The sequence below is a fragment of the Monodon monoceros genome, unplaced genomic scaffold (genome assembly GCF_005190385.1).
Source record: "Monodon monoceros isolate NGI ecotype Baffin Bay Population unplaced genomic scaffold, NGI_Narwhal_1 Super_Scaffold_11, whole genome shotgun sequence".
Taxonomy (NCBI): Eukaryota; Metazoa; Chordata; class Mammalia; order Artiodactyla; family Monodontidae; genus Monodon; species Monodon monoceros.
Window position 1 is genome coordinate 109,689,868 of NW_021703767.1, and position 124,910 is coordinate 109,814,777.

At 36.8% G+C, this 124,910-nt stretch overlaps 1 protein-coding gene and 1 pseudogene across 1 annotated transcript; both read left to right on the top strand.

The window, feature by feature from the left end:
• Positions 1-26,247: 26,247 nt before the first annotated feature.
• On the top strand, positions 26,248-26,939 carry LOC114891228 (annotated as a pseudogene).
• A 26,062-nt stretch (positions 26,940-53,001) lies between these two features.
• GPR149 (G protein-coupled receptor 149) lies at positions 53,002-121,320 on the top strand. The gene is made up of 4 exons (XM_029213609.1): positions 53,002-54,018; positions 55,111-55,303; positions 60,424-60,881; positions 120,748-121,320. Exons 1-4 carry the CDS (start codon positions 53,002-53,004, stop codon positions 121,318-121,320), a joined length of 2,241 nt encoding a protein of 746 aa, XP_029069442.1.
• The last annotated feature ends 3,590 nt before the right edge of the window (positions 121,321-124,910 follow it).

Below are 124,910 nucleotides of genomic sequence, written 5' to 3' on the forward strand. Positions count from 1 at the left end.
GTCCCCCCAAATCCTATAGATATGTGCCCCAAATTTTTAGAGCAATGTTGCTAGAAAAAGAAAAGTCGACTAATAAAGGTTTTAGTTACAAGTAAAAAAAAAAAAAAAATATATATATATAGGAAAGTAAAGGAATGGTGGGTAGCATTATATAAATATAATGCCCATGATATTTGACATTAAAAAATTAAATTTTAGTTGAAGAATAGGGCCTACAATAGGAGTAATATTACACTTATCACCAGAAAATGCACATCAAGATTTTATAAAGTAGAAACATGATAACCAGTCTGAAACTTTCAAGAAAAATAATTTGTGCTTACGGTTATTTAGTTTGATGTTCAAACCTTAGGATCTATTTCAGATATAGATTCATTTTTAATTATGACAGAGTCTCCTAGTAACTTAAATCATGGTTATTTAACTGCTTTCTACACTTTTTTCTCTCCTTTGTTCTTTCTCTTTAGAACTCTGATTTCATTTTTTAAAGTGCAAAACCTATCTCTATTTCCTAAATATGACAATTACATTTAGATCTTTTTAAAAGGAGAGCTATTTTGAGCTGTTGTGTTTACTTTCAAAAATCATTACCTGTGTCTTGGACAGAGAAACTTCAGAGTAGACAAAGTATCTAAAAAGCAATTATCCTTGATTTTTTTTCCTTGAGAATTCAAAGCCATTTTTATCCTATGCCCTAGATAATATCTCCCTGATCAATTCTATTTTGTTGTTTCTGACATTATTTTTTTCTAAGATTTGGCAAATTTATACGATTCCTCCTAGAAATAGCTTGGAAAATTCCAAAAATACAAAGTTGTTTTAAAGTTTAAGTTTATAATCATAAGCTTTCCTAGTCCTGGGTGCTAATATTGCCAGCAGGATCATTTTTTCATACCCTTGTGTTGGTGATCACAGAATATTGTCCCATGCAGAACTCAGTATAGTGGTCAATTCAGAATAGGCAACAAATTTACCAACTTCATAATTATTAGCAAATTAAAGCTATTAATTACTCAGCCATGAAGACTTTAGATAAATCTGGAACTTAGAAACACATAGATGGTTTATAAGTAGTAATATATTTACTTTGTTTTAATACAGAGCATCACACAGACAGAGATGATGGAGGGGAGTCAATTCTGTACATCATTAGAACATATGGAAAAAATAACTCAAAAGTTCTAGTATCCCAATACAAATGTACACAATGATCAGAGAGATAGAGGCCTACAGCCAACATTCACTTAAGGAGAGCATTTAGTACGAAAGCACCCCTAACAATGATAGAAGGAGAGTGTTTTCAGATGCCAAGCCCCAGTGCTGCTGTTTTGGGCCCTGCAAAAATGAATGACCAAGGAGATAAAGAGAGCTAGGATCCATCCTGTGCTCTGCTCACCAAGCCCCACACCCTTGAATGGAACTGCCTTCTAATAGGCAAGCCACGCCTCCAACTGGCGGCAGTCTCAGAGGGGTGCCTTATCCTAAGGCCACTAAAAGAAAATATATAGGAGTGGACCCCCATCACTTTTTATTTTTTAAATCCCCTAGTGATTCCTAAGGACTCTCCATGGCTAAGGGCAATTTTAGAAATAGCACTATTTCTCGTACAACATCCTTTCAATACATAGGAATCAGAGTGTAGGCTGTGAGAGATGTCTCTGGGTTCAGTATTGCCTGTTATTACACAGAAGCCCCTTCCACTTTGGTTGTCTTTGTTGCCTTTGTCTGTAGTGAAATGTATAGCATACTCCAGAAGGACAAAATTGAGTCTGTCCTGCATTGTATCCACACTGCCTATCACAGTGCTTTGCATGAATTCAGTAAAGATTTCTGAATGAATGTATATATGAATGGATAAGTGGGTGGGTGAATGAACATGTGAATGAATGAATATATTCATGTGAACCAGCAGTTTTGTACTACGCTACTTATCTTCATAATACATGGGTTAAATCTAGATGGCACAAAATCAATCCAGTGATAGTTTCAAACTCTAGTCACTCTATCAACATACTAGATATAATACTATTAAACAAATAACTTGATTTTCCCTCCAAGGATTTCCTAATAAGTTGGTCATTTTGGCATTGTATAAAAACACCTGTAAAAATTAATAAACAGAAACCTAAATTAAAATAGAGTCAGGAGGCCAGAAGGGGGATCTCTCATACCCTATGACAATAGCAAAGCCATCTCCTTCTTCCTGCTTGGTAAGAGCTTAGCCAATGAGAGACTGTCACAACTCAGCCAATAAAAAGCCACTAAACTTCAAACTGTCAATTCCTCCAATGGACTTTTTGTTTACTATAGCCTTCCCAGCTTCCCTTTCTTCTTTTTAAAAGAGTTGTCTTCTTGCTGTGGAGTGACTTGAAAGTGGCTCGCCATGGTTGCAGCCTCCAAACTGCAATTCTTTGTTGATCACAAGTAAACCTATTTTTGCTGGAGAAATAACTGGCAGTCTATTTGTTTTAGGTCAGTACAACGTAAATCACAACTTATAGAAATTAAAACACTAAGAACCGTATAATGGCAGAGAGAAAAAGGAAGACACAAATAACTTTTAATTTCAGGAGAATTTGGGAACTTTATCTTTTTAAAAAAATTTTTAAATCAAACTGTAGTTGATTTACAATGTATGGGAATATTTTATTTAGATAGTCTCAGATTTTCTTAAAACTGAGATTGTTGGTTCAGGGAAAATAGACGCAGAAGAAAAAAAAAGAAAAGAAAAATTAACTGTCAGCTGATTTAATGAACTATGGCAAAATTAAAATGAGATTTATGTTTTCATGTTATTTAACAGCATGAATGGATTTCTCCAGGGAGTCATCAACAGTTACCATAGTTAGGCTTGTGTATAAATATATGCTACAAATGGTGGTAAAATAAGACTCCTGGCCAAGGTAACAGCGTGAGAAAATCCAGGGTTTATAGTCAGACGTTTTTAAAAATTCTGGTTCTATTATGTGCTGCCTATAGTACATTAATCTTGCTAATTTCCCTCTTCAAGTTTCAGTTTATTCATAATGCTTCAGTATATTTCATAAGATTATATGTGAAAGACACACAGAAATTGCCTAATAGTGCAGAGTGCATAGCAAACACTAAGTATATGTTAATTTTCAGCCATTGATTTACTCATTGGCATGGCCGCTACTCCATAACACTTGAGTCTCTTGAATCCTGAGTGGAAAGCCAACTTTCTCTCTTCAGGAGGAATCAGAAGCAGAGAAGATGAGAGTGTGCATGATGTGTTAGGCATGGAAACCTAGGAAGAACAGAGTCAAGAAAAGAGACGCTGATTTCAATTTCAAAATTTTAGAGTTGTAAGCTGGTAAACCTCCCTAAAATATTCACTTGCTTCTCACTCCCTTAAGCTATAATTTCTGTTAGTATGTTTTAGAACATATTTTTTTCATTCTCTGTTTCTAGTCCATCTCCTCTGTCTCCAGTTTATTTACTGTGGGGTCCCAACTCTGCCAATCCAACCACCTCATAGAAACCTCCTATCCATTGACCTTGCCACTTGATGATAATGCCCCTCATGTTCTCACTTCCTTCTTTATCCAACTGGGCAATGGGAATCCATCTCTAGTATCACTCTCCTATATAGATCATTCATTCCCTTGCTCCTCTCTCTGTTCACCTTACTCTTTTGAAAAATCCTAACTCTGGTTAACTCAACTCTTTACTCATTCTGCAGCTGAATAGAGCAGGAGAAAGACACAATTTTGGTGTCCCTTTAGGTTTGAAAATACAAGTGGGCACTTGGCACTGCTCTGCAATCTAGTTGCATTCTCCTAATAAATTAACTTTCTCCTTCTCTTAGAAAACGAATTCACATCTTATTTCTTATACTCAAATCTCCATTATCTCCTCCCTTTTTTCTCACTCTGTCCTGATGACCTTGACTCCTTTATCACTCAGAAAATTAGAAGTAATAGCAAAAATACTTCTCCAACTTCCAATACCATATCTGCTAAACCCCCTGCTTCTGTTCCCATATACTCTACTTTCATTCCTGTTACAATATATATTTTTAACATTTTGTGTGTGTGTGTTGTGAGAACTTTTAGCAGTCTGGCAAAGACTATAAACTCTTTTCAGAATAATGTTCTTGAATGCATAAAATAAAATGACTAGGTATACAAAAAAATATTAAAATTTAACTATCAAGATGTTTAAAAATTTGTGTTATAGTAATATGTGTTTCTTTATTAATACATTACATAAGAAGATCTAGCAGGTGGTCTAACAACTACATATTTTAGTGTAGTGAAGAGAGAAAGTTATATTTTAAGATATTTCCAATAGTTATGTGATTTGAAAATATCTGTATTAGTACCCAATTCTGATTTGTTGATTACATTCATTATTAAAGGAAATATTAAATTTCAATCAAAGATTAATAAAAAGAAGGATGTAGTCTTTTGCCCATTCAAGTTCATAAACCTTCTGAATTCTCCTGTGGGCTTCTTGGAAGTTGGTGGATACCAGATTTAAAACCTGAGATAAAGCCAACCCTTCCACTTGTACAAAAATTGGATTGATCCCTTAATCATTATGTAGTGTCCTTCCTTGTCTCTTGTAACATTCTTTATTTTAAAGTCTATTTTATCTCTGAGTATTGCTACTCCAGCTTTCTTTTGATTTCCATTCACATGGAATATCTTTTTCCATCCCCTCACTTTCAGTCTCTATGTTTCCCTAGGTCAGAAATGGGTCTCTTGTAGACAGCATATATATGGGTCTTGTTTTTGTATCCATTCAGCAAGCCTGTGTCTTTTGGTTGGAGAATTTAATCCATTTACATTTAACATAATTATCAATATATATGTTCCTATTACCATTTTCTTAATTGTTTGGGGTTTGTTTATGTAGGTCCTTTTCTTCCCCTGTGTTTCCCACTTGGAGAAGTTCCTTTAGCTTTTGTTGTAGAGCTGGTTTGGTGGTGCTGAATTTTCTTAGCTAGAGCTAATCAATGAATTTGGTAAAGTTGCAAGATACAAAATTTATGTACAGAAATCTCTTGCATTCCTATACACTAATGATGAAAGATCAGAAAAAGAAATTAAGGAAACAATCCCATTCACCATTGCAACAAAAAGAATAAAATACTTAGGAATAAGCCTACCTAAGGAGGTAAAAGACCTGTACTCAGAAAACTATAAGACACTGATGAAAGAAATAAAAGATGACACAAACAGATGGAGAGAGATACCATGTTCGTGGATTGGAAGAATCAATATTGTGAAAATGATGATACTACCCAAAGCAATCTACATATTCAATGCAATCCCTATCAAATTACCAATGGCATTTTTACAGAACTAGAGCAAAAACATCTAAAAATTTGTATGGAGACACAAAAGACCCCAAATAGCTAAAGCAATCTTGAGGGGAAAAAATGGAGCTGGAAGAATAAGACTCCCTGACTTCAGACTATACTATAAAGCTACAGTAATCAAGACAATATGGTACTGGCACAAAAACAGAAATATAGATCAATGAAACAAGATAGAAATCCGAGAGATAAACCTACACACCTGTGGTCAACTAACAAAGGAGGCAAGGATATGCAATGGAGAAAAGACAGTCTCTTCAGTAAGTGGTGCTGGGAAAATTGGATAGCTACATAGAGAAGAATGAAATTAGAACACTCCCTAACACAATACACAAAAATAAACTCACAATGGATTAAAGAGCTAAATGTAAGACCAGACACTATAAAACTCTTAGAGGAAAACATAGGAAGAACACTCTTTGACATAAATCACAGCAAGATCTTTTTTGACCCACCTCCTAGAGTAATGGAAATAAAAGCAAAAATAAACAAATGGGACCTAATGAAACTTAAAAGCTTTTGCACAGCAAAGGAAACTATAAACAAGACAAAAAGACAACCCTCAGAATGGGAGAAAATATTTGCAAATGAATCAATGGATAAAGGATTAATCTCCAAAATATATAAACAGCTCGTGCAGCTCAATATTAAAAAAAAACAAACAACCCAATCCAAAAATGGGCAGAAGACCTAAATAGACATTTCTCCAAAGAAGACATACAGATGGCCAAGAGGCACGTGAAAAGCTGCTCAACATCACTAATTATTAGAGAAATGCAAATCAAAACTACAGTGAGGTATCACCTGACACCAGTTAGAATGGACATCATCAGAAAATCTACAAACAACAAATGCTGGAGAGGGTGTGGAGAAAAGGGGACCCTCTTGCACTGTTGCGGAAATGTAAATTGATACAGTCACTATGGGGAACAGTATGGTGGAGGTTCCTTAAAACATTAAAAATAGAATTACCATATGACTCAGCAAACCCATTACTGGGCATGTACCCAGAGAAAACCATAATTCAAAAAGACACATGCACCCCAATGTTCATTGCAGCACTATTTACAATAGCCGGGTCATGGAAGCAACCTAAATGCCCATTGACAGATGAATGGATAAAGAAGATGTGGTACATATATACAATGGAATATTACTCAGCCATAAAAAGAACGAAATTGGGTCATTTGTAGAGACGTGGATGGACCTAGAGACTGTCATACAGAGTGAGGTAAGTCGGAAAGAGAAGAACAAATATCGTATATTAATGCATATATGTGGGATCTAGAAAAATGGTACAGATGATCCAGTTTGCAAGGCAGAAATAGAGACACAGATGTAGAGAACAAACGTATGGACACCAAGTGGGGGAAACAGGGATGGGAGGTGGTGGTGGTGGTGGGATGAATTGGGAGATTGGGATTGACATACATACATTAATATGTATAAAATAGATAACTAATAAGAACCTGCTGTATAAAAAAATAAAACTCAAACAAAATATTGGCCATATGCTGGGACAAAAAGCAAATTTCAAGTGATTAAAATTTGACCTCAGTGAAATTAAACTCGAAATCAGTAATAAGATAACCGGATAATATCTCTCTATTTAAAAGTTAAGAAATACTAAATGTGTCAAATAACAAATTAAAATAAAAATTAGAAAAGTTTTTTATTTGAATTATAAAATTATCACAGAAGTTTAAGCATCAACATTTTTGTGGTACAGATTTTTTAAAAGTTGAAGGAAATTTACAGTCATTAAAATTAAATGCATAAATTTGAAAAGTGTTGAAAATTAATGAATTAAGCACCCATTTCAAGAACTAAGAAAAAGAAAAAGAGACCCAGATAAAATGAAAAAAAGGTAAGAGTAGAAATCATTAGAGAAATGCAAATCAAAACTACAAGGAGGTATCACCTCACATCAGTCAGAATGGCCGTCATCAAAAAATCTACAAACAGTTAATCCTGGAGAGGGTGTGGAGTAAAGGGAACACCCTTGCACTGTTGGTGGGAATGTAAATTGATACAGCCACTAGGGAGAACAGTACGGAGGTTCCTTAAAAAACTAAAAATAGAACTACCATACCACCCAGCACTCCCACTACTGGGCATATGCCCTGAGAAAGCCATAATTCAAAAAGAGTCATGTACCACAATGTTCACTGCAACTCTATTTACAATAGCCAGGACATGGAAGCAACCTAAGTGTCCATTAACAGATGAATGGATAAAGAAGATGTGGTACATATATACAATGGGATATTACTCAGACATAAAAAGAAATGAAATTGAGTTACTTGTAGTGAGGTAGATGGACCTAGACTAGAGTCTGTCATACAGAGTGAAGTAAGTCAGGAAGAGAAAAACAAATACCTTATGCTAACACATATATATGGAATCTTAAAAATAAAAAATGGTTCTGAAGAACCTAGGGGCAGGACAGGAATAAAGATGCAGATGCAGATGTAGAGAATGGACTTGAGGACACGGGGAGGGGGAAGGGTAAGCTGGGACAAAGTGAAAGAGTGGCATGGACATATATTCACTACCAAATGTAAAATATAGCTAGTGGGAAACAGCCACATAGCACAGGGAGATCAGCTTGGTGCTTTGTGACCACCTAGAGGGGTGGGATAGGGAGGGTGGGAAGGAGACACAAGAGGGAGGAGATATGGGGATATATGTATATGTATACCTGATTCACTTTGTTATAAAGCAGAAACACACCATTGTAAAGCAATTATACTCCAATAAAGATGTTAAAAAAATTATGAAATAAATGAATATATGTTAAAGGGAATCGACAAAGTCACAAATTAATTCTTTGAAAAGGCTAATAAGCTGGTAAAACTCTTGGAAGAATGATCAAGAAAAAACAAGAGGCAACACATACAACCCAAGGAACATCACTATAGATCCTACAGATATTGAAAACACATAAGAGCATGTTATAGGCAACTTTATGTTGATAAAATGTTGAAAACTGAAGTAATATGGACAAAATTCTAATAAAGAACTGTTAACAATATGAACAGAGATGAAATTAAAATATTATTAGTCCTTTGACTATTATAAAAATTCAACCCATAACTGAAACCTTGTCTGAAAGAAAACTCCAGGCCAAGATAGCTTCCCTTGGTGGAATTTTCCAACCATTTAAGGAAGAGTTGTCCCCAATATTATAAAAACCCTTAGAATTAAGGGGAAAAGTGAATATTGCTCTATTTGTCTTGTGAAGTTATCATAGTCTTGATATCAAAACCTGATAAGGAAACCACAGGGAAAGAAAATTAAATCCAACTCCACCCATAAGCATGGACAGAAAAATCCTAAGCAAGACGTTAGCTAGCAGATCATATTCAACAGATATAAAATGTATAAAATCTAATAATCAAGATGATTTACTCCAGGAAAGCAAGGTTGTTTTCACACTTGAAAATCAATTAGCATAATTCACATTAACCAAATGAAGAAGAAAAAGCATGGGATTTCAGCAGATGCAGAAAAAAATGGTGTCATAAAATTTGACATCCATTTATAATAATTAAAAAGCACTCGGCAAACTAGAAGTTTATTTAATATGATTTTTAAATAAAAATAATTTACAAGATATTAAATAAATTTATCTAGGTTAATGAGTATGAAAAATTCAAAAAAGCCATTTTTTCAGAATAACAGCAACAATAATGTAGAAAATAACCTTCATAAAATAGTACTACTCAAAATAGCATCAACAAACATCAAATAAGCATGTTTGTTCCAATTTGCTGGGTGAGGGAAAGCCTAAGGCGCCCCAGGAGAAATGAGGAGGAGGATATGGAAGTGGAGTACGGATGTCATTTAAGGCAAAGACGTGCGAGGGAGGTAAGAGCTATTTAAGGAGAAAATTCTACAGACTGATTAACCAAACATGAGGAGAGCAGGTGCTGCAAAGATGGCGGCAGCTGTGACAGTGTCTCTACTGACATTTTATGTTATATTTCAAGTACTTGAAATAAAAATGAATGCAAGTTTAGGAATCAATTTGCAAGATTAGAACACAACTGTATGTTCTACAAGATCTCCCAGATCAAAAGATTACACCAAGAAAAAATTTTTTTAATAAATTCAGGTTTATTTAGCTACAACATAAATGCAATAAAATTGACTCCTTTTGTATATGCATCTTGAGATACACATTCGGTCACGTAACCACCACCACAATTGGGATGGAGAATATCGGCATCACCCTCAAAAGCTTTGTGCCTATTTGTAGTCAGTCCTGTCCCCTCCACTCTAGCCTGTGGCAAAGATTTATATATTTTATGTTCTTAGAGTTTTGTCTTTTATGGAATGTCATACGCCTCTTTGCTTCCAGAAATATATTTTAAAAGAATCTAGTATTTCTAAAACACTTCAAAGTTTACTCACTACAATAGCATTTTATCATAGGAATCTCTAACAACTTCATATTCTAGCCACAATTCTAAGTAAAAATTCCATGCACAGTATAGTCACGTGTGTTAAAGCAGACAGAATTTACGCAGATGAAAAAATATAAAAATAATTTTAATAACACTTATATAGTCTCTTCTGTGTGCCAGTTACCTTTCTAAATACTTTCACATATATTAAATCATTTCATCCCTACTATTATAAATAATTTTACATGTAATAACTCATTTAATTCAACAAAACTATAAGGAAATTACTATGATCCTAATTTTATGGATGAGGAAATTGGGGATCAAACAAAGTAATTTGCCCAAGGCAAAAAGCTAGTAAATGGCATAACCAGAATTAAATGCAAGCAAGTTTGTTATGTATTCATTCTTTTAAGAAAAACAGGAGAAAACAGAATATAATATTCAACCATAATAGATTGGATCATAGCAACCGGGAGATTGAGGCTGACCTAGTCATGCACCTATGTATGTACACTAATGAATTAGATTCACCAAATCATAGCACACTGCATACAGTAAGGAACTTGCAGCTCATCTTGTCAAATTCCTTTACTTTATCACTGAAGAAAATGAGGCCCAGAGGAAAAAAAAAAATTTGTCCTCTATTATTAGGCTAATTTATGGCTGACTTGGCAGTAAAATACAGGTAATTTCTCCCACACTATTTCAAAATATCCTTAATCGCCTTGAAGCAGATAATCTATACAAGTTATCTATCATGTACAGAGCCCTCTTCTGAAAATCCTCAAGTGCCTTCATTCTCACAGACCCCTTCTGAACAAAACTAGACAGAATACCTTATACACAGGCTATTATGCTTTATTTCACATGACTTCGCTAGTCCAGGATCTTTGCATGACCAAAGGTAATGTGTAATGTGTCTAATATAAGAGCTGTGCCCTACAGAGGTACTCTCTACTGAAGAGTGGCTGGAATATCCAATCGAACCTTAAACTCCCAGGCACAGTTGGCAGGTACAAATGCAGAGGGTCACAGAGAGATAAAACAAAAAGCAGAAGTCATGAAGCACTAGATTCGATGAGTCCATGGCTTCAAGGACTTGAGATAAAAATGAGAACTGCTATCAGAATAAGATCAAACAGGAATATGGAAGCAGAGTCGAAGGGACCAGGGACCAAATCACTAGCCCTAGAATGCCCTGAGGTCAGCACAGTGACTTTTATACCACTAGGTCAGGGTGAAGTAGAATCACTTGGGGACTGGTTAGAAGTGCAAATTTTCAGGCCCCACACAGACTTACTAAGGGTAGGGCCCAGAAAACTATGTTTTTAATAAGCACACCAGATGACTCTGTTGTACTATAAAGCTCAAGAACCATGAAACTAGGCCAGCGACTGTACCCTGAACGTTGGTCAGAATGACATTCTAATTCCTTGCTTCTTTACTTAACTTTCCCTAAATCCTTTAAGATAAAAGCCTAGGAGTTATCTAGGAGTAACCCTGCAGTTTCTGTTCCTTGCAGCAATCTAATTAACAATCAGCTTCAAGTGTTGGAGAACTGCATATAATCAACTTTAATGAATTGTTTGAACTTTATTCAAATTATGCTGCTCTTTTGCATATTAATTTCTTCATTCATTCAACAAATAAATATTTATTATTCACTGTTTACCATGTGCCAGACAGTACATAGCAATGAAAATACAAAAATCCCTGCATTTGTAGAACTTAGATTATGGCAAGAGGAAACATACAATGAACAGTTAAATAAATAAAGTAGGACATATGTCAGATGGTGATAAGTGCTATGGGAAAAATAATAAAGAGGCAGGGAAGGTGATAGGGAGTATAGAGGGGGCTTTGTGATTTTAAGTAGGGTGGACAGGAAGGCAACTCTACTAACGTGCCATTTGAGCAAACACCTGACGGCTCTATGGGAGCAAGACTTGTGGATACCTGGGGAAAGGGAGATCTTAGAGGATTATAGGAATGGCAAGGAGGCCAGTGTGACTAGAGCTGAAAGAATAATGGGAAGAGCCGAGCCATAGGCATAAAGTCAGAGAGACTAACAGGAAGCTAGATGGTTTAAGACTTTACAAGTGATTGTGAAGACTTGGGGGTTTATTCATTAGTTTTGTAAGTTGTGGATAATTTATTTCTCCAATCACATAAACTTTGAGATTCTTTATTTGATAGGAATAAATGGCCTAGCCTTTTAACCAACATACGAAGTACAGTTGTGCCATTTGATAAGGCAGCTTTACGATCATAATTCCAGGCTGGCCCTGGAGAGGGGAATACCAAGAGAGTAGTCTATATGATCTTAACCACTGTAACAGGGAGAATCAAAAAATAAATCTCTCAGGCTTCCCTGGTGGTGCAGTGGTTGAGAGTCCGCCTGCCGATGCAGGGGACACGGGTTCGTGCCCCGGTCTGGGAAGATCCCCCATGCCGTGGAGCGGCTAGGCCCATGAGCCATGGCCGCTGGGCCTGTGCGTCTGGAGCCTGTGCTCCACAACGGGAGAGGCCACAACAGTGAGAGGCCCATGTACCGCAAAAAATAAATAAATAAATAAAATAAAATAAAATAAATCTCTCTTCTGGTTTTCTGGAGATAGACAAATTCTTTGCAGCATTTTGAGTAAAGTGACTTTATCTGAGGTTAAAATGATTCCACAGAGAAAGCAATTCTCTTTAGAAAAGAATTTATCATTGGGCTGGGAGGATGCATGAATTTCTTCTGAAACCTTTTGTTACTAAGTACATGGAAGGTTATAGTTACATGAAAATATTCAGCTTGACACAGGTCTAAGACCTAAATCCATTAGAACAGACATGCCTGGAGACAGAAGTGATTGTAGAGAACATATCCCTTCTTTGTACACCATCCCAGACACACTGCGTGTGGGGGTGGTCTGCAGGTCTGCAATGAATGCAACAGACAACAGTCCCTGCCACGTGGAGATCACATTACAGGATAGGGATGCAGAAAACAACACCTAAACAATAAATTGGCTGATTTCACATAGTTATGAGTGGTATGAAAAGGGTAGCAGGACAAGGAGTGACCGGTAGAGTTTGTGGCTTTCTACTTGAGATTAATTGCTCAGGAAAGCCCTCTCTGAGGAGGTGACATTTAGATTAAAACCTGAATGATGAGAAGAAGCCAGCGTTGCAAAGATCTTGGGGCCAAGAACAATGTAGATGGTTCAGGTACACAGTAACCCTTAACATTTATATTGTCATCTACAGTTTTCACTTCTGTTTCACATACATTGATTTTTTTTTTTTATCCTCACAATAATACTGTGGAAAAAATACAGTCGACATTTTTTGACCTATTTTGCAGATTACTAACTAGGTTTCAGAGAGGTCTAAGGGCCTGCCAGAGACAAGATTAGTAGATGGGCTTTGGCAGGCATTCCTTCCTGGCCCAGTTTGTTGCTATTGTGATTCCAAAGGAAATGAATATTCTCAAGTTGAGAAATACTGATGTCACATAGAGGACAAAAACAAAGAAAAAAAATTGCATTTAGGTTTCAGTTATTTGTAAATGATAAAATATAATTCAGCTGTAAATTTTTAACTATAGGTTTTAATTGCTGTTTATTTTTCATTTGAGAGTTTTAGTTTGGGCCATCTAGGCTTGAGGGGTGATATAGTGGTCTCTTCTGCTAAGTCTTGATTTGCATTTCCTTCTAATTTTAACCATAAGAGATACTTAAGGATGTAGCCTACACAGATTTTTGCTACATTCTGAGCTTATACATTCCTCATATGCACAGATTTATAGAATAAATCTACGTACAACTTCCAAATCTAGGGTTACCAGGGCAAGTATACACTTGATTATCAAATGAGGTAATTAAAACAGTTTTAAAAAGTAAATGTGAACAATTTTACTCTATTATTGATATTAGTATTAAGATCTGTGCAAGGGTAAGTGTTTCTTCAATTCCTAGAGGCCTATACCACACTACATTTTTCCAAAAATGCTTTTGTTTCCTAACATTCTGATGACATTGACTATGTGAATAACAAGAAATTTTTTCTACCTCTTCTGGAAATGTGTAGTCCTCTGTCATTTTACAATAATAAATTTCAGGGAACAAATTTAAGAAATATTCGTATCATCTTTTCATGAAATGAGAAATTCCTTCTTTGTCTCATGGATCTCAGAAGACTACATTGATAAGTTCAGCTACTACATCACAGTTATATGAGAAATACTTCTAAAATTTACTGAAACATAATATTTTGAAATTATAGGATAAAATATTATCCTATTTAACATTAAAGCTGATTTTGCACACAGTGATCTATATCAGTACCTAATAAGCCAGGATGTGTGTTCTAGGCTTTTTGAAAGTCACAGTACAAGGCAAGAAAAAAATGGACAATGACAAGCTTTGGTGGTGATAAAGTCAACAGTAGATGCAAGTTGTGGTAATACTAGTATTTTATGGTTTCCTTTGCTGTGCAAAAGCTTTCAAGTTTCATTAGGTCCCATTTGTTTATTTTTGTTTATTATTTTGTTTATTTTTGTTTTATTTTGTTTATTATTTTGTTTATTTTTATTTCCATTCCTCTAGGAGGTGGGTTAAAAAGGATGTTTCTGTGATTTATGTCATAGAGTGTTCTGCCTGTTTTCCTCTAAGAGTTTTATAGTGTCTGGCCTTCCATTTAGGTCTTTAATCCGTTTTGAGTTTATTTTTCTGTATGGTGTTAGGGAGTGTTCTCATTTCAGTCTTTTACATGTAGCTGTCAGTTTTCCCAGCACCACTTATTGAAGAGGCTGTCTTTTCTCCATTGTATATTCTTGCCTCCTTTATCAAAGATAACGTGACCATATATGCATGGGTTTATCTCTGGGCTTTCTGTCCTGTTCCATTGATTTATATTTCTGTTTTTGTGCCAGTACCATACTGTCTTGATTACTGTAGGTTTGTAGTATAGTCTGAAGTCTGGGAGCCTGATTCCTCCAGTTCTGCTTTTCTTTCTCAAGATTGCTTTGGCTATTCGGGGTCTTTTTTGTGTTTCCATACAAATTGTGAGATTTTTTGTTCTAGTTCTGTGAAAAATGCCATTGGTAGTTTGATAGGGATTGCATTGAATCTGTAGATTGCTTTGGGTAGAATAGTCATTTTCACAGTGTCAATTCTTCCAATCCAAGAACATGGTATATCTCTCCATCTGTTTGTATCAACTTTAATTTCTTTCATCAGTGGCTTATGGTTTTCTGCATACAGGTCTTTTGTCTCCTTAGGTAGGGGGATATATGTATATGTATAGCTGATTCACTTTGTTATAAAGCAGAAACTAACACACCATTGTAAAGCAATTATACTCCAATAAAGATGATAAAAGATAGTATTTTAATAAAAGACAGTATCTATCAGCAGTTGCAACGTACCAGGTGCCAGGCTAAGCACTTTACTTACACTACCTTAGCCATCCTGCTCTGTACAACCTTATTTCCCACTACTCTGCTGAATAAATCCTGCATTAAACCTATCTCCTCCCTCTACCCCAAATATGCTACACTTATTAATGCTTTATTCATTCACTAAATAAATATTTATGGAACATTTGTTATATATTATGTACCATGAAATGCAGCCACTGACTTCCAGTGAGAGAGACAAACAGAAGGAGCCATGCATAATGACGAGTACTCTGACAGAGGGGAGTACTGGGTCCAACAGCAAGTACAAGCAAACATCTAGCCCAGCTTTGAGAAAGTTTCCCAGAAGAGTTATCATCAGAACTGAATAAAGATGAGTGAGTGAGCAAGGGGAGATAACTGCAAACATTGTTCCAGACGAAGGCTATGTGCAAAGAAGTGAGGAAGACCATGTAGGATTGGGTACCAGCAAGTTGATCATATGGCAGTAATGTACCTTAAGGGGGCAAGTGCAGAGCAATAAACTTGGACAGATAGACTGAAGGGGAATTTTGCTGGTCCTAGCATACATTCCTAAGGAATTTGGATTTTATCCTATAGTATAGACCAGAGATTGGCAAACCTATTCTGTAAAGGATAAGAGAGTAAAAATGTTATGCTTTGTGGGCTATATGGTCTCTGTCACAACCATGTAATGCTGCCATTGCAGTGCACAAGCAGTCACAGACAATAGGTAAACAAATGGATGTGCTTGTGTTCCAATAAAACTGTGTTTAAAAAGTGGTAGTGGGCTAGATTTAGTCCATGGACTATAGTTTGCCCTACCTGCACTCCCAGTATAGATTCTTATTTCTCAAAGTTTTATCTGAGGTCCAGCAGTAGCAGCTGAAAATTTGTTAGAAATGCAGAATCTCAGACATCACTGCAGGCCCACTGAATCTGAATCATTTAACAGTTTAATTGTGTGCACATTCAAGTTTAAGAAGCACAACTGGAAAACACTGAAAAATTTTAAGCATGAGAATGACATAACAGGCTTTGTTCCAGTTACAATGTGACTCTTTCTGAATATCCCCCATCCAATATTTTCCATACGTGTAAACCTTCAATATTGTTCAAGCCCCAGCTTGAGTCTACCTCACCCATGGAACCATATGCCACCAACCTGAAGTGATAATTTTCTCCTCTGATATCTTAAACACAAAAACATGTTTTATTATTTAATTGTTTCTGTGACTTTTCATAGGTCATAATATGCCCAAGAATAAGAACTATCCGTACATCTTTTGTATTTCCCACCTAACAAACCTAACAATGAATTATATGGAGGAAGAAATGTATTCCAAAAGAACCTGCCACTTTAGAAGTTGGTGTTGGTAATTTAGACTGGGGCTACAGAGTTCTTAACTGTGGCATTGGTATTGCCTTAGGGAGCATAGTTTCATATCCCACAGAAGCCAGCTTCCATTGGGCTGGAAAATTCTCTAAAAGTGTACCTCTAAACCATGAGTACTTTTGGATGCGCAAGGGCTGGGTCAGAGGAATTGCACGGCTCAAAAAGAAAAAAAAAAAAAACTCATCTAAAGTTTTGGGAGAAAAAACAATTCTAGGCAAGGGTATCATCTTTGGATAGTTCTTCAACTCTTGAAAGTCTGATCTTCAGAAATATCCATCAATACTTTGTTTCACCATATCAAGAGACTTACGCAGTTCCAAGGCTCCAAAAGCATCGCTGGGTTAACTCGAGACATTCCCAAAATTTGTTATAATCTTGTTACCATCAATTGAAGGTATCTGGCATTCCAGGGTCATCTCATTTTCTCCTAGGATGGGAGGCTACACTGACCCTGAAGGCCTTATTCACACAATCTTGGGTCTCTCTGCATAAAAACAAACATGAATTCCTAGCTCTCCAGGGATATCTAGACTGGAATGCTCAAGAGTTAGGGCACCTACTGACTCTGTCTCTGGACAGGCAAGGGTCTGGTATAATTCACCAGAGCCAAGGTTCTAGGTGACAGGACTAGGGACTGAGTAGAACAATGCTGGTCCACGGGCTGTAGAATATAGAACCAAGGAGGAAAAACTGAAAGAGAGACTGTCTAAGGGTAAAACCAGAATCAAAAAGACTATCTAGTACAAGTGATCAGGATAGTTAGATAAGAAACTGGAACCATAAAGCAGAGCAAGCATATGACTAATGGAAAGTGGAAGGCAGAGCCAGGAGTGATTCCCAGAGGTATGGGATGATAACTACAGGACTTTATGGGATGCCAGAGACATTTCCTGTGGGAGAAGAAGAAGTTGTTACAAACACTCCACACATTGGAACAATAGCATTTTGGTCTAAGTTAAATATATTTCATCTGGTTTTATAGGGCAAAAGATAACATCAATCTATGTGCCCCATAGTTTCCTCTGCATAATGGATATCACAATAGTTTTAAAAATTTTTCATGGATGGTTTTGGGGAAATTTAGATTCATTAACTTTTAAAAAGAAACAGATTTAAATTCCCTTCCCTGGCCAACTAAGCCCTTGCCCATGCTTATCTAGAATGAGGAGTGGCACTAAAACACAGAGAAATCCCATCAAAATTGAGGCCTGGCAGCCACAGTTCAATTTAATGCCTAAATATTATCAAGTTTTCTTCAAAGAAATGCCATTAGAGAGGCATTAGAAAAGCAATGGGTTAGCATTTCAGAAATTGTCTATGAAAATGGTACCATAAATTATAGTAATGGAATAAAATTAACTTTGATTATTTATAATACACTGGGCCTCAGCATTCTATACAGATGATCGCATTGTTTCCTCACAAAATTCTTTTAAGATAAGTGCCAATGTATTTCCCATCTTATAGGTGAGGAAGCTGAGGCACCAAGAGGCAGGTTCACACATAGCCAATCTGACACTTTGATTTTAGCCACCACATGGATGGCAACCCACCATGCTGTGTGCTTAGCAAACTATAGAATCCTGGCTTCTGAAGTGATCACTGTCTAATGTAAAAGAACATTATCATCAATGCAAAAGATAGTTTCAGATACTCCTGTTTTATGAATGGCTTTACTAAAATACATTTAATTACATTTACAAACTTTTCAAATATCAGTAACAGCTTTTCTCTCACAAATTCAGCCTCAGTGCTGAAAGTTACGGTGTTTTGTTTTGTTTTTATAATGCACATAAGCCTAAATGTTTCTCCAAATATAGTATTTCCATCAATCATCTTTCCTGTAAAAATGAAACTAAAAGATCCCAGTAACACTGAATTTCATTAGCATGCAGTGATTTACAGAACATTTCAGCATTTTAGCCCACACAGTTTCTATGAATGTTTCAGACTGAAATATGACAAAACCGCAATGAAAAATAAAGATGAATGTACTAAAAATACAGCAATTAATTGATTTAAACATGGTAAATAATAACAAAAGATCTTTTTGAACAGAATGAGAATTTTTTTCTGTCTACTTCAAGAAATCTATAAGGAAAATGGTTGAGTAAAATATATTATTCATTGAAGACAGGACCATTTTTTAAGAGTATAAGTATGTTTACTATTATTTAAATTATCCATAAGAAACATGGGAACTATGACATTCTGCACACTTATTCTTATTTACAGATCTTGTTCAGAATAAAAGAAAAAAAATACTTTAAAACAGCTCATTTTCTTATTCCTTTCAAACACTCTTTATTTTTATAATCCATCTTTTATAAACTGTTTTGTTATTTCCATAAACTCTGAACGTAAGAGAAATACAGATCATTTAATAAGAATTTTGACTATAAATATGTGTACAAAGTACCTGGAATATCTTAACAAGTTTTCAAGATGAATAAACTAAATTATTTAGTACTAATTATGTGATAATTACACTATTTGTCCTTTTATACACATTATCAAAGAAGCTGTGGGATGTATTTTGCTATCTCCAGATGAGAAAGCTAAGTGACCCACCCAAAGTCATACAACTAGTAAATAAAACTCAAATTACTATTTGATTCTTTTCTTTTAAAGATTTATTTTTTTTTAATTTAATTTATTTTTGGCTGTGTTTGGTCTTAATTGCGGCACGTAGGATCTTCGTTGAGGCGTGTGGGATCTTTTGTTGTCGCTCTCGGGCTTCTCTGTAGTTGTGGCACGAGGGTTTTCTTTTCTCTAGTTGTAGCACACAGGCTCCAGGGCACGTGGGCTCTGTAGTTGTGGCAGGCAGGTTTAGTTGCCCCGTGGCATATGGGACCTTAGTTCCCTGACCAGGGATCGAACCCACAGCCCCTGCATTGGAAGGTGGATTCTTTACCCCTGGACCACCAGGGAAGTCCCCACCATTTGATTCTTCATATCCCAAATATTTCTGCATTCTGACTGACATCAAAAAGAAATCTTTGTATCAAATAGGTCTACAAGAATCTGGAGTAAAATGAGAATAAGGTCAGAATAAATGACAATGATTCTAACGATGTTGATGCTATTTAAAAGCTTACTATGTACCTGACATTATGTTAAGCATTTTATATGTATCATTTCATTTAATCTTAAGAATATCATGAAATAAGTTGTTTTACTACCTCTGTTTTATAGAGAGAAAAATGTTTAGAAACTCGTCTCATTTCAAAGTTAAATATCTTAATCTCCCCAGAATTAGACATGAAAATGATAGAAAAATTTGTCAAATTTAACTTTAATGCATTGTAAGCCTATTAAAATTATGGTTATGAAGCCTATATAATAATGGAAAATGCTTGTGATATGATAGAGTTGAAAGGAGGGTATACATATTTAAATATACTACATTATTACAACTATATAAAAACAAGCTTAATGGAAGACTAGAAGAAGAAATATAAGTGAAAGGCAGAATTCTAAAATGATCTCCAATGATCTAAACAAATGGTACAAATGAGCGTATTTAGAAAACAGAAATTGAGTCACAGATGTAGAAAACAAACTTGTGGTTACCAGGGGGAAGCAGCGGGTGAGGGATAAATTGGGAGATTGGGATTGACATATACACACTACTATATATAGAATAGGTAATTAATAAAAACCTACTGAATAGCACAGGGAACTCCACTCAGTACTCTGTAATGACCTATATGGGAATAGAATCTTAAAAAGAGTGGATTTGTGTATATGTATAACGGACTCACTTTGCTATACATCAGAAACTAACACAACATTGAAAATCAACTATACTTCAAATTTAAAAATTAATTTCAAAAATTAAAAATGCAGGTGCAAGATGATTATGTTGCAGAGATCTCCCATACAATATCATGCTTATGGTTAATACTGTACTGTACACTTAAATTTTTTTAAGAAAGTAGATCTCACGTAAAGTGTTCTTACCACAATAAAAAGTAAAAATAATACAAAATAAAATGATATCCAATGACCCATGCCCTTGGTGAAAACTGTGAATATGATAGAATTTCACTCCTATGATTATATTATGTTATTTTTTAAATTTTTATTGGAGTATAGTTGATTTACAATGCTGTGTTTCTGCTGTGCAGCAAAGTGAATCAGATATATATATACACACATAAGCGTGTGTGTGTGTGTATATATATATATATATATCTCCACTCTTTTATAGATTCTTTTCCCATATATGTCATTACACAGTACTGAGTAGAGTTCCCTGTGATATGGCAAAAGAATTTTTGAAGATATAATTAGGGTTCCTAACCAGTTGAGTTCGTCAAAAGGAAGACTATTCTAATTAATTCTAATTAGATGAGTTTTTAAAAGGAGGTCTAGAGATTGAAGAGATGCTCCTGATGTCCTGGAAGAAAGCAAAAATCTGTGTTGTGAACTGCCTGTGGAAGCCACATGGCAGGGAACTGTGGGCAACCTCCAGCAGCTGAGAATGGTCCCTGGATGACAGCTACTAAGAAGATGGGGATCTTCATCAGATAACCACAGTGACCTGAATTCTGACAACAACCTTAAAGAGCTTGGAAGAAGAGCTTGAGCCCAAGATGAGAACTGCAGCCCTGGACAAAACTTTGATTGTAGCCTTCTGAGACATGAACAGAGGTGCATCTAAGTTGCACCCAGACCCCAACCTGTGCTTCAGTTTTCTCATCTATAAAATAGGGTTCAAAAGAGTGTCTATCTCATAATGTTGTTTGAAGGATTAACGAGTTGATTCATGCTGACTGCTTGAACAGTAAGTTTTAGTTACCTATTGTTATATAAAAAATTACCCCAAAGTTTAGCATCTTAATATGACAAATATTTATTATATGGTGATTTCTGAGTCAGACATCCAGATGCAGTTATCTGTGTCTTCTAGCTCAGGGTCTCTTCACAGACTGCAAGCAAGGTGTTGGCCAGGGCTGCAGTCAAGGCTTGACTAGGGAAGAATCAGCTGTCAAGTTCATTCATGTAGGTGTCGACAGGATTCTCAGATTGTTGAACTGAAGACCTCAGTTCAATGCTGGCTGTTGAAAGGAAGTTGCCCCTAGTTCCTTATCACATGGGACTCTCCACAGAATAGCTCGCAACACGGCAGCTTGCTTCATCAGAGAGAGCAAGTGAGAGAGTGTGAGCAAGATGGAAGTCATGTTCTCTTTGTAACCTAATCTCAGAAGTGAAAGCCAATCACATTTGCTGGATTCCATTTGTTAGAAATAGATTACTAAATCCAACCCATGGTCAAAGGGAGGGATTACACAAGGGCATGAATACCAGGAGGCAAGAATCATTAAAAGCCATTTTAGAAGGTTTTCTACCCCCAGATGCTTGAAACAATAGCTCTCAATGAATGTTAGCCACTATTGCTATCATTAAGTGCTTTTAAGAATAAGCTAAACACAAAAATAATAATAATAGCAAGATGACTTTTTGGCAGGCTTAAGAAACCAGTTTAATGAATTTTTATTGAGTGCTACGTGCCAGACACTATCCTGTAAAGTAAGAATACAAAGATAAATGAAGCATGGTTACTTACCTTTTAAGGAGTTGATGGTCTAGTGGGGGAGAAAAGTCCCAAAAATGTCATGTCATTTGCTGTGATGGAAGTAGGTATACATTTCAGTGGGGCTACAAAGAAAAGAGTGAATGGCCATCTTAAAAATTGAGGTGATGCTTGAGCTAATTTCTGAACAATTGATAGGTGTTCACAAGATTGGGAAAAGAGCATTCTATGGAGAGAGAAAGCTGTGGATAAAGATAAGAACAGGCAAAAGAGCATGACATATTTGGGGAACTACTGGTTGACCAATATGGCTGAAGAGTAACAATACATAAGTCTTCAAAGAAAGTGTAGATTTCTGGATGTGAAATAATTATGGTTTAGCTTGTAATGTGAATATGAAGACTTGGAGGCAGGACATCTAGGTGTAGAAAGGCAAGTCACATACAGGGTTCTAACTGAAGGGGGATTTTTTTTGTTTTGTTTTGTTTTTTGCGGTACGCGGGCCTCTCACTGTTATGGCCTCTCCCGTTGCGAAGCACAGGCTCCAGACGCGCAGGCTCAGCGGCCATGGCTCACGGGCCCAGCCGCTCCGCGGCATGTGGGATCCTCCCGGACCGGGGCATGAACCCGTGTCCCCTGCATCGGCAGGCGGACTCTCGACCACTGCGCCACCAGGGAGGCCCTGAAGGGGGATTTTTGAGTTGGAGAAGTAGACTTCAGAATCTTCAGCAATCAGATGTTAATTGAAATTCTGGAATTAGGTTAAGTCTCCTGGTGAAAGCGTATAGAATAAGGAATGGGCTTGTATTAGGAACTTTAGGAAAACAATATTTAAGGGGCAAGATAAAAACATAAGAAAAGGAATAGTCAAAAGGGTAGGAGTACAATCAGGAAAGCATGATGTCTTAGAAGCTGAGGGAGTAAAAATGTTCAAGAAATAGGGAGTGGTCAACAGTGCCAAAAGACAAGGAGAGATCAAGTAAAAGTGACCAAGTGAAATGTAGATGGTCAAAAGGAATCCGACTTAGTAGGCAGGAAGGAAAGTGTCAATTATCGATTCATACTACAATTGTTATGTCCATCAGCCTTCTATGAACAGTATTATTACCCTTAGTTTCCATATGTACACACTGAACTAGTAACTTGCCAAATATCACACAGCTAGTGGATGGTGGAGCCAAGATTTGATCCCACAGGTTTCAGACCCCAAAGCTCACTCTCTAACCCTGAACATAAACTAAAGTTTGGGTAACGTTGGTATAGTGGGTTAAATGTTGCCTTCTCAAATGATATATCTACATTCTAACCTTTGGAATCTGTGAATGTGACCTTATTTGGAAAAAAGGTCTTTGTGGATGTAATTAAGTAAAGAATCTGAGATGTTCCTGTATTATCCAGGTGGGCTTTAAATCCAATTAAAGCCATTTTTATAGGAAATAAACAAACGAGAGACACACAAGAAGAGGAGAAGGCCATGTAAAGACAGTGGCTGAAATTAGAGTGATGCAGCCACAAGGTAGGGATGCCTGGGGCCACACGAATCTGGAGGAGGCAAGGAAGGATTCTCCCCTAGAGCACTCAGGAGGAGTCTACATTATATTTCATATTTCTAGCCTCCAGAACCATGAGAATAAATTTGTGTTGTTTTAAACCACTAGGATTGTGGTAATTTGTTATGGCAGCCTTAGGAAGCTACAGTTGACCTTTGAACAATGCAGGTATTAGGAGGCGCTGCCACCTTGCTCAGCTGAAAATCCAAGTATAACTTTACAGTCTGCCCTCCATACCACAGTTCTGCATCCCTGGAATCAACCAACCACGGACTGTGCAGTGCTATAGTATTTACTGAAAAAAATCTACGTATAAGTGGATCTGTACTGTTCAAACCCATGTTGTTCAAGGGTCAACTGGAATACAGTTGGTTTCTTAGTCAGCTTAGGCTGCTATAACAAAATACCATAAACTGGGTAACTTACTAACAACAGGAACTCATTTTCTCACAATTCTGAAAGGTGGAAGTCTAAGATCATGGTACCAGCATGTTCAGGTTCTGGTGAGGACCCTCTTCCAAGGTCTCTCTTTTTCTTTTGAAATAAATTTATTTATTTATTTTTGGCTGCGTTGGATCTTCGTGACTGCACACAGGCTTTCTCTAGTTGCAGCAAGCAGGGGCTACTCTTCATTGTGGTGCACAGGCTTCTCGTTGCAGTGGCTTCTCTTGTTGCAGTGCACAGGCTCCAGGCACGCAGTCTTCAGTAGTTGTGGCTTGCGGGCTTCAGTAGTTGTGGCTCATGGGCTTTAGAGCGCAGGCTCAATAGTTGTGGCGCACGGGCTTAGTTGCTCCGCGGCATGTGGGATCTTCCCGGACCAGTGCTTGAACCTGTGTCTCCTGCATTGGCAGGCAGATTCTCAACCACTGTGCCACCAGGGAAGATCTCAGGGTCTCTTTTATAAGGGTGCTAATCTCATTCATGATGGTTCCACCCTCATGACCTTATCACTTTCCAAAGGCCGCACTTCCTGATACCATCACACTTGGGGTAGAATTTCAACATATGTATTTTGGGAAGACACAAACATTCAGTATATAATAATTGGTAATGGTGAGGCTTTTTTTCTTTTGTTTTGGGGGGCTTTTTGGGTGGGGAAGGGGTTGGCCACATTTTAGAAGAAAGAATCATTCCAAGGAAAAAGTAATTAGATTAATCAAATAAACGATTTTCAAATTAAAAGCTTTTAGATTATTGCTATATAAAGGACCATTACTATGTACATTTTTTAGAAGATCAAAGCTGTCTTATCATTTGAATTTAATATCATTGGTATAGCAAAACCTCATAATAAACCATCAAAACAATGGCTTTCAATTAAAGCTTTTGTTTGCAATTAATAACAAATGCTTTAAAAAACATAATATATTTTCCTTTAATATTTTAGCACTTTACGGCAGTAATCAACTGTCTTTTTAAGTCATATTTAACAATTTTTTTCCAGAAAATTCATTTATTCAACAACATTGAGATATTATAGCATCATGTAAAGCTGTCTTTAGCTTTACTATTACAAAGAATGTTGGTGATCCAAATTAAGGAGTAGTAAGTGGTGATCCCCAACCAATATTTTCCCAGTGAGTCAAATTTAAGATTTATAGCATATAAAGGGGAAAATCTCCATTTTTTTTAATTTTTCAAGTTTATTATAACTTCTTTTTCTATGTCAATATGTTTTCATTGGTGGGTCACCAAAGATAATACATACTCTTCTCCAAAGGTAATTTAGAGACCTCACATTACTCTTTCACCAGATTTATAAAGGATAAATGATTTTTATACATGGCTTCATTCCTTTTTACTATTTGACACTGTGGCAGATCCTGATTTTAAACACCATAACTCACTCAATATAATTTTGCCCTATTTTATAGCTTGCTGTATTATATTTGAAAAGCACGTTATTCATTGTGGTCTGAAAACATTCATAGGATAAGTGTGAATGTATTAATTTAGTTAATAATGTCTCAAGCAATGTGCATATAATATTAAAATAGATGTTTTCTTTGACTGCTAGCAAAACACACATTATAGTAAAAAAAAAGAAATTATTTATTTTGAAGGCTAGTCATGTTATACTAGTATCTAACAAGTAGTGAGATAAATATCAGAAACTAGATTTTATTTTTTTTTAACTTTTTATTTTATATTGGAGTATAGGTGATTAACAAAGTTGTGTTAGTTTCAGGTGTACAGCAAAGTGATTCAGTTATACATATACATGTATCTATTCTTTTTCAAATTCTTTTCCCATTTAGGTTGTTACATAATACTGAGCAGAGTTCCCTGTGCTATACAGTAGGTCCTTTTTGGTTATCCATTTTAAATATAGCAGTGTGTAGATGTCAATCCCAAACTCCCTAACTATCCCTCCCCCTCCCACCCTTCTTCCCCGGTAACCATAAGTTCATTCTCTAAGTCTGTGAGTCTAGATTTTATTTTAATGCACCATAAAGTAAAAAGGAAAAGGAGGTGGGGTTAGTTAATTAAAAATAAGTACATTTTGAAGGCAGTTGAGGAGGAAGGAGCGATTGGGAGGTGGGCTTGGCTTGGCGTGCACTCCGCACCTCGGGAACGTTATTGCACGTGGAACGTCTGCTTTTGGCAGACTATTGCCCAGAAGAAAAGATGTTTGGTTTTCACAAGCCAAAGATGTACCGAAGTATAGAGGGCTGCTGTATTTGCAGAGCTAAATCCTCCAGTTCTCAATTCACTGACAGTGAACGCTATGAAAAGGACTTCCAGAGCCGTTTTGGGTTACATGAGACTCATTCAGGAGACATCTGTAATGCCTGTGTCCTGCTGTGAAAACATGGAAGAAGTTGCCAGCAGGATCAAAAAAAAAACTGGAGTCATGTGGTAGATGCAAGGGCAGGACCCAGTCTAAAGACTACCCTGAAACCAAAGGAAGTGAAAACTCTATCTGGAAACAGGATAAAAAGCAACCAGATCAGTAAACTGCAGAAGGAATTTAAACGTCACAATTCTGATGCTCACAGTACCACCTCAAGTGCCTCTCCAGCTCAATCTCCTTGTTATAGTAACCAGTCAGATGATGGCTCAGATCCAGAGATGGCTTCTGGCTCTAATAGAACGCCGGTGTTTTCCTTTTTAGATCTCACATACTGGAAAAGACAGAAAATACGCTGTGGCATTATCTATAAAGGCCGTTTTGGGGAAGTCCTCATCGACACACACCTGTTCAAGCCTTGCTGCAGCAATAAGAAAGCAGCTGCTGGGAAGCCGGAGGCTCAGGGGCCAGAGCCTCTGCCCATCTCCACTCAGGAGTGGTGACTGAGGTTGATGTAGAAGGGGAACAAAAAATGAGTTAAATTTTGGAAAACACCAACAAAATGACCCTCCTATTTTTAACTTGGATACCTGTTATTCTGCCAAAAGATGATTTCTAGAATAGTTTTGAGTGGGTTATTTTCCCTCCAGTTCCACAAAGTCTGAAGCCAGTATCTAGCTTACTAAAAGGAAAAAAAGAAGTATACATAATATTTAAGATGCTGAGTATTTCATAGGAAAGCTGAATGCTGCTGTAAAGTGCTCTTTAAGGCTTTTTAAAAAAATCCCCTTCTAATGAATGAAATTAGGGGAATTTCAGGGGACAGAGATGGGATTTGTTGTATGATTAACGTATGTAGTTTTAGTCTTTCTATATTGAGAAGCAGTGGTTGGGGCATTTTTTAAGATGGCTGGCTACACTTGTTTTCCTTCGTTATAATAAATTTGTCATAACTCAGTAAACAGACTTGCCCCTAGAGGTAGTTGTTAATAACTTTGAAATATTAAGGTGTTGCCAAGGTTCTGATGATTCAAACCTGTCCTACTGAATATTAAGCGGGACGGACTAAGCTCTCTAGTGCAAATATCTTGGAGTAATTTCTAAACATACAGAGGTAACTTGACTGTATATGTTGCATCCTGTGTCACCTCCCTCCATATTGATATTTGATAAAGTTTTTAATTTATATGAAACTTCTAAAGCAGAATCAAAGTTCCTCTTGGGGAAATGTCAAATCTTTAGGATAGGCAATCCTATATGAATAGTACCAAAGCATTACCCCTTGGTAGAGAATGCACTCTATTAAAATGTTAAATTATCTGAAAAATAAAATGTGCAAGTCTTCAGGATGGCACATGAAAAAAACAAAGGTTAATGCTTCTTGGGGCACATTTCTTAGAGGGCTTGCAAGTGTGTAAATAATTTGTTTATGTTACATGACTGGTGACTTCAATGAAAATCTGCACAATTCAGTTTTAGCTCTGGATTACTTCGGTTGACCTTTCTGAAGGTTTTATCTGTGTAGAATGGTTGTTTGACTTGTTTTAACCTATTAGGGTTTTGGGTTTTGGGCTTTTGTTTTTTGTTTTTCATTCTATATTAAAGTAAAATTCTACTAAAAGAAAAGATGTGTGTGTTAATGCTGAGTGGGTTGGTTTTGGTTAGGTTTCTTTTAGTCAGGCTTTCTGAACATTGAGGTGTTAGATGATACATCCTAAATGTGGAGCTCTTCAATTGTAAAACCTTCATTAAAAGCCTTTTACTTGAACCCAAACCAAAGTACTATCTATTGCCTCTTTTCTAAAAGTTCAGGAGGAATATATCACCAGTTCAGACTGTTCATAATGCGGGAGGATCATTTGCCTACCTTGTAATAACATGACCCAGTGCTTATTTTTAAAACTGGATTTTAAAGATTGGATAGTATAAATAACAAGAAGGAGTGAGCCAATTTTTATGGGTACCTTATAGTTCTTAATCTAAACTTAAAATTTTATATTTCTTCCTTTGGAAAAAACTACAAGCCACCATATGCACAGACTACATAGTGAGTTGGGTCAGCTCTCCCACAGACTTTGAGGTGTATTACAAGAATCCCAGCCATTATCATCTTCCTCCTGAGTTATTTTGAAGTGTTTTTTTTGTCTCTTTTTTTTTTTTGTACATTTTGGCTGCAGTATTGGTGGTAGAATATACTATAATATGGATCATCTCTACTTCTGTATTTATTTATTTATTACTAGACCTCAACCACAGTCTTCTTTTTCCCCTTCCACCTCTCTTTGCCTGTAGGATGTACTGTATGTAGTCATGCACTTTGTATTAATATATTAGAAATCTACAAATCTGTTTTGTACTTTTTATACTGTTGGATACTTATAATCAAAACTTTTACTAGGGTATTGAATAAATTTAGTCTTACTAGAAAAAAAAAAAAAGTACATTTTTACCCTCTTAAGGCAATTTCCAGGTCGTGTAGTGTTAATGGAAAGACCATGAACCTTCCACTCAAAGAGATATGATTTTTAATTTCTGTTCCACTACTAATTAGTTAAGTGATTCAGCACATAGTAATTAATCTCTCTGAGACTTTATTCTTACCTGCAATGGGAGAGTACCTACTAACTTCTGGGCCTCTGTGAAAATTAAATACAGTAAGTAAGTAGGGCAGTTAATAGTGACTGACATAATAAATAATCATTACATGATTGATGTTGTTGTTGAATCTACCTTTAGAATTTGAAGCATTGACGGGACAATTCCATGATTTGTGAGTCTTCTTAGCTATGATATCATTCCTTTTCTCAACATCTCTTCTCAGATTCTTCTACCATTTCTTTGTAAATTTACCTTATTGCTTATAAATTCTATTACAGAGAATTAATCACAAATTTGAGATGTCTTATACAGCTGACTATATCATTATCATGTGGCTTCTTAATATTTTTAGGCAACCAAGCTCACTTAAGAGATATGGAATCCACAATAAATGAAGAATAATATACAGTTGACCCTTGAATAATGCAGGGGTAAGGGGCACTAACCCCAGCACAGTTGAAAATTTGCGCATGACTTTTGACTCCCCAAAAACGTAACTGCTAATAGCCTACTGTTGACTGGAAGCCTTACCGATAATATGAATCATCAATTAACACATATTTTGTGTGTTATATGTATTATATACTGTATTCTTACAATAAAGTAAGCTAGAGAAAAGAAATGTTATTAAGAAAATCATGAGGAAGAGAAAATACATACATTTACAGCACTGTACTGTAATTATGGATACCATAAATTTGTCATCTGTTTACAAGATATCATCTTGTCTGTCAGTACCTACATCAATATTGTCTTATCGAATACAAAGCACTATAGATGTTAGATGTATTACTAACACTAGACATTAGAAATGAAAAGATGGTGTGATAAAGGTATTCATATTTTCAGGTAAAACAATTCATGCCTTGATAATGAAGAAGCAGCAGTATGATGGCTTTATGGTAGCCTAGTATAACTGATACGATTGCCTCATGGTAGCCTAGCTTACACACTAATGGATGAATTGTTATAAAAATGTTATGGCGTATAATATTACAGTCATATTCATAATACAATATTGGAAAGATTGTTACATTTTTTTTAAAAAAACACTTACCACTGATGATAGGCTAATACATAGTTTCTCCAATTATGAGAGAGAGGGGCATACTGTACAGTAATGTAATTCCTTGAAAGCAAATTATAAAACAGTAAGGAAACCTACGCATTATTAAGTGTATAGTAAATAGCACTCGCCGTATGCCTATGTAAGGATAGACTGTCCACCTCAATACAAATCTTGCACACGGTGTTCTACACAATGAATACTTAGGCATGATGATAATGACACATAAACATCTCATACAGTTCTTGCCATGTAGTTATTACATTTTCACACTCACACACAAACACAACACATAAGTTTATGAACTATACAGCATGATGATTATTTAGTGTGCATTAAGGGGAAGTGAATCATCATAAAGGTCTTCATCCTTGTTGCCTTCACATTGAATAGGCTGAGGGAGAAGAGGAAGCGGAGGGGTTGGTCTTACTGCCTCCAGGGTAGCAGAAGCAGAAGACGGAGAGGAAGTGGAAGGGAAGGCAGAAGAGGCAGGTACACTCAGTGTAACTTTATGGAAATACATCATAATTTCCACCTGAATTTTTGCTTTTTCATTTCTCTAAAAATGTTGCTATATGGTACCAATTCTTCTTCCACCATTTCCTTTGGTTTCAATGCCCATATCATAGAAGGGTCCCTGTCATAAAAGAAGTCAAAAGGAGTCTTGAACAATCAAAACCCTTCTGCCAGATTGTCTAACATCAATTTTTTTTTCTGGCACTGCTTCTTCTACATATTCTTTCTTATCATCTGGCACTGGTTCAGAAGCACTAATCTCCATCAAGTGGTCTTCTGTTCATTTCTCTGGTGTGGTGTCTATTAGCTCTTGAATTTCTCCAAGAGCCATATCTTGAAACCTTTCACCCTCATCTTTTTTTTTTTTTTTTAACCATATCCGTAATCTTTTTCATGATTTCCTTGATTGGCTCTGTCATAAATCTTGTGAAGTCATGCACAACATATGGACATAATTTTCTCCAGCAGGAATTTATTGTTTTAGGCTTAATGGCTTTCATGGCTTTTTCTATTACAACAGCGGCATCTTCAGTGGTGTAATCTTTCCAGACTTTTATGTTGTTCTTTCTGTTGAGGTTCTCTTCCATTGCATCGACAATCCCTTCCATAGTGTACCATGTGTAATGAGCCTTAAAGGTCCTTATGACCCCCTGACCTACAGGCTAAATTTAGAGATGTTGCGTTTGGGGACAAGTAGACCACTTTGATGCCTTTGGTCTTGAACTCATGGGGTTCTGGGTGGCCAGGGGCATTGTTCAATATTGAAAGAACTTTAAAACACAGTCCCTTACTGATACGGTACTCCCTGACTTCAGAGACAAAGCATTGATAGAATAAATCCAGAAAAATGGATCTTGTTGTTCAGGCCTTGTTGTAAAATCAAAAGACTGGCAGCTGGTATTTGTCTTTTTCCTTCCAGGCTCAGGAGTTTGCAGCTTTATAGATGAAGGTAGTCCTGATCATAAGCCCGACTACTGCATTTGCATAGGTCAGTAGAGTTAGCCTACCCCTTCCTGCCTTAAATCCTGGTGCTAGCTTCTCCTCCTTAATAATAAATGCATTTTGTGACTTTTTTTCCCAGAATAAGACACTTTTGTCTGCATTAAAAACCTGTTCAGGCAGGTATCCTTTCTCCTCAATAGTTTTCTTAATTGTATCTGGGAACTCGTCTGCTGCCTCTTGATCAGCAGAAGCTGCTGCTTCTGTTATCTTGACATTTTTAAAGCCAAACCACTTTCTAAAATTATCAAACCATCCTTTGCTTGCATTAAATTCTCCAGTTTTAGATCCTTCACCTTCCTTTTCTTTTAAGTTATCATATAATGACTTCACTTTCTCTTGAATTATATTAGAGTCTACAGGTATGACTTTCTTATAGCAATCCTGCACCCACATAAAAGCTGCATTTTCAATAAGAGGTAAAAAGGTATTTCATGAAAAGTGCAAGGTTTTCATGCCTGCTGTCCTAGCTGCAGTGACAGTTTCATGAATTTCCTTTTTTTTTTTTTAAACGTGTCCTTATGCTGGATTTGTTTATCTTGGAATGGTGGGCAACCACCATTTCAGACCTCAATCTGCAGTACCTATTAAACAACTGAACTTTTTTTCTTGTCATGTCATGACTTTGCTTCTTGGGAGCACTTCCAGCATCACTAGAGGCACTTCGTATGGGTACCATGGTGTTATTTAAAGTTATGGTATTGTACTAAACACAATGAAAAATACGCAAGAACTTCGAGAGTTCACTGCAATATGAAATTTCCTGGAGAGGTGAACTCATGTGGAGACGATTAGCATCACAAAGTGTTTTAAGCAAATACTTGCAACACTTGTGCTGTCTGCAATAGCAACAGGAGGTGGCTACAGAATTATTACAGTAGGACGGTGTGTACTACAGTTTTATGAAGCTACGATTTAATACTGAATCTTTATGTTTGTTTACATGTACGGTCTGTGTGCATAAGTTTTGATAAATTTTAACATTTTATAATAGAGTTGTGTATATTTTATGGTGATAAATGGTAGAATAGTATCTACCTAGATTTCATGCATTCATATCATATCTTTTTCTTAATTTTTTCAGCATTTCAAGGCTACACGGTTTATCTGAGAGTATTTTCAAACTGTCACAAGTCTCCAGAATATTTTCCGATATATTTATTGAAAAAAATCCGCATATAAATAGACCCACACTGTTCAAACCCATGTTGTTCAAGGGTCAGCCATACTTAGGAAATGATTCCACAGATGCATCTGAAGTGAGGCAATGATAAATTTTTTGTCCATCCTTGTGTACAGTAAACAAACAGTGGAACACAGTGCAAACTCTCAACAGTAGATTTAGTCACATGCAGCACCTCTTCTTTAAAAGTGGTAAATAAATCAGAGGTTTTTAAATTTAGGGTATTTCCTTCTTTTTTCTATTTTAAAAATTACTCTTTAAAAATACCCAATTAAAGGTTTTTAGTCGAGGTTTTTAGTTTTTTTAGTTTAGTTTTTAGTTTTTAGTTTTAGTTTTTAGTTTTAGTTTTTCCTTTCTCACACACACACACAAAAAAACTAGCAAAATCATGTGATAATCATCTTTTCAGGTATACTACCTATTATTTCATAGTGTTGACAAAAGTTCAAACTCCTCTGTAAGAATAAGAGAGAACAGAAGTCTATCTAGGCTGGGGTTCTGGGAAATGAGCTTAAATGAGGAGTAAGGTAGGGCCAAGCCTACCTTGTGCAGGAAGGATCCTAGGCAGAAGTGGAGGCAAGCTTCCATGGAGGAGGGCAGCTCAAGAGCCATATAAACTATCCTCACAGACAGTCAATCCCAAAGAGACCAAGCACAGAGATGAAAATGGTTACAAGGCACTAGGTCTGTAAATAGAGGTAAATATATGAAGAAGACAGATAAGAAGATGAGCCTGATAAAGACCCAGTAGGTAGAACCATGGACAGTTTTTTCAGTTGTCCGTGGTCTTATCCATGGACGTGAATGGAGCCCTTAAAGGTGTCAAATCAGTCCAAAGAATACAACCAGGAGATACTATCATTCCCTCAGTAGCTGACTTTGGCAAATGTTGGTTTAAAAGAGAGCCTTCAGTTCTACCTTCATCAAATGTTCTTTGAGCACTTGTATGGCAGGATGATCTATTAAATGACTTTCCTTAGTCACTTCAAGCTGACAATAAAACTTACCTTTACTAAAAAACAATTCATTGCCAGACCCAGGGTGAAAACATACAAGGTGAGTCTAGAATATTATTTCTTGCCATACCAATATGCTAGGGAACTATCAGCTACTGGAGTTGTGTCAAAAGGACTTAAGGACCAACTTTAAGAAGCTCTCACTAGCCAAAGTTAAGAAGATTTGAGTATCAATAAAGAAAACTGCAACTAATAGAAAATAATTTTAAAATGTATGCCCATAAATTCATAATAATATTTTAAAGATAATAATAATTGGTCACCTTAGGAGGATCTTAGGGTTTCAATCTTTATTTTGAAAACTGTTAACAAAGGAAAAGAATAAAAAATCTGTTATGCTGTTAAAACATACTGTACCTCAGGATAACTCAATAGTTGATGAGGGAGCTAACAAATGAAAATGAGTTGACAGAATTTCTTAGCCTCTAATGCATTAATGGATCTGGGGAATGATCATCAGTGGCTCACGACATCACAAAAAGGGAGGCAACCAGACATTATATGTCTCCTGATGGAAGTATACATCAACTATGCAGTATTTTTCAAAAAAAAAAAAAAAAGTGAACCTGAGTCTTATCAAACCTCTAAATCTAACTTCCAGTTCACAGAGGACAGAGGAAACTTACAAATTGACAGCACAGGAAGCAGTCTGATCTACCAAATCCAGACTGGAAAAACAATGCATTTCTTCAACAAACAAATTTCAAGAAAAGAAAAAGATTGAAGGAGAACCTATAGTTGAAGAGATACTTAAGAGACAGCAACTAATCTAAACGCTAACCTAATCTTATTTGGATCCTGATTAAACAATCTGCTAAAAAGAAAGAAAAGGAGAGAGAAACAGATTTGGTGGGGCTGGGGGAGAGAGAGAGAGAAAATTGGGCAACTGGAAAAACGTAAGTCCAGTCTATAAACTCGATGTGATAGGACTTTTTGCAAATATTTTTAGGCATGATAATGGTATTAAGGTTATGTTTAAAAGAGTAATATTTATCTTTGAGATATACATACTAAAGTATTTACAGATGGAAAGACATGATATTTGGAATTTCTTTCAAAATAATCTGGAAAGAACTGGTGGAACATAGATCAAAGAAATTTGACCATGAGTTTGTTGAAGGTGGATAATGGGGATCCCTTATTCTATTTTCTCTACTTTTAACATATACAAATTTCCATAAAATTTAAAAAAAACCTGTTGACCTTGATGACATCCTTTTTGGATGAATTTTTGTGGTTAGGATCACAATTCTAAACATGTTAAAAGTTATCAAAAGGAAAGAACATTGCTATAACCCCTGCCTTACAGTTTTGATATGAAGTCACAGATAACACACAAAAAGTTCCTAACAATTGTCTTGCAAATCAAAGTTGTCCAATAAATAATGGTTACTATTATTATATGTTTGACCATTGTAGCATCCAAAGTGAGTGCTGCTGAAAAGACAAAGTAGAATCTTCCTGGATATGGGGTAAATTGAGATTATGCCAGAAGCATCATCACTGTACAAAATAGAGGAGAAGTAATTACCCAAAACAAAAGGGAAAATTGGTATGTTTCACCACAGGTAAAAGAACAGAGGCTGGGTAGCAAAAAAAAAAAAAAAATACACCATATGGAGAAAACAGGAAACTTCTGCTTTAAGCCTAGTACTTGGCTTTATATAAACTAAGGATTCAGTACTGATAGGGTAATACCGGTAACATTTAAGTTACATCCTAAATCCAAACTAAATTTTTATGAAAAGATTTAGAGTATATGTTATGGTGATTAATTTTAGTCAGATCGCACAATAATTAATATTTAGTTTTAAGTAGAGTTCTTTAAAATATACATTATTATCTTCCTTCTAATGTCAATTTGAGAATGTATCAATATCTCACAATTTATATAAACTGAGTAAAATTTCACCATCCAAGTTATAGGATAAGTTTTTGAATTATATGCCTAAAATGATAAATATATTTTTGAAAGACCACAATTTACTCTGCCATGCACATATAAAAGTGTCTGACTACAATGAAGAAAACCAAAACATAATATTTTAAATTTTGTTCATATAATGGCTCAAAATATTCTGTTCTGGAAAAAATGTCGACTTTTTTACATGGCTAAGATTTCAAAAGCCCTTAATTTCTTTCAGAAGGCAGTCTGTATCAGAAAACAGCCCTAAAGTGATAATTACATTAGTAATGATTAAACATATAAATTTCTGTTTAGTTAAGCCCTCACTAAAAAAACTGTTCAAAAGATATAGGAGGAACTTGGGGTAAATTATTTGAAAGATGCAACCCAGTAACTCAGCAGATATTTCTGATTCTTCCTTTTTCCAAGAACTCTTCGAAATCCTTCGTATACAATGATGAGTAAGATACCATACCATCCCCTCCTTTAGTGCCCAGTGAAGAAGAGAAGACCTCTGTCTAAAGAATGACTGTATGATATAACGAATGCCATGACAGAGGCAAAAACTCAATGCTATGCAAGATGGAAAAGAGGTGCTAAGATTTTCTCAGGGTTCAAGAGTAAGAAAAGTTGAGTAGAATAGGAAATAAGTAGTAGCAGCACAGTTGACTGTAAATGAGAGTCATTAGATTACATACTCCAAATTAATGTTTCAAATTCGTAGAGTCATGGTCACATAATACACATATTTTTAGAAGGATTACTTTGGCAGTAGTGGAAATGGATTGGAATGGGTGAGGCTGGAAACAAGAACACTGGAAGAAAGATATTTCAAGAGGGGAAAATTAGGACAAAGACAGGTGAATGGACGGGAAAGTTGTATGTGAGGATATTTAGAAGGTAGGATTCAGGAGACTTTGTGAATGAGCAGAAAGAGGGAAATGGAGTAAGAAAAACAGTTAGTGGTTCTTAAAGCAGAGTACCTGGAACAGCAGCAGCAGCATCCCCTGGGAACTTTTAAGAAATGTAAATTCTTTGGCCTCACTCCAGACCTTCCAAATAAACTCTGGATATGGAGCCCAGCAATCTATGTTTAATAAGCCCTGCAGGCAATTCCGATGCATGCCACAGTTTGAAAAGCACTTGCAGCGGTTGATTCTCAAAATTAGCTGCATTGGGGAATTGCCTAGGGAGCTTAGAAAAAGAAAATTCCCACCCCAGAGATTCTGGTTTCATTGGGCCAGACTGTAACCTAGACATCAGGATTTATATATATATATATATATATTTTTTTTTAACTTAAGTATAGTTGATTTACAATGTTGTGTTAATTACTGCTGTACGACAAAGTTATTCAGTTATACGTATATATACATTCTTTTTTTTAATATTCTTTTCCATTATGGTTTATTGTAGGATATTGAATATAGTTCTCTGTGCTATACAGTAGGAACTTGTTGTTTATCCATTCTGTATATAATAGCTTACATCTGCTAGCCTCAACCTCCCACTCCTGCCCTCTCCCCTCCCCCATCCCGTTGGCAACCACCAATCTCTTCTCTATGTCTGTGATCCTGTTTCTGTTTCATAGATAGGTTCATTTGTGTCATATTTCAGATTCCACATATAAGTGATATCATATGGTATTTGTCTTTCTCTTTCTGACTTTATTCACTTAGTATGATAATCTCTAGTTTCATCCACGTTGCTGCAAATGGCATTATTTCATTCTTTTTTATGGCTGAGTAGTATTCCATTGTTTATATACCACATCTTCTTTATCCATTCATCTGTTGATGAACATTTAGGTTGTTTCCATGTCTTGGCTATTGTAAACAGTGCTCTATGAACATTGGGTTACATGTATCTTTTTGAATTATAGTTTTGTTTTGTTTTGTTTTGTTTTTTTGCGGTACGTGGGCCTCTCACTGTTGTGGCCTCTCCCGTTGTGGAGCACAGGCTCGGACGCGCAGGCTCAGCGGCCATGGCTCACGGGCCCAGCCGCTCCGCAGCATGTGGGATCTTCCCGGACCAGGACACGAACCTGTGTCCCCTGCATTGGCAGGCGGACTCTCAACCACTGTGCCAGCAGGGAAGCCCTGAATTATAGTTTTGTCCGGATACATGCCCAGGAGTGGAATTGCTGGATCATATGGTATCTATGTTTTTAGTTTTTTGAGGAACCTCCATACTGTTCTCCATAGTGGCTGCACCAACTTACATCCCCACCAACAGTGTAGGAGGGTTCCCTTTTCTCTACACCCTCTCCAGCATTTGTTATTTGTAGACTTTTTAATGGTGGCCATTCCGACTGGTGTGAGGCGGTACCTCATTGTAGTTTTGATTTTCATTTCCCTAATAATTAGTGATCATGAGCATTTTTTCATAGGCATCAGGATTTTTTAAAGTACCCCCAGCTGATTTCAGTGTGTGTCCACTTGTGTAGACTGCTGGTTCTGATTGGGGAGCTGAGTGGATAGTGCTGATACTCACCAAGGAAAAGGGGAAGGTTTAAGAGAAGATCTGGGGCTTCCAGATTTAAGTGGGAATAACAATAGAACCTACCTGTTAGGACTGACTGAGGATTTAAAGCATTAATATCGTAAAGTTCTTGGAACAGTGCCTGGCACATGGTAAGTGCCATGTAAATTTTATTAAATAAAATTTTTTTTAAGTTAGCATGGAACATTTGGTGTATAAATCAAAAGGCAATTCAAGGGCTTCCTAGTACAGGGAAGTAATTTGCACCAGGCGAGCCTCACTTGTGTCTCCAGGAGACACATACAACATTATAACTCCTGTAACTAGACTGCCAAATCCTTGCAGACAGGTGCCATGGCTTACTCACCTTTGTATTCCCACTTTCTAGCACAATGCCTAGCCTATGGTAATTAATAAATATTCACTGAATAAATGAACTCATGATGGATTATTCATTTCATTCATTAAGTTTTACTCTGTGTAGAAGATAAGATCTCATATGGTATCTTCCAAGAGGAAATAACCAGTTTGGGGATGATGATTTAAGCCAAAGTGTCCCAAGATGAAGGTAGAAGATAAAGAGAACTGCACTACACATCCTACCTCATTTAGCTCTAGCCAGGAAATCAGGTAGGTCTGGGCCTGCAGAAGGATCTATCAGAGATTCTGGGAGGGGCAGAGGCAGGGAAATGAGGTTGGGACTGACATTTGGAGTGGAGGGGGAAAATAAAAAGACTTAGACAACCAGAAAATCATTCTGAAGCAGTTTTCATTAGCCTAGCAGAAGAATAGGGCAATTTTATAATGTCAGAAATTCTGCCAAAGAAATTAAAGCGTTATTTAAGACTTGATAGACTTGGAATCAGGGTCAGCTCTGCCATTAGCAAGCTCTGACCTTGCATGAGCCACCTAGCCTACCAAGTCTGTCTAAGCCTCAGTTTTCTCCTCTCCAAAATAAGGCATTGACTAATGATCCAGAAGGTCCCTTGCAGTTCTGTAGTTCTTTGATTCTAACAGCAGACTGAAAATTTAAGCTCTTCCAAGGAAAAATAATATACTTTCTTTTTAATTCATGGAGCTATTGCAGGGACTCTATATCTCCTTTCTGTGTGCAATAATACTATCTACTCTTAAAATTTATTCTGTGTTTTAGACTTTCACTTGTAATGATATGGACTGACACCCAGCTTAGGATAATTAGCAAAAAATAGAGCTTAATGCACTAGACCAAATTTATTTTTAACTTTGAGTCACCCATCACAACTCTGTAACAATATGCTATGAAAATCGTAACATCTCTAAAGAGTCTTTGTAAAAAATAGCTTGAAAATACTACAATACCTATTTAGTTCTTGAACAATTTATTAGTAAACTTAAACAGCTGTACCCTTCATCTGAGTTACAGTTGCTCTTTAGGCTTACAAAAACAAAATAAAGCAAAACAGAACAAACAAACAAAACTGAACCACTAACTCTGAAGTGGGTAGGTAAGAAGAATGAGTCACAATTCTATGACTTTTATGTTTCGATGCAAATTGCACATATCACACCTAGGGATTTGTGTCAAACAGGTTTAAATGGTGGAAACTGATTTATCTATTTACTTGGTTCACAAAGGTTCGGAGCCTCTAGGCAATCAATCTAACTCTTTGCAAAAAGACATCAGTTATTTGAGATTTTTACCTCAAAACCTACTGTGCCCCCAGTGCGCTATCTCTGATTAATGTTAAATGAAGTCTCAGTTGGCAGAAAAGTTCACCATACTAGGGCTCTTGATAGCTTCAGAGAAATACTTCATTAAATTCTAAAGCACTCAAGCCATACCTCCAAAGCACAAGCAAACCTCCAGAGTTTCCTTCAGAAATTACTCACAGCCCAACTACTATTGGGGCCATAAAAGGCATAGCATCAGAACCACAGAGCTAAGGTAGAAACCAGTTCTTTGCTCTGCTAACTCCATAAGGAATATTTTCTTGTTATCAAGATCTCTAAAGCCCCACAAAATACCATGTTCCTGTCAACATCGACTTCAGATAAACACTACAAACATGAAAGTAGTTCCCAGCAACTGTAATTCAGTTCTTGCTTTGACATATAGCTGGAGCTTGTCATTCTCAATGCAACATTTATCACATTGAGTATTTCTAAGCAATCCGGAAGGTTCATGCCACTTATCAATTTATCAGTAGTTTTCCCAGTTTGTACATGATGAGTCTTTTGTGTAGGAGTGAGACATTAAGCTAGTGAGTAAAGCTAATTGAACACACAGCATCTCAAACTCTACAACAGTTTTGTTGTTACCCACTTGCCATCATAAAAAATTGTTCTTTATTAAAAATCTCCTCTGCAGGAGAGTCAGCTGCTCATGATGGTGATTAAAATGCAGAGAATCATAAGCTTCCCAAAGAGAGATACTAACCAGAAAAAAGTTCTATGGGGGAAATTACAATATATGCTGTAGTAAATTATTGTCATGTACACACTGAAATTTTTGAAGTACAGCTACTGCAAACGTTGAAGGTCTGTTTTCATATGCAAAAGGCAAATGATAGTGAACGCTTGTAACTATTTGTTAAATCAGCTCTACTGTATTAAGAGTAAAAAAGATCACAATGTAGGTGAAATTGCTTAGTAACCTGTAAATCACTTTACAAAGAAAAAAATTAAGAGCTATGTAGAGAAAAATACTGAGGCGCATCATCATTTAAGGGTGCTGGGGTGTAATAAAAGATAAAGAGACCTTTTCTGTAATCCTTCTGAGAAAACAAAAACTTCTAGTTATATGTTGCCTCTATGTCATTCACATTTCCACAAGTTCCTAAAAGGGAATTCTGTGTTTGGAAGCGCTACATGAAAAATGAAAAGAGAGAGAAAGACAGAGACAGAGAGAGAAGTAGAGACAGAGAGACAGACAGAGTGAGAGGGAGAATCTAAAGGGCTAGAAGTTTCGTATATTGCATGTATTCTGTAATATGGGACAATATGGATGAACCTTAATTCTATAATATGGGACAATATGGATGAACCTTAAGGACATTATGCTAAGTGAAATAAGCCAGTTAGAGATGGAGCGATTCCTTTTAATTGATTTTGATCATCTTTTGTTTTTCTCGGTTTTCAACTATTGCAAAAATATTCTTTCCTTTTGTTACCACTCCAGAAACCTTGTTCATGGTATTTGTTTTTTTAGCAGAAATTCTTAATTTTGATGTAAAAAGCTGCATCAATATTTTTGCCTTATGATTTGTATGTTTTCAGTTTTAATTAATAAGACCTTCACTTCCCTGGCTTCAGAAGAACTTAATAGTTTGCCTTTTATATTTAGGTCTTTGATCCATCTAAGATCACCTATATATATAAGATCAGGATCAATTTTTATTTTTCTCCATAGAGTTAGGTGATGATCCTTCAGGGGACCACACTTGTGATATAAGTTGTTATATAAATATATAGGCCAGTCTCTGAACTCTCTGTTCTGTTGCATTGGTAGTTTATGTTGTTTTTTTTTTAAACATCTTTATTAGAGTATAACTGCTTTACAATGGTGTGTCAGTTTCTGCTTTATAACAAAGTGAATCAGTTATACATATACATATGTCCCCATATCTCTTCCCTCTTGCATCTCCCTCCCTATCCCACCCCTCTAGGTGGTCACAAAGCACTGAGCTGATCTCCCTGTGCTATGTGGCTGCTTCCCACTAGCTATCTGTTTTACGTTTGGTAGTGTATATATGTCCGTGCCAAGCTGGGACAAAGTTTATGTGTTTTTGTACTAATCACACTACCTTTAGAACAATGGCATCATTGTATGAATTACTCCTTTTTTATGACACTGGCTAAGCTCTTCATTGACCTCTATCCTTGCAAATAAATTTAAGTTTATTGAGTTTTTCAAGAAACTCAACTAGAATTTAATTGGGATTATATTGAATACATAGATAAATTTAGGAAGAATTTATATCATTTTAATACTAAATGTTTTATACAGAATCATGGAATATCTCTCCATTATTTAGATCATCTTCTATGATCTTTTATTCAAGTTTTCTCTAAATAGGGCTTGAGTGTCCATGGTTAAATTAATTTCTCAGGCATTTCATGATTTTTACTGCTTCAAGGATTTAAATTATGAAAATATATATTTTATTACACTTTCTTTTTTTAACATCTTTATTGGAGTATAATTGCTTTACAATGGTGTATTAGTTTCTCTTTATAACAAAGTGAGTCAGCTATACATATACATATATCCCCATATCTCCTCCCTCTTGCCTCTCCTTCCCATCCTCCCTATCCCACCCCTCTAGGTGGTCACAAAGCACTGAGCTGATCTCCCTGTGCTATGTGGCTGCTTCCCACTAGCTATCTATTTTACATTTGGTAGTGAATATATGTCCATGCCACTCTCTCACTTCGTCCCAGCTTACCCTTCCCCCTCCCTGTGTCCTCAAGTCCATTCTCTACGGCTGAGTCTTTATTCCTGTCCTGCCCTAGGTTCTTCAGAAGCATTTTTTTTTTTTTTAGATTCCATATATATATGTTAGCATACGGTATTTGTTTTTCTCTTTCTGACTTACTTCACTCTGTGTGACAGTCTCTAGTTCCATCCACCTCACTACAAATAACTCAATTTCGTTTCTTTTTATGGCTGAGTAATATTCCATTGTATACATGTGCCACATCTTCTTTATCCATTCATCTGTCGATGGACACTTAGTTGGCTTCCATGTCCTGGCTATTGTAAATAGAGCTGCAATGAACATTTGGTACATGACTCTTTTTGAATTTTGGTTTTCTCAGGGTATATGCCCAGTAGTGGGATTGCTGGGTCATATGGTAATTCTATTTTTAGTTTTTTAAGGAACGTCCATTCTGTTCTCCATAGTGGCTGTATCAATTTACATTCCCACCAACAGTGCAAGAGGGTTCCCTTTTCTCCACACCCTCTCCAGCTTATTAAACTTTCTAGTTGGTTGTTGCTCCTATTGATTTTTAAAAATGAATCCTTTGTCCAACAATTGAATTCTCTTTTTAGTTGTAATCATTTTTCTGTGAGTTCTTTGGCTTCCTAGGTTTATGATTATATCATCTGCACATAATAATTTTCTTTCTGAACTTCCACCCAATCCAATCTCTTGTTTGTATTTTTTCCTCATAGCATTGGCTAGGACCCCCAGTAATATGTTAAATAGTAATGGTAATCGTGGACATACTTGTCCTGTTTCTATTGGGAGATAATTATCCATGCATATCTTGCATCTCTGTATGTCTTACAAGCAGAGACACTGACTGTCTTCTTATATTTTCTTTTTAGTGATGTCTGTATCCAAAATAAAAGGCAGACTTGCTTACAGCCTTGGAAGAAAGGGATAGTGTCTCCCTGCAGAGTGAAGGACAGGCATACTTACTGCCCATGATAAACTGTTTGTGTTCCTAAGCTAGTTCAGGGTTTCTCTCCTGACACAACCTCCATTGTGTGTGCAGGTGTCACCTGGCTCTCTGCATGTGACCCTGTGGGAATTTGGGCTTGGGAAACTGGCACAAGAAAATACGGATACTCTACTGCTGTTGTTGTGAATAATAAAGTCCTTTGCTTCTGAACCAGGAATCCCCTTATTTTGCCATGAAACTGCAGCAAGTTAACTTACAAGCTTGCAGGTAGGGTAAAATCTACAAGTGTTTGTTTGTAATAGCCCCAAACTGACAACAACACAAATGTCCATCTATGATGGAATTGACACATAAATTGTAGGCTATTCATAAATCTGGAATTCTATATACCAAAGAAAAAGAACCACTATATTAAAAAACATGGATGAATCTCACAAACATGACATTGAACAAAGGAAGCTAGACTCACAGCAGCACATACTTTATCTTTCCAAGGAAAATTAGTCTACAATTATAAATTAGAAGTCAGACCCTAGTTACCCTTGGGGTGTGTTGTTGGAGGGTGGTTCAGTGGTAACTGGAAGGGACACTTGGGGGCTTCTGACATCCTGGTCATGTGTTTCCTCATCTAGGTGCTGTAACACAGGTGAGCTCACTTTGAGAGAATTTATTAATTTGTGTGTTTATCATTTGCACACCTTTCTGTATGCATGTTATAGAATTTATAAAAATATATATTATTTTATGGGATAGGAATCAACAGAGAATAATCTGTATAACAAAACAGAGATTCAAAAATAGACACAATTCATATAGGAAATGATTATAACTGTATCTTAAAGGTGTCATAGCAAATCAGTTGGGAAAAGATAGACTATATAAAGTTACGTTGGAGCAACTGGATACCTACTTGGGAAATAAAAATCAAGCAAAATTCTTTTCTAAATCCTTGTACCAAAATATATTTAACAGGAAAATTTTAAATGCATAAGTGATTCCATACTAGTATTTTAAAATGACGTAATTTATTTTACACTTTTGATGTGAAGTATTTTGTGTGACACAAAGGAAACTGTCAATCAGTTTGCCTTAAAAGAAAAACTCCTTTTAAAAATAAGCCATTAAAAGATTAACAAGTACCCTTGAGAGATTATTTCTTAGACCCTGCTTCTCCCCACTCATGAAGTCTTCAATTACCTCTTAAGTTGTTCAGCGACAAAATTTGTTTTGAACAAAATGGGAGAATGACGATGTTGAACTTTATCTGAACCTTTGCTCCCAGAAACCAGTAATGGTTGAGAGATTCCCACCCTTTATGCTCTGGGAGATGGCTAAATCCAAAGACCCATCATATTCTGGCATTTCCCCAAATAAAACCCACCTCCATCCTTATCAATAATTCCTCTGTTACTTCCCTCAGTACAAACAAGGCCCCTTCCTTTTCTTTGAGTTATTTCTCATTAATAAATGCTCTCCCAATTGCAATAGCCTGAATAATAAAATAATTTCCTAAAAAATTAATCAGCAGCAAAATCATAATATAATTGACAAATTCATAACAAATATCTGAACATATGAAGTTCTTATTTCTTTCACACCAAAAGACACTTATAAATCAATATTTTTTAACCTAGCAGATGGAGCAAAAAAATTTAAAGCTTTCATATCGCTCAGTACTGGTGAGAATGTGGGAGAAGCAGGCAGTCTTAGTATATTTGGGTTTATGCTACCATTATTGGTGCACATTTTTGGTAGGCACATAGACAAATACGTCAAAATTAAAGCAACTTTGGCCCAGCAATTTCAACTTTAAGAATTTACCTTGTGTATGTACTTACAAAAAGGTGCCTTGATATGTGTACAATGATGTTCACTCAACATTATTTTTTTAGAGCAAAACAAGAGGGAAAAAACCTTACATATTCTTTCATAAGGAACTAATTAAATAAATTACAGTTCATTTATATAGCCAAATATAAAACATCTCTATAAATAATAAAGAAGTGCTGGTATGAAGTGATTTCCAAAATGATTTCATCCATAAACAAAATGTAAGTATGATTACATGTGTGTATAGATTCCTTTTTTGTGCACACATGAAACTGCTCATTGTCATCACTTCTGCACAGGAAGAGCAAGGTTTTCTTCTGTAGTTTTAGATGGGGTTTTTTGCCATAGCTTTACAGTTACATTTAACCCATTTTCAGGTCTGACTTACTGGCTCTCACCTCCAGTCCTTTCTGGAACAAGTCAATTTTAAATTTTAAATTTTAAAATATAGAATCTGTGTCTGTCAGTTTGTCTTTATCTCTTACCCTGAACCTTGCTAGGCCAGCCATATTCCCTCCAACTCCAATGCCTGTCGCCACGAGTACCATAATGTATCAGCCCAGATACCTCCAGTCTACTATATATTCATTCATTCTCATTCTCTCTCTCTCTCCGCCCCCTATCCCTGCCATCCCTCCTTTTCTCTATCCTCTCTTCATTGCACATTTTATTAATTTGAGCATCAAATTTAGAAATAGCACGATTGCTTGGTGACTTTATGGTTCTGATATGCATCAGACATGGAAGGAAAGGAAGGAGATAAATGCTCCATCACAACTGCTTCCCCTTTATTGTCATCTACCAGAGAACCCTGAGCTGGTGCTAGTGTAGTCTTTCACTTCAAAGGGAACTGCCAGTTTCAGAGATAAGTATACTAGAAACTCATCATTATTTATTCTAACCTTTTATGATGCTTTTCGTCTGAGCTTTTCAAATTCTTCAGGACAGGTATTATTTTCCTGTCTATGAAGATAGAGGAACAAAGCCATAGGTGAGATGAAGTGGCTTGCTGAAGGATTCAAAGCAAGCCTGTTGAGAGTTAGCAATCATTCTGGTTGTCGAGTCCGGCTTCTCTACCACAGTGACCAGAGGATCAATATCACTTTTCACCTCTGCAGGACTACTATTTCTAAGCCCTTACCGTGTCTCTCTTTCATGCGAGATTTAAAAAATACTTCATAAATACATAACCTTTTCATTTCAAATACACCCAAAACCTGCGGTATTTCTCACTACATAACCCTGAGACACTGCTGCCCCTGTGAGTAGACACAAATGAGAAAAAGGAGGAAGGTGAATTTAATTTCCACCTCAGTCACTGAATTACAGCATCATCTTCAACAAGTGATTTTGCTTGTATGCTCTAGCTTCTCGGCTGTAGAGTTTGGATAAAACTTCACTTCTTAGGGAAGTAAGAACTACTGAGATAATTTCTTTAAAACCCTTGGAGCTCAATGATACTACACGAAAAGAAAGAACAGGCGGCCGTCTGTATCATTCTCTTACTGAGTTAGGACTTCAGAAATTTGTATTGCCTCAGGAAGTTGTCTTCCCAAGCAATCCCTCTGATTTATTAAAGCTCACAGAATGTTTGCAAAAGCAAGAAATCTAGAGAATAATAAACCACACACAATTTTGCCTCTATAAGCGAGGGGTGTATCTCTGAATAACCTGAATAAAGCCTAACCGTCTTCGTTTACAGGCAGTGTAATTTTAGGTGGGTTATTTACTCTCTGTGCCTCAGTTCCTTTGTGTGGAAAGTGCGATTAAAACTAATACTCACATCTTAGTATTGTATTAGTCAATTAGTTAATACATGTAGTTAACTTTATTAGAAGAATGTCCAACACATTATAAGAACTAAAATTGTGTTATCTGTTGCTATTATTTTTGTTATTGATATTAATTATATAATTTATATATATAATATATAATTTATTATATAATATACTATATATTATTATATATGTTAGAACACATAAGATGTGGGTTTGTCTAAATCTCACAAATGACCCAAACATTCTATCAATTGGAGTTACTTTGCACTGAAATTTTCCTGTTTTGGATAAACCAAGAATCAACATATTTTTTTCTGTAAAGTGCCAGATAGTAAATATTTTTGGCACAGTCTCTGTCACAACTACTCAGGGCTCAACTCTGTTGTTGTAGCTTGAAAGCAACCACAAAAAAACTTAAACAAATGGGTGTGGCTATGTTCCAATAAAACTTTATTTACAAAAACAAACCATAGTTTGCCAGACCCTAAAATAAACCAAGAAATCTTTCAAAGTCATTGTTTTTACTTAGTGAAGTAAACTGGGACCTTAGTAAGGAAATTACTCTTCCTTCCGAAAGACATGAGAGAAAACATGTTTCCCATTACTATGCCCCAGATGTCACCTCAAGGCAAGACAATGATACTCCTACAGGACAGAGTGCTCAGATTAGAAAGCAAAGCCATAGCACTGAGAGAGAAGCCACTCCTACGACAATGAGTGGCATTCATTTTGCAAAGGACTGGAAAGAGCAATCATCTTTGAGAACATGGTTGATGAAGTTTTGGTACTTAAAGTGAACCTTGAGCCTTTATAGATGTAGAGACTGAGAAGTTTCTGAAATACTAAGGAAGGCTTTATTTAAAAGGCAGCAAGGTCCCAGCACGCACTGGTATGGCTCGCGAACAACGTGGAGGTGGTGGTGGGGCTGGGAGGGGGGATGGTCACATAAAAATTAAGGATCAGCATAACATGGGCCGTGTGGGATGAAGAGAAATCTGGACCAGAATCAAGAACTACTCTCATAGCTACTTAAGAGATTTCACCAGCTCCCCAGTGCAAAGAAACTAAAAAATAATATCAGAACTGCTTCGTATATCACTTATAGTCATAGTACTGAGCTGAGGATATTATTCTATCCTCAAGATACTGAGATGTTGAAATAATTTCTTTGAAACCTTATAGTCCAAAAAATAAGGTACAGGGGCCCTCCTGTATTACTTCATTACTAATTTAAGGCTTGGTCAATTTGTTGTGCATAAGGACATTCTCATCCTAAGCATTAAATATTTATTGTGTGGACTCCCTTGGGATGAGAGATTATTTTCAGAGAGGAATTTAGAGAAGAAGATAGTATGAAAAATAACTAGACCATGAGCTTCATAAGGGCAGGAACTCTAATGTTCTGTTCATCGTTAATGCACATTGTCTGAACTTTAGACACTCAAACGAATGTTGAATGAATGAAAGTTTACACTGTATAATTATGGTTAGAATAACTATATATTATTTATATTTTTATTCTATGGAGTGGATTCAGTCATTCTCAGTCCACTCAATGCTTCCCACAGCTCTATATTAAAACTCTCCTCCAGATATAATCTTTATTATATGACTAGGTGGACCTTCAGAACTACCATGGTCAAGATCTTTGCCCAGAATGAATAAAAAGAGTGACCATTAACAGTAAACCTATTTCTCTCTGTAACTGTTCTACATTAACATATATACACATTCATATATATATGAAGTTAGTCTCTCTGACTTGGCGCCAAGTTAAATTGTGTCCTTATTCAAAGTTATTAGACAGTTTTAAATATTGTACATTTCTGATGAGACTTTGAAAAAGAAGAAAATAAATCACAGCATTTGGGCTCTCCTATGACACCAAATTGCTGGTGACTTTTTTTGGAAACTATCAGCTAAAGCAGAGTATGCATATGTTTAATACAATCTGTATTTTACACATATATATTCACATATGTTATAAATTTATATGTATATTATATATTTATATTCATAAATTCTAGACTTTACATATTATGTATATGTATGCATATGCATTGGATAATTTATGATATCTTTCGCTTGAGCTTTGATGATAAGTTAGTAAGAGTCTTAACCTGGGCCAGTCCTTTAAAATGTTTTGGTTACATCCTATATTTTTAGAAACAAAGAAATGTTATATCTTCATGATTAAGTTTATCTGTGATGCTTTTTTTAAAATTTTCATAATACAAGACTAAATGCTTCCATCTGATTCTGTGGTTACTTTTTTATTGCCAAAGCTCTGCATTGCTAAGGATGTTATTTAACCATATTCAGCCAGAATTTTTTATGCTGTTTCCTACTTTTTGAGGATTTTCAGATATAATGTAGACTGTTAGAAAAATGAGTTGCCTGCAGTTCTTTGCAAAGGTACAATCACATCAAGGACTTCATAAACTAAAAGCCTAACAAAATTTTTTCCATGAAATTCTCTCTAGGTTGTTTTATAGTCTCTAATGCTATATGTTTCAAAGTAACCAAAGCAGCAGTGGGACAATAAATAACATCTTCACTTAAGCTGTTCTGGTGTAATCGTAATGTCAATTTAAATCAAGTTAAATTTGCATTATTAAGTAATTTGCAGACAGGATTTTCAATAATTGAAGGTTTAAAGATTTATCATAAATGAGACAAGAGGAGCAAGGCTAATTCACAAGAACTGAGTAAATCTAAGGCACAAAGGGGCTTCTTAGAAATCTTTCTCCCCAGACTCCTAAATGTTACCCAGTTAGGGTGATTCTTTTTTTTTTTTTTTTTTTAGCTCAGGAGGATATTGCAAAGAAAATGAGATTATGGCTAAGGGGAAGGCTTACAACTCTCAAAAAACTCATGTATAATATACATATTTATTATATATATACACAGTGTATGTATATATATTATATATATTATAAAACATAAAGTTTGGTAAAAGGTTGTTTATAAACTACAACTTTGAAAAGTGAGATATTTCAAACATGCTTTCTGAGAAAGAAAAACAGAAACAAAACTTTATAATTGTCAACATTCCTTGGAAGTGTTCCCAATCATGAGGTGCTAAGAGGGGGCAATTAGAAAATGTGTGTGTGTTGTGATTAAGAATGCAAAGCCAGGCTACAATTTTAAAAACTGGCTCTACCACTTACTAACTGTTGGGGCAACTCTATACCTAACCGTATTAGGATGAGCTGAGTTACCATCCAATAACAATCAACCCCCAAAACACAGTGACTTACACAACAAACTTTACTTCTTACTCATATAAAACTTACTATATGTTCTCACAGCCCTCCAGGGCAGCCATGATCCTTCAGTTGGCCTAACATTCCAGGCTGCTTGAATCTTATATCTTCTTCATATTGACAAGGGCCTCCATGTCATCACAGCAGGGAGAGAGAAAGCATGGAGAACCCAAGCATCAATTCAATGTTGATTATTGTGAAGTAGGCAGAAAATAAAATTAAGATAAAGTTAACCTGAACTATTTAAAAATTATATCATTCAATTTTAGAACTTGAAAGGACCTAAAAATAATCCAGTCAAGTCCCCTTATTTTACAGATGTGGAAACAGATACCCAGAGAAAGTATAAGAATTTTTGCCCAAGTTTACACGACAGCAGTAGCACAGTTTGGAATCAAATTCAGATTTCTCTCCTAGCTCCCTGCTGGCTGCAATTCCACCACCAACCTTTGGAAATGTACTAACACTCTTGCCCCTTCTGTCATATCGTAGAGACAAGGGCAGCATGGTGGTTAGGTGTCCTGTCCCTTTTCAAAAATATATTTAATAGAAAACCCAGAGATGATGGTAATGACAGAAGGAATGTCCCCAAGCCTCAAGTGGTATTGTGACAGCCATTATTTATTTCCACTCATTGCATTTGAACAATGTGATACGTATTGTCCAACCCCACTAAAACTCCAGGGTTAAATACCATATGGAAAGGTAACCCAGAGCCTTCTTAATCACACTACACTGCAAGGTCTATTACTATCAGTAGGAAGAGCCAGAGTGCTGAGCTAGCTGTCACAGGTGGCTGAGTGAAGGGGAAATCAAACAATATGTCAAGATAAGTGAAGGGCCCACTGTTTATTGAAGGTTATGGCTGGCAATGACTAATACAATTACTTTTCCCTTGAACAGATTCAGGTTCAAAATGTAGCTTCCGTTACCTCTAAAATGAAAGGAATGTTCAGAGTTCTATTGCCACTTCCATGTACTTAGACCATTACCAAATGAATGTTCTCCTTTCCCTTTCCCTGCTTTCCTTCAGACTCCAGCACTGTGTGTGGAAAGACAGCCCTCAGGTCACGAGGCTGAGCTGAGGAGGAATACTACCCCCAAAGCATCCTGGGAAATGCTTGACCAGAACTATTGCTGTTACTTCTTTGCTAAACCACTCATCTTGCAAAACCAACGAGGTGGGAGGGAGACACAAGAGGAAGGAGATATGGGGATATATGTATATGTATAGCTGATTCACTTTGTTATAAAGCAGAAACTAACACACCATTGTAAAGCAATTATACCCCAATAAAGATGTTAATTAATTAATTAATTAAAAAAATGAGTTCAGAGACTCAATTGTTGTACCAAACACCCCAATACTCTGGTTAAAAATGTTTTTGTGAGATAACTTCCTTTTTACTCCCTATATAATGCCATCTGACTTTAACAACTAGAAATATTATTTATTCAAATGGAAGCTTGCTTACTTTATGACATTGACATAAAATAGTTACATGGCTCAAGTTAGAATGGCTCCACCCAAAGATTCTGCAAAATCTTTAGTGTAGTGAGGACCATAATGACATTCTTATTAGTAAGTACAATACATATTTTTAAAACAAACAAAGCTGGTACCTCCTATTTTCTTAAAAATGGCATTGATGATATTCTTCCTGCAGTGGATTATGGAACAGAGAGGTCTAGATAAGAGTAAAAGCAGCCCCTTAGTAGAGTAGCTTGGACCTCTCAAAGCGGTTATTTGTCATTCACATCAAGCCTGAGCAAGTATTTGGGTTAGTTTTATATGTCAAAACCGAAGGGGAAGGCTTAGCAAAAACATTGTCTCTTGCTCCGAATAAGGCAGGCTGAGGAGATGTACATCATTTCGCTCACACACTGGACTCCCCTCCCTTTTGTTCCTGCTTCTCTCCTGCTTGGAGCTGACTCCTCCTTCCTGCAGCTCTGAGGATCACAGGCTGATTGAAGAACACAGCGGTTCCGATGGGGAGCTGTGCTCAGTGACTCACTCTCTCTCTCATTTTCTCTCTGTCTCTCTTTGTCTCTGAACCGGCAAAGCTGAAAACTGCCTGATAAGCTCTCTGCCTTTGAATCCAGCTCTGGAACCAAATGCATCATTTTACTGCTCTTAAAAACTGAATAGAGTTTGATTACCTCAAGCCAAAGCTGCTTTGCTCCATAAGAAGGACCCGAAAGGACCCACACATCATTGTTTTTCAATCTACTTGAGGAGGTTTTGCTTTCATGCCTGAAACGTGCTTGTTTCAGGAGGGAGTTTTTGGTTTGTCTGTTTTTAATTGAAATGTTGAAAAGTTTCTTATTGCTGCTTTAAGTGGAACCCAATTTTAAAATATGGGTTGAGTCAGATCTAAAGGAGAGTTGTCCATTTTCTGCCGGGACTGACTGGTGAACATCTTGAGGGAAACTTGATAGGAGATAATGAGATCTGATTTGCAACTAACAGCCATACTTAATTTTGAGAATACTTATAGACTCATTGAAAAAGAAATTAAATATTGACCAAGGATAATGTCTGTATTTCTCAGTAACTTATCAACAAATGACTCTAGCCTGTGGAAAGAAAATCATAATTCGACAGATCTTTTAAATCCGCCAGGAACCGTGAATATCTATCTTTTTTGCCTGACAGGCTTAATGACTCTCGCAGCCCTGGCAGGCAGCATTTATTCACTAGTTTCCCTAATGAAAACGCGGAACAGAACTGTTGTGTCCATGCTTGTGGCTTCCTGGTCTGGGGATGATCTCATGAGCGTCTTGTCGGTGACCATCTTCATGTTTTTGCAGTGGCCAAATGAGGTCTCTGACTACTTCCAGTCTCTGTGCACCACCTCTGCCTTACTATATTTATGCCAGGGCCTCTCGAGCAACTTGAAGGCGACTCTCTTAGTCTCCTACAACTTTTACACGATGCACAGGGCTGTGGGGAGCCAGGCAGCCTCCAGAAGATCCGGCCAGGTGCTCGGCGTGGCGCTGACGGTGTGGGCAGCCAGTCTGCTGCTCTCCGCGCTTCCTCTGTGCGGCTGGGGCGCCTTTGTACGCACGCCTTGGGGCTGCCTGGCCGACTGCTCCAGCTCCTACGTGCTGCTACTTTTCGCTGTGTACACTTCGGCCTTCGGACTCCTCGCCGGCCTCTCGGTCCCCCTCACTCACCAGTTGCTGTGTTCGGAGGAGCCGCCAAGACTCCACGCCAACTACCAGGAAATTTCCCGCGGAGCTTCCACTCCAGGGACCCCTTCAACGCGGGGGAGAGTGCTTTCCCTGTCCCCAGATGATGCTCCGGGCCCGGCCCTGCGGTGCTCTGGAGGATGCTCCCCGAGCTCGGACACCGTGTTTGGACCGGGTCTGCCCGCGAGGGTAGGGCTGGGGCAGGGGCCGGGGCGCGGTGCTACCGCTGTGGCTGGAGCCTGCAGGCGTGAGGACCGGGGGACTCTCTATGGCACCAGGAGCTTCACCGTGAGCGTAGCGCAGAAGCGCTTTTCTTTGATCTTAGCGATGACAAAAGTCACCCTTTGGCTGCCCATGATGGTAAAAGTGCGGTTGCTCACAGCGCGCGGGGGGGTGTGCCAGGCAGCATGAGTGCGTGTTGAGACCACCCTCCCCGGTTTGGAGGGTCACCCAGAGACGTGCATTAAGTCCGCTTACGAATGTATCTCGCTTGGTTTTAGAGAAGCACTTGGAGGAAGGCAGTTCACGGGTAGGACTAGCAGCCGCGAAGCCTTTGCTGCTAAGTGCTTCTCGGTTCAAAACTGGGGAGGAGGGGCTTCCCTGGTGGCGCAGTGGTTGGGAGTCCGCCTGCCAGTGCGGGGGGTGCGGATTCGTGCCCCGGTCCCTGCGCGTCCGGAGCCTGTGCTCTGCAACGGGAGGGGCCACAGCAGTGAGAGGCCCGCGTGCCAAAAAAAAAAAAAAAACTGGGGAGGAGTATAGGGAGTGCTTTCAGGCGCGAGAGACTTAGTTTTCTGAGATCTCTCATGGTCAAGGGTGTCCTTTTCTCTCGTAGCGATATCTGGGAGTATTCAGTAAAGAGGGTTTTTGCCCCCAATCCTCTGTCATGCCCTTCCCTCTGCTCCATTCCTCCCTAGTAAGGACGCCGCCCATCCCCAGCAGGGAGACAGGAGAGGCGTGGTCAGAAGTAGAGACAGCAGAAAGTAGACAAAACAGGCTTTTGTTCAAGCCTCCAGGAAAGAGCCCAGCTGAGAGGTGGCAGGTGGTGCCCTAGTGTGACAAGCGTAACCTGGCAGAGGTGAGGGGCCAGGGATGTGACAAAGGACATCTGGAGTACCAGGTACAGGTTTCACACATGCTTGCCTGTTTTCTGGGATAGCATTTTCTGTATTGTGACTGTGTTTCCCTGGTGGAAAATTGAGCTGGCAGCTAGCACAGACCAGGTTGTCAAGAGTGGAAACCCTCAAAGCCTGTGCAGTCTGGGGCAGCGGGCCTCCTCCCAAGGATTCCCAGTCCATCACCCAAACTGAGGATGCCAGCCCAGGAATAGAGCTTCTGGCTCTCAGACAGGAAAGGGCCCTGGAGAAGGGAGCTGGGGCAGCATGCTTGAGGGAAAGGCTTGGCAAAATGGAAAATGTTATCCTAGGATAGGTCTGAAGCTCTCTGCTTTTGCAGATCCACATGGTGGTCCAGCACGTCGTGGGGTTTCAGAGCCTTCCCTTTGAGACGCTCAGCTTTCTGCTAACCCTCCTGGCCACCACTGTAACTCCAGTGTTTGTCTTGTCCAAACACTGGACACACTTGCCCTGTGGCTGCATCATCAACTGCAAGCAGAACACATATGCAGTGACGTCTGATGGGAAAAAACGTAAGTCCTGAACAGTGCAGAGGTTGGGAACAATATGCATATGGTCAAATACAGACAGGTGGCCTGTTGAGAGAGTTGCCTTAGTAGGGGATGAAGAGTCCAAGGACAAATGAAGTGGTAAATGGAAGAAATTATAATGTGAAACAATTGTTAGCACAATATTGGAGTAAGTTTTAAATGAAGCAAGTTTAAAACAGCTCTGTGAACTGCTTGTACATTGAATAATTATTTTAGGTAAGAAAAGAAGAGAATTTATTCAAAACAGCATGAAGTCAACAAAGGCCTTTAGGTGTTATATCCACCATAGCTCTTAGCCTAGAGTAGAAAATAACTCCCCCTCCCAAATCTACGTATGAGAAGTATGCATCTTTGAAAAGTTAAAAACTCATTATATTAAAGTTCATTATTGCTGAGTGGAACAGGAAAGAAAAGCATTTTCTTTAGTTTGCTGCTTATATTCTTCCAGGGTTTTGGAAAGTTTTCAGAGTAAGCAATAGGAGTGACTAAAAACAGTTCCAAAACAAATTTTAAGTGTTTGCCTCTGCTTTTAGAAAACATACATATATACACAAAACAACCCCACAAACACCTATAATTTCAAAAAAGGACAAAGGTGGCAGAGTTTGTCAATGTATGTTCATGTATGAATCTAGCCATGCCAGTTACTTAAAACAAACAAACAAACCAAAAAAAAAAAAACCAACTATGTTCTAAAGAGTACCTCTAGACCAGGAGTGCGGTCAATTATAAAACTCACTAGAGTGTAATTGTTCCTATTCTGAGACAGGAAAAGTTGAAGAATGACCTGTATATTTTGACTCTTCCATAAGGAAAAGGATATTTTTTTGTCATTCCAGACAAAAGATAGGATGTTCTACCATTTAATAAATCCAAGACTACATTAGTGTATGCTGAATTAACTGTTCCATTAATTGTCCTTTGCTCAGAATAAGCAAGTATATTATTCTTTAACAGAGAAGAAAGAATAAATAAAAACAGTCCATCTTAGACTATTTTAGGGCTATGAAAACTGGAGACTATTAAAGAATATTCTGCAATCAGTTCTTCAACAGGTTTATTTTATAAACATTAAATAGTCATGAACTGGTCATTTTCCATGTATTCATGACATTTAATGTCTAGATAATTTTCAAATGACCAGAAGATTTTTTTTAGTATTAAGGATGCCATGAAGTTTTATTGTTAATAGATGCCAAATTCATCTATGCCCTTAAAATAAAATAGCCATGGAACTTGTAATAATTATGTGCTTTTGGATATTAATATCCAGAGCAACAGTGACACAGAAAATTAATAATAAATCTTTTTGAACCACATAGAAGAACATAGAACATGTAAAAATCACTTACAAGCCTGAAAGTTCTACTATTCTATCAAACATTAATATTTTGTCACTAAATTAATGAACTAACCCCATCTTAGAGTATTTAAAATTGTGAGAGAGACAAGAAGAATTTAGGGCAGTCATTTTTAAGAACTGAAGGGCACCTCTATCAGAGCTGAAAACAAAGCAATGCAACAGATCTGTCCCTATAAATGGTCTAGGAAGCACTTCTGTCTTATACTGCACAAAACAGAAGAAACTACAGCAGATTAGCAGAATCAATAATCCTGCTAATATCTCATGTTTGAAATTAGAACCATGCCTTTCAAGATCAAAATAATATTTTTCCTCTAAAATTATCGTTGCCCTTATTTGTATTCATTTTAAAATTTCAGGGAAGGTGTTGAAATGTGAGCTTAGAGAGGCATGGCTTCGAAAATAAAATGTTGTGAGAAACGTTAGTTTAAAATGGCTCCATTCTCTTTTTTTTTTTTCCTAACATCTTTATTGGAGTATAATTGCTTTACAATGGTGTGTTAGTTTCTGCTTTATAACAAAGTGAATCAGCTATACATATACATATATCCCCATATCTCCTCCCTCTTGCGTCTCCCTCCCACCCTCCCTATCCCACCCGTCTAGGCGGTCACAAAGCACTGAGCTGATCTCCCTGTGCTGTGTCTGCTTCCCACTAGCTATCTATTTTACATTTGGTAGTGAATATATGTCCATGGCACTCTCTCACTTGATCCTAGGCTCTGCCACAGGAAAATTATAAGAATGATGTACTTTCCTTGTCTGAGGACCCACCATAAATTTTCCTATTGCTAGGATGACACAAAAACAGAATTTTGAAACTCCAAAGATGGCTCATCCTCAGGTGGGCAGGTGCTTGATCAGTTGTAGTACTTTGATTCTATGTAGTTATAGTACTTTGATGGCTCCAGTGTCACATTTAAGCTTTTTCTCCTTAACAAATTAATATCCCCCTTTTACATTCTTTTGCTGGGAACTCCAGAAACAAGAAAAGGAAAATATTTTTTCCTAACTCATATTTACCGTAGGTTCATTTTGGTGATGTAAGCATAATTCTACATCTCAGCTTCACTGTATGGATACTGAGAGACATGCAGCCAGAAAATGAATGTCAGTAATGGAAAATAATTTCCAGAAATAATAGTTCTCTCCTGTTTTCAACAATAATCTGTATTACTAGTGTCTCAAAACAAAAGTGGTTTAAAAAAAGCTGGTTTTAACACAGAGGTCTCAGGTGGTAGACATATGGATTGGATATGGCTTTCAGACCCATTTGGTTTGCATGACATGATGCGTTCTTTTTTAAATTAAATAAACAGTTAAAATAAAATATTTTCTATAAAAATCAGATTTTTCAGCTTCTGTTTTTTGACAAAGTCAAAGTATCTGCTGACATGTTACTCTGAAGAATTATGTATATATATAAGCTGATATAATTACTTATGTCTAAAATTGTCATTAGTAAGATGTGATTAAAAGCAGAAGACTAGAGCTATTTCATGCCGTATCCAGGGTTTTGCTTTTCAGAGCAAATGTAACATTATACTTATTTTTCATAAGTGTACTGTAGACTTCAAAAGACCCTGACTCTATTCTTCTAAGTTTCTTGTAAATTACTAGTCAAATATTGTCAACTCTGTTTTTTTGTTATAGCCTATTACCTTCATTGGTTAGTCAGAATTTACCTCTAGTGTTAAGGAAAAATCAATAACAAGAAATGTTTCTATTGGTTACATTTCATAATTAATGTACTTCCCTTAACTCAAAGATAGCACATCAGGGACATTCTGCTTCCATTAACATACTTCATGGATCTGATTAGCAGTAAAGCAATTTCACATAGAGGTTAATGACTTCAATTCTGGAGTCAGCTTTAAATTAAAATCTCTTTACCAGGTAAGTAATCTTAGGTAGGTTTCTTCTATCAGCCTCAGTTTTCTCAAATGCAAAATAGAACCAATATGCCTTTTATTATGTAGGGTTGTTGTTTTGTTAAATGTCATGACCTTTGTGCATAACTGTCCCTGGAATGCTCTAGTTCCCCACTGTATCTTTCTCAATCACACTTCCTTCTCATAGCCTACCTCAGACTGCTTCTTGCACCCAGTGATGTGGAAGGAGATTCTCCATCGACACATTCTGCACAGTTCTTTAAAAACCTTACTCACTTTTGCTTTATATATTTCATAGTTATAATACACAGCTAATAAAATATATAGCCATAGATATCCATTTATATGATAAAATTGGGATTTTATGACAGTTTTTGTTTGCTTAATATCCTTGAATTGACCACTTGTCACTTTATAACTTTTTTTAGAGAAAAAGGAAACCCAACAATAACTAAAATGTCTTTTAGTTCCTTCAGCTTTCACACTATTAAAGTAACTTAAAAATTCTAATTTAATTTTACTGGACTATATTACTAGAAAAAGTTAAGTAGTACTGTAAATGAAATAGTGTATAATGTTAACATCTGTTTCTACTTTTCCATTTTCTTTGAATAGAAATTTTTGTTTGTATCCTGGCTCAATGAATGTTTTGGCTCAAATAATAAGTGATACCTATAAATTCTCTTTCAGTCAGCAGAATTGGTTTGTAAATCTTCAGTTCTGAGACAATTTCAGTAATAGAATCAGCATATGAATGACATGAGGTTGTATTGTAAAATGAATCAAATTTTACCTGTTCTCATAGAAATTTTATAGTTTTTAATAAATTTTTCCACCAAGGATAGCTAAATGTGTGCTATAAAACACAGAACTATCCAAGTAGAAAAACGTTTTGCAATGAGCCATGTTTGAAAGATGAAAATCAAAACATTATATTGCATTTTGTCTACCATCTTGATATAGCTTCATTCTTAATACACAAAAATCATCTAGTATTTAATGATGTTCACATACAACAATTGTATCACTTCTGTCACATTCTTATGTGTTATTCTACTAAGACTTTATACAGTATTCACCAAATACTAGTGCTATATGTAAGATACTATCATATTTCACCTGATTTAAACCATGGAAAGTTTTATGTGTTCCTGCTAAACTGCTCTTGTAGTTAATCAGGTATATACATGTTGTAAAGTGCTTCAGTTCACAGAAATATGTCTATAGACTCTTCTTTAAAATTCATTTCAAATTTATTCAGAAATGTACATATTATTTTTAAAAGTTTAAAAACTGTATTGTAGCATTATCTAATTTTTACTGTATGCATTTATAAACATATAAATGTCAGGAATGATATACATCAAAATATTTAAAGCAGTTATATCTGTTGTTGGTATTGCCAGCAGAATAGCTCAAGTAATATTAAGAGCTTTTTAATAATTAAGTTGTAGCAAAATAAAATTTATAAACAATGTATTTTATCCCCAAACAAAGAAATGTAGAGATAATTGGTAGACTGATAGAGCTAAAACTAAAACTGAGTGGATGTGAGACTATTCTAATTTATGGATCAATTTTTTACATAAAATTTCTTTAAAGACTTCAGTGTTCTGGGGTTGTATGTATTTCAAGCCTTCCATTGTAAGTGAGAACAGTTAGGCCCAGAGTGATAAGATGGTTGAATTTGTGAGGCACAGTTGCTTTGCATAATTGACAAGAAGTAAACGAAGATAATTCAACTAATCAGGTTGAATTCACTTTCCTATTTTTATTCATTTTGTATATCCAAGCACTGTTTATATCTATCTTCCTAATCATGGAATTTTGTTTTTGTTTTTACATAGCCAAGAGGAGATGCTTTGAATTCAATCTATCATTTCAACGAAGTTATGGAATTTATAAAATAGCACATGAAGATTACTATGATGATGATGAAAATTCAATATCCTATCACAATCTCATGAACTATGAGTGCAAAACTACAAAAGACTCTCAGAGAGACTCTCATAATGTATTCAATGCCATAAAGGTGGAAATCAGCACCACGCCCTCTCTGGACAGCTCCACACTAAAAGGCATCAACAAATGCACAAACACTGATATTATAGATGCTAAACAGGATTCCCACAATGAAAAGGGTGTTGATCCACTGCTCTCTGAAAAAACAGAAGGTGATATTAAATATGATGAAACCACCCTTTTGGAAGGGCCAGAAAGAAGACTTTCTCATGAGGAGAGTCAGAAACCAGACCTTTCAGACTGGGAATGGTGTAGGAGTAAATCAGAAAGAACCCCTCGTCAGGTACAGTAAAGGTTGTTATTCCTCTTAAATTAAAAGTAATACCAAATATGACAGCATGCAAAAAAATTATCCGTTGCTTATTTCGTTCATCCAACTCCAAGGTTATCTTCACTTAACTCAATTAATTTCCATAATACTAAGTTTTATTTCAAAGTGTCTTTTTAAAATTTTTTAATTAGTTCTACATTTTCAGTCAAATTCTATCTATTTTGGAATTGGCAGAGCTAAACAGGATCTTTGAGACGAGCCTCTATTTTAACCTCAAGTAATCTGTGTAAATTCAGACTAGACTCTCAAAACTTATTTCAAATTAGTAAACTTGTAGGTTTTATATTTTTTCTTCACCTGAAAAGTTTACACAAGTGTCCAAAACAGGTTTTGGGGCAAACGTTTATCCAACTACCAGTAAACAGGTAGTCCTTTTGCAACTCTACTATTCACATAGCTTGGCTATTAGTCTTTTTTTGTTTTAAATTTTATTTCTTTATTTTTTTATACAGCAGATTCTTTTTTTTTTTAAACATCTTTATTAGAATATAATTGCTTTACAATGGAGTGTTAGTTTGTGCTGTATAACAAAGTGAATCAGCTATACGTATACATATATCCCCATATCCCCTCCCTCTTGCATCTCCCTCCTATCCTCCCAATCCCACCCCGCTAGGTGGACACAAAGCACCGAGCTGATCTCCCTGTGCTATGCAGCTGCTTCCCACTAGCTATCTTATTTTACATTTGTTAGTGAATATATGTCCATGCCACTCTCCCACTTCATCCCAGCTTACCCTTCCCCCTCCCAATGTCCTGCAGTCCATTCTCTATGTCTGCATCTTGATTCCTGTCCTGCCCCTAGGTTCTTCAGAACCATTTTTTTTTTTAGATTCCATATAGATTGTGTTAGCATACAGAATTTGTTTTTCTCTATCTGACTTACTTCACTCTGTATGACAGTCTCTAGATCCATCCACCTCACTACAAATAACTGAGTTTCATTTCTTTTTATGGCTGAGTAATATTCCATTGTATACATGTGTCACATCTTCTTTATCCATTCATCTGTCAATGGACACTTATGTTGCTTCCATTTCCTGGCTATTGTAAATAGAGCTGCAATGAACATTGTGGTACATGACCCTTTTGAATTATGGTTTTCTCAGGGTATGTGCCCAGTAGTGGGATTGCTGGGTGTTATGATAGTGCCATTTTTAGATTTTAAGGAATCTCCGTGCTGTTCTCCATAGTGGCTGTATCAATTTACATTCCCACCAACAGTGCAAGAGGGTTCCCTTTTCTCCACACCCTCTCCAGCCTTTATTGTTTGTAGATTTTTTGATGATGGCCATGCTGACTGGTGTGAGGTGATACCTCATTGTAGTTTTGATTTGCATTTCTCTAATGATTAGTGATGTTGAGCATTCTTTCATGTGTCTGTTGGCGATCTGTATATCTTCTTTGGAGAAACGTCTATTTAGGTCTTCTGCCCATTTTTGGATTGGGTCATTTGTTTTTTTGATATTGAGCTGCATGAGCTGCTTGTATATTTTGGAGATTAAATCTTTGTCAGTTGCTTCATTTCCAAATATTACTCCCATTCTGAGGGCAGTCTTTTCGCCTTGTTTATGGTTTCCTTTGCTGTGCAAAAGCTTTTAAGTTTCATTAGGTCCCTTTGTTTATTTTTGTTTTTATTTCCGTTTCTCTAGGAGGTGGATCAAAAAGGATCTTGTTGAGATTGATATCATGGAGTGTTCTGCCTATGTCTTCCTCTAAGAGTTTTATAGTGTCTGGCCTTCCATTTAGTCTTTAATCCATTTTGAGTTTATTTTTATGTATGGTGTTAAGGAGTGTTCTGATTTCATTCTTTTACATGTAGCTGTCCAGTTTTCCCAGCACCATTTCTTGAAGAAGCTGTCCATTCTCCATTGTATATTCTTGCCTCCTTTATCAAAGATAAGGTGACCTTATGTGCGTGGGTTTATCTCTGGGCTTTCTGTCCTGTTCCATTGATCTATATTTCTGGTTTTGTGCCAGTACCACACTGTCTTGATTACTATAGCTTTGTAGTCAGGGAGCCTGATTCCTCCAGCTCCGTTTCTCTTTCTCAAGATCGCTTTGGCTATTGGGGGTCTTTTGTGTTTCTATACAAATTGTGAAATTTTTTGTTCTAGTCCTGTGAAAAATGCCATTGGTAGTTTGATAGGGATTGCATTGAATCTGTAGATTGCTTTGGGTAGTAGAGTCATTTTCACAATGTTGATTCTTCCAATCCAAGAACATGGTATATCTCTCCATCTGTTTGTATCATCTTTAATTTCTTTCACCAGTGTCTTATATTTTTCTGCATACAGGTCTTTTGTCTCCTTAGGTAGGTTTATTACTAGGTATTTTATTCTCTTTGTTGCAGTGGTAAATGGGAGTGTTTCCTTAATTTCTCTTTCAGATTTTTCATCATTAGTGTTTAGGAATGCCAGAGATTTCTGTGCATTAATTTTGTATCCTGCAACTTTTCCAAATTCATTGATTAGCTCTAATAGTTTTCTGGTAGCATCTTTAAGATTCTCTATGTATAGTATCATGTCATCTGCAAACAGTGACAATTTTACTTCTTGTTTTCTGATGTGGACTCCTTTTATTTAGTTTTCTTCTCTTATTGCTATGGCTAAAACTTCCAAAACTATGTTGAATAGTGGTGGTGAGAGTGGGCAACCTTGTCTTCTTCCTGATCTTAGTGGAAATGGTTTCAGTTTTTCACCATTGAGAACAATGTTGGCTGTGGGTTTGTCATTTATGGCCTTTATTATATTGAGGTAGGTTCACTCTATGCCTACTTTCTGGAGGGTTTTTATCATAAATTGGTGTTGAATTTTCTCAAAAGATATTTCTGCATCTATTGAGATGATCATATGAATTTTCTCCTTCAATTTGTTAATATGGTTTATCATATTGATTGATTTGCATATATTGAAGAATCCTTGCACTCCTGGGATAAACCCCACCTGCTCATGGTGTATGATCCTTTTAATGTGCTGTTCGATTCTGTTTGCTAGTGTTTTATTGAGGATTTTTGCATGTTCATCAGTGATATTGGCCTGTAGTTTTCTTTTTTGTGGCATCTTTGTCTGATTTTGGTATCAGGGGGACGGTGGCCTTGTACAATGAGTTTGGGAGTGTTCCTCCCTCTGCTATATTTTGGAAGAGTTTGAGAAGGATAGGTATTAGCTCTTCCCTAAATGTTTGATAGAATTCACCTGTGAAGCCATCTTTCCTGGCCTTTTCTTTGTTGGAAGATTTTTTTTTTTTTTTGCGGTATGCGGGCCTCTCACCGTTATGGCCTCTCCCGTTGTGGAGCACAGGCTCCAGATGCGCAGGCTCAGCGGCCGTGGCTCATGGGCCCAGCCGCTCTGCAGCATGTGGGATCTTCCTGGACCAGGGCACTAACTCGTGTCCCCTGCATCGGCAGGCAGACTCTCAACCACTGCGCCACCAGGGAAGCCCTGTTGGAAGATTTTTAATCACAGTTTCAATTTCAGCGCTTGTGATTGGTCTGTTTTGATTTTCTATTTCTTCCTGGTTCAGTCTCAGATGGCTGTGCTTTTCTAAGAATTTGTCCATTTCTTCCAGGTTGTCCATTTTATTGGCATAGAGTTGCTTGTAGTAATCACTCATGATCCTTTGTATTTCTGCAGTCTCAGTTGTTACTTCTCCTTTTTCATTTCTAATTCTATTTATTTGCGTCTTCTCCCTTTTTTTTCTTGATGAGCCTGGCTAATGGTTTATCAATTTTGTTTATCTTCTCAAAGAACCAGCTTTTAGTTTTATTGATCTTTGCTCTCCTTTCCTTCATTCTTTTTCATTTATTTCTGATCTGATCTTTGTGATTTCTTTCCTTCAGCTAACTTGGGGTTTTTTGTCCTTCTTTCTCTAATTGCTTTAGGTGTAAAGTTAGGTTGTTTATTTGAGATATTTCTTGTTTCTTGAGGTAGGATTGTATTGCTATAAACTTCCCTCTTAGAACTGCTTTTGCTGCATCCCATAGGTTTTGGGTCGTCGTGATTTCATTGGCATCTGTCTCTAGGTATTTTTTGATTTCTTCTTTGATTTCTTCAGTGATCTCTTGGTTATTTAGTAGTGTATTGTTAGGCCTCCATGTGTTTGTATTTTTTACAGATTTTTTTCCTCTAGTTGATAGGTAGTCTCCTAGTGTTGTGGTCGGAAAAGCTATTTGATACAATTTCAATTTTTTAAAATTTACCAAGGCTTGATTTGTGACCCAAGATATGATCTATCCTGGAAAATGTTCCATGAGCACTTGAGAAGAAAGTGTAATCGGCTGTTTTTTGATGGAATGTCTTATAAATATCAATTAAGTCCATCTTGTTTAATGTGTCATTTAAAGCTTGTGTTTCTTTTTTTATTTTCATTTTAGATGATCTGTCCATTGGTGAAAATGGGGTGATAATGTCCCCTATTATGATGATATTACTGTTGATTTCCCCTTTTATGGCTGTTAGCATTTGCCTTATGTATTGAGGTGCTCTTATGTTGGGTGCATAAATATTTACAATTGTTATATCTTCTTCTTGGATCGATCCCTCGATCATTATGTAGTGCCCTTCTTTGTCTCTTGTAATATTCTTCATTTTAAAGCCTATTTTGTCTGATATGAGAATTGCTACTCCAGCTTTCTTTTGATTTCCATTTGCATGTAATATCTTTTTCCATCCCCTCCCTTTCAATCTGTATGTGTTCCTAGGTCTGAAGTGGGTCTCTTGTAGACAGCATATGTACAGGTCTTGTTTTTGTATCCATTCAGCCAGTCTGTGTCTTTGGGTTGGAGCATTTAATCCATTTACATTCAAGGTAATTATCAATCTGTATGTTCCTATTACCATATTCTTAATTGTTTTGGGTTTGTTATTGTAAGTCTTTTCCCTCTCTTGTGTTTCCTGCCTAGAGAAGTTCCTTTAGCATTTGTTGTAGAGCTGGTTTGGTGGTGCTGAATTCTCTCAGCTTTTTCTTATCTGTACAGGTTTTAATTTCTCCATCAAATCTGAATGAGATCCTTACTGGGTAGAGTCATCTTGGTTGTAGGTTTTTCCCTTTCATCACTTTAAATATGTTCTGCCACTCCCTTCTGGCTTGCAGAGTTTCTGCTGAAAGATCAGCTGTTAACCTTATGGGAATTCCCTTGTTTGTTATTTGTTGCTTTTCCCTTGTGGTTTTTAATATTTTTTCTTTGTATTTAATTTTTGATAGTTTGGTTAATATGTGTCTTGGTGTGTTTCTCCTTGGATTTATTCTGTGTGGGACTCTGTGCTTTCTAGGGTTTATTGACTATTTCCTTACCCATATTTGGGAAGTTTTCAACTGTAATCTCTTCAAATATTTTCTCAGTACCTTTTATTTTCTCTTCTTCCTTTGGGACCCATATAATTCGAATGTTGGTGCATTTAATGTTGCCCAGAGGTCTCTGAGATTGTCCTCAGTTCTTTTCATTCTTTTTTCTTTATTCTTCTCTGTGGTAGTTATTTCCACTATTTTATCTTCCAGGTCGCTTATCCGTTCTTCTGCCTCAGTTATTTGCTATTGATTCCTTCTAGAGAATGTTTAATTTCATCTATTGTGTTGTTCTTCATTGTTTGTTTGCTTTTAGTTCTTCTAGGTCCTTGTTAAACGTTTCTTGTATTTTCTCCATTCTATTTCCAAGATTTTTGATCATCTTTTCTATCATTACTCTGAATTCTTTTTTAGGTAGCCTGCCTATTTCCTCTTTTTTTTTTTTGGTCTAGTGGGTTTTTACCTTGCTCCTTCACCTGCTGTGTGTTTCTCTGTCTTCTCATTTTGCTTAACTTACTGTGTTTGGGTTCTCCTTTTTGCAGGCTATAGGTTCGTAGTTCCCATTGTTTTTGGTGTCTGCTCCCAGTGGGTAAGGTTGGTTCAGTGGGTTGTGTAGGCTTCCTAGTGGAGGGGACTGGTGCCTGTGTTTTGGTGGATGAGGCTGGATCTTGTCTTTCTGGTGGGTAGGTCCACGTCTGGTGGTGTGTTTTGGGGTGTCTGTGGCCTTATTATGATTTTAGGCAGCCTCTCTGCTAATGGGTGGGTTTGTGTTCCTGCCTTGCTAGTTGTTTGGCATAGGGTGTCGAGCACTGTAGCTTGCTGGTCTTTGAGTGGAGCTGGGTCTTAGTGTTGAGATGGAGATCTCTGGGAGAGCTTTCGCCATTTGATATTACATGGGGCCAGGAGGTCTCTGGTGGGCCAATGTCCTGAACTCAGCTCTCTCACCTCAGAGACTCAGGCCTGACCCCCAGCCAGAGCACCAAGACCCTGTCAGCCACACGGCTCAGAAGAAAAGGGAGATAAAAAAAAAGAAAGAAAAAAGAAAGAAAGAAAAGAAAGTTATTAAAATAGAAAAAAATATTAAAAATAAAACAGTAATAAAAAAAAGAAGAGAAAAAGGAAGAAGAGAGCAAACAAACAAAAATCAAATCCACCAATGGTAACAAGCACTGAAAAACTATACTAAAAAAAAACGGACAGTCAGAACCCTAGGACAAATGGCAAAAGCAAAGCTATACAGACAAAATCACACAAAGAAGCATACACATACACACTCACAAAAAGAGAAAAAGGAAATATATATATATGTATATATAATTTAAAAAGGAAGAGAGCAACCAAATCAATAAACAAATCTACCAATGATAATAAGCTCTAAATACTAAACTAAGATAAACATAAAACCAGAAACAAATTAGATGCAGAAAGCAAACCCCAAGTCTACAGTTGCTCCCAAAGTCCACCGCGTCAATTTTGGGGTGATTTGTTGTCTATTCAGGTATTCCACAGATGCAGGTACATCAGGTTGATTGTGGAGATTTAATCCGCTGCTCCTGAGGCTGCTGGGAGAGATTTCCCTTTCTCCTCTTTGTTCGCACAGCTCCTGGGGTTCAGCTTTGGATTTGGCCCTGCCTCTGCGTGTAGGTCTCCTGAGAGTGTCTGTTCCCCACCCAGATAGGACAGGGTTAAGGGAGCGGCTGATAAGGGGGCTCTGGCTCACTCAGGCCGGGGGGAGGGAAGGGTACAGAATGGGGGGCGAGCCTGCGGTGGCAGAGGCCAGCATGACGTTGCAACAGGCTGAGGCGTGCCATGTGTTCTCCCGGGGAAGTTGTCCCTGGATCACAGGACCCTGGCAGTGGCGGGCTGCACAGGCTCCCGGGAGGGGAAGTGTGGATAGTGACCTGTGCTTGCACACAGGCTTCTTGGTGGCGGCAGCAGCAGCCTTAGTGTTTCATGCCCGTCTCTGTGATCCACGCTGATAGCCTCGGCTCACCCCCGTCTCTGGAGCTAATTTAGGCGGTACTCTGAATCCCCTCTCCTCGCACACCCTGAAACAATGGTCTCTTGCCTATTAGGCAGGTCCAGAGATTTTCCCAGACTCCCTCCTGGCTAGCTGTGGCGCACTAGCCCGCTTCAGACTGTGGTCACGCAGCCAGCTGCAGTCCTCTCCTTGGGATCTGAACTCCGAAGCCCGAGCCTCAGCTCCCAGCCCCCGCCCATCCTGGCGGGTGTGCAGACAAGCCTCTCGGGCTGGTGAGTGCTGGTTGGCACCGATCCTCTGTGCGGGAATCTCTCTGCTTTGCCCTCCGCACCCCTGTTGCTGCCCTCTCCTCCGCGGCTCCGAAGCTCCCCCTGCTGCCCACACCGTCCCTGCCAGTGAATGAGCTTCCTTCACAGCTCCCTCCCAGAAGTGCAGGCCCCATACCTATTCTTTTGTCCCTGGTTTTCCTTTTTTCTTTTGCCCTACCCAGGTACATGGCGAGTTTCTTGCCTTTTGGGAAGTCTGAGGTCTTCTGCCAGCATTCAGTAGGTGTTCTGTAGGAGTTGTGCCACATGTAGATGTAGTTTTGATGTATTTGTGGGGAGGAAGGTGATCACCACGTCTTACTCCTCTGCCATCTTGAAGGCGCCCCCCTATAGCAGGTTCTTATTAGTTATCTATTTTTTACACATTAGTGTATATATGTCAATCCCAATCTCCCAATTCATCACACCACCACAGCCACCCCCTGTTTCCCGTCCTGGTGTCTATACGTTTGTTCTCTACATCTCTGTCTCTATTTCTGCCTTGAAAACCGGTTCATCTGTACCATTTTTCGAGATTCCACATATATGCGTTAATATACAATATTTGTTTTTCTCTTTCTGACTTACTTCACTCTGTATGACAGTATGTAAGTCCATCCACGTCTCTACAAATGACCCAATTTTGTTCCTTTTTATGGCTGAGTAATATTACACTGTATATATGTACCACACCTTCTGTATCCATTTTGCCTATTAGTCTTGCTGGAACAAGTCCCTCTAATACTCAGCGAGGAAAAAAAACCTATTCCAGAATAGACCCAAGTGAATCTTTGCAAAAACCCTGCTAAATGTTCCATCCTTTTAAGGATTGAAGAATAGTTATATAATTTTTTTTAATTTTTATTTATTTATTTGTTCATTTATTTATTTTGGCTGCGTTGCTTCTTCGTTGTTGTACACAGGCTTCTTATTGCTGTAGCTTCTCTTGTTGCAGAGCATGGGCTCTAGGCACGTGGGCTTCAGTAGTTGCAGCATGTGGGCTCTGTAGTTGTAGCTCACGGGCTCTAGAGCGCAGGCTCAGTAGTTGTGGCACACAGGCTTAGTTGCTCTGCGGCATGTGGGAATCTTCCTGGACCAGGGATCAAATCTGTGTCCCCTGCATTGGCAGGCGGATTCTTAACCGCTGCGCCACCAGGGAAGTCCCTATATGATGTTTTATAATGAAAGAATTTGTACCTTAAGCTCATCCCATTCTTTCCTAGATTTAAGCCTGCCTAGAATGATGAGGGGTACTTCTTATTTTATTGAAATTGTAGTGTGATATTGATATAAGATTGTTCTTTCCTCCAAACGCTCATACCTGATAATTAAAGTTGCTCTTGCCTTCCACACAATTGATTTACTAGGAAAAGATATCCTTTTCTACATGACTTAACGTAAATCAGAGTCCACTTGCCCCTAATCTCTGGAATCAAAACTATAGTTTTTCAAATATCTGCTAGTAATAGTGCAGTCATTCATCACAAGTATGACCATCTAACACCAACTATGAATATGAACAGAATAATCTGAGATTTCCTTTATTCTCCTTGATTAATTAAAACTAGTTTTTTTTGATATCACCAGTTTTAAAAGTTGGATAATAAAACAAAATATATGATTAAAAATAATGATTAGGTATCTCAAAAAAATCTAAATATTTGCTGTAAATTGCAAAATACAGTGAAAATTGTATTACTGACAGTATACACTGCTCAGTATTTTTAGAACAATGTGATACCCCAGCTAAGAGGGGAATCCCTACAATATCATCATCAATTTGTTCCTAAATAATCTAATCCTCCTGGTTTTCTTGCACTTAAAAATTAAGTAATATTATGAAGCATGTATGTGTGTGTATATCTCAGTAACCTGCAACTACAGTACCCTGTGTGCCACTCCCCTATTCCATCCTCATGCTCACCCCTTAAGGGTTTCAGCTATCTTGAATCTTGCTCATGCTTATTTGTTTTACTGTTTTAACACAAATGAATGTATTTCTAACACAATATATTCCTTAGTTTGCTTCTTTTGAGCTTTCTAAAGATGGTATCATTTCTGGGACTTGCTTTTTTTCCACTCAACATTACTTCATTACATTTCATGTAATGAAATGACTTCATTTTCTAATGTATTTTGTCGAAGCACTGGGAAATGCCATCTGAGCTAACACAACATACAGCCCTCATTTAAAAGCCTGAGTTATATTTTGGAGAATATAATCAATTAAACACATCTAGAAATATGTGAAAAGATCAGATACTGTTTACATATAAGCATATTGTCTTATGAGAATGGTGAAGCACAACTTACACACCTCTGTAAAACAAACAAACAAAAATGCTACATGGAAAGCATAAAATGTTTATCAATTCAGGTATCTTTCAACTACAAAGATTTGCTTATTAAGTATTAATATTTTAACATTTATGAAGAGCAAGTAGTTCAGGAAACTGATTTAAAATGATACTTGTAAAAAATGTTTAGTGGTTGAATAGATAATACAATATTCAGGAAAAGTAAAATTTATATTTTAAGAAACTAATTAAAATTAAATGAAATACTATCATAAATTTAAAACAACAGTAAGAAGTCCTTATGCCACAGGCTGATGTTATTTGTATGACTTTCCCTTAGCAAAATCACCTGTGGGCCTAAAGATTAACATTATAACAAAAATACATTTAGAGTTGAAAAGCTTATGACAACTTTTCCTCTGACCAAAGACCGGTTTTAACTCTTACCCTATTCTTCACCAACAGGTACTTCATGGGAGTAGGTGGTGACTTAGAAAGCACTTTCTTTTCATCCTTTTCTTCCAAGTTCCTTCTTTGCTCTGAAAGCAAAGTTAACTTATGTATCTTACAGTGATACAATAAACTGATAGATACTCTAATAACTCTATGAAAACACTATCTCTTTTTATTTTCTATGGTTGTACTTTCAAATATTTAGGTTCAGTTTATCAGTTCATATCTAATGGTACTACATTGAATTGCATATGTTCTTTGTTTTTAGGCTATAAAAAAAAGCAGGTTTGATTTAAAATGTATTTAATGAGCCTTACTATATTTTTACAATACACATCGCTTACTTTTTTTTAGAGTTTATGTGAGTAAACAAATTCTCAGTATATCTTGTTGGAAATCCTGGTAGGAGTGAGAGTGTCAGATCAAGGTTAAATTATAAAGGAAATGGGAGTAGAATGGCTTCAGTAGGTTTAAGTGTGATCCAATAAAATGTGTCACAGGTGAGAGTGTTTGTAAGACTAAAATTGTGTTACACTTAGCCACATAATCACTTCTTTTTGGACCCCTAGTAAGTAGAGCCCTAAGCAGTTTACTGTTTAAAAATTCAGAAAAAATAGTCAGAAATGCCAGAGTTCTTCGGTTACAAAGTTTTAATGTGGTCGCCATGGTATGACTGTTCCTCAAGTGAATAATGATTTTCCACAACCCCAAAGTTTTGTCATCTATGAATAAAGAAAATTGTACTTATAAAATAATTTAGTAACTTATGGGAGATCACTCTAATTTTCTCTTTTAATACTAAGCTCATCAAGTTATCCATGGATCCCGTTTTCTTTTGTTTTAATGTGTTGTCTTAGAGCTCTAGAAACTCATTTATTACTGTAAATCGGAAGCAAAGATATGCTGTCACTATGTCACTTAGTCCCACTAATAATTCTGTATCATCATAGTATTTGAAAGATGAAAGGTCCTTCACTATGCCAATAGAATATAACCAACCAGATTCTGAAAAAATCCTTCTCAAATGAGAGTCAAATGGGGGAAGTGATTGCTTTTGAATTAGCTACACACCATTTAGTATAAGGATGAATAAACCAACAGAACTAACTTTACGGTCACTGGGGAATCAAAGAAATTTAATTTTTCTTTTAAGGAAAATGATTTAACTACCTAAAATTAACTATCTAAAAATAGTTTTACAAATTAAAGTTGTGTTTGCTCACAGAGTTCAGGGGCAATATTGGTTTCTGTAATCTTTTTTTAATATTATTATTTCTTTAAATCCTTTTCATAGAAAACTATAGAAAGCAAATGCCTATTTAACTGATTTTGGGTTCTTTAGATCCAAGCTTCTCAAACTTTAATGTGCAAATAAGTCAAATGGGGATCTTGTTAAAATGTAGATTATGATTGAGTAGATCTGAGATAGGGTCTGAGATTCTGCATTTCTGACAAACCCCCAGGTGACTGGTGCAAAATCAAAGTCCCATCCCAGACCTACAGAATCAGTAATGTGTATCTGAACCAACCCCAGTTTAAGTACTTAATTTAAGTACTTCTTTCTAAAATTTAAGAAGCACAGTTTTAACATCTAATCACTAGGAGATGGATACTAGTTTAAAGAGTGGGGCAAAATCAATCCTCTTCATTTAACATATGCCCCATAAAGTGAAATAAGACTTGAAAAAGATACCCTAGTATGCATATCCTTTCCTCTCCCTAAAAAAAGTGCATCTTCTCTTTTCATTTTAAAAAATAAACTATTTTCCTGTGACACTGTCAGCTTGATAATTGCAAATGCTGAAACTTGTTCTCTGAGTAATTTTTGACATTTTTAACTGAAGTGACTAGGTGAAAAACTTACTTATCACCTCCTATTTGTAGCCTCAAGGCAAAGATGTAGCCTAACACAAAATGAGTGTTTGGAATATAGATATTTTATATTTAGCTACATCCGTTTGTTTGGAGTGGTTAGTTCCACTCACTGTTCAGAGACCTGAAAAATTGTTATACTGCTTTCTTTTTTCAAAACATTTATAATCCTTATTTTTTATGATTATAAGGTAATATAATTATTGTAGAAAATTTAGAAATTGCTGATAAGCAAAGAAAAACACCCACTTCTAACCACCCAGAGTTAATCACTGTTTACATTTTATCATATAAAACTTTAGGCTCTTTCCTAAGCATATATTTTCACTTTTGACAAAAATGGGATCATATTGCATGTACTGTTTTGGCATCTGCTTTGTCCACTTAAGAGTATAATTTTCACCTGATTTAAATTGTTTGCGTCATTTGTGTGATTATCTGGTATCGTTTAGAATGGCTATTTAGAGCGTGGTTTAAAACTCATTCACAAATGTAAATTTGTTCTCAAGTATTTAAAGTCTTGAAAGTTGAAACTAAGGGAATTTCATTGTAAACTAATTTGAATATTTCATAACAGATTTTGTGATCCTCACAGCATGTATCATTTGCTGAAATGAAGTAAAATTGAGCTAACTGTTCACTTTCTATGGATTCAAGGGGATTAGCATTGGGTCAAAGCTTGTGTAGAATCCTATAATTCACTTTTTAAGCTAAGGATTCTGTTAATATCCTCAAAAAAGCCTCATGGTTTAAGGAGGCCTTACAGGCTATGTGTTGGAATCGCCCAGTTATGGCTTGAATCTCTTCTACAACGCCTGTTGAGTGTTATCCCTTATTTGAACTCAAATGGCTGGAAACACTACATTTTTAAAACATTTTATTATGAACTAATTTTAGAGTTACAAAACAGTTTTTTAAATAGTATGAGAGTTCTAATATATCCTTCATCCAGCTTCTATTAATGTTAACATGTTACATGATGATAATGTAATTATTAGGGAATTAACAACCAATTTATAGACCTTATTTCAGTTTTGCCAGCTGTCCTGCTGATGTCCTCTTTCTGGTCCAGAACCTGATCCTCAGTTCCTTACTGCATTTGTTGTCATGTCTCCTCAGATTCTTCAATCTATAGCAGTTCCACAGTCTTTCTGTGTCTTAGATTTTGACAGTTTTGAAGACAACCAGCCAGTTTGTTTTGTTTTGGTTTATTTCTGGAATATCCTTCAATTTGCAATTAACATATGCTTATTAATCAATTGAGCTTATGCATTTTTGACAAGAATAACACAGAAGTGATGTTTGCCCTTCCCAGTACATCATATCAAGAGGTACATGATGTTGATATGTCTTATGATGGTGATGTAAACTTTGAGCACATAGTAGAGGTGAGGTCTGCCAGATTTCTCCATGTAAAGTTACTATTTTTCCCTTTGTAATTTATAAGTATCTTGTAGGGAGATATTTTGAGGCTATGCAAATATTCTGTTTCCTATCATACTTTTGCCCACTAATTTTAGCATTAATGATGAACCTTGCCTGTAACAATTATTGTGTGAAGGTGATTTTCTATTTTTATAATTTCTTCTATATTTATTATTGGAATTCTCCTGTAAGAAAAAGTTATCTCTTCTCCTCTGTTTACTTATTTGTATCAGTATGAGATCATAGGTATTTATTTTAATCTATAGGTTATTAGCCATACTATTATTTATTTTATTACTCCAATTATCCTAAATTTGGCCATTGAGAGCTTCTTCAAGTTGATGCCTTTATCCTCAACATGCCATTCTCATCTTTTTGAGCGCTTCCTTACTTTCTAGCAACACAAGATATTCCAGCCTCATTTTGTATTTTCCCTGACCCATCCCTAAAATCAACCATTTTTCCAAGGAGTTCTAGTCACTTTTGTTAGAGAATGGGATTTAGAAACCAACATCTGAGTATGCTTATTGTTACAGAGGTGTCTTGTTTCTAGACCCTATCATTGGACAGATCTAGGAAATACATATATATGTGCTCATGTAGAAATCTATATTTCTATATCAGTTTCTCTGTATAAATCATTTAAAACCATGAGTTTACACTGATAGTTCCAAGTCCAATCAAATACCACAGAATTCATTCACACCTTTCCCTTTTCTTACTTATTACTTCTTTTTCTGACAGTGAGGAAACTGGTTCTCATTCTCTACAAATTTCTTTACTTATCTGCTTAATCCTGGTATACACACAAAGTAGTTTTAGAATTGCTAACCCACACCACTGTGGGAAAAAATATTAACTAGAGTATAATAGTTGTGTATAGTTCCTTTTATCTTTAACCTTACAGTTTATCGTCACAATACAATCTTCTACATTTATTAGGTTAGTTATTTTCATTTCCATTCCCTTCATTTTATATTACATTTTGAGTTCTCTTGATTCATTTTGATTCATTTTGATTTTGATTATTTATGTTTAAGTATGTGAAATTATTACCATGTTTCCAAGAGTCGGAACTATAGAAAAGGTATACCATCCTCCCTCATTCCTTTTTCCCTGTTCTCGCTTTACCATTCTTACCACCCTGTTCCCACCTATCCCCTGTAAGTAACCAATATCATACTTTCTAGTTTAATCTTCCTGTATGTCTTTTTGCACAATGAACAGATACATGCATATCTTCTTATATCTTCTTCTTCCTTACATATACTCTGTCTCACTTTGCTTTTTTCACTAAATAATATATCCTAGAAGTCATTCCATATCAGTTCATAGAGATCTTCCTCATTCTTTTTATAGCTGCATGATAATCCATAGTGTGGATACACCATAGTTATTTCAACCACTCTCTTATATGGACCTTAGATTGTTTCTTATATTTTGCAATTAAAAATAATATTTCAGTGAATAACCTCATGCAAATGTATTTTCATATTGTTGGAAGTGTATCTTTAGGATAAATTCCTAGAATTAGAATTTCTGGGTCAAAAGTTAAGTGTAATTTTGTTAGAAATAGTCATAAAAGTTTGCACTGCCACCAGCAATGTATAACAGAAGACCCTTTTCCCCACCACCTCAGTAATAGCATATATTACCATGCTTTTTAATTTTTGCCAGTCTGATAGTAGAGAAATACTATCTCAGGTTGTTTTAAATTATATTTATATAATTATAAGTGAGTTTAAATGGTTTTCATTTGTTTAAGAGCCTTTTTTATCTTTTTATTTTTTGTAAACTGTTTTTATCTCTTCCATTTTTCTATTGGAGTTTTGTCCCTTTATCCTTCAATTTTTAAAAGTTCTTTATATAGTAGGGATATTAGTTTTTTGTGATATATATTGCAAATATTTTTTCCTAGCTTGTCATTTGTATTTTAACTTTACTTATGCTGTTTTTTAGCATGCACAATTTTAAAATTTGTTTATAATAAAATCTATCAATTTTTTTGTTTACTTGCATCTGGATTTTGTCATAGTTAGAAAGCCAGTTTTATTTTTTATTTTATTTTTAAAAATTTTATTTTATTGAAGTATAGTTGATTTACAATGTCATGTTAGTTTCAGGTGTACAGCACAGTGATTCAATTTACAGAAGTTAAAGATAGAGTTTGTCCAGATGATTCTGATGAGCACCCATCACCCTAGGCCTCTCATGTGTCCTGCTTCTGCCTCTTGGGCCCACCCAGAACCATTCTGTTACCTCTCCCACTTGCTGTTAATGAAATATGGTTATCCAATTCTTCACATTGCTGTCCTTTCTCATTTATGCTAACTAAATATTGTTACTTTCCTTAGCCTTTCTCGTGATAAATTCACTTACAGTAGCCCATAGGCTTTAATTGTGTAAAACCTAGAATCAAACAGAATGTTCAAGCTGTCTTTTCTTCTTCACTCTGTGAGCTACACTTCTCTTAATGCAGCTTAAGGTCAAATTCACTTCTTCGGCAGCCATGTCACACTGCTGGTGTGTTTAACATCAGCTGACAACACCCTTAAGCCCTTTGCTCATGCTGCTGCTTAGACTACCTTTGTAGTCTATTGTTTAGACTCAATCTTATCTCTGTTCAATTTCATCTAGTTCCACTTAGTTAACTCTTCCATTATTTTCAATAACTTTTCTAACGCCATCAAAATGCTTTCAGATACTGATTCTAAGACCTGACTTCTATGCTGTAATTCCCAAATTTGTATCACCCATGGATTTAATAAATCACCCTTCATTTTTTTTTTTTTTGCGTTACGCGGACCTCTCACTGTTGTGGCCTCTCCCGTTGTAGAGCACAGGCTCCGTACGCGCAGGCTCAGCGGCCATGGCTCACAGGCCCAGCCACTCCACGGCATGTGGGATCTTCCCGGACCGGGGCACGAACCCGTGTCCCCTGCATCGGCAGGCGGACTCTCAACCACTGCGCCACCAGGGAAGCCCCACCCTTCATATTTTTATATAAACTGTTGACTAAAAATGTGGGGCAAGACAGGGCCAAAGAAAGAGGCCTGCTGTACACCACCAGAAACAAGTCCCTCCTTTAGTTTGGTTTATTTAAAAACACCTTTAGTATTGTGGTTCCAATAGTTATTAATCTCTTTAGTTACCCTTGCAATCAATATATTTTTACTCTGTCTTGTTCACATGGATGTAATTAGTATATTATGCGATGCTTTAATGAAACACTAATATAAAATTTTCTAACACATCTCTTTTAGTTGCCATTAATTCGTTTATTTATTCAATAAATATTATTAATAAAAACACTATGGATATAAAGATATAAGCTTCCTGCCTTCAAGTTAGGAAGTAGACTTTCAAGCAAATAGCTGAGCCTCAGTGAGAAAAGAGTGGACAGAATACAGACAACGCATTTTTAAACCATGGAGGATGGAGTGATTATGTCCAGCAACCGTGAGGAAGAAAGGAATTGTTCTATTAAGACATGGTTTTAGTAAACTAATACTGTGTCATCATCTTAAATCTTCTTTTTTTTTTTTGGCGCTCAAACTCTATCTTTTCATCAAGTAAATCTTAGAAATGTCCCAGGAATTGATGTAAATATTACTTGTCTAGTTTGTTGATTTCATTTCTTTCCATTTGAAAAAGGAGAAACATTTGCATATTTCCAGTGTTCGATTTCCCGTCTGCATAAAGGTCATCAACCGTGTTTATATACAACTTTTCCTAGTAACTTTGAACATGATTCTTTTGAGGGATTAATCTTGCACTCTTGCAGTAACAAGTTTCTCCCCATTATTTCTTTTCTCCCCTATTATTTCTTTTCTTTTTTTTTCATATTTTTTTCTCACATCTTCATTGGAGTATAAATGCTTTACAACGTTGTGTTAGTTTCTACTGTACAACAAAGTGAATCAGCTATATGTATACATATATCCCCATATCCCCTCCCTCTTGAGCCTCCCACCCACCCTCCATATCCCATCCTACTAGGTTGTCACAAACCACCAAGCTGATCTCCCTGTGCTATGCAGCAGCTTCCCACTAGTCATCCATTCCCACTTCATCCCAGCTTCCCCTTCCACCCTGTACCCTCAAGTCCATTCTCTACATCTACGTCTTTATTCCTGCCCTACCACTAGGTTCATCAGTACTGCTTTTTTAAGTTACATATATATTCATTAGCATACATTATTTGTTTTTCTCCTTCTGACTTACTTCACTCTGTATGACAGCCTCTAGTTCCATCCACCTCACTACAAATAACTCAGTTTCGTTCCTCTTTATGGCTGAGTAATATTCCATTGTATATATGTGCCTCATCTTTATCCAATCATCTGTTGATGGACACTTAGGTTGCTGCCATATCCTGGCTATTGTAAATAGAGCTGCAATGAACATATTGGTACATGTCTCTTTTTGAATTATGGTTTTCACAGGGTATATGCCCAGTAGTGGTAATATGGTAGTTCTATTTTTAGTTTTTTAAGGAACCTCCATAATGTTCTCCATAGTGGCTGTATCAATTTACATTCCCACCAACAGTGCAAGAGGGATCCCTTTTCTCCACACCCTCTCCAGCATTTATTGTTTGTACATTTTTTTGACGATGGCCATTCTGACCAGTGTGAGGTGATACCACATTGTGGTTTTGATTTGTATTTCTCTAATGATTAGTGATGTTGAGCATCTTTTCATGTATTTGTTGGCCATCCGTATGTCTTCTTTGGAGGAATGTTTATTTAGGTCTTCCACCCATTTTTGGATTGGGTTTTCTGTTTTTTTGATATTGAGCTGCATGAGCTGCTTGTATATTTTGGAGATTAATCCTTTTTCCATTGCTTCATTTGCAAATATTTTCTGCCATTCTGAGAGTTGTCTTTTCATCTTGTTTATGGTTTCCTTTGCTGTGCAAAAGCTTTTAGTTTCATTAGGTACCATTTGTTTATTTTTGTTTGTTTTTATTTCCATTTTTCTAGGAGGTGGGTCAAAAAGGATCTTGATGTGATTTATGTCATAGAGTGTTCTGCCTGTGTTTTCCTCTAAGAGTTTTAGTGTCTGGTCTTACCTTAAGGTCTTTAATCCATTTTGAGTTTATTTTTGTGTATGGTGTCAGGGTGTGTTCTAATTTCATTCTTTTACCTGTAGCTGTCCAGTTTTCCCAGCACCACTTATTGAAGAGGCTGTCTTTTCCCCATTGTATATTCTTGCTTCATTTATCAAAGATAAGTTGACCATATGTGTGTGGGTTTATCTCTGGGCTTTCTATCCTGTTCCACTGATCTATATTTTTATTTTTGTGCCAGTACCATACTGTCTTGATTACTGTAGCTTTGTAGTATAGTCTGAAGTCAGGGAGCCTGATTCCTCCAGCTCCGTTTTTCTTTCTTAAGATTGCTTTGACTACGGTGTCTGTTGTGTTTCCATACAAATTGTGAAATTTCTTGTTCTATTTCTGTGAAAAATGCCATTGGTAATTTGATAGGGATTGCATTGAACCTACAGATTGCTTTGGGTAGTGTAGTCATTTTCACAATATTGATTCTTCCAATCCAAGAACATGGTATATCTCTCCATCTGTTTATGTTATCTTTGATTTCTTTCATCAGTGTTTTATAGTTTTCTGAGTACAGGTCTTTTGCCTCCTTAGGTAGGTTTATTCCCAGGTATTTTATTCTTTTTGTTACAATGGTAAATGGAACCATTTCCTTAATTTCTCTTTCTGATATTTTGTTGCTAGTGTATAGGAATTCCAGAGATTTCTGTGCATTAATTTTGTATCCTGCAACCTTACCAAATTCATTGATTAGCTCTAGTAGTTTTCTGGTGGCAACTTTAGGATTTTCTATGTATAGTGTCATGTCATTGGCAAACAGTGACAGTTTTACTTCTTTTCCAATTTGTATTCATTTTATTTCTTTTTCTTCTCTGATTGCTATGGCTAGGACTACAATACTATGTTGAATTATAGTGGTGAGAGTGGACATCCTTGTCTTTTTCCTAATCTTAGAGGAAATGGTTTCAGTTTTTCACCATTGAGAGTGATGTTTGCTGTGGACTTTTCGTGTATGGATTTTATTATGTTGAGGTAGTTTCCTTCTATGCCCACTTTCTGGAGAGTTTTTTTTATCATAAATGTCAAAAGCTTTTTCTGCATCTACTGAGATGATCATATGGGTTTTATTCTTTAATTGTTTAATATGGTGTATCACATTGATTGTTTTGTGTATATTGAAGAATCCTTGCATCCCTGGGATAAATCCCACTTGACCATGGTGTATGGTCCTTTTAATGTGTTGTTGGATTCTGTTTGCTAGTATTTTGTTGAGGAGTTTTGCATCTATATCAGTGATATTGGTCTATAATTTTCTTTTTTTGTGATATCTTTGTCTGGGTTTGGTGTCACGGTGATGGTGGCCTCACAGAACTAGTTTGGGAGTGCTCCTCCCTCTGCAACTTTTTGGAAGAGTTTGAGAAGGAGAGGTGTTAACTCTTCTCTAAATATTTTGATAGAACTCACCTGTCAAGCCATCTGGTCCTGGACTTTTGTTTGTTGGAAGATTTTTAATCACAGTTTCAATGTCATTACCTGTGATTGTCTGTTTATATTTTCTAATTCTTCCTGGTTCAATCTTGGAAGGTTGTACTTTTCCAATAATTTTTCCATTTCTTCCAGGTTGTCCATTTTATTGGCATACAGTTGCTTGCAGTAGTCTCTTATGATCTTTTGTATTCCTGCGGTGTCAGTGGTAATCTCTCCTTTTTCATTTCTAATTTTATTGATTTGAGTCCTCTCCCTTTTTTTCTTGATGAGTCTGGCTAAAGGTTTATCAATTTTGTTTATCTTCTCAAAGAACCAGCTTTTAGTTTTATTGATCTTTGTTATTGTTTTCTTTGTTTCTATTTCATTTATTTCTGCTCTGATCTTTATGATTTCTTTCCTTCTGCTAACTTTGGGTTTTCTTTGTTCTTCTTTTCTAGTTGCTTTAGGTGTAAGGTTAGATTGGTCTTTTTTTTTTTTGAGATTTTTCTCGTTTCTTGAGGTGAGCTTGAATTGCTAAGAATTTCCCTCTTAGAACTGCTTTTGCTGTGTCCCATAGATTTTGGATCATTGTGTTTTCATTGTCATTTGTTTCTAGGTATTTGTTTATTTCCTCTTTGATTTCTTCAGTGATCTCTTCGTTATTTAGCAGTGCACTGATTAGCCTCCATGTATTTGTGTTTTTTACTGTTTTTTTCCTGTAATTAATTTCTAATCTCATAGCATTGTGGTCGGAAAAGATGCTTGATACGATTACAGTTTTCTTAAATCTTCCAAGGCTTGATTTGTGACCCAAGATGTGATCTATTCTGGAGAATGTTCTATGTGCAGTTGAGAAGAAAGCGTATTCTTCCACTTTCAGGTGGAATGTCCTAAAAATATCAATTAAGTCTATCTGGTCTATTGTGTCATTTAAAGCTTGTGTTTCCTTATTTATTTTCTGTCTGGATGATATGTCTATTGCTGTAAATAGGGTGTTAAAGTCCCCCACTATTATTGTGTTACTGTCGATTTCCCCTTTTATGGCTGTTAGCACTTGCCTTATGTATTGAGGTGCTTCTATGTTAGGTGCATAAATATTTATAACTGTTATGCTTTCTTCTTGGATTGATCCCTTGATCATTATGTAGTGTCCTTCCTTATCTCTTGTAACTGTCTTTATTTTAATGTCTATTTTATCTGATATGAGTATTGCTACTCCAGCTTTCTTGTGATTTCCATTTGCATGGAATATCTTTTTCCACCCCCTCACTTTCAGTCTGTATGTGTCCCTAGGTCTGAAGCAGGTTTCTTGTAGACAGCATATATAAGGGTCTTGCTTTTGTATCCATTCATCCAGTCTGTGTCTTTTGGTTGGAGCATTTAATCCATTTACATTCAAGGTGATTATTGACTTGTACATTCCTATTACCCTTTTCTTAATTGATTTGCATTTGTTTTTGTGGGTCTTTTCCCTCTCTTGTGTTTCCTGCTTAGAGAAGTTCCTTTAGCATTTGTTGTAAAGCTGGTTTCATGGTAGCTTTGGCTTGTCTGTAAAGCTTTTCATTTCTCCATTGAATCTGAATGAGATCCTTGCTGAGTAGAGTAATCTTGGTTGTAGGTTTTTCCTTTTCATCATTTTAAATATGTCTTGCCACTCCCTTCTGGCTTGCAGAGTTTCTGCTGAAAGATCAGCTGTTAACCTTATGGGGATTCCCTTGTATGTTTTTTGTTGCTTTTCCCTTGCTGCTTTTAATATTTTTTCTTTGTATTTAAGTTTTAATACTTTGATTAATACGTGTCTCAGTGTGTTTCTCTTTGTGTTTTTCCTGTATGGGACTCTCCTTGCTACCTGGACTTCACTGACTATTTCCTTTCCCATGTTAGGGAAGTTTTCAATTATAATCTCTTCAAATATTTTCTCAGTCCCTTTCTTTTTCTCTTCTTCTTCTGGGACCCCTATAATTCGAATGTTGGTGCATTTAATGTTGTCCCAGAGGTCTCTGAGACTGTCCTCAATTCTTTTCATTCTTTTTTCTTTATTCTGCTCCCTGGCAGTTATTTCCACCATTTTATCTTCCAGGTCACTTATCCATTCTTCTGCCTCAGTTATTCTGCTATTGATTCCTTCTAGAGAATTTTTAATTTCAGTTATTGTGTTGTTCATCACTGTTTGTTTGCTCTTTAGTTCTTCTAGGTCCTTGTTAAATGTTTCTTGTATTTTCTCAATTCTGTTTCCAAGATTTTGGATCATCTTTACTATCATTACTCTGAATTCTTTTTGAGGTAGGTTGCCTATTTCATCTTCATTTATTTGGTCTTGTACGTTTTTACCTTGAGCCTTCGTCTGTAACATAGTTTTTTGAAGGGTGGGGCCATATTCCTGCCTTACTGGTTGTTTGGCCTGAGGCGTCCAGCTTGGAGTTTGCAAGCAGTTGGATAGAGCTGGTCTTGGTGCTGAGATGAGGACCTCTAGGAGGTCTCACTCTGATTAATATTCCCTAGGATCTGAGGTTCTCTGTTAGTCCAGTGGTTTGGACTCAGAGCTCCCATGACCAGAGCTCAGGCTCAATCTTCAGCCTGGGAACCAAGATCCCGCAAGTCACATGGTGAGGAAAAAAACAAAAGAAAAAAAGGAGCAGTATAATAACCAAGAATAAAAAGCAAAATAAAATTAGAAAGATAAAATATATATTAGGAAAAATAAAAATATAATTAAACAACTGCAACAAGGTAAAAGAAAACCACAACAGAAAAACTAAAAACAAGGGAACAGCCAAAAGGAGCAGAATAACAAAGTATAAAGAATAAAATAAAATTAGAAAAATAAAAAATTTATTAGAAAAAATAAAAATATAAATGAATCAACAATAATGAATCAACAACAAGGTAATATAAAACCCTAATCTAAAAGAGGAGAAAAGAAAACACACAAAAAAAGCCTTGGCTATGGGGGACAGAGTTTAGGCAGAGGTGGAACTTAGGGTTGAGGTTTAGGGTGGGGTGCCACCTAGGTGGGGGCGTGGTGAGGTTTGAGCATGGGATGGGGCCAATGCTTAGGACCTGCGCAGAAGGGGAGAGGCAGCACGTCCAAAGGAGGTCCTCTGGAGTGTAGAATTCTGGAGTTTGGAGGTAGGGCCCTGGCTGAGGGTGTGTGGGTGGGGTTTAGGCCCAGCTTGTTGGAGGGGGTCTCTGAGTGTAGAGGTAGGGCCCTGGGTGGAAGGGTAGGGGCGGGCCTTGGGTTCTGCGCAGCAGGAGGGAGGCTCCAAGGGCAGAGGATTAGGCCCAGAAGCCCAACAGGCTCCTTGGTGCCTAAGTGGACAGGGAAAGCACTGGCCCCATTCCCTTCCGTTCCTCCACACCCTGGCCCCATCTCCCACAGAGTCTCCCCCATCGCCACTGGACCCCTAACCGTGGGTGGGTCCCCCTGGGTGTAGGAACTCCTCCCCTCCCCCAGCCACCCCTCAGGGGTGCCGGTCTCAGAGGCCCGGCCTTTACTTTTGCTCCCCCCTCCCTCCCTCCCACTCCTTCAGGATCCTCTATTATTTCTTGTTTTAAATCGTTCTTCCTTTATTCTCACAAGTGTTTTCTTTATGTTTTAAAATTCCTTTACAAAGGATACCTAAGCAAATTAGGATCTGAGGATATCTGCTGTTCCTCCATCATCCTTCACTTATGGCATTGGCTGCAAGCAGTGGCCTACCCCTTTCTTTGATCTTCTCTTCTGAACATGTTTCCAAAGGCCTTTTTTGTTGCCCTTAGTATTTTCACAAGCCAAAGATCATTTTCTTCATTTGTCCTTCTGAATACCAATCTTCCCATCTTTGGTGATGAGTCATTTATTCTATAGTTCACCTTAAGCCTGACCTGACCTGAACTGAATTTTTAATATACAATCTTCTTTTCTTCCTTAGCTGGATCACTTATGATTACATAGCCAGAATTGTAATCTTGATGCTCATACCACTTTTGTTTTTCTTTTTTTTTTTTTCAAATTTGGCTTCAAGTTTAAAGGTACACAGATTACTGTGTCTGAACTTTCCCTCCCAGATAGCACATATTCTAGGAATAAACATTTTTCTCCTTGTATGTTCAACTCTTCCAATTTTGCTAGTCATTTCCCCTTATTGGTCAGAGTCTAAGAAACTGTACCCTATGACCTCCTATACTCTCTGTGAGGCGAAACTATCAGCAAAGCAAGGCAGAAGTATGCTGGATGATCTGCTTTATATTGAAAAATACCTTTAAGCAGAATCATTGGAGAACACCGCCTTGCCTCTGGGCAAACATAGATGCTCTGCCTTCATGAATATATCTCTGTTCAAGAGCCACTTTTCTATATCTTTAGCTATGATCTATAAATCTATATTCAGTTCACTGGCATTATCTGCAAAGCCAGAACAGCTTTGAAACAACCACTAAATCAATACCTCTTACTGTCAAGTCATCAATTTATGATAGTCAGCGATTTTAAGCAGTTACAGGAATAAAAGGGTTAAAAAGCTTTTAAGAATTTTAGAAAATAACTAATTTCTTTTTGAATTTCATTCTTCAAAGAAAGATAACTTTTGAACCAGTCCCCTCATCCCATGAATCATATAGCTACAAATAGTCAAGGGCTCAAACATGTGGGTCATCCTGTGAAACAACAAATTCAATAGTATTTTAGTGTAAAAGTCCAGTAAGTATGTTATCGACATCCGTTCTTTCTGGAGCAAACATTACTTTAAACAAAATGATACTTAATACACTTTGATGAGTTATATAATCATGAATTATATTGCATTTCCACTCTAGTAGTGGCTAGTCTCTGATGGAATGTTGCAAGTAGAGCATGAGCTTTGGAAATAGGCAGGCCTGAATTGTCTTGCCTCCACCTGCCTGTACTCTATCCCCCTAGATAATAATATAAGCAAATAAAAAACCGATGTTGTGAACTTAAATAAGATAATGCATATCAAATATTTATTTCAGTGTATAATTCATAATAATATAGAAATAATGTTTGATACTATTATGTTATTTATTCCTTCCTTCCTTCATTCATTCAGCAGCTGTTCAATGAATGCATACTAGGTGCCAGGCACTACACTTGGTGCTGGTGGTAGACAGAGCAATTAACAAAACTGACATCCTCTCTGTCATCGTGCAGTTAATTCCTAACATAAAAGAGAAAAATTAAATGAGTATTTAATAAATAGAGGGTATAACAGGAGTGTCTAACTGAAAACCTAGGGTAGACTTGCCAGAATATCAGGAATTTATTTCAACAGAGACCTGAATGACAAGCAGAAATTATCCACGCAAAATGGGAGAGAACACAACCAGGAAAAGATCTGTCAAACTCCGAAGTTTATCTTCTTTGTAGAATTCCCTCATCTCTACAACCTTATAATAAATGAAAGAGGATGATGGACGTTCTAGATACATTTCCCCAAATCTATTGAATTGCTTTAAATTCCCCTCAAAGATATTCAAGGGTACCTATAAAATGCTTTATCAATTGAGTATAACTTAATTCCAAGAACTTAGGAAGGTGGTTTTACAACTTCTGTTTCATTGCAGTATAAATGAGGGAGGAATCACTCAGAAATGATGTCACCTAATTCAATAGAATATAGTATTGTATCACCATGGGAGGCTCCAGGATTTTTATATAGATACAGCATCAAAATGACAGTCTTGTAGAAGGGACTTATGTTAAAGTGGTGTTTAACTCACTGGTTATGTTAAGTGGTGGTAAACTCACTGTTTTCCATCGGAAAGCAAATTTATTCAAGTGGCTTTGGGAGCATGAATGAAGAATATTGGGGAGGATATGAAGACCTTTCCCTAGATTGTCCATTGGTACAACCACTATATATTACAAGAAATATTGTATAAGACAAGTAACGTAACCTCTCTGGCCCTTAGTAAGCTCATAGGACCATTATGAGGATTTAATATTGTAATATAAATGATTTCAAATACATGAAACCATTTACACATGTATATGATTATAATAATATAGAAGCATCAAGCAGAGAAACCTTTGGATATGTATGTATGTCATATAGTAGGGACTCTAATATACTGTCAAATTAATGGACAAATGTCAGTGAAAGCAATTTTGTGTTTCAAGCCGGATTGTGGAAGTGACTTAGGTGTTTGTAAAAGAGTTATTTTCCTGCTCTCTGGTAAAGAGAACTCAGGGTGTCAAATGGCAAGGACTCCTTAATAATAGTGCCACAAAGATACTTCAGGTGATACCTTCAAATACTTCTAACAGTCCTGCCTGGGTAAACGGACCATCTATCTCTGGGCCAGAGGAAAGCTGCCAGCAACTCTGGAAACATTCTATGGGAATTTTTATTCCAGTGTGGCAAGTCAAGTTCCAGGAGGGATTTGAGTTAAAGATAGGATCTGTAATGAATAGAAAGGAGGAGTCCAGGAGCTTCCCTGGTGGCGCAGTGGTTAAGAATCCACCTGCCAAGGCAGGGGACATGGGTTCAAGCCCTGGTCCAGGAAGATCCCACATGCCCCGGAGCAATTAAGCTCATGGGCCACAACTACTGATCCTGTGCTCTAGAGCCTGTGAGCCACAACTACTGAACCCACACACCTAGAGCTCGTGCTCTGCAACAAGAGAAGCCACCGCAATGAGAAGCCCATGTACCACAATGAAGAGTAGCCCCCACTTGCCACAACTAGAGAAAGCCCACACGCAGCAACGAAAACCCAACACAGCCAAAATAAATAAATATTAAAAAAAAGAAAAAAAAGGAGGAGTCCAAAACTAGTCTAAGGATAAAGATGATGTTTGTTACACAAAATAATAATTGACAATTTTTAAACATTTATGGGAAAAGATAGGTTACAACTTGCTTTTCTTATGCTCAAAATATTAACTTTATAGTAGCATTTATTCACTTTTTGATGTTACTTAAGCTTATCTTTTACATGAGAATTATAGTTTTGTATAAATGTGGGAAATTATAGCCTGAATATTTGATAAGATATTCACATTATGAATACAAGCTTTGATTTATGTTTAATGAGCCTAATCTCTGGAGAAGTACCTAATAAAGAAAAACACCCTAAATCCAGCCAGTGGTTCTAAACTCCATCTGGACATTAAAATTATGTGAAGTGCTTTTAAGAAATACCAATACTCAGGCCCCACTTCAAACCAACCAAATAAGGATCTCAGCTGGTTTGTTCTAGTATTTTATATATATATATATATATATATTTTTTTTTTTTTTTTTTTTTTTTCGGTACACGGGCCTCTCACTGTTGTGGCCTCTCCCATTGCGGAGCACAGGCTCTGGACGCGCAGGCTCAGCGGCCATGGCTCACGGGCCCAGCCGCTTCGTGGCATGTGGGATCTTCCCAGACCGGGGCACGAACCCGTGTCCCCTGCATCGGCAGGCGGACTCTCAACCACTGCGCCACCAGGGAAACCCCTAGTATTCAATATTTTTTAAACTATTGATTCCAATAAGCAGCTTAGGTTGAGCACCACTAGTCTGTACTTTATAAACCAAAGTTGTAAAATAATGAGAAAAACTGCCCCAGTTGTAATTAATCCCATCCTCCACCTCTTATTTTTACTGGAATTACGTTCAGCTCTATGAATGGGATGAGACATCATTTCATGCCTTAATGCCTTCATGCCTTAATGGTGAAAACTAAACAGGGTTGACTTGATGCAGTCATTCTTCAGTTGGCCAAGTCAATCAAGTGCTAATAACTGTGTCACTGAACAAATGACATTGCTTCCTCTGAGTCAGTTCCTACATCGATAAGCTGAATAATGGACACAATTATTTTGAGATCCAAGATCATAAATGAAAACGTTGGGCCTCAGAACTTGTCATTTCAGCCAAATTTCAATTTTAGTAACTATATTCTGCTTACCTCATTTCCCCGTGATATTTCAAGGTTATTGTTTCTTTCTTTCTTCCTGTCTTCCTTTTTTAAATTATACCCAAAACTTCCTGTTCTCATCTGTGTATATTGGGAAACTATAATGGTTTCAATTCAGATACAAATAGAAATAACCATTCTAAGTGGTCTAATTTTTAATTTAGGACAAAAGACCATAAAAATAAGCAAGAAAAATATCAGACATGGATAAAATTGACAAAACTTTACTTAACCCCATAAAGCAACTTTCTTCCCCAGTGAGTCTTTATTTCATAGAGTAAAGATTCTTTCCTTTTAAAGCCTTTGAGAAAATCTGGATGAAAAGAAAAAAGGGTGCTTTAACTTCCCTAATCATAATCTTAATTGGAATTTGTATAGCACTTCACAATGTATAAAGAACTTTCACATATATTGCCTAATTTTATCTTCCCCCTAGACAGTCACAGATGTTTTCATCTGCTTTGAGGGATAAGTAAATTGAAATGAGATTAATATTCCAATGGTGTGAATATATACCTAGGTATGTAAGTACATACGATTATTTTAAATTTTACTGATATAAAGAATATGTAGCACACAATCCTTTTACAAATAATATTAAAAAGATACTACTCTTTATTGTAAATTCCATATAGTTCCTTGATTATCACAAAATGCTTTCACTGATTTTTGCCAAAATTTCAAATCCATAGCCAAGTTACAATTGGCAAATAGATGTATTTCTAATATGAATATTGGTTAACATTCTCATACGTTAATGAGTAAGATGAAAGTGAAACAACAAAGGCATATTGTCTTTTGTTTGCCAATGATATAAGAAAACCTTTATTGAATCAGATAATAGTTTTCAATTTTCTGTGCTCTTCATATGTAATGACTATGGACAAGACACACTTTAATTCTAATAGTAGTATTAATATTTTCTCCACTACTTTCTTAAGTCTAGGGAATTAATAAAACAAAAAAAAACCAAGTACTAATTTGTAGCATTTGCTAACTTCCATGGTGTAAATACTCCCACCATAGCTGATTTCAAATTACCAAAGTAATATCACTGAATGCAGAGTTAGGAAGAAATGTGCAGCTGCACATTATATAGTACTTCCAATGTACAGATACAATAGATGTAAATAATCTCAAGAGCATATATAATAACAAAATGTAATAAGATAAATAGGAAGGGTGAATTTTGAGTATTCATTATCTTTGTTTTAAATATAATATAGCTTATTATAAGTTTATATAATTTAATTTTTAGCAACTGACTCTCAAGATTGCTGAAAATTTCACGTCAGTACAAAGTCAGCTCCAGCACACCACTGGCATACTCCATTCTTTAAGAAGACTCAACATAAAACACGTGCAGTAACACCCAGTGTCTGATTACATGAGCCACAGTCCCTCCAAGCTGGCTGTCCTGGACCCCTTCTTCCTTGCCTGCCTTCTCTTGGCATGAACGTTTCTGACTCTATCCCTTCTTAGAATCTGATTCTTTCTCTGTTTTGCCATGGGTCTGTCCTTTACCAGGCACCTCACCCCAGAACCGGTTTAGGCATTTGGTCTTCCTAACATGACTCTCAACTTTTCCTGAATAATAGGAATTGGATTTGCTTCCATTTCAGATGTGATCTGTAATTCATGAACACTTACTTCCCCCCCCCCACTCCCAATGGATCTACAGAACAGTGGGAAGGATTCAAATACCCAAGGTACAAGGCTAACATTGATACTTCAAACTCAAGGCCATATCTTCTGGTTCAATATTTAGACATCTTTTTAAAAACTATATTCTTTAAAATAAGGAACTAATTGACAGAAGAAACCATTCTCATTTTTTTTTACCTCTCTCCCCCCCTATCTCAGGCTGGTGGAAATTATCGAAAAAGGGTTAACAAGACAAGGGGAAGAGAGAAAAGATCTCTAGCTCCAACAAAGTCCTTATATACATAATCTAAATCTTAATATTTATATTCCTAAAAATATTTTATTGATGTCAAGTTTTATTTGAAATTCTGTTTTTAGAATCATGATATTTTGTTCACCTTCAGATATAATTTATATTTTTAAACGCTCTGAGTAAGACACCCTCTCAAATTATATAATATTTACTTTAGATGGATAGCTCCTATACTGAGTCATAAGAAGTTTTAGATTTAGGGAAACTTTGAAGCAAAAGGAGAGCAATAAAGTCAACTCATTACAAACAGAAAAGTTTTTAAGCCTCCCATTATAGTAAGTTAAAAGTCACAAAATAAAAGAATATGTATATATATATACACACACATATATATACATTTGAGCATATATATTTATAATTAAGAATACTGTTTCATTAGATATATCATAAAAATATAAATTCCTTAATAACAGAAACCAATAACATGTGAGCTCCACTATTTCTTGACAATTAATTAGGTGTTTGGCTTTATTTCTTAGCTGTTATCATTTTAATAAGTTACCTGACTTATAAAAATGACAATAGCTACATTGGTCTCTCACTAAACAAAGATTGCCGTATAAGAAATGAAGTTGATCTGAATAAAAAATTTAAATGTAATTTATAAGTTTAAGCTCATCTAGGCAACATTTTAAAAATACCTGCTTGGAATGAAATGTTCCAGTGAGAATCTTAAAAATTTCCAACCACCTAAGTACTCTAGATTTAGATTCAAAACCGGACACACATTAGCATGTTTATAATTCTTAATAGTTGCTGCCCCTATATGAGTCTAAGGAATCAGGAAAAGTATTAATAGTCAAGAAACATACAACTTTCAAATATTAAATAAATATTTTGAAGCCCCTGTCTGTGTTTTCATATCAATAAATTACTCTTACATGATTTCCTGCTTTCCCATATGTGATTTTTTTCTTTTTCTTTTCTTTTTTTTTTTTTTGCTGTATTCATCAAGGTTTGGAAAACATTATCTTTACTTGACAGAGTGTATGATTTTTTAGGTATCCATGGTTTTAGTCTTGCTCTAGAAATTACTAAACAACCTGATTTTAAATATATTTCCCCAAATCTACTTCCTAAGCTTTTTGTCTACCTCCCAAGAATAAGTCAGTTCTTTAAGAGTATTATTTATTTGCTTTTGTAGGTCAGTATCTTCAAGTCTGATTTAGTTTCCTAGCAGGTTAATATCCCAGCACTCACTTTTCCTCTAAAATATTCCAACTTTTAAAATGTCTTTCCCATTATAGCTTTTCACATATATGAATTATAGACTTACTGATCTAAAACAATATATTTCAGATGTGCAATCTGTAAGAAAGTACTTACTCTTTTTACAAAGCCAAAAGGGAGGAATCAGCTTGAATGATAACTAGGAGACAGAAACTACTTATTGGAGAGCTGGAATGCTAGTTAGAAGACGATTATCATAAGGTCTCTGGCAGCTGATTGGTTAATGCTAATCAATGAACATCTGCATATCTGTATAGTTGGAATGTTTAAAACATTCAGGTTTGGGTAGAAGCCTCATAGTATCTAAAACTTTATTCCAATTGTATTCTAGAGTAAGTCATACTTGTTAATTTAGTTGTTAATCTAAATTGGACTTTTCATCTCAGTTTTCTGGGACAGGTCTTCTATGCTCTGAAGATGCACTGTCTAGTAATGTAGCCACTAGCCAAATGTAGCTAAACTTTAGCTTAAATTAATTAAAATTAGATAAAATTTAAAAATAATTTTCTCAGTATCACTAGTCACATTCCAAGTGCTCAAATACTGCATGTGTCTAGTGGCTACTTCATTGGAGAGTGAAGTCAACATTTCTGTCATTGCAAAAAGTTCTATTGGATGGAACTGCTCTATAGCTTCTGTGTATTAAAGCTTATTTAAATAGCTGAAGTGCATTTTTTCCTCATCTGTTACTGCCAAAATCAGTTTATTATAAAGAAGAAATCAGAGAGTTTCAGACCTCAAATTTCATCCTACCCATTTTCAATCCAACATTAGTGCCAACCCAAACTCAGGAGGCTTCAGTCTGCACTAAAACACCTACAGAACATTTGATTTCATATATACTAATCCCAGAAGACCCATGTTTCCCTTGCTCATCTCTGATCTGGAAGACTCGTAAGAGATAAGGTCGTTTCCGAAGATGATTTGGACCCATTTCCCAGGTGACTTCAGTAAGTTTTGATGGACTGTGTCCCCAGCATAAGTGATTGTTCTTTCCTCTGTGCCTTTTTAAATGCACCTACCCTGTCTTTCATCATGCTTTTTTGTAATTATGTGTCTGCCATCTCCACTAGATTGTGATTGAATCTTTGTGTCTCCCGGAGTCTTATATGGTGCCTGGTGTGAGCTTAATACTCCATAATGATTTTCCTACAAGTGGTTACCTTTTTCTTGAAACCCTGAGGTAATCTTTTTGTTCTTCCTCTTCTCCTGTGTTAATTCCCACTCACACTCACCAGGAAGTGCCCTCATACAAACAAAGTGGTTTCTTCACTTTATTTGAATACGTATTTATATTTGTGAAGTGTTTAGCTTAACGGTGGTCCTGGTTTTCCTGACAGTGGCCAATTCATGAGGTAAAATTCTGCTCTCCCTCTGTCTGTGCCATGAATGATATGGTTCTGTGATAGTATAGTCAACCTGCAGGTCATGTGGATTGGAGTCAAGTTAGGGCAATAGAGAAAGTAATGAATCACGGCCTGCCTGCCCTGTTTCTGCCTGTCAACTCCACAGGCCTTGCTATGGTTATGTTTTCTGAATGCCGCTTCCAAGTTACCAGAAAGTCATTGCTTAGTCAGTCCTCAGGTAAGAGCATATACTTAGAAGCCCAAGTACTTATAGACTCAGAAAACTCAGAAATAAAAGCTTAGAGTACATTGGGAAAATGGGAAGAAAAAAGAGAGACAGGGACAAAAACAGAAGTTGTATGAAATTGTCCTGATAAAACACAGGAGAAACAAAAGGAAAATTGGATTCCAAATTGGTACTTTTCCCACAAATTACAGTTCATAAGAGTCCATAGATTTTGGAATGTTGCTATTTTCCACAATTCATTTTATAGAAGAGGAAAACTAAATATAAATGTACCTAAAATGTAAGGTAACATAGATCATTGGGATTTTCTAAATAAGTTATTAACTGAAACATAAGTTTTCAAAACAACCTAAAAAACCAGTTGCAGGGCTTCCCTGGTGGCGCAGTGGTTGAGAGTCCGCCTGCCGATGCAGGGGACACGGGTTCGTGCTCCGGTCTGGGAAGATCCCACATGCTGCGGAGCGGCTGGGCCCGTGAGCCATGGCCACTGGGCCTGCGCGTCCCGAGCCTGTGCTCCGCAACGGGAGAGGCCACAGCAGTGAGAGGCCCGCGTACAGCAAAAAAAAAAAAAAAAACAGTTGCATTTTTAAAAGTACATGTTATTAGAAACTGTGTATGGTTCACACATCAGTATGCTTTCCTCCAACTCAAAATAGGCAAAATAATATTATTTCTTTATTTTAAAAGCCTCTGCCTCTTGAGGAAAGTTATAAAAAATCATTGGTCCTCCACAAAACTAATGCTCAGGCTTATTTTTTTTCACTCTTTGTCTTATTTTTTGCTTCATTTTTTCTAGGAGTTCACAGGATGTGTACTATTTAATAATAGAAAGCACAGGTATAGTGAAAATGTTTCCAGGTTGTTTTTTGTTCTCGGGGTAAATTTTTCAGCACTCTGGAAAGTGCCGGAAGCTTGCTTGATGTGACAATAATAATGTACTCTCTAATAAGAAACTCTGGTTCTCTAGATGTCGTCTTATGTATTTTCCACCATTCCCATGTTGGAGAAGGTATAGCTTTTTGAAGTTTAATAAGACATCCAGAGATAGTAGATGATTGAACTAGGGAAATAATTTAGGCTCACTGACTCCTACTCTACCAAAATTAAAGAAGACATGAGATCTGATGTATGCTTGGGTCCACTCAGGTTTGAGTTTATGTCAGGTCACTGCATCTTGACCTTGTGGGGAGAATATCGGTACTTCTGACTGGGTCTAGATTATTCACTCAAAAAATATTCATTGAGCCCAGGGCTTAGGTATTAATATTCAAAGGCAATAAGATAGAGCCCTTGCTCTCAAGTAACTCAGGGATAAGGAAGGGAGGAGGGCACAGGTAATGACAATATTTCAAGATAATTGATTACTGTGGTTTGGGCAAAAATGCTACAGGCACACTTAATTCTGCTGAAGGGAGAACTAAAATAATCACAGCTTTCATTGTGAGCTTTGCAAGGGATAATAGTTCATCCTGCAGAAAGAGAGGGAGGAAGAGAGCACATTTCAACCCAAAGAGGCATGAAAAGTCCAAGAACTTTCCACTTTTTTTTTGGTACAAAATTTCTATTCAAAAATTGCAGTGATAGGTACTGTTTATATATATTCAGTTATGCATTTTAAAATTTAACATCTAGTGAGCGTAATCCTGAGAGTCTCTTGGATGTTTCTTTTAAAGGGAAAAAGAGAAGAAAAATACACTTCAACCCTTCTTCCAAAAGAGAAAAGCTGAATTTCTCCCGGATGAATAGAAAGAAAATACTCAGATTATTATAATATTTTTAAAATATTGACTCTACTATTTAGACATTCCTAACTTTATTATAAATGTCTTTGCAAGAAAAATATAAATTAATGTTTTTTAGATGACCAAATCTTAGTGTCATCTCTACAAGGATTAAATCTGAAGTGGTTATGTTTCTTTTTTGTCCCTAATCTTGTGTCTTCTTCAGCAACGTCTTTCACAGGGCTATTTTGCCCATTCAGAATGCACAGTCCCTCTAAGGCAAGTCCCTGGGTGGAATCAAAGAGTGAGAGGTTGTCTCTTCTGAAGATATGATGAATGTTGCCTTAAGGAACTGGTTTCACTACAGAGGGCTTCCTGTTCAGTTAGGGAGATGGATACAGGCTCCACTGTGGAAATCTGATCTCTTTTAAAACGTCTGTACAAACAGCCCTTTCCTGTGATCACAGAGTCACCCCGTGAGACAGCATCATCTTCCTCCCTCAAAAGAGTATTCTCTTGAGGTCAAGTCTGAGTCTTTTTGGGGGGTACTTGTCATGCTGATCCTATACTGGTGCAAGCAAAAGCGGAGGGGGCACTCTTGGGTCTTAAGCGACGTCTAGTTCTTTGCAGTTGTGTAAGTTGTGATTGTGGTCTCAGGAGCTCGGAGCTGGCACTTTCTAGTTCTGATTTATGACCAATCTTCAACCTCTATTTGACCCTCAGTTCCCTCAACTGTGAAGGGAGATAAAAAGATTCACCTCACAGCATATTGAGGTGAAACAAGCTAAAAGTATGAAGCATCTTTCAAATACTAGGAGTTTAATGTTGATTAAATATGTATTAATTCATGTATTCATTTCACTAATATTTGTTATGAGCCATTAGTCATTCCCCTTATCTATAGCAAAGAGTCAGAAAGTTACAGAAATTTGTGAAAATTACCACATTGGAGATCTTTGGATTTATGCCTGTCCCTCAACCAGTTCTTAAGGGTATATAGTCCATGTGTAGACTTGATGGTAAACAAACAAACCAAAATGGAGCTCCCCTAAAATCACATAGCTGGTGAGCACCTGGTCAAGATTATACTCAGAACGTCAGACTCCAGGGTTCTCTTTTACCTCTCTTCTTGTCCTACTCACTCCCCCCCCAGTAGCTATGAAAAGACTAGGCAGTCACTCACAAGGGGTGAGTGTCATGCCTATGGTAAGGGTGTCATGCCTATGTTAAGAGTTCCTCTTGTGAGTTTTAAGCTTCTTAGTACTCACCACCAGTACAAAAAATATATGAATTCCTACTCTGGATTTTCCATCTCCAAAGGACCCCCAGGGATTGGGGATGAAAACCAGGTCAGATAACCTCCAAACTCATCATCCTTGCCTGCCCTATAGCAGGCATACTTCAAGTTTCTTTTCAGCAAATAACTTCTCTACCTAACAATATCTAAACACCAAGACCTCAGACATAGACTGACTCATATTCAACCCATAAGCTTAGATATGCACTACATACTCGTATCATTTAAGAAATAGTATTTCTCGAAACACAGGCATACACACAACCATACTCACAAAACAAATAATATGCATTCAAGGCTGTAGCTTACTTACATGTCCATTTAGGGGAAGTCCATAAGAGAAGCTGGTAGGAGAGAAGAGGTGAAGAAGAACCAGCAATGTCTCATACATCCTCCTCTTCTGCCTAGGAGAAGTGCTAATAACTATTCTATAGTTATTCTGTAGCCAGAAGGAATAGCCATACTGATGATGGAATTCCAACAATGAACCCCAAGTTAGCTCTACCCTGACACACAGTAGTTATACATAAAGGCACACAAGCCCAGGATCTTGGTTGACTTTCTTGTTGCTGGACAGAATTTGGACTCTATCTCTGGCTCAGGGACTGATTTTGTGACACTGGGCAGGCTCTTTGCCATTTTTTCTCACCTGAAAAATGAGACATTCGAGAAAAATGAAAAGATTGGAACTAGGTAACCTCAGGTCTTTTCCAGCCCTAGAATGCTATGGTCTATAATTCTTTCATACATTGCACTGTACCCACATTTCACTTCAAAAAGCTTCCCTCCAGTGTAGTAGGGTTTTCTCTATCCCAGTTATATAAGCCCAAATTTTAGGCTTCCATGGCAACCATGGAATCGCCTCAGTTGGCATTTCTTATTGAAGATGTTTGTATCTACTACTGAGCTGTATACCTTGAGGTAGTTACTGATGAGGCAAACAGACTTTGGTTTTGAATAAATCTTTTTAGGTTTGAGCTGTTCCTAGTTACTTTATATAAATAGAGTCTGGAAATGTTTCTACATGAGAAAATGGCTAGACCTTTACTAGTAACAGCTATTTATAACTTTGCTTCTTTGAAGTTTAGTTTACTAGAAATAAAATCTCACCTGAGATTTCAGGAAGATACCTCGAGCTATTTTTTTTTTTTTCTTTTAGCGGTACGCGGGCCTCTCACTGTTGTGGCCTCTCCCGCTGAGGAGCACAGGCTCCGGACGCACAGGCTCAGCGGCCATGGCTCACGGGCCTAGCCGCTCCGCAGCATGTGGGATCTTCCCGGACCGGGGCACGAACCCGTGTCCCCTGCATCGGCAGGCGGACTCTCAACCACTGTGCCACCAGGGAAGCCCACCTCGAGCTTTTAAATCGTCACAATTTTCTAAACCTCCTCTGAACTTTCAAGTGCAGAGGGCTTGGTTTCAATTCAGTATCTGTATGTAACTTTCTTCCTCAAAGGTCAAGGTACAACCGTAACACCTCTGTGTTTCAAGCATATGCCTGTGAAATATGAGATTCTGATTCCTAGGGAATTTGCCATAGAAAGCATAAATTGGAATTTGTCATGAGAAAGGCCATAAATGATTTGACGTGAGTTTTCAGGAGTCCAGATATAACTATATCAAGTCAACGAGCATTTTTTAACCTATTTTGGGCGTGCCCAGTACTGTGCTCCATATTCATTGCCAGGGACTGAAACAAAATAAGAATTGAAAATACTGCTTCCTTTCAAGGAGAAATATCTGTAGAGAAGTAGGTGCCTGCAGCCTCAGCCAAACCCTACTTGAATTGTCTCCTACCTTGGGACCACCCATGACTTAAAGGAAGCAGAGATGACTGTGTGGCCTGAGATGGTTTAAGTGTGGCCTGCTCAGTAAAGCTTCTCAGCCCCAAGGCTGTTTTCTGAGTTTCCTCTTTCCCCAGTTCTCCCACAGCTGGGTCAAATAATTTCATCTTCTGCAGGTCCAGCCTATTTATTTTCAGAGCAATCTGAGGCTAGAAATAAGTAGCCTCTGGTCCAATGCCTCCATTCATCCAGGCTTATTATAGCAGCCCTTTTCCAGATATGGGGCATGGGCACTGTGTCCAGGGCTACCCTCACAACGATCTATACTAGAGCAATTTTCTACTCTTTCCAGACCTTGACACCCCCATCTCAGCCCTAATCCTCTCCCAATCCAGCCCACAGAGCAATTCACCAAAAATCAATTTCCTGAAAGAGCAATTTTCTGAATGACTGATTCACTGAATTTAATAAATTTATCAACATACTCACAATTTGTTTTACAGAACATTCTTTTTGAAAATATTAAATGAATTTGGATATATTCTTATTGAGAATACATTTGAAAATATATTTGACTTGAATATGATCAAGAATATATTCTTGAATATATTAAGTATGACTATTCACCTTATAAAATTATTCTTCATGAACACACTCATAAGAAAAGTTAATGATCCTATGACCCTCAGCATTTAATAAATTGAATATTATTTAAAGTATGGCTAGAGTAAAACACATTAATTATTCAAGAAAACTGTTTCTCCGTCTGAGCTTTTGATAAGTGGTAAATTTGATTAAATGGTCATTTCACAAATTGACCTTTTAGTAAGTTGGCTTTCTGCAAAATGACTTTTGGTAAAGGGATCTAGATTCACCAGGGTGCTGCATCCATGCTTCCGTGGACAGTCTCCTGTACCTTCCTGGATTTCTGAGTATTTCCTTCACCGCCCACCCCTGGCTGAACTCTGCTACATCTGGCACCAGGTGTTGATGGGAAAATGAATGTCACTTCCTGAATAGGTGGGATGTACCCATATGTCTGAAATGTTTTTGCTGGCTATTTTGTCTCACCAGTGGGCTTAACTCCTTCTCTCCTCACTCCCTCCTGCTCAGGCTCACTGTCAAATTTCAAGATACAACAGAGCCAAAGGCCTGTCCTCTTTTCTTTCAAACAAGCAGTTTTTAAATGTTTCCTATTCTCTCATAGTAATGCCAGAGTTATAAGAAACTTTGAGGCCCACAGGGAAATATTAACTCCCTATGTTGAAAAAAAACTTTGACTTTTAGCAGAATAACTTCTGTTGGAAGATGTCTTATTGTTTGGAGATGATAGAAGTAGTTGGGCAACAAAACAGGTAATTTTAGCATCAGTTGGACTCATTTAGGTTGAGAATTTACCCCTTACTCTCTTCTAAAGACAAATGCATATTTCTAAGAAACTTGTGCTAGAAAGTAATCACATCTTTTAAAGATTAGTGCATATCACCAATTCAATTTTGAGTGCTATGACTTAACAACATATGACTTCCATGCTGTTGCATAAGAGGACTTCAAATCATTACCTTTATTTCTCCAATTAGATCTTAGCTGTTAGTTCCACATAAAATATCTTAAAGTCTGTTTTAATCTTGAAGCTTCTCACTCCCACCACCACCAAAATAATGACTTTATATTAAAAATATTAAAGCAGCTAGACATTTCTGGTATGGTAGGGAACACTTAAAAACAATCATTGTACGAAAAACGAAACCCTAAATATTTGGAGACCAGCAGAACTGAATTAATTTAAAAACACAACAATTGAAACAGTAAAACCTTATTTTGTTGGCACTCTTGAAAAATGCTACCTGAAAAATCTTGATTTCTCAAATGAAAATGGTGTAGTGATTGTTGATCTGCAGCATTTATAATATACAGTTATCTGACAAGCAAGTATACGATGAGGAACAAGAACAAATCTTCAGATTACTTTCTGTCGGTGGCAACATGAATGGAAGAGACAAGCTCACATGAACAGCAAACGTCTTTGAGGCTTAGTGAATGCAGCTTGATAGTCTGCAGTGACCGTCTCCCAAGGGCATCCATGTTGTTTTCAATATATTTTAACCAGGAAAAAAAATCTCACTTGCATCTGTCACGATGTCGCACTTAGCTGCCTTTTTGAGGTTTTGTTTAGAACAGTGATTCTTAAACCTGAGTGCACATTAGAATTACCTAGTCCCCACCTAGACTAATTAAATAAACATTTCTGAGTGTGGATTCCTGGTATTTGTATCTTTTTAAATTTTCCTGAAGAAATGCTGACGACTCTCTAGACTTAGGAACCACTGGTTTAGAGCATAATATCTGCTAGATACAAAAAGTAAAATTGCTGTACGAACTTTCCTCCTGCTTTTTCTGCCCCTGGGGCTTGGCTATTAGCTTTCATGTTCCTACTTTTAAAATCCTGTATCTGACATTGGCTTAGCTCAGTATATGGTGGGTTTGGGTTTGCTTGGCATTTATTTGGACACGCGGCCTAATGGCAGGTAGTTAAGCTAACAGGCTTTTCTTTTTTAACTCTGTATGTATAATCTAACCCTTAAGTGCTTTTACAGAATTGGATATTGGCAGTTTGGATTTAATTTACTTAGGTACAACAATTTTGACCTTGAAATAACTAGTGTTAATTATTAGTTTAAATATTAAATTTGAAATGTAGTCATTTCTAAAAAAAGGATGGGAAAGAGAGAAATTAATCTGGGGAGGTTTAAAGGGCTATTTGCAGAATAAAAGAGCTTATTTGAAGAAGCACCTGAAGAAAGAATGACCTCTATTTTTCTCAGCCAAAATAAGACCCAGTGATTCTCATCAGTGTAAATGTTTATCATTAATGAGCAATTGTCTCTACAATTTTAGTTAAATTAGGTACAAAAAGAATCACAAAATGGATTTGTCATGATTCCTTGGACACACCTGTTAATAATGAAGTCAGGCATCTAGATAATAAAATCACTATCTTTATGAGTTATCTTTTGAGTTATTCATGCTTTAATATTTCCATCCTGTAAGAGCAGTACTATGCTCATGTGTGATCCCATAACAGTAAACTGAGCACAGCACTGTATGTAGATGGAACTCTGGGTTGAGAGCACAATAGTTAATTCAAAGAATGTGTCATAATAATCTCAATTTTTCATGTAAAAAGGAGTTTAAATGGGGCCTTAGATGGAATAATATCATGTTAAATCTATAAATCATGTAAATAAATAATTTAATGTAATCACATATATGTAGGATTAAATAGTGCAGAAGCAATTCTCTTGCAAAAAGGACAGCTTTCCTGCTTATTTAATTTTATTTTGTTTTGTTCCCTATTTGTGTTAAATGACTGTGGCAACAGCAGGGGCTTGGGGAAATGGGCATCAGTTCAAATGGTAGAAAAATCTTTCCACCAAACAATAATTTTGCAATAATTATTTGGGTTTCTCTCGTACAAAATAATGCATGCAGTTAACTCCCTGGAAGTAGACTTTCAGAATAAAAGTTCAGTTTCATAAGGAACTGCACGTCATTGATACTTACAAGCTTAACCAATAGGAAAACACACGCTTTAACAGAGGTGTTAATGAACAAGGACTAGCTAATGTAAAAACTGTGTGCCAAATAAAAACATTTATATTCATTTCCCATACAATCCTAAACCTTTGATTTTCTAGAATATATAAGAAGGTTGGGGATATTTTGTTGTTTTTTTGTTTGAGTGTTTCGACCAAAAAGATGAACAGAAAACACACACACATGCCCCAGCACTTACATCTTCTTTTTTTTTTTTTTTTTTTTTTTTTTTTGCGGTACACGGGCCTCTCACTGTTGTGGCCTCTCCCGTTGCAGAGCACAGGCTCCGGACGTGCAGGCTAAGCGGCCATGGCTCACGGGCCCAGCTGCTCCACGGCATGTGGGATCTTCCCCAACCAGGGCACGAACCCATATCCCCTGCATCGGCAGGTGGACTCTCAACCACTGCACCACCAGGGAAGCCCACATCTTCTATTTTTTAAATGTAAAGGATGCTATGATAGCAGCACAAAAGGAAGAACAACAGAGTTGTAGGTCATAGACTACCTGATTTCAAAACTTCTTATAAAGGCACAGTAATCAATACAGTGTGGTACCAGCATAAGGATAAAAACATAGACAAATGAAACAGAATTGAGAGTCCAGAAAACAAAATCCTTACATTAATGGACAATTGATTTTTGACAAAGAAACCAAACTATTCAATGGGTAAAAGATAGACTTTTTAACAAATCGTGCTGACAATTGGATATCAATGTTAAAAAAAGAACTTAAACCCTTACTTTACACCATATACAAAAGTTAACTCAAAATAGGTCAAAGATATAAATGCAAGAACTTTACTTGTGAAGGAAAACACAAGGAAAAAAATCCTTATAACCTTGGATTAGGCAAAGAATTCTTAGATATGACATCAAAGGCATAATCCATTAAAGAACAAACTGATAAAGTTGAACAGGAAAATAAATAAATAGCTTTAATTTATAAAAGAAAGTAAAAAATAACTGTGTGCTCCAAAAGACATGATTGAGAAAATTAATAAAACAGCCACAGACTGGGAGAAAATACTTGCAAATTATACTTCTGATAAAGAAATGTTTATCTATGATATATAAAGAACTCTTACAAGCAATTATAAGAAGAAAAACAACTCGGTTTTTAAAATGAGCATATTTGAAAAGATACCTAACCAAAGAAGATACAGAATGATTAATAAGCAAAGATCCTTAATATCATAGAGAAATGCAAATTAAAGGCACAATCAGATACCACTGCACACTCACTAAAATGGCTGCAGTTTTAAAAATACAGTAATAAATGTTGGCAAGGATGTAAAGAAACTGGAGCATTCCACATTGCTGGTAAGAATGTAAAATTGTATACCCACTTTGGAAAAAGTTTGGTGGTTCCAAAAAAAGGTAAACTTAAACTTATACAGTCCAGCACTCCTAGGATTATACACAAGAGAAATGAAAACATATGCCCAAAGACATGTACTTAAATGTTTATAGCAGCACTATTTATAATAGCCCCAAACCGCAAGCAATCCAAATGTCCATCAAGTAGAGAATGGATAAAAGGTGTGGTGTACCCCTACAAAACAGGGATTTTATTCAGCAATGAAAAGGAATCAACTACCAATACATACTACCACATGAAACCAATTCAAAAACACTGTGTGAGAGAAGCCAGACCTGAAAGACTATATATTGTATGATTCCATTTATATGGAATGCCCATGAGATTTAAATCTATGTATACAGAAAGCAGATTGGTGGTTGCCAGGGACTGAAAACCAGAATAGGGATTACCTGCAAATGGGCATGAGGAAAGATTTTTGGGGTGGAGTGATGGAAATGTTCTAAAACTAAACTGTGGTGATGGTTGCACAACTCAATTTACTAGAAATCGTTGCATGGTACATTTACAGTGGGTGAGTTTAGCGGTATGTAAATTATACCTTAATAAAGAATGTTTGAAAAAAAGTAATAATTGCAGAGCAAGATGATGTTCTAGCCCAGAGCACACTGCTCATATTGGCTTACACTGATATGCTTTACAGATTTAAAACCAAAACATCCTTTGCCTAAAATCTTTCTTTTCTTTTAAGACCTTATTCTTGCTCAAGGGCCATACTATTGAATATTCATTAAGTAATATTCATTAAGTACAACATATTCTCTTCCCACTCACTTTAAAATTATGTTCCAGGGCTTCCCTGGTGGTGCAGTGGTTGAGAGTCCGCCTGCCGATGCAGGGGACACGGGTTCTTGTCCCGGTCTGGGAGGATCCCACATGCCGCGGAGCAGCTGGGCCCGTGAGCCATGGCCGCTGAGCCTGCGCGTCCCGAGCCTGTGCTCCGCAAAGGGAGAAGAGGCCACAACAGTGAGAGGCCCGCGTATCGCAAAAAAAAAAAAAAAATTATGTTCCACTGCCAATTTACATCTTTTTAATTTCTAAATTCCTGCCACAATTTACCACCCCCATTTACCCTGTGTATTTTATTATTATCTTCTGTTTTAAAATTCAGGAGTACTGGTGCTTAGGGCTTACAATTATAAACACTTCTTGAAACATACCCTCTTCTACAATACTTTACACATCTGTTTTATTTACTTCTCACCTTACTTCATTTAATTCTCAAAATAGACCTATGAAATAAGCATTATTGTAATCCCTGTAATATGTTAAAGGAGACGGAGGCACAGGGAAGTCGCTTAATGTTACCCATATCTAAAGTGGTAGAGCCGAGATATGACTCCCAAGCCCAGCCTCTTAACCACCGAGCTGAAAAGTCTCTCTAGAGCATTGACAGAGAGGAAATGTTTTGCAGTTATCTTCCATTTCTATTACAATGGCCTTGTTGCCTTGCATATTTTTACATAAAGCTCTCTAAAACAGGAATGCTCGAAGTGTATACTGCTGTTTTCCTCCTGGTTCCTTAAGACAAACCATGAAATGTGTGGGCACATTATATGAATTTGTTATGCACTCCTCCAAAATAGCATTTGTTTCATATTAGTAATTGGGGAAAAGTATAAAGATACATACAATGTGAATACACACACATTGGTTATTTGACTTCCTGGTAGAACTTGGAATTTAACCCCAATAACTAATCTCTTTATACACATTGCTTCATCCTGACATGTATAACGTATATAAGGAGGAACAACTTGAACAGGAAGAATTGGTTTGTGAAAGAACAAAGCTACCATAGATGCATTTTTAGAAACTTTAGTTGTAGCGGAGGAAATGAGTCTTTTTAAGAAAATCAAAGGCCTGACTCTTAAGACTTCTTTGTAAACAATGAGATGGGCATTGTGAAAAATGCCTCTTCCAGCAACTAAAGTTTGAGTAATTAAGGAGCAAATGATAAGGAAATTGTTATATACTTTTTATAATCAGGGATATGAACATACACCCAACTTCAGTATAACTCCTTTTATGACTTTTTAGACTGCCACTATGGATTATGAGTTATGAGAAAATATAATTTGATTCATAACTTTCAGTATTAGGATCTATTCAGCATGTTAAAAATTAACATTCTGGCACATCTAGTCCTCTGGTGAAAATAGTGTTCTAGTTTCAAGTTGACAAAATAGCCTAAAGGTATTTTGGACAGGAATTTATACAGATTTAATACCAACAAAGATGCCCTGTGGTAAGCTTTGATGATGGTATTGAAGAGAGTTCACTGGGGAGAAAAAAAGTTTTAAAAAGATGCAAGTCATTCGAAAAAATTAAATATTTACACAGTGTAATATTTTGGCATGGAACTATTGAGGACAAAATGTTCTCAAACCATTTTAAATGTTTTAAGGTAATGTTTCCTACTTAACACAAATAAAATTGCATATTAAATAGTGTACCTCTACCAGGAAAAGAAAAGGAAGAAAGCAATATTAAAAAGTGGCTCTTGGGTGAATATTTGGATTAAAATTTCATATTGAATATTTCCTAAGGAGCATAGGATATTAGAATTTTTAGAAACAAACCTCTGTCAAAAGCTGCTATAGAGCTAGTCCTAAATAGTTCTCTTTGTTCAAACTGTACCACATCATGTAAGACTTGAGAGGCTAACCAGAGAGAACAAGTCTATTAAGCAACTCTGCAATAGCATTCTGTTAGAAAGGATGGTGGGTTGTTGGAAATGCTGGTAAGTTTGCTTAGCCCATTTCAAGAGTTTCTCTAAGGACCAAAGTCTGCATCTCCAATGATGCTATCAAAAAAGCAAGAGATGGGGGCTTCCCCGGTGGCGCAGTGGTTGAGAGTCCGCCTGCCGATGCAAGGGACGCGGGTTCGTGCCCCGGTACGGGAAGATCCCACATGCCGCGGAGCGCCTGGGCCCGTGAGCCATGGCCGCTGAGCCTGCGCGTCCGGAGCCTGTGCTCCACAACGGGAGAGGCCACAACAGTGACAGGCCCGTGTACCGCAAAAAATAAATAAATAAATAAATAAAAGCAAGAGATGGGCCAACAGTCAACTGCTTTCCAATCTTTCCTTGCTTTCTAAGATTTGCCAAGAATGGTTTCTTCTACTAAAACATGACCCCTGAGCTATATACACCAACCCAGATTTGACTTGTCTGTGTGCCTCCCCCTTTGCTACTAAAAATATTGGGATATTCATTTTTGGACATTTTGACCGAGCCTGGTTTGAGTCTGGAACACCCCTTTATTCCTGGATATTGTGACAGACTAGAGCCCTTGCCCTCAACTGCTTGCCATTTGGGGGCTCTTGGAAAATGTTAAGACTTGTGTGAGCCACTTTAGATATGTGGTCTAGCTCTCAAAGAGTTCATAATTTTTTAAAAAACTGGTCAGACAACTCTAAGCATGCAAAAGATATTTTCTGTAGCAGTTCTTTTCCCCACTTTTCTATTAGTCATAAAGATTAAAATTGCTTCCTACATTTTCCTTTCATTCATTTGATACATATTTATTTAGGGCCTATTATGTGCTAGACACTGAGAATGTAGCAATGAATAGTCATCTACTTCTGTTTGCAGCGTATTTTTGTTACCTAAAATCCCACACATCATACTGGTGCAGAAAGGTTGACATGTAGATTCTTGAAAAAAGAGTCCTGAGGGAAGCAGGAAAGGTTCAGAATTCTGGAACCAAACTGTGTGCCTTCTCTTTAGGCTTTCAGTATACAAGAAGGTGGAAAGCAGGATAAACTGCATCTCTTGTTCTCATTATGTCTATTCCTAAAAATATACAGTGACCATATTTCCTTCAACAACCAGCAAAAAAATCTGACTACTATAAACACATATGACAAGAATGGATTTTATAAGCTGGAACTGTCAGACAAAACCAGGTTATTTGATTAAAGTATCTGACAATTAGTGATAAAGTTTCATGGACTTACTTTAAAATTTCCCAAGGGCTTCTCTACATGGGTTTCATCAGCCACTGTCCCCATGTTGGGCCCTGAGAGAAAAGAGTATATATGTGCATCTTTGCATTGACTCCATTTGTGGTAGCTTGATTCTCCATCTCATATTCCCTGCCTGTCCAGGGATCAATGGACTTTTCAGTCTTTATCCTACCTGACATCTCAGTAGCATTTGACACTGTTGTTATCTTTCTTCTACTCTTTCCTTGGATTCCATTGCATTTTACTTTTCTGATTACTCTCCTATCTCTTTTGCTTACTCCTTCATGGACCCCTTTATGATCTCCCCTATCTCTGCCCATTCCTTAAATGTTTGTGTTCTTCAGGATCCTCTTCTCATTTCACACACTCTCCTGATTCAATTTCATCTCAAATATATATATAAATATATTTCAGATTGAATCTCTCCCGAACCCCAAGCCCCAATATCCAACCTCCTGCCGAGTTTCTCCATTTGGACACCCATCAGTCATCTCAATTCCAGCTTTCCAAACTGAATTCTTAATCTTCTCCTGACCCCTCTATCCCATGGCTCCAAACTTGCTTCTCCTCTGTGTTCCCTTTCTCTGGCAATCACACTACCGCCCATCCAGTTGCCTATGCCAGATACTTGGTCAACCTCCTTGATTTCTCTTTCTCTGTCACAACTCACATCAAATCAGTCACCAATCCTACAACTTAAAAATATCTTGCTATTCTCATGACTCACCATAGCCATTGTTTCTCCCCTAATTTAAATCACCATTCTTTCTCTCTCAATTGCCTCTTTGCTGGTCCTCCTGTCTCTCAGTGTGAACCCTTCCAGTCTATTTTACAGACCACAGTCCAGAATAAATTTGCAAAAATGCAATTTTCATCACATCAACCCCTTGTTTAGAACACTTGGTGGTTCCTTTATCATTCAGGACAGGGTTGAAAGTTTTTAATGTGGCTTAAGCAATTGATTCCTGTGGTTTTATCTCTCCTCTTAAACTCTTTGCTCCAGGTTTTCTAACTATTAATAATTTTACTTCTTGAATATGTCATGCTTTTTCTTTCCACCAGAACTTTGAACCATCTAGTCAAGGATTCTCTCTCAGAGGAATCTTCAAAGATTACCTAGTACTGTATACTTTTATGTGATCTCATGTCTCATGCTTCACCAGTGGTGTGTCTCTAAATAAGCCTGATATTCATACTATGATTTCTTACTACTGACCCTTAAGACAGGTATGTACACAGGTTATGTGGAAATTGAACATTACATCTTTGGGGGAGATATCTTTTTTTTTAAAGTATACAAATCATCAAAAATCTCCTGGCAGTCCAGTGGTTAGGGCTCTTCAATTCCAGTGCAGGTTCGATCCCTGGTCAGGAAACTAAGATCCTGCATTACACACAGTGCGGCCAAGGAAAAAAAAGTAAAATAAAAAAAAATAATGAAGTATACAAATCATGAATACAAAATAAGATATGAAGATGAATATTTATTTAGAACAAGAGAAGAAATCATAACAAATGTATTGGTGCCCTGGAGATTCAGGTGTCTTTTTTCTGAGATCTTGTTAGGCCATTTCCCAGGTACACTCACCTAGAAATGCTTTCTGGTTGTAACCTCGTTTCCCCTCCCCACTCAGGACGCTACAGCTTCCAACAGTAATCAGCTTTCAGAGCAGCCCATGCTTGTGAGTGGCTCTGGAACTTTAAATTTATGATATATCTGTCTCCTCCTTAATAGTTTTTAGGTGTCCCAGCCAATGCAAATGCCCATTTGCTTTTTTATTTGTCATTCTGACTAAAGCTTGGAAATCAGAGAATAGGGGCTTGTAGCAAGATATTTCTTAATGTCCTTTTCTGAAGTGTTCAGTAAATTAACCAGAAAATTATTTACTCTGTGTGACATCACAGCTCTATCTTCATTTTCTTGTATCTTCTAAGTTAGTGGGTCCCAACCCTGGCTATATGTAGGAATCATTTGGAGAGCTCTTTACAAATATAAATTCTTGGTTCCAGTTATAAACCTACTGAGTTAGGCTCTCCCACAGTGAGGCCAAAAATCTGTATTCTTAACAGACTCTGCTGGTGATTCTTATGGAGTCAGTTCAGCACCAATCTAAAAATGACATTTGGAAACAACTGGTCTAAAGAACTGAAGAAGCCAGGTCAAAGACCCGACTCATTGAAGAATAAATAGTCTCAATCGGTGGATTAAATTTTCTTCAAACACTTTTATAATACAGAGAATCATTGGTTCTAAGAACCTAGATGGTCTATTGCAGATTTCTAGGACTGCCACATTAGGATAGGACTGCCAACTTATTCTGAAACCTTAACTGATAGGGAAGAGAGAAGAAATACTATGCATTGGCCCAAATTTTTAAAAAAAGACTGGAGCATCACCAATTTTCACCCTGTGAAGTTAAAAGCATGCATTTGTGCATATGGTTGTCCTATCATCTACTACACAAATGATTTACAGGAATTAAAACCAAAATCCAGGAAAAGTTTAAATTTAAGTATCTGAGTAATTCCATCAATTAAAAATGCACTATCAGGCATGTTACAAACTTGTAGATTAGGACAGAGACTTTAATCTATTCCTAATGTTGTTTTATATGTGTATATTATTCTCTTCGCAGAAATAAAAAGACTAGTTAGATATGGCATTTTCACTTCCACAGGACTCATTTCCTCTGAAGGCAAGTGGTTAATTTCTGAAGAGTGTTCATATGGGTGATGTATAACTGTATCATTAGCATTCTCCTTCTTTGAGATCAAATAATATCACTAAGACTTTTAGCTAATTTTTTCTAAAGACACTTTGTAATGTTTTTTAAAAGAATTGCTTTAGTATTTGTTGTGTGGGATGGAAAGATTTTGGAGACCTTGACTTCTAAATCAGTCTGAGAAAACAATTTCCACATGTCATGTTCTTTTGCTTTGTATGTAGTGAGAAGAAAGAACGAAGCAGTCTTTTCATACTCCTTTGAGTTTAAGATTTGAAAATTTACTTTCTATTTCCTTCAAAAGAGAAACGAGTCACATTAGGTTTTATCTTAAGAATAATGACTATTGTTTTAATAAAAATAACACATGCTCACTATTTTAAAAATTCAAGCAATACAGAAAAGTACAAAGAAGAGAGAAATTAACCTAAAATTATACCACCCAGGAAGAACCATAGCTCTCTATGTGCATATATATAGAGAGAGGGATGGATGGATGATGGAAGGATGGATGGATGGATGGATGGTTGGATGGATGGGTGGATGGAAAATCATTTCATACCCCCAGTCCCTGGAATAGTGTCTGGCTTATAGTAGGTACTCAATAAAAATACAGTAAATGAATGAATTGGATCAAATAATTGATTAAAATAAATGATGTTTTTTTCTGGAACAATACTGCCCAAATTGGAATCTCATTTCTATCACTTAATATGTGTTTGACCTTGAAAAAGACACTTAACATCTCTGCAACTCAGTTAACTCATCTTTAAAATGGGGATAATAATACTACTCACCTTCATCAATGACATTCTTAAGTGAAATTGGAGTGTGTGTGTGTGTGTGTGTGTGTGCGTGCATGCACATGCATGTACAGTGGTGGAAGATACAATGCCTACTAGTAGATTTGGTGTTGACTGCCATGAAACATGTTACACTGCCAGCAGTTTTACCTATCATTGCTTTTGCACCAGCAGTGAACATGCCAACACAGTGAAAATGGCAAATAAAGCTTTCGTATCATTATGAAAATAGTTTTGACTATACAGACCCCCTCATTTTGAGAACCACTTTTCAAACCACTTCTTGCCAAAATAAAATTTATAGCCAGAGTTATCAGGATATTAAGTCATCTTCTTTCTGTACAACTGCTCTTGGAAGTGGGTGACTCCTTTGTTTCTTTTTGTAGCCACTACTGTACATGAGGCTGAGCCCTTTATTTCGTTGTTGCTTGAACCCGTGGCTGTTATTTTTCTTCATGTTATTACTGGATGAGAGAGATTCTGTGATTGGACTACATTCCAACACCTTCATGCATAAGCATAGTTGGGTTTTTGAGTTAATTAAAAATAATCTCATTTTTTTACTCTTAAGGTTGGGGCTTCTCTTCCACTGAATAGGATTTTGGTCAGCTAAGGTTTAGTCAGGGGAGCAAAAGCACTATGTTATGGGATAAGAGACTTATTTAGAACTGTGGTAAATCTAGGGAAGAGAAGAGTCTGGAAGAGAAGTTGGAGGGCCAGATGTGGAGTTACCAATTAGTCAATTTAAGAAGCCACATATGCCTAGACCCAAAGTAGGAACACGAAGGGGGAATCTGTGTAGAGGTCTATGAAAAACTGTTGCCTGCAAATAAACCACAACCTCTGTGGATCCATAGCCAAGCACCTAAGGGTGGATCTGAGCCACTGCTGGTCAACACTGCCAGGAGTCAGTAAGCAAAGCTAGATGTGGGGCAGGAGAGTGAGATGACATGGTGGCACCTGCCACGTATCTCTCTTCTTCTGTCTCTATACCTGCCTGTGAAAATAGTTCCAGGTGGTTATGACCACTACCTTGTTCCTACCTTCCAAATATTAAGCAAGCCCTGTCTTGGCCAATTCTAACCTGGAAGCATACAAGGAAGGGAATTCTGGAGAATGCAGTCTGATGGCATGTACTGTCTTTTTTTAAGGTATAAATATTAGATTTATCAAATGATTTTCTAGACAAGAAGTATAAAAAAAGTTTCCAGAGAATTTCGCCACTGTTTTGCAAAAAAAAAATTTTGCAAAAAGTTAGGAGAAAATCCCATTAATTTAAATAACTCATGCTATCCACATAGGGTGTATAGAGTTGAATGATTCTTTTTTCAAAAGGATTAAAATTCTTAAAACTATAGTCACATAGAAGTCATCCTTAATTTGCTATAACCTAAGGACTGTTTGGTCCATATTCTTCAGATATTATTGTAATTGTAAAAATTTACAGTAATGTATTATTTTTATCATCAGGAAAAAGTTAGCTATAAATTATTATACACACATATATAATACACACATACACAAACCCCATATATACTCATATATGCAGGGTTCTACATGGTCTTTTAACTATATCTAGTGTTCAATAAATATTTCCTATGATTGAAGATTTAAATTAGAACTATATAAGCATCATGAAACTCTCCTTACAGGTTTCTTTCTAAACAGTGGTTTATAATCTTCTTCACTTTCTTTCTTGCCATTTTATTTTCCCACCACAGACATTTTCATTGTACAGAATGCATGGTGGCTTAGGTTTAATATATTTTGAAAGCATAAAAAAGGTTCCGTCAGCAACAATGTCCTATTGGTAAAAAAGGGGAGGGGTCTTTGAAGGGGCTTGGATCCATAATTTTGGGAGCAAGTTTTTAAAGGAAATTTTTATATTTCAATTTCTTTCAGAAGAGCATCCCTGCTTAGATATTTTTCAAGGAACAAAGTGCTTTCTTTGAGGCTAACTTTGCCAAAATAGAGTCAAAGAATATTGAAATGGAAGAAATGAGAGATACTTTGCAGGCCATCTGCCTGGCCCCCTCTTTATATAGATAACGAAATAAAGGTCTAGAGTGGATACACTACTTGTCTAGGGTCACACGGCTATTTATTTAGTGGCAGAACAAGTGCTGTGTTTCAGGGTCTCCTGAGTATCAGTCAAATGTTCTTTAAAACAAAACTTTATTGAGGAACATTGTACATATTATGTGATTCTCTCATTTCAAGTGTACAATTCAATGATTGCTAGTAAATCTGTTTTAGAACATTTTCATCACACCAATTAGATCCCATGTGCCCATTTATTACTTTTTAAAATTATTTTAAAATTTTTATTTATTTGGCTGTGCCAGGTCTTAGTTGTGGCAGGCGGGATCTTTGTTGCCATGTGTGGGATCTTTTAGTTGTGGCATGCAGGATCCAGTTCCCCAACCAGGGATCGAACCCTGGCCCCCTGCATTGGGAGTGCGGGGTCTTAACCACTGGGCCACCAGGGAAGTCCCTACCCATTTACTCTTAATCCATCACCATCACCTGTCCCAGGATACCCCTAAACTACTATCTCCATAGATTTGTGTTCTTTTGATTTTATCTTTTTCTTATATTATGCTGTCTAATAAAAACATTTTGTCTTCTGTACTTTTATAAATACCATCAACATGAATTTTAACACCTTTTCTGAAGTATAGTAATCTTACCAAAAACACTGTATTTATCCTTTGAAACTGTCTTACAAGTGAAAATATACATTCATTCCTGAGCTAATTCAGTTTCATGAAGTATGAGAAAAAATATTTGTGCAACAGTTTTTAGTAGGGTATCCCTAACTGATACAACACCCAATTGAATTGGTGTTTATCATTTAGATGAGAGAAACTATTTCACTTCTTAGGATTCGTTTATTCCTGATAAAATTGTATATTCCAAATAGAAACAATGCATGCTTTCTTTCAGGTTACAGTTTATTCTCTATTTTGTTAGAAAAACATAAAGAATTGGTTTCTTCTGGAAATAAAGAAGAAATTTATTTATTCTTTATTTCCATTTATTTCACATGGAAATAAATTTGGATACATATCAGATCTAAACTGAAATGTCATTGTTAGAGTTACAAAAGATTTAATTTCTATTAGATCAGAGACTAGAAAACCTATCCAATAATCCCAAGAGCTCCAATTTTACACACTTAAATTCAAAATTCCCACAGGGGACTTCCTGGTGGCGCAGTGGTTAAGAATCCGCCTGCCAGTGTAGGGGACACGGGTTCAAGCCCTGGTGCAGGAAGATCCCACATGCCCCGGAGCAACTAAGCCCATGAGCCACAACTGCTGAGCCTGCGTGCCACAACTACTGAAGCCCACGTGCCTAGAGCCCATGCTCAGCAACAAGAGAAGCCACTGCAATGAGAAGCCAGCGCACCGCAACGAAGAGTAACCCCCGCTCACTGCAAAAGCCCGCACAATGAAGACCCAACACAGCAAAAAATAAATAAATTTAAAAAAAAATTCCCATAGGATTTCTTATAGCCTGTGCTGATTGTGCTCATGGCCTCAAATAAAGCCCAAAAGTATGAATTGAAAATATGAGAATACCAATTTCCATAAATAAAAAATAGAGCAATTTAAATGCAATGATATATTCATTTCAGAAGCTTATGTTTTGGTTGTAAGATCAATGTAAAATGAAGATTCATGCTGAAACTTGATCATTTTTCATCAGGATGGCTCATCATTTGAAATATGTGTCATTTGAATAAAGTATTAGAATATATTAAAGGCATGTGAAAAGATATGAGTTTGTTTCCCATCCTATTCATCTATAAATTAGCTTTGGAGGGGCTTTCTATTATTCTGTCAACTGATACTGAATTCTCTCTACTTTTCTAAACTGCTAACACTATAAAATAACAAAATCTATTCACCTGTGAAATCATGTAATTTTAGAACTGTAAGGAGCCTTACAGATTGTATGTCCTTTGTTACTTAATGTGTGGTCCATGGACCAGCAGCCTCAGCATCATCTGAGCAATTTTATTAAGTGCAGAATCTCAGACCACCACAGACCTACTGAATCAAAATCTGCATTTGCACAGAGCAAAAGTTTTTAATTTTGATGAAGTCTAATTTATTAATTTTCCTATTATGAATCACGCTTTTGGTACCAAGTCTAAGAACTCTTTGTCTAGCCTTAGGTCTCAAAGATTTTCACCTATGTTTTTATTAAAATTTTTATAGTTTTACATCTTACATTTAAGTCTGTGATCCATTTTGAGTCCATTTTTGAATAAAGTATGAAACTTAGTTCTAGGTTAATTTTTTTGCCTATGGATGTCAATTGCTCCTGCATCATTTGCTGAAAAGCCTATTGAATTGGTTTTGCACCTTTGTCAAAAAGCAGTTGGGCATATTTGTATGGGTCTACTACTTCCCGGTTCTCTATTCTATTCCATTGACCTATGTGTATATCCCTCCACCAATAACACAGTCTTGGTTTTTGTAGCTATATTGAAGTTAGGTAGATTGATTACTCCCACTATATTCATTTTTTTCAAAATAACTTCACAATTCTGTTCATTTGTCTTTTCATATTAATTTTAGAATAAACATGTCTGTATCTGCAAAAAAAATCTTGATGGAATTTTATTGGGAAGTGCATTAAATCTATATATCTATTTGAGGAAAACTGACATTTTTACTATAATGAGTCAGTCCATGTACATGTTATGTCTCTCCTTTTATTTAGAACTTTGATTTCTTTCATGAGTCATGTAGTTTCCAGCATGTAAGTTCTACATAGGTTTTGTTAGACTAACATGTATTTCACTTTTTTGAGCAATTGTAAATAGTACTGTAATTACCAATTTTCACATCCATACATTCATTTGCTAGTATACAGAAATAGAAATGACTTTGTATGTTTAACTTGCAGGCGACCTTGATTAGCTCATTTATTAGTTCTAGGAGTTTTTGTAGATTCCTTGGGGTTTTCTGCTTAAACCAATCTAAGTGATCTAAGTGATCTAAGTACTGACAGTTTTAGTTCTTCCTTTTCTTGACTTATTGCACTGGCTGGAACTTCCAGCACTATGTTGAGCAGAAGTGGTAGGAACTGACATCCTTGCCTTATCCCTGCTCTTAAGAGAAAGCAGTCTCTTACCATTAAGTGTAACATTAGCTATAGGGTTTTTATAGATGCTCTTTATCAAGGAAAGGAACCTCCTCTTGATCTTACTTTTCTTTTATCATGAATGGTTGTTGAATTTTGTCAAATAGTTTTTCTGCATCAATTCATATAATCATGTGATTTTTCTTCTTTAGCCTATTAATATGGTGGGTCACATCAACCTATTCCGGAATATGGAAACTAGCCTTGCATTTGGAATAAACCCCACTTAATCATGAAGTTTAATTCTTTTTATTGACTGCTTAATGCCACTTGCTAATATTTGTTAAGAATGTTTACATTTATATTAATGAGTTATAGCTCTCTGTAGTTTTCTTTTTTGGATTATCTCTGTTTAGTTTTATTATCAGGGCAAAATTTTAAATCATTACAAAATGACTAGGAGATGAAGATTGTTAAAGTAGCATTAAATTATCAACATCCTCCTAAGCTCCTTATCTCAACTACTAGTACTAGACACTAGCAATAGAATCTCAAAAACATCGTGGTTTCCTGTCTCTTACCTCCCCAAAATAGCTAATAGTTATGGAGCACTTACTTTGTGTGAGGCACTCAACTAATCATTTTACATTCATTAACTCATTTATTCTTCATATTTTGCAAATGAAACAACTGAGGCTTAGAGAGGTAAGGATTAAAAAGACAGTGACTCGACCGAGTTCAAAGACAGGTATACATGACTCCATAGCCGTATTTCACCAGGACCCTCCGCAATCTCAGGAGTTTTGCCTATGCAATTCCCCTATAGTCCATCCCACATATGTGTTTCTACTACCAGTACTGAAGTTCAGATTCCCTTTTCTTTTGTACACAATGATTTTTAAAACTACCTAATTGGTCTCCCTACCACCACACTCATCTTTCCCAATCTGTATTTCACAGGCTACCCAATTATCATGTTAGACCAGAAGAGGCATAGCAGAAAGCACATGGAATCTGAGATGAGTATATATCACAAATCAAAACTTAACTTCCTATGTAACCTAAGCAAGTTAATTAACCTCTTCACACCTCAATTTATTTATGTATAAAATGAAAATAATTTTACCTTCCTTATGGAGTATTATATTAAATTAGATTTCACATGTAAAGTGCCAAGATGAAGCGCCTGTACATAGTAGACCTTCCATATATCTTAATTTCCTTCCTTTCGATAAACAAAAATAGGTGGTTCCTGCTTGCCTATGGAATACAATCAGAACTTGTTATCCTGGTGGACAGGGCTCTTGACCCTGGGCCCAAACTGTGTTGTCAGTCTCATTTCCCTCTACTATGTCATTTCCCCAAAATTCCAATTGCCTTTGTTCTTACTGTTCCCTCATCCTGGATTACATTTTTCCTACTTTTCTGCCAACTGAAGTTATCTTTTAGGACCCTATTTAGAAACCATTTTCTTTTTTTCTTTTTTTCAGTTTGGAATATGGCATTTGACTTTATTCTTGACAATGTTCAGGTAGTTTTACAACAATCTTGTGGAAGCACATTAAAGTTACCTAAATATTACCAGGGAGCCTGGTGCTCTTCACTTGCTGTGCCATAAGTGCTTGTGAGATATTTGCAAAGTGCATTATAGTAATGCTCTGAGTTTTCTAATTTTAAATTTCTTTTTCAGCCAAGTGTTTTGTACATATATTTTCAGTAAGTTCCAAATATGTCAGTATTGCATGTAAATAATTGTGGTGGGGTTTTTGTTTTGTTTGGTTTGGTTGGTTGGTTGGTTTTTTGGCTGCACCGAGTGGCTTGCAGGATCTTAGTTCCCCAACCAGGGATTGAGCCTGGGCCCACAGCAGTGAAAGCACCGAGTCCTAACCACTTGACCACCAGGGAATTCCGTGTTTTTTTTTTCTTATACTTGTGTTAATTCTTTTACTGTAGTATAGATTCTATTTACAAAATGTTTGTTTATAAAGTTTTATGGATTTTTACAGTCAAGTATAGAAACCCTTTTCTTTTTTTTTTTTTTTTTTTGCAGTACGCGGGCCTGTCACTGCTGTGGTCTCTCCCGTTGCGGAGCACAGGCTCCAGACGCGCAGGCTCAGCAGCCATGGCTCACGGGCCCAGCCGCTCCGCGGCATGTGGGATCCTCCCGGACCGGGGCACGAACCTGTGTCCCCCACATCGGCAGGCGGACTCCCAACCACTGTGCCACCAGGGAAGCCCTAGAAACCCTTTTCTTAAAGATCTTCTCTAAAGACTCCCTTCACTTCCTAAAGTGAATAAATCCCCCTTCTCCCTTGTTCCCACATGACATCGCAGGTTCCAGCTGGATTAGGAGAGTGAGGTGTTATTCATGTTTTATTCCCTAACACTACGCCTTGAAGTAGCAAAACGGCTAAAAACAGAGGGCTTAAGACAGATAATCCTGGATTTGGATTTGACTATGCCATTTACTAACTGGAGTTACCTCCCTGTGACTCAATTATGTCCTCTATAAAATTGGGGTGACGAGTGTCTCTATTTAATAAGGTTGATGTGAAAATTAAATAAGAAAATGTATATAAAGTACTTTAGTAAGAAGTCTGATATATGGGCTGTGTTCAGCAGATCAGTAAATATTTGTTATGATGAATATCAATCCTAAATCTGTCACTCAGTTGTGAGACTTTTCATCACTAACAAGGCAAATCTTAATTTATAGCTCAAAGGTCTGTGAGAATTAAATGGGAAATGTGTTAAAATACCTAACATTTTCCATGCCACATAATAGGACCTTTATAGAGGCCCTTATTTTCTTACTCTTACTCTTTTCTTTAAGCAATTCATATGTGTTCTTCTTTTTGGTTTACTAAAGATTTAAATGAAGTAGACAGGATGACACAAGGAATATTTGGGGACTTGAATATATGAAAATATAGTAATCACACAGTTTTAAATAAAATTCCAAAAGTAAATTATTAAAAGTCTAGTTTAGGGTTTCCCTGGTGGCGCAGTGGTTGAGAGTCCGCCTGCCGATGCAGGGGACACGGGTTCGTGCCCCGGCCGGGAAGATCCCACATGCCGTGGAGCGGCTGGGCCCGTGAGCCATGGCCGCTGAGCCTGCGCGTCCGGAGCCTGTGCTCCGCAACGGGAGAGGCCACAACAGTGAGAGGCCCGCGTACCACAAAAAAAAAAAAAAAAAAAAAAAATTCCCCTAAGTAGATGAGAATACAAACTGTTCTTTAATGTGGGACCCTCGTCCTAGGCTTTCTCTAGCTACTCTTAGGTCCAGATACAAAATGCCCATGGAAAATAGGGTGACCAACCGTCCTGGTTTCCCTGGGACTGAGAGGCTTCCTGGGATGCAGGAATTTCAGTGCTGGGACGGTCACAGGCAAACTGGGAAGGGTGATTATCCTAAATTGGCAAAACATTAAGAGCCCTCACGCCCATTCCCCTGGTGCAAAGACACATTTAAGCTAATCCAGTGAGTAATTCCAGGCTTTACAGATGGTGGGCACACGTATAAGAAGTGTCTGTTAACCACCCCTCCCCTCACCTTCTCTTTCTGGGCTACAGCATTTCTTTAGTTACAGCAATGCATCTTGAATCTCACCACACAACAGAATCACCTAGAGGGCTTGTTAAAATACAGGCTGCTGAACCCCACCCCTAGCGTTTCTAATTCGGTAGGCCTGGGGTAGGACTCAAACATCACATTTCTCATACGTTACCAGGTGATGCAGATAATGCTGGTCTGGGGATCTAGCTTTTAGTACCACTGCTCTAAGGTTGGCATATTACTGTCTTCTTCTGAAACTAACATGTAATCCAAAAGAGTCAGCTGAAAGTATGAAGGCATGAATCAACAATATAAAGTACAGACTATCATAAGAATTAGTCTTCATTTCTTAAGCAGTCCTCAGTGGTGAGTACAATTTAAAAACAAAATTTTAATACTTCTAAATATAATATAAAAGTTTTGCAGGGATGTGAGGGCATTCTCTATTACTGGGTTTACTTTAATGACTGTGATTTCTCTGTGGAAAAGTAAGCACACTGTACTACACAGTTCTGGTGACATTTGGTTCCTCTTCTGTGTGCTCAAACCTACAGTCGAAATATTCTTTGTATTTAATTTGAACCATAGTTTCACAGGTGTCACTCTCTCTGGCATACTAAACAGGAAAAAAAAGTGCATTTTGATAACACATTCTGCATTTCTTTCAACCTATATGAAAGCTTTTTAATGTAACTGAACATGTTACAAAAATATAAAAACAATTCCAGAGTGTAAATATGCATTCGATTTTATGCCCATATTCTGCCCATCTCCTGCTGGCCACAGTATACAAATTTTACCTTAAACTGTGGAAATATGTCCCTTTATCATCAAAGATAGGTTTCTGACTGCCCTCATTTAGATGTAGTATTTGACCTAGGAGAAACTAAGCTACAGAGCTTTGATGACAGAATTTCAATCCCATATCTGTAAAAGGTTTCTATGGAATTGGGTTTGAAATAGAAAAACTTTACCATTTTGATGAATAAAATGAATTACTAAATGGTCCAATCTCAGACACCAGGTTTCAATAATAACCATTTTGTTTTTGTCCCCAGCGTCCCGGTGGTGCCCTGGCCATTCCCCTGTGTGCATTCCAGGGGACCGTGTCTCTCCAAGCCCCAACCGGGAAAACTCTATCTCTTTCTACCTATGAGGTGAGCACAGAAGGACAAAAAATTACCCCAGCCTCTAAGAAAATTGAAGTCTATCGATCCAAAAGTGTTGGCCATGAACCAAACTCAGAAGATTCTCCCTCCACATTTGCGGACACCAGTGTGAAAATACACTTGGAGGTTCTTGAAATTTGTGATAATGAAGAGGCCTTGGACACGGTGTCAATTATTAGCAACATCAGCCAGTCCTCCACACAGATCAGATCTCCTTCCCTACGCTACTCACGGAAAGAAAACAGATTTGTTTCATGTGATTTAGGGGAAACAGCCTCATATTCTCTCTTTTTACCCACAAGTAATCCTGATGGTGATATTAACATCTCCATTCCAGACACTGTTGAAGCACACAGGCAGAACAGTAAAAGGCAGAGCCAAGAGAGGGATGGCTACCAGGAGGAAATCCAGTTGTTAAATAAAGCTTATAGGAGAAGAGAAGAAGAAAGCAAGGATAACTAGTGATCATTTGGCCTAATAAAGGCAAGAATGGCTCTGCAACTTCAAACTACTAAACTAACACCTTTGTTCTGAGGCTATTTAATTTCCTTATTATTTTTTTTTTTCTTTGCGGTACGTGGGCCTCTCACTGTTGTGGCCTCTCCCATTGCGGAGCACAGGCTCTGGATGCGCAGGCCCAGCAGCCATGGCTCACGGGCACAGCCGCTCCGCGGCATGTAGGATCTTCCCGAACCGGGGCACGAACCCGTGTCCCCCGCATCGGCAGGCGGACTCTCAACCACTGTGCCACCAGGGAAGCCCTGATTTCCTTTTTTATTTGTTGGTTTACATAAGCTTTACAGACTTAATAGTTAATTATTTTTAGTGCAAACAGCTGGAACTAGTGCAAACACTTGAGTGCTTTTTAAGTGTTACTTATAGATCGCGCACACTGTGGCAATTATAAGATTCTGTTTCTTATCTGATTTCTAAAAACCTTTTCTAAATCAAACCTTGGTCTTGTTTACTAATGTTTTCGCCTATGTTTGTCAACCTCAGAGTAAACAGAAAATTGTATAAGCTCAATGAATATACTGTTCTCATGCATGTGTTTCTACACATAAAGTTGGCCTTTACAGCAAGTGGAAAAATATTTTGGGAATGGAAGAAATGTAGCAAAACTCTGAGTTGTATTTGAAGAGGCTTCCTAAGTGTGGCTAGCAAAGCAAGCTTATTATTACAGTTACTGCTTTAGCTTTACTCTGATGTCTAGGAAATATACTCCTGTATAAAACAGCAAATTAGTTTACAACTTTGAAACATGCATGTCCCTAGTCTGTAAATAGTTGTTCCCTTCAGTTCTATAAAATACAAATTGTTTACTGAATTTTTTTTCTTTCTCTCTTAAATATGAGAGTTTTCCTTTCACCTTTTCAGTATGTTGACTGCTCTTCAAACAGATATGTTGTATGTTAGAAGTAGAATTGGAAGTAGCTCTTAAACATATTGGAAAAGTTTGTAGATGTATACTTATCATTTCTAGAATTCTTTTGTTTATTTGAACAGAAACTAGGGAAAAACACCGTAAGATTAAGTTCTGTGAGGTGCACCCAAGTAGACTAAAAAACTTCTGGGCAGAGCAGAGGGAAAATCCTCTAAGTCCAAACAAAAGTATCTGTTTCTAAAGTGGCAGATATGGCAGACCTTCTTCGCCACTCTTGAAGCACAGAAAATTTTAGTTCACATATTATTCTAAGTTTAGGTGCTTTTTCATTTCCTTCCCAAAGATATGTGTATCTCAAGCAAAGAAACAATTCAATATACTTTATTAAGTGATTGTGAGGTACACATATCAAGATTAATTTTAAATATGTTACATTGCAAAAATGCAGATATCACCTTGTCGGAATATTAGTGACGTATATTTCAAAAAAAAAAATTAGGAAGTGATTTTTCCTCAAATTGCTTTATTCTGATCTTTCTGTAAACATATATTAAATGTATTACCTAAATGTTTATTTCCAAGGTTATTGAGTTGACATTTTACATTTTAAACTTTGTACACTCTCAACTCACATATCTTAGCTATTATTTACAGACTAAGTGAATTATTTTTTAAACGATTTATTCTGGTTTCTATTTCATTATATTGAATCAGAATTCTAAATTACTTGACATGGGCTTTCAGACTGTTTTATCTTCAGATGATTATTTTGCTACCAAGAAGTTATTTTCAAAATAATTATCTCAGTGGACTTTCCCTATCTTTCACCTAACTTCTCAATATATCATTATCTAAACTTGGGAAGCAAATGTAATGCCACTAGTCATGTTTGTAAAGAAAGCCTCAAATAATGCATAACATATAAATTCAAATTCAGATGTATTCTCATTATAAATACATTTAACTTAAGATAATACTTTTTATCTCCAAACTTGAGGGTTAATTTAACATAACGACAAATGGCCAGATCAATCTGATGTTATAAATCAACAGCATTAAATGTCTGTTATAAAAGCCTAAGTTGAATTGAATATTCTAATAATGCTTTGTAAAAGACAGGTTTTGATATATTAAATTTAGATGTATAATTTTATAAAAGAGAAAAGTGATTTTGCTGCTTAAAGTATAATTTCTGGCAGCAAGGAAATTAGAAACAGAATCATAATAAAACTGAACAAAATAATAAAGACAAATCCTTTATAACTGCACAGCACTTTGAGTGGAGAGGAGATGATGAAAAACAAGATTTAAAGAATACAAGAATTGGATTGGAAGACAGTAATACCCATTTTCTCTCCTGTGTTCCATTTTATTTTCACTGGACTTGGGCCTATTCTGGGGGAATTGAAAAACAAACAAAAAATCTAGGATATTGTATCCCCATTTAACTGTCCTTGGTTGTTGAATTAACTGTATAATGGATACACCTAAAAGTTCAGACGTATTCATACAATACCAGGATTATTTACTGCAAAGCCACAGACTTTGGCATCACATTACTAACCTGTAACAGTTCAAACTTCAAGGCAACAGTAGTGAATCTACAAGAAAACTCTACAGGGGGCTATGCCTAAGCATGAACAGCTTCTACCAATCCCTGTTAAGAGAGGGGATGGTTCAGCTACACCGGTATAAAGTCTACTTTCTCTTTAATGTGATTACAATTGTAAAAATGCATTCTGGTATAGGACATACCCTTATAGATATTTTGTGCTATATTTAAATATCTTACCTTTGCATTGTTATATTGTTCTTATTATTAATAAATGCTCTATTTCATATAGTTTATCTCTTTTCTCTACAAATTGATGTATCTGAAAACATAAACTATTTACCTAATAAAAATATCACCATCTGGTGGTGACTTTTATAAACTGAAAACACATAATCCCTAAGATTTCCCAAAATATAAACATGTATTACATAATCCCAAAGACTTCCAAGAATTATGACTGACAGAGGCAACCATTTTGAAGACAGCGAATATCACAGTATTACTTGGAATATAATTTAAAAAAGGCTTGGTTATGCATTACTTGGAAGCTTTTTCTCAACATAGTTCTGTAGTATTGGATTTCATAAATAGATTTTCTCTTAATTTCTTATACTATTCAGCTACTCTCATTCATGTACTCATCATAATATTTAATGAATGCCTATTTCATGCTAAAACTAGCTCTAGGTACACAGGATTATAACTGTAAACAAAACCAAAACAAACATATATGCTGTGAACGGACTGTTAGCACACAGTCCACACGAGACTCCCCTCCCTTCTGACACCACGTGCAAGTTCAGGGTGTTCCCTAAGCCACTATCAATGTTAATAATTCACTAGAAGAACTCACAGAACTCCTTGAAAGTTGTATACTCACAGTTATGGTATATTACAAGGAAAGGATATGGATCAAAATCAGCCAAGAGAAGAAGCACATACAGCAGAATCCAGAAAAAAGGCCTAAGTGTGGAGCTTCTGTTTTCCTCTCCCCGTGGAGTCAGGAACAGCAGTACTTCCCTAGCATCAATGTGTGACAAAACGCCATGGAGTACTGCCAACAAGGAACAAATCTTGGTGTCCCATCTTTAATGGGGCTTCATCATGGTAGAA

Coding starts and splice junctions, on each gene's coding strand:
- GPR149 (XM_029213609.1), top strand. CDS start 53,002: ATGTCTGTATTTCTCAGTAACTTATCAACAAATGACTCTAGCCTGTGG. Junction 55,304..60,423: donor GACGTCTGATGGGAAAAAAC/GTAAGTCCTGAA, acceptor GTTTTTACATAG/CCAAGAGGAGATGCTTTGAA. Junction 60,882..120,747: donor CAGAAAGAACCCCTCGTCAG/GTACAGTAAAGG, acceptor TTTTGTCCCCAG/CGTCCCGGTGGTGCCCTGGC.